Here is a 144,179-nt window from a genome sequence, read left to right as displayed (position 1 = left end):
GTCACGCCAAATGCGTACTAAATTTTTTCGCTTAAGAAATACGTACTAAATTATAAAATGGTTTTATATTATATTCTACATGTTAATTAAAAAAACAAAAAGCAACACATCTCTTGTCAGTTGTCACGTGTATTATCCAAATTTAAAAAATAAAAAAACCAAGTTATTTTTACTATCTTCATTTGTTAGTGTATATATTTATTCTATATAAAATATGGTTATATAACAGAATTTTTGGTTTATGAAAAATTATTGGGTGACTTTTTTTAAATAAAAAAATAGCAAATTACTAGATGTTGGCACGTAAAGGATCAGCAGTTAGTTAAACCTAAATTTAATTAGTACACCTAAAGTGTTGCAATTAATAATAAATTTGTTCATATTGTTTATTTTTTTTATTAAAAATTATTTTCAAATTTTGATATTTAGAATTAATCGAATTTTAAATATTATTTTAACCACATAAGCATTTTAATTAATTCTGAAGACAAATTTAGGACAAATAATAATATTTTTTTAATTACTATTAGAAAGTATAATAATAATTTTTATTTTTATTTAAATTAATATTATACTTTTTAAATTTCAATGATTACTACATTGAATATTATTAATTTTTTAAATTATGATATTAAAAAAATTAAAAACTAAAATAAAATTAACATACCTGACTTGCCACGTACTATCTAGTCTATATATATATAAATTTGTATGTATTACTATACTATATATATATATAGATATAATTAATTATGTGGTCATATCAATGGCGTCGGTTGATGAAAGTTCCCAAAAAAAAATGAGGATGGAACACACCTTATGCAACAGTAAAAGTACACTAATGTAAATTAAGGGGACGTTATTATAAATAATTTATATTTTATATGGGCCCCACGAAATAATAAAATTAAGAAAGTTTTTGTACATTTCGCTTTAAATGTATTTAAAAAAAAAAAGGAAATTTGAATATATATACTTAATAATACTTAAAATTGGACCCCTAATCTCATACTATACAATATTTGTAAAGTGGGATATATTTTCATAAAACCCAATTTTACCCCCCTCATTTCAAAAGTCACTCTCTCTCTCTCTCTCTCTTCGTCCCTTATTCTCTCAACCCACTCGCACAACCGAAGCTCCCCCAAACCAAATCGCACCACCCACTCAAACGATGAATCCACCACCGCATGGAGGGAAGTCGCCACCCCACGGAGGAAACCCGCCACCCCACGGACCGAACCCAACACGCCACGGTCCGAACCCAGACCACGCGAGCAAGGTAATTCCCCTTTCATTTTTTATTTTTTATGTTATTAATTATGTTTAAAATGTTGTTTGTGTATAGATTTAGGGTGTGATTTGATTAGATCTAGGGTTAGAATAGATCTGTGATGAATTTTGGGAAGGATTCGAAATTTTTCAGTTGGCCCGATGCAAGCCCGATGCATCGGGATGGTTAGGTCATTTAGGCGCAGAAGATGAAGGCCCGACAGGGGCCCGATGCCTAGGCCCGATAGGGGCCGATGGTTGCTTGGTTTTGTGAAAAGTCGGACCAAGCCCGATAGGGGCCCGATGCCTGGGCCTGATGGTTATTGTTATTTTGAAAAGGTTGGCCAAGCCCGATGGGCCCGATAGGGGCCCGATGCCCAGCCCGATGCTTGTTTTTATTTTGAAAGGTTGGAGCAAGGCCGATGGGCCTGATAGGGGCCCGATGCCCAGCCCGATGCCCCCTACTTCAAGTTTTTTCATACTTCTCCTTTGATTGGCCCGATGGGCCCGATGTAGGGCCCGATGGTGCCCGATGCTTACTTGATTTTAAAATTTTTTGTGTTTACATTTTGGAGTTGTCCGATGAGCCCGATAGGGTCCGATAGGTCCCGATGCATGGGCCGATGCCCCCACCCACTTAATTTTGTTTTTAATTTTTTTTCTGTTTATATTTTTGCAACATGTATTTATAAATTTTGTGTCATAATTTTTTTATATATTTTTTTAACATGTATTTGTTTTTTTTTTTCTCTGCAGTCTTCCAAAGTTCCTCGACTTTTACTTCCAGTGTCTGAACATTACACTGGTCGTGTTACTTGGCGAGGGGGTAGTTGGTATTACCCCAAAGTAAAAGCCAAATTTGTGGAAATGGAGTTGTTGGAAAGGGTGAAGGAGGGATCCCCTTTCAACAATTTTTTTTTGAGAGAGAGCCATTAGCGTTTTCGGGTGCTCTTATCCATCAGCTCTTCATGCATAAGATAAAATCAAATAAAGATGATGAGGTGCATTTTTATATTGCAAAGAAGAGATGCCAATTCGGCCGAACTGAGTTTGCCTTAGTGACTGGGCTTAATTTGTTACGTGGACCGACTGAGGCTGAGGTTGAGGAGAGGGCGACGTCAGACCGTTTGATAGTAGAATATTTTAATGGGGATCCATATATCAGCATTGGTCGTCTGCACAACGTCTTTGAGAGTTGCACTGAGAAGGATGATTGTTACAAGTTGGGTTTGGTGCTGTTCGTGATGGGTGTTCTGACTGGGAAAGAAGAGAAGACTCTGGTTCCCCCATTTATCATTAGAATGGTTGAGGACCTCCCTTTTTTCTACAATTACCCGTGGGGGAAATTTCTTTCAACTTGTTGAAAGATACTTGGAGTAAGGACTTCGTACAAAAGAAAAAGCATATGGATAAGAAGATTGAGAAGGGAACGACTCAGAAGGAGTCAAAGTATTCGGCCTATGGATATGTTGTAGCATTGCAGTATTGGGCTTATGAGTCCATCCTCGAGCTTGCTGAGAAATTTGCAATCAGAAGATCGCATCGCTTTCCCCGAATGGTGAACTGGGAGAGTAAGGATGCCCCACTCGGGAAAGAGGAAGTCATCAGATTATTTGCAAAAAAAAGTGAGTTTGTTAATTCATTGTATTTGCTTACGTTTATTTATTTATTTTATTTTAATTTAAGTTTAATAATCAATTTGTTATAATTTGCAGTTGACAGTGTACTCCGTTTTATGTCCGCGAAGTAATGAGGCCAAGTTTTTGAGCCACGTCACTGGAGGTGAGGCGCCTCTATTTGTGGATATGGAGGAATCGGTTATTGGCAATGATGGACAGCCTACTCAGGATAGTTTGCGCAACCAAGCTTCAAAGCTTGCACACACGCTAGAACAGCGAGCGGAGGAAGCTGGAATCTTCAGAGATGATACACCACCACATTCTCCACCATCAGGGGCTCGTTCTGTTCCACCGTCTGCCTCAATGCCCGATTCTGCATCTATGCCGCAGTCAGCATCTATGCCGCAGTCAACATCTATTCCCAGCACCTCACAACCTCAGGTACCAATATCTTCTGCCATATTGGCAAGATTGGAGCGTGTTGAGAAGGAACAGCTTGCTTAGAAGCAAGGCCAGACTGATATTCTGAAAGGGCAGAATGAGATAATGGGTTACTTGAAGACCCTATTGGCTCTTATGGGAGATCAGAGAAGGCCCAGCGCAGAGGCAGAGCCACAGCCAGACGCCGTGTCTCCAAGAGATGAGTTCATTCTTCGGAATGATTACAGACCTAATGATGTGGAAGATGTACTCTAGACACCTCAGAACATGTCGATCACGTCCATTGGAGATACCCAAGATTCAGAGGTACAGGTTTTAGAGACCGTTCCAACACGGTGGAGAAGAGACCGAAGAAAAGGCCAAGGTGGTTTGACGAGTACACCAAAATGAAGAAGAAGATGAAGCCATCAATAGCCAATGTGAATGTTGACCCACTTCGGCCCGTTGATGAGAAGCTACTACATAGTTTTCGAAATTGGTTAGTGGGAACCATCGGAAACAAGTATCCGAGGGACGTCTTCACCGGTCTATGTGGCGTGGCTTGGTTCTCGAAGCTAAATACGGACAAACAATGGCTTTTTGGTGATGTAAGTTTATTAACTAAGTATTATATGTTGTTATTTACTGCTATTTACCGTTGTTATTTGTTTTTTTTAAATGTTGTAATGTGGTTGTGCTGACTTATTTGTATGTGCTGTGCAGCATTTGGATGATGCTTTCCATATGATGAGGAGGAGGCAACACTTCTTCCCAGAGTTGTACCCACGTAAGTGTCCTGTCATGCCATCTTGGTTTTCCTCATCGTTGAGGGGTCGGTGGGATGCTTGGAAGAGCAATACTGACCATGATCACTTTGTTTGGGATGAGTCCATCTTGGAACTCCTTCGTGGGGATCCAAACCAATTCTTTCCTTCTTGGAAGGGTATGGAGTGTTGGGTTTTATGCCCTAAATAAAACTCATTTCAATATAATCAGATTTACTTATTAATATAGATCAGAAATAACATTTAATGTTGCATGGTTCACATGATTTATTTCATGATTATATGTACATAATGTATGAATTCATCTGAAACCCTTTTCACATACTTGATCCTGTTTATTGTGCTGTCAACACATTAGAAAGCAAACATGACTATGTGAATAAAGTTTCCTAGATTTATCAAACAAAGGTTTTTAATGATATGATAATCTACAACAAGAGTTTACTTGCATTTGGAGAAATGCTATGTTCTTTCCAGAGCATTGGTTAAAGTAAAGCTCAGGTTGGATGCATGGAGTATGCATCGGAAGGGACTGATATTGAACTTTAACTTAGATTTATTAAACTTACCGTAATATATATTCAAGTCAATATCGCCTAGTTCATCCTAGATCAAATGATCTTAATCCTGTTATGATTAGGCTCAATCTCAAGAGGCTATTCGTGTTCTTTGATTTGTTAGTTAAGCCTACTTTTGGGTCAGGGTGATACATACATTTTGGGAACACGGTAGTGCAATTGAGTGGGAGCGCTAACATAAACATGGAATCTATAGCTTTTATCTGGCAAATAGTAAGTAAAGGATGATCTCCTTCGAGCTTCACCAAACGAAAATAAATGGTGGAGATCTCATTTAACATAAGCTGAAATATCATTTATACGGGGTTAAGTGTTTTAAGGATTAAATACATTGTAGGGTGTAACGGTAATCTAATCCCTTTACAGTGTAGATCATTCATATAGAGGATCATTGATCAAATTAGGATTATAACAATGGATAACTAATGATGTGTCTATATGGTAGAACATATAGAGCATTCTATATACTGAGAGTGCAATTCTAAGTTCTATGCATGGATTCAACGAAGAATTAATAAGTCAGTGAATTTAGGTTATAAATTCTTGATCTACTTATTGGAAGCTCGGTTATATAGACCCATGTTCCCCCCACTAGTTGAGATAATATTGCTTGTAAGACTCATATAATTGGTTTTGATTAATCCATTATAATTCTCAATTTAGACTATGTCTATTTGTGAATTTTTCACTAAGTAAGGGCGAAATTGTAAAGAAAGAGTTTTAGGGGCATATTTGTTAATTATGATACTTTGTATGGTTCAATCAATAAATATGATAAATGACAATATTATTTAATAATTATTTATAGTTATTAAATAGTTAGAATTGGCATTTAAATGGTTGAATTAGAAAATTGGCGTTTCTGAGAAAATCAGATGCAGAAAAGATAAAATTGCAAAATTGCAAAAACTGAGGCCCAAATCCACATTGCATGGCTGGCCACTTTTGTAGGGTTTTACCTCTGATATTTTCATTATTTTAATGCCAAATAATTCAAACCTAACCCTAGTGGAATGCTATAAATAGATAGTGAAGGCTTCAGGAAATTTAACACTAAATTTTCTACTTTTTCCTTCAAAGAAAAACCTGGGCCTTCTCTCTCTATACCTAGCCGCCACCTTCTTCTCTTTCTTCCCTCTTCAATTTTGAAATTTCTTAGTGTTAGAGTAGTGCCCACACACAGCAAGTGATACCTCAATCACAGTGAGGAAGATCGTGAAGAAAGACTTTCAGCAAGAAGGAGTTTCAGCACCAAAGATTCAGAGAAAGAGATCCAGGTTCAGATATTGATAATGCTCTTCTACAGAAAGGAATCAAGGGCTAGATATCTGAACGGAAGGAGTCATTATATTCCGCTGCACCCAATGTAAGGTTTCCTAAACTTTATATGTGTTTATTTCATCATTTTAGAAAGTTCATATTTAGGGTATTAATCAACATACTTGTGAGTAGATCTAAGATCCTGGTAAAATAATTTCCAACATGGAGTGCATATACATGGCCATGTTCTTGGACAAACCGAAACATTGGATCGCTATGAAGGTGAATCTTGAGTTGTGGAAGCTATTCGTCTTTGATTCGAGTCTTGGATCTCTAACGAAAGACGAACTGAATTCGCTGATGGATGTGTGGTGCCCTTTACTAGCCAAATTGGTGGACCAGTGTGGTGTATGTGACACTCATTACATGGTGATGGTCCCTCAAATGACAGCCTCCGAAATCTAGGTAAGAAAATTCGACTGAGATATAATGGACAATAAAGTTGTACCTCAGACAAAATCGAGGTAATTTAAATGCATTTTTTTTATAGTATGTTTATTAATTAACATAAAAATTTTATAATATTCTCTATGGTTTATTAAATTTTGCGTTTACCTACTATCGCAGCGGCGATTGTGGAATGTACGTCATAGAGCATATTGAGCATAAGTTATTGGATCTACCATTCGATGGAGTACATGATCAGCATATGTCGCTCTTTCGCCAGAGATGGGCAGTAGATTTATTCTACCAGAACTTGGCATGAACTTTGGATGTTTAATTTTTTATATTTGTTGAACAATGTTTACTTTTACACTTTTCAATTTGAACAAACTACTTTTCACTAAAATTATTTTATTTTATCAGTAGAACTTATTTTTGGCTCAAATGTTTAACAAAGTTTAGAAATAATTTTCTAAGAAATACATAACAGTACAACACATGTTCATGCCACAAATTAAAAATATTTTACACCATAAATATAAATAACATAATATTCCAACGCATCACAATACAAATAAACTAAAAATTTATGTTCAACCTCGGTAGGTGCAAGTGCTTCTGTTGTGCCCCTTGGCACCGCACTTGCTACAGTTTCGTGATTCGATAATCCTTTCACCATTACAAGCAGTTCGGTTGTTCTTAATTCTTCCAACCTTTTGCTTCTTGGGTCGCCCTACTGGTTGCTTCTCAACAGGCACTCCAACTGTCATGTTCTTTATGTCATCAGGCAATTCCCAATCATCCTCGTCACCAACTGGCATAATTGTTCCTTCGTATGTCCTCCTCCAATATTCTGTTGTGTAATATGGCGAGCATAGTGTGTACACGCTAATACTTTGCTCCTGAGATGCAGCACATGCATGAGGACAAGGAAACTTCATGCACTGGAACAAGCCGCAAGTGCAACTCTGTTCCTGCAAGTCCACTATGCCACCGGTGAGAACTGTTCCTCCAGGGTGAACCTGCAACGTGTAAGGTCTGCATGAGTCAACGTTCAAAAACTGACCTTTTTCAAAATGCAATGCCAAGTCCTCCATTTCTGGTGCTAGGGGTTTCGTCCACTTGTCAGCTTTTTCTTTTCGTGAAGCAAACCACTTTTGGACTTTGGACCTCGAGAATGCCACAACAGCAATGATCGGGAAGCCTCTTGCATCCTTAGTTGTGTTGTTGAAGCTCTCAGTCCAGTTGCTCATCATTACATTGTAACGTACCCCTGGAAAGTACGACCAGACCCACTTTTCAAATCCAATTTCCTCAAGATATTGTGCAACCGCAGCATTCATTGCCCGAATGCTCTCAAATTCTCTATGAAACTCTGATCTTGAGTACGTGTAGGCACACGTGTAAATGTGATTTGTGACGACGTCAGTCTTGAACTTGTGGTTGACGTTCATAATAATGTGGTGGTAGCATGCACCGTGGTGTGCATCAGGGAACACGATATCCAAAGCACGAACAATGCTTTGATGCCTATCCGAAACAAAGGCTAAGTTCTCAACATCACCAATCGTTTCTTTCAATTTTCTCATAAAATAGGTCCACGAATTGTGGTTTTCACTGTCAACTATAGAAAAAGCTATCGGAAAGATATGACTCCCTGCATCCAAAGGTACTGCACACAACATTTACCCACCATATCTAGTCTTCAAGAAAGACCCATCAACGCATACTGCAGGTCGACAAAACCTAAACCCCCGAATACAAGGACCCAGAGAGAAGAAACAATACTTGAAGCGACCATCTTCTACCACAAAATCCGTGATGGTACCTGGATTTTTCAACTGTAGCATGTGCAAGTAACTAGGTAATTTTGATTACGAATCTTCAGGTGTACCCCGAGCTAGGTGTAGTGCCTTCTCTCTGCACCTCCATGCCTTTTCATAACTCATTTGGATCCCGTAATCCTTGTGCATACTTTTTCTTATATCAAAGGCCAAGTGATCCGAGCCATCAGTTGCGAACTAATCCTTAATTACATGGGCAACTATCAAAGGTGATGCTTGACGGTTATCTTTTCCTCGAAGATCAAGGGAACATGTATGTACATTATGAAATGTACTCACCTCAAACATGTTAGAAAGTACGTTCTTCGTCGCTCTTAATCTCCACCCACAATCTGTATCCTTACATGTGACGTACCAAATATCAGTACCAGACTTCCTAACGTAGTAGTCAAACCCTTTCTTGATTGCATACAGGCCAACAACCATCTTTAAATGCTCTTTGTCTCTAAAAAACTTTCCCACATGTAACTCCCCCTGGTGTGCCACCCGTAGATGTATAATTACTATGATCCTCGATGTCTTCTCTTGTATACATTTTCTCCTTGAATTTACCGTAACTTGTCGAAGAAGAAAATGGATCGCTCCATCCAGTCACATTGGTCCCTCGAGCATCAGTAGGACCACTAATATCAGTGGTCTCTCTACCATTATTAGGACCTGTACTGTCAGTAGTGTCTCTTCCATGACTGGTTTCGCCTGGACGACTACTACTAGTACCAGGTGTTTGGCAATTTTCTCTACGGGGCATTCTTTTCCGTGTCGGTGGCCTCGGTGGTATTTGGTACGATAGTGGAGTCAAGTTCAAAGGTACAGCAGCAGGGGCCTCTGTACCTTCGTCGTCTCTTACGCCATCATTGCCCTCAACATAACATTCAGGGTCTGGACCATCAAAAAAACCATCAATGAAGGGCATTTGTGCTACAATATCAGCACTCGGCATCATGGTCGGTAATTCAGGTAATACATCCGCAACAAACACCTCTGGATTTATTTCTGGAACAAAACTCCCAACCTCGCTACGATTATCCTTAACAGAACTTGGTGCGGGACTAGGATCGACGCAAACATTCTTCTTTAGCAAAGTCACAAACAAAGGAATAAATTCATCTGGCTTCTTCGCAAGTGTAGATAAAAAGTACCTTGCACGCTTATCATTTCGAATAACTTCAGGGCGATACTCATAGCCTTTCCTGTACTTGTAATTTACTTCCAATTTCAAGTCATACTTCGCTTTTTCAACATCCAGTTCTTCGTACAAGACATCAACCAAACCTGAGTAACTTAGGTTCGGATCAATGTCAATTGTCAAATTTTCACCCCGTTTATAAACACAATCTCTACCATCAAGCTCCCAAACACCATTATACGTAACACACGCATTAACAGTTGAACCTGTCACATACATTTAAAAAAACACAATTATAATTTACAACAAAAATCTCACCGATAAAAACTAAAAAACAATTTTTTTTGGCCCTATCGGACCCAAATCAGATCCGTCGAACCCCATTGGACTAGGCAAAAAAAAACTTAAAAACTGACATTTTAGGGGTACAATCGGACCCCATCGGGCTCCTCCCAAATAAATAAGGAAATGGGTGGCCATCGAACCCCTATCGGGGGTCCATCGGACCCCATCGGACCGGCTCAAAAAAAGAGAAAAAAAATATGTTCTACAATGCCCATCAGACCCTGTCGGGGGTCCATCGGACCCCATCGGACCCGGCTCAAAAAAAAGACAAAAAAATATGTTTTACAAGCCCATCGGACCATATCGGGATGCCATCGGACCCCATCCGACCCGGCTAAAAAAAGTAGACGAAAAACATTTTATGGCGACCATCGGACCCCTATTTGGGCCCATCGGACCCCATCGGGATTTCACCCTTGTTAGCCCATTTTTCACTATCCATCGGGCCACCATCGGGCGAACATCGGACCCCATCGGGCCATACGAAAAAAATTGCAGAAACTAGGAAAATTCCAGTTTTCACACGCAGCAAACAATTTAACAGAAAAAACAGTAAAATAACAGCAACATTCCACAGATCAAGCATCAAAACAACATTCTAAACTAAGTATAATAACAACAAACAAGATTACACAAACAAAAAAAAAATTACCCATGAGTTAGTGTATGCTCGGCCAAAATGACAGAAATTAAGTGGTAAGCTTGTAGTCTAGTAGCTGCTAGTGTAGTGAGGTGAAAAGAACGAGAGTAGAGAAAGTAAAAATTTGAGCTTCCCTCCCTTTGTGTGGTGTAGCTACAGGCAGCAGAGAGAAAGAAAGAGAGAAGGAAAGAGAGAAGAAGTGAGAGGGAGGGGGTGAAGTAATTAAAGGGGTATTTTGGACATAATATAAAAGTTGTCATATATAGGCAATTTTATAGTATTTATGTTTAGAAAAATAATTTTAAGGTTAATTAAGTATAGATTGTCAAATTTCCCCAAAAAAAAAAAAATACACTTTGTTATAAAAAAAAAAATCATCAATCAATATATATATATATATATAAAGGAATGCACAATAAGAGTTTAGGTGGCTTTTTACTTTTTCTTCTTCCTATTTTTCTTATTTTGTGACACATTCTCTTATTTTCTTTGAAAAATAAACTACACTACAAGCTAAAAAGTCCTACATTGTTTAGAGACATTTTAGTTGTTATCCATGTAAGTTATAAATAATACTTTTATTCATTTGTTTTCTTTTGTCTTAGAAATATTATCTTCTTGGGTGATTGATTAATATTTTACCCAATAAGTTATATATATATTTCTATAAGCAGTTATTTATTTTTTAATAATTAATCTTTTTACTAATTTTTAATTTTATATATTATGAAATTACTTTAGTTTAAAAATTTATTTTAATATTCTAGATTTTTATATTGTTATTTGTTCGAGTTAAAAATATTTTTTTACAACTACATATATTCTCTTAAATTTTAATTTGTTCAAAAGTTAAAAAAGTGACACACTTATATGACTATATACACAATTATTATTTTATCATTTTTGAAATTTTGTAATTTTGTAAGTTTAATTTAAATTATTTAAATAGTTAAAATTATTAGAGATAAAAATTGACATTTTTTTACTTAAGAAATAATTTTTGTAGTATACATTATAAATTAAAAATAAAAATATGAACTTTAAAATTGTTTAAAAGTGATGATGTGGCATCTCATATTTTTTTATAGTGTTTTCACTATTTTGTGAGAGCTTCAAGCTTTGTCTAATGAAAAAAAAAAAATCTACTAACTTTGTAAAAAAATCCTACATTGTTTAGAAAGTATTGTAGTTTTCTATATCCAATCTATAAATAAGTTTTTCTTTTTCGCTTTCATTAGTCTAATCATAATTATTTGCTATAGTATAAAAAATATTATAGCAAATAAATATTTTTTTAGTATGTTATTTTTTTTTTTTTTGACTAATTAATAAAATTAGTCTTATCCAATTAGCTTTATATTTTTAGTTTCGTTTTAATATTATATAATTTATTATTTATATATTTTTTATTCATATTATATACTCTTTGGTAATTTTATTTTAGTGTCACATAATTTAAAAGTAAATATTTAATTCAAATGGTGTCTTTAGTTTTTAAACAATTTTTTTTTTTTAGAAAAAAAAAATCAAACGAAAAATATAACACAATAAATATAATTTTGCGAATAATTCAATGTTTATGTCAAATACTAAAAAATCAATCAATCATCAATAGCTATATATTAATATAAAGGAAAGCACACAATGATATAGGTGGCTTTCAATAATTTTTTTTTCATATTTTTTTTAATTTTTTGAGAGTACCAAGTTAATGTACTAAGAAACTATGATTATTCAACTAAGTTTACTTTTTGTAATAATCCCACATTGTTTAGAAAGTATAGTGGGACATTACATATACACTATAAATAAATTTTTTCTCATAGCATTTTAATTTGTCCCAAAATATGTATTTCTTCCATGACTAATTGATTAAATTAGTCTTATTCAATTAATCAATTATAATTTTTATTTTAATTTGTCCCAAAATATGTATTTTTCTCATTAACTAATTGATTAAATTAGGTGGCGTTTGGTAACACTTTTTTAATCAGTTTTTTGTTTTTAAAAGTAGAAAAGTGAAAATATTTTTCAAAAACATGTTCTATGAAACTGTTTTTACTTTTCAATTTTATAATTAGAAATCAAAATTTTAAAAACAACAAAAATCACTTTCAATATTTTTTTAAACAGTTTTTTTTCTTAATTAATCTTTTGGATTACGACCAAACCCGGACCCAAATCCCCTCCCCACGGCCCTGGCGCTGAACTCGGCTTTTGACTTTAACCCGAATCTGACCCCGGACATAGACTCGACTTTAATAAAATCAAAAATAAAAATAAAAATGAACTTTACAGAACACACTTTTATTTTCTGTTTTTAAAATTGAAAAACAAAAGTAGTTACAGAACGCATTTTTATTTTTCAAAAATAAATTTTTTAAAAACAAAAATTTTACTTTAATTTTGTGATTAAAAAATTAAAAAACAAAAGTGTTACCAAACGGCACCTTAGTTTATTCATTTAATTAGTTATAATTTTTTTTGAAAAAATTATCTATTCGATATTCTATTACAATAATATACATTTTATATTTTATACAAAAATAAAATATATTTTTCATCTTATTTTTTAATTTTGTGAGAATTTCATATTATTTTTCACATGATTTCTATATATTAATATAAAGGAAAGCACACAAGAGTGTAGGTGACTTTCTATAATTTTTTCTTCATATTTTTCTAATTTTTTTTATAGTACCGTGTTAATGTACTAAGAAAACATGATTATTCATTTACTTTTTGTAATAATCCCACATTATTTAGAAAGTATAGTTGGACATTACATATACACTATAAATAAATCTTTTCTCATGCCATTTTAATTTATCCCAAAATATGTATTTGAACTTGAAACACTTCTTCTTTTCCAGTGTAAGTGTAGTATCACTAACCTATGTCTATGACCATTGTTAAATGATTATTAGTGAAAACAATTACAATTAAGATAGATTAGAAATCAGGGAACAATTGTTAATGAGGGTTACGAAAAAAAAAATTTAAGATTAGAGTAAAAATATTTGATTACAATCAGATTCAGTGTATCGTTATATTTTATTTTGTAAATATTGAGAACTATGGCTTCTTCGTAACTTTTTTTTTCTCTGTGATTAAAATCTCGGATTAAAAAATACATAATTATTATACTTCTAAATTATAAATAAAGTATTCTTACATTTATTTTGATTTGTCTAAATATACATGGCTGATTTATCATTTGATATTGCCTAATTAATTATAACTTTTTTTTATTATTATTTTGAATTTTCAAATTAACTCTATATATTTATCTAATGTATTTATATACTTATTTAATTAAAAAAATACTAATTTCTAAATACAAAAAAAATAATCATAAATTAAATTTGATTTTTCAATGATTATAATGATTGTACGAGACACGATATAATTATAACAATCACACGATTGCACAACCAACTTCATACGATATTTATCATTTTAATTATTACAAAAGAGTAAGACAAATAAATATTTTCATATAGAAGCAATTAGTCATATGAATCGTGACCTCCCTTTTCATCATTACAATTTATGGTATATATTTCACCTCTACATAATTTATTAAAATTAATTCTCTTATTAAGCATTTCACATGGATTAGTTTTATCATTAACATTTTTATATAAATTACTATTTTTTTTGTAAGTTTTTAAAAACAAATAATATTGTGACACCTCTTTTTAAAGTTGTCTTCTTATAAAACAAAATGTAAAAACTTTCATAAATAGTATAGTTATATTGTTTCTTTCTATTAAAGAAAAAAATAGGTCTAAATAGTTTTTTAAAAACAACTACATCATTAGTCACAAACCCAATTTATTAAATTGTTAAATAGTTTTCTTTTTCATTTTTTTTTATAATAACACATGCAATTTCTGTGTTATTTCTACTATTTTCAATATTTATCACAAAGTATCATCTTTATATATTTTAAAAATAATATGTTTCTAATTTCAATACTATTACTTACACATATAAAATACTTTATTTTAAATCATATCACTCAACAAGTATAATATATTTATATAATAAAAAATTGTAAAAGTTGAACAACACGGCGCGAAACGCGGCTTAGTTCCCTAGTATATATATAAAAGAAAGTTTAACTAAGGTTATGTAGGTGTTCTTAATGTGAAAATTCAAAAAAAAAAATGAATATAATATAAAAATGTTGTTCGAATAATTCTTTCATTTACGAAGCATTTACTTTTTTTATTAGTTAATTCAATTTAGTATTTTGATAATATAATTATAATTTATAGTTTACCGTAGTTAAATATTTTAATAATTTTTCAATATTTTAAATGTATATATTTTTTTGTTTGAAAAACTTTTAATTTATATAAATCAATTAAAAAGGTTATAAAATTTGACAACATCGCGCGAAGTGCTACTTAATTTTCTAGTAAATAAATAAAAGAAAATTAAATACTCTCAAATTCCATATTGATAAGAATGATTAATCACGAAATAGTTTATTTATACATATTAAGTTGCTATAGATGTATATAATGTGTATACTTTGCATATAGACTCTAATGTAATGTAATAAAGATAATACATTTAAAAAAATATAGACTCTAATGTAATGTAATAAAAAATGACAATATATTTTGAGAATGTATATTGTGAAGTAATGTAATAAAGAAAAATAACAAATTTTAAAAATATATATACTATTTCTCCTTGTGTGCTCCTCGGTGTTTATACTAAAAGTAATCCTAATAATATGGACATCAATATTTAACACGTGACAAGAAAGATGACATTTTAGAGTTTAGTAGTCTCGAGTCTTAGCAAGCCGACCTAGGAGAGGTCCCTAGTCTTACGCTCATGTTGACTTCGAGAACTCTGGGATGGAAGTTCAGACTTCGATAAATCGTTTCCAACTCACTATCCTTCAGTATTTTGTATGTTACACTACAAGAATAATAACTTACTGGTACGATATAACTTGGCACCACAATGGGTCGTGCCCAATTTTTTAATAATCTGTACACTTGTATAAAAACACATTTCCCAAGTTTTTTCTTAAATCTCTATCTTTACTTTTCTATCTTTATTATTATTAAAATAATAAAATTATTATATAATTATATATTATATATCAAACATATGCACGCGACTCCCACGCTCTCAAATTTCTTTCTTTACCTTTTATTATATTATTTATTTTGTTAACCTCAAAAAGTGATCAACCGACAACTGGTTCATGGAGATCTGATGCTTGCCACGTGTTTTCACAAATAAGGATGAAAAGCAATAGACAATAAGATTTATTATAGAGGTTTGGTCCCTTTATGATAGCGGGTAATGACCTACTTTCTTTTTAATTGTATTTATGGTAGGAATTATAAAGTATTTGTTACATTATTAAATAATAAATAATAAATATGTTAATTATCCCCCAAATATTGCTGAATAACTGATATTTCTCCCCTAATTTTGTAGGTTGTTGAAGCCCAAATTGCAGTTTGAATTGTTGTCTCGGATGAAGACTGCACACCAAGTGCCTACCAAATGCAAGTTGGGAGCCTTTCATTTGTGGGAGGTTGGCCGGCCTATGCTTGCCATCGGGCTTGCCAGCGTTTCATTTGTGGGGGGCTGGCCGGCCTATGCTGGCCATAGGGCTGGCCAGAGGGGTCCGACCAGACCCCTCAAGTGTTAGGATTTTATGCCCTAAATAAAACCCATTTTAATGTAATCTGATTTGTTATCAATAGAAGATTAGAAATCATTTATGTTTACATGTAGTTTTTGTTGGGTTTTATGCCCTAAATAAAACTCCATTTCAATGTAATCTTTTATCTTATAAATATCAATAAAGAAACAGAAGTATTTTCATCACTTATTTGCGTGTCATTTGGTTCATTTTATCATTTACTTGTTGATTTGATTTATAAATTCATCCAAACCGATATCATATTTATATTTTTGTTTATTGTGTACTCAGCACAGTGGAAAGTAATCAAGATTATGTGATTAAATATATATTCCTAGATTTATCAGTACACAGGGTTTAACTGATATGTGAATCTACAACATAGTTTACTTGCACCTTGGATAAGTGATATGTTCTTTCCAGAGCATTGGTTAAAGTAAAGCTTGGGTTGGGTGCATGAGTATGCATCGGAAGGGACCGATATTGAACTTTGAATCATATATAACTTACCATAATATCTATTCAATTCAATATCACCTAGTTGATCCTAGATCAAATGATCTTAATCCTGATATGGTTAGGTTCGATCTCAAGAGTATTGCTAGGCTATTTCTAGCCTATATTTTGGATCACTTTTATGTTCGCTTTTTGATGTTTTAGGACAGAATTACGCTTTTTTTTTTTTATGTATTTAGGTTTCTCGGAGTTATTGAGTGTTGGGTTTTATGCCCTAAATAAAACTCTTTTGAATATAATCAGATTTACTTATTAATATAGGTCAGAAATAACATTTAATGTTGCATGGTTCACATGATTTATTTCATGATTATATGTACATAATGTATAAATTCATCTGAAACTCTTTTCACATACTTGATCCTGTTTATTGTGCCGTCAACACATTGGAAAGTAAACATGACTATGTGAATAAAGTTTCCTAGATTTATCAGACATAGGGTTTTACTGATATGATAATCTACAACAGAGTTTACTTGCATTTGGAGAAGTGCTATGTTCTTTCCAGAGCATTGGTTAAAGTAAAGCTCAGGTTGGATGCATGGAGTATGCATCGGAAGGGACTGATATTGAACTTTGACTTAGATTTATTAAACTTACCGTAAAATCTATTCAAGTCAATATCGCCAAGTTGATCTTAGATCAAATGTTCTTACTCCTGTTATGATTAGGCTCAATCTTGAAAGGCTATTCGTGTTCTTCGATTTGTTAGTTAAGCCTACTTTTAGGTCAGGGTGATACGTACATTTTGGGAACACGGTAGTGCAATTGAGTGGGAGCGCTATCATAAACATGGAATCTATAGCTTCTATCTGGCGAATAGTAAGCAAAGGATGATCTCCTTCGAGCTTGACCAAACGAACATAAATGGTGGAGTACTCATTTCACATAAGCTGAAATATCATTTATACGGGGTCAAGTGTTTTAAGGAATAAATACATTGTAGGGTGTAACGGTAATTTAATCCCTTTACAGTGTAGATCATTCATATAGAGGATCAGTGATCAAATTAGGATTATAACAATGGATAACTAATGATGTGTCTATATGGTTGAACATATAGAGCATTCTATATAACTGAGAGTGCAATTCTAAGTTCTATGCGTGGATTCAACGGAGAATTAATAAGTTAGTGAATTTTAGTGCTAAATTCTTGATCTACTTATTGGAAGCTCGGTTATATAGACCCATGGTCCCCGCACTAGTTGAGATAAAATTACTTGTAAGACTCATGTAATTGGTTTTGATTAATCAATTATAATTCTCAAATTAGACTATGTCTATTTGTGAAATTTTCACTAAGGAATGGCGAAATTGTAAAGAAAGAGTTTTAGGGGCATATTTGTTAATTATGATACTTTGTATGGTTCAATTAATAAATATGATAAATGACAATATTATTTAATAATTATTTATAGTCATTAAATAGTTAGACTTGACATTTAAATGGTTGAATTAGAAAATTGGCATTTTTGAGAAAATCAGATGCAGAAAAGATAAAACTGCAAAATTACAAAAAGTGAGGCCAAAATCCATTATGTAGGGCCGGCCACTTTTGTAGGGTTTTTCCCTCTGATATTTTCATTATTTTAATGCCAAATAATTCAAACCTAACCCTAGTGGAATGCTATAAATAGATAGTGAAGGCCTCAGGAAATTTACACTAAATTTCTACACTTTTCTTCTGACACTTTCTGAATTAGAAAAACCTGAGCCTTCTCTCTCTATCTCTGGCCGAACCCACTCTCTCTCTTCCTCTTGAATTTCGAAATCCTTAGTGTATGAGTAGTGCCCACACACAGCAAGTGATACCTCAATCATAGTGAGGAAGATCGTGAAGAAAGACTTTCAGCAAGAAGGAGTTTCAGCATCAAAGATTCAGAGAAAGAGATCCAGGTTCAGATATTGATAATGCTCTGCTACAGAAAGGAATCAAGGGCTAGATATCTGAACGGAAGGAGTCATATTATTCCGCTGCACCCAATGTAAGGTTTCCTAAACTTTATATGTGTTTATTTCATCGTTTTAGAAAGTTCATATTTAGGGTGTTAATGAACATACTTGTGAGTAGATCTAAGATCCTGGTATAATAATTTCTAACAACTGGCCTCAAAGCCATGGTAATTGATTTACTTGCAAGAAATTTGGACTTTAAAACGATTGTTTGTTTGTTTTTGGATGGTATCATGTTGTATTGAGTGTTATTTGATGATTGATTGGTGTTTGTGAATTATCGTTAAAAATAATTGAATATCTATTTCAGAAATTATTTTTATTGGATAGTATGGAAAAAATTAAGCAAGTTACTTTTTTACAGAACTCAATTTCGATTTAATTTGAATTAGTTATGATTTTTTGAAGATTCGAAAAAATCGGAGTTGTGCTGAAATTTTCCTGCGATCGCGAGAACTGTCCGTACAGCTCACAATTTTTTCGTTTTTCTTCGATTTTTCATGCTTTTTCATGGACTTAACTTCCGATTTTTTGTGTAGTTCTATATTTATACAATTACTATTCCTAATTCAATTCTAATTATCATTATAAATTAATTTAATATTTTTTTTTAAAAATTTAATTCAAGATATTAGTGTAATTTGAATTTGAAAATAGTTAGTATCTATATTTTTGCTTAATTATCTATCTTATTTTTAAATTTAATTATATCTTATCTTATTTTTAAATTTAAGGTCAGATTTTAAATTTTTTAAATTAAATTTTTTTAAAATAATTTGACCTTATTTAAATATAAAATAAGATAACTATAATCATGTAATTTTAAATAGATATAAGATATTTTTTTAAAATTTTCGAAAATTATTTTTTATTTAATTAATTATTTCGAAATTAATAATTTAATTTAAAAATTAAATAAATCCTACATCCAACTATCCAGCTAACCTTGTTGCATGAGTATGTGTTTTAGCTTGTTTGTAAGTTTTCAAAACCTATTATTACTTGATTGCAAATAGCCATGGGATCTAATGATCTGATGGCTCCCTTGGTCAAGTTAATAATTTGTAACATGTATATTTATAATCTTCTTTCATCTGTGTATGACCTAGCAACATGATAGGACTCATCCAAAGTGTGCCTGTGTGAGTCTATGTGTTTAATTTCATTATAGATGCATATAGGTTGTTGTTGCTAAAATAAATTATCATAGTTCTTGATAGAATTTATTTAGGCCCATTTAGTTTTTGGGCCTATTCAATTAATAACAGTTGTTCATTTTAAGGTTAAATTCCTCTCTTTTGGGCCTTGTGTGAGAGTTGGGAGCCATAGTAGTGGGTACGACATACTGAACCCAGCACCCCCTCACATGAACCACCCCAATTGTGAAGGCCCATTTGCTTGATTTGAATAACTGTACTAGGTTAATTAAACTAGTTTAACCTAATAAAATTGATTAGCAACATAATCAATTTCATTTATTTTGAAATTAATTTAAGAAAATTATAGTTTAAAGAATTTTTTATTCTAAGCTAAACTATATGTATTTTCTTGTATTTAATTAAATATAGAATTATAACCATCTAGATTCTTTTTGGAGCTTAATTTAAATTTGTCATTAAATATTCCTATTTAAGTGGATGCTATTACCAAGTTGACAGCTCAGGTAGAGGCCCTAACAAAACTGATGTCTGTTCAAGTAAAACAAGCTCAAGTGGTCTGTGAGCTATGTGGAGGTCCTCATCCCTATGCAGAATATCAGGAAGATGTGAATAATTTGCCAATGGATGAAGCAAAAGCCATTGGAAATTACTCTCAAAACAACAACAACTATGGGTTTAATCAAGGAGGAAATCGAAGAAATAGTGCGTTCTATCAACAGAGAAATCAGAACTAGTCACAGAACCAACAACAGACTCAGCAACAAAGCTCTAGTGCAAATTCTAGTCTTCAGACAGATTTATTATTGCAATTCATGACAGAGACGAGATCTTCCATTAAAGACTTACAAACTCAGATGGGGCAACTGGAAACTCAGACAGCAGCTCGTCCTCATGGTAACTTGCCTAGTACAGCCGAAGTGAATCCTAAAGAAAATTACAAGGCAATCACCCTGCGAAGTGGAAAGAAATATGATGGGCCTCATATGGTACAACCAGTGGATGAAGAAATTAAAGATCAATCGGCACCAACTCAAACATCAACAAAGACGAAGGCTACTGATAGTCTTGCACCACAACAACAGCCTCCACCAATCAGTATAGATCATCATGTGAAGATACCTTATCCGAAGAGACTCTGAAAGACCAATCTAGACAAGCAGTTCTCAAAATTTCTAGAGGTCTTTAAAAGATTACACATCAACATTCCTTTTGCTGAAGCTTTGGAACAAATGCCCAGTTATGTGAAGTTCATGAAGGAGATATTGTCCAAGAAGAGAAAAATGGAGGACTATGAAACAGTGGCATTAACTGAGGACTGTAGCGCCATTCTGCAAAAGAAACTCCCTCCCAAACTCAGAGATCCAGCGAGTTTCACTATTCCTTGTACCATTGGAAGAATTGAAGGAATTAACGCCCTATGTGACTTGGGAGCAAGCATTAACTTGATGCCTCTGTCAGTTTTTAAAAGATTGTAGTTGGGGGAAGCAAAGCCAACCACGGTAACTCTACAATTGGTTGATCGATCACTAGCTCATCCTAGGGGAGTCATTGAGGATGTGTTAGGCAAGGTTGACAAGTTCATCTTCCCAACTGATTTTATTGTTCTGGACATGGAAGAAGATAACAACGTCCCAATCATTCTTGGGAGAAGATAAGAAGCTTCCAGTGATAGTGTCAGCTTCACTTTGTGATGTGGAGACTGATAGGTTGCTTAGAGTACTTCAGTCGCACAATAAGGCTATTGCATGGACATTGGGAGATGTTAAGGGAATCAGTCCCTCAACAGTGATGCATCGAATTTTGATGGAAGAAAACGCTAAACCAACAATTGATGCACAACGAAGACTTAATCCACCTATGAAATAAGTTGTCAGAAAGGAGGTGGTCAAGTGGTTAGATGCTGGAGTGGCCTACCCAATTTCAGATAGTAAATGGGTTAGCCTGGTGCTAGTAGTACCAAAGAAAGGGGGGATGACAGTAATCAAAAATGAGAAGAACGAATTGATCCCCACAAGAACAGTTACTGGCTGGAGGATTTGTATTTATTACAGAAAACTCAACAAAGCAACCCGAAAAGACCACTTTCCCTTACCCTTCATTGATCAGATGCTAGACTGGTTGACGGGGCAAGAATATTACTATTTCTTATATGGCGAATTTGGGTATCATCAAATAGCCATAGCACCTGAAGAGTAAGAGAAGACTACTTTTACATGTCCTTATGAAATTTTTGCATTTAGAAGAATGCCATTTGGACTATGTAACGCTCCTGGAACAAATCAAAGTTGTATGATGGCTATCTTTTCGGACTTAATAGAATCATGCATTGAGATCTTTATGGATGATTTCTCAGTCTTTGGTTCCTCATTCGATCGTTGCCTAGAGAATTTGGAAAAGGTGTTAATCAGATGCGAAAAGTCAAACTTAGTCCTAAACTGGGAGAAGTGTCACTTTATGGTAACAGAAGGGATAGTTTTGGGACACAAGATCTCAAAAGCAGGTATTAAGGTGGACAATGCTAAGGTGTCAACAATAGAGAATTTTCCTCCTCCAGTTTCTGTGAAGGAGTAAGGAGTTTCTTGGGTCATGCTAGTTTCTGCCGAAGATTTATTACGGACTTCTCAAAGATCTCTAAACCGTTGTCCAATCTACTTGTTAATGGCGTTCTTTTTGAGTTTGGAGAAGAATGTTTGAAGGCATTCCAAGTTCTTAAGGAGAAATTAATTTCAGCACTAATAGTCACTTCACCAAATTGGGAGTTGCCCTTCGAGTTGATGTGTGATGCAAGTGACTACGCAATCGGAGCGGTCTTGGGTCAAAGGGTTGATAGGGTGTTTCATACAATCTACTATGCTAGCAGAACCCTGAATGATGCTCAACTCAATTATGTCACGATGGAGAAAGAGATGCTGGCAATTGTGTTTGCTTGTGATAAGTTCCGCCCCTATCTAATTGGAAATAAGGTGAAAGTCCACACAGACCATTCAACAATTAAATACCTTATGACCAAGAAGGATGCAAAGCCAAGATTGATTTGGTGGGTACTTCTACTCCAGGAGTTAGACATAGAGATAAAGGATAAGAAGGGAGCTGAAAATCTTGTAGCAGATCCTCTGTCAAGACTAGAATTAGAAGAGAGCCAGAATACAAAAGAGGTGCAAATAAATGAACAATTTCTTGATGAACAACTCTTTAGTGTGAGGGAAAACCTGATGGTACCGTGGTATGCTGATTATGTCAATTTCTTGGCTGCCAAAATAACTCCTCCACAGGTTATCTCGTCAACAATTAAAGAAATTCTTTTCTGAGGTAAAACATTACTATTAGGAAGAGCCAATTCTCTACAAGCATTGTGCTGATCAAATAATTAGAAGATGTGTGCCTGAAGAGGAGATGTACTCTATTCTCAATCACTGCCATGCTTTACCATGTGGGGGACATTTCACTAGCACAAGAACTACTACTAAGGTGTTACAAAGCGGATTCTTTTGGCCTACGCTTTTCAAGGATGCTAGTAGTTTTGTAAAGGCATGTGATCGTTGTTAGATAACAGGAAATATCTCAAGGACAAACGAAATGCCCTTAACAGGATTCTTGGAAGTGGAATTGTTTGATGTGTGGGGGATAGATTTCATGGGTCCTTTTCCTTCATCTTTTAGCAATCTGTACATCTTATTGGCTGTTGACTATGTTTCGAAATGGGTTGAAGCTGCAGCAACACCAGCCAATGACGGTAAAACAATTCTTCTCTTTGTTCAAAAGAATATATTCACTCGCTTCGGTACTGCCCGAGCAATTATAAGCGATGAAGTGAGTCACTTCTGCAACAAACAGTTTGAAGCACTCCTCTCGAGATATAGCATCCGCCATAGAACTGCTCTACCGTACCATCCACAAAGTAATGGCCAAGCTAAAATTTCTAACTGGGAGATAAAGATGATTTTGGAGAAAACAGTGCATAGATCAAGAAAAGACTGGTCACAAAAGTTAGATGATGCACTATGGGCGAATAGAACAGCGTTCAAAACACTGATCAGGATGTCACCATATCGGTTGGTGTTTGGAAAAGCTTGTCGAATTAGAACATAAGGCCTTTTGGGCTATGAAGATCCTCAACATGGACTTGAAAGCTGCAGGAGAGAAAAGACTACTGCAATTGAATGAGTTGGAGGAGTTCAGAAATGAGGCTTACGAGAATGCAAAGATTTACAAGGAATGAACAAAGAAGTGGTATGACCAAAGCTTAGTCAGAAAGGAGTTTCAACCTGGGCAGCAAGTTTTACTTTTTAATTCAAGGTTGAACTTGTTTCCTGGTAAGTTAAAGTCAAGGTGGTCAGGACCATTTACAGTGGTGAAGGCATTTCCCCATGGAGCTGTAGAACTGAAAGGCGAAAGCCCCGAGACTTTTAAAGTCAACAGGCAGCGGTTAAAGCTTTACTTGGGAGGCCATTTTGATCAAGCCAAGTCCACCATGATTCTGGCGCCTCTTTGAAGAACTCTGTCAACGCCCGACTATATGACGAAAAAGACAGCGCTATTGGGAGGAAACCCAAATTTTCATGGTATTTTAGTTGATCTCTCTTATTTTTTTTTAGTTGTTATTACTATTCTTGTTTCTTATTTTTGGTTTATGTTTATTAAACTTGTAAACTGAATATTGGTTTTCTTTTATTTTTATACTGTTCAAAGAAAAAAAAATTATTTTTTTCTGGGCATTGCCCAGTGGCCGCGGCGAGCACAGCCATGGCCGCGGCCATAAAGTGGACTACAGAAAGCCAATTTTTGAAGGCTATCTCGCAGCGGCGAGAACTACTATGGCCGCGGCCATAAAGTCAATTCCAGAGACGGTTTTTTTACCATCATCTCGTCGCGGCGAGACTACTTGTGGCCGCGGCGAGAATGCCCTGACGCTTTTTAAAAGGGGGAAACGATTTTTTCAAAATCAAAAACCCCTTTCTTAACCCTAAATCACCTCCTCCGAAACTCCCTCCCCATAACCGAAATTTCTCCATTCTCATCTCATAAAAACGCTTTTTCTTCTAATTTTTTCATAATCACTCATCCCCAATCACTCTAAAACACTTTTCCTCTCATCAAACACTCTTTTCCTCTCAAAAACCATATCCAAATCCCTAAACTTCACCCAAATTCAAAAATTTCACTATTCATCATCATCTACCTCAAGAACTTCAAAGTTTTCTTCAATGGAGGTAGAGTGAAGGAGATTTTCATTGAGGTAACAATTTCTTAAGGTTATCTATGCAATTGTTAATAGATAATTTTTTATTTTTGGAGAATCTTGTGAATTTAGTGTGATTTTTGGGATATTGTTAAATGCATCATTGTGGAGAGTTGTTTGTGAATTAAATTGTGATATTTGTGATTGGGTTTTCACCCGGAAAGTGGAATTTTAAGGGGAGGTGTTGTCAAAATTTTCTTGAATTCTTGAGTGTTAGAAATTTGGAGCAACAATGGGTCCTAAAAGAGCAAGAGTGAATTAAAGAGGAGGAGCTTCTTCATCTAACCCACCTAGGTCATTGGGTCGTTCAAATATTGATAGGGCTATATTTGTGAATGCCGAAGCACAAGAGCGCTTTTGACAACTCAAGGATAGACCATTCATAGAAGATAGGGCCATAGACATTGGTCGTTCAAATGTTGATAGGACTCAGGCTTGCTTATATTATCACAACTTTGTGTGAGGTTCATGGAGTACCACAATACTCCTATGACACAAAAGCTGCACCACAACGCAGTATCTCCATGCCCACGGTGTTTAGATTTAAACCACAGCATCCCCATGGTCAACCGCTGGCTCGAAGAGACCCTCCTGCGGAGGAACAAGAAGAACGTGAAGAAAATGTACCCCAACGTACTGCTGGGTCTCTCGACCCAGCCATGCAGTTTACGCATGATCAACTGAATTATCTTACTCAGCAGAACATGCACATTCAGAATTATATGGCGCAGAGGAGCGTTTTTGATGAGAATCAAGTGCAACAATTGAATTCGCTGATTAGAAGAATGAATGTCGGAGTGGAAGAGCCCAACTACATGGCAATGCCGCCCTGCTTTAATCCTTATGACCAGCCACCTCCACCGAACCCCTTCTGATGGGGCTCAGGTAAGTCTCTCTCAACCGCAATTTTATTTTCTCACATTGGGGACAATGTGTATCTTTAGTTTGGGGGGAGAGATTTAATTTTTTCAGTTTTTTTTTTTTCGTTTTTTTAGTTAGTCTTTGTTATTGTTAGTGTCATGTGTTGATATCTGAGCTGGAATATTGATATAACTACTGTTGTTTACTTGTGCAATGGATTGGAATTTTAACCGTGTGCTTGAGTCATGAACTCTTTGAATTGAACTGGATGTCGTGTAAAGGTTGTTCATTTAGATGTAAAGCATTTACTTTTGATGTGTATCACTTTTATTCTACTTGGATTGTGGAATGTTGGCTTGACATGGAATAGAACTTGTGTGACATACTCTCTTGAAGCGAAATCCTTGATGATTTTTTCTTGGAAAATGATTTAGGCAAATTTTCTTTGGATCGATTGAGCCTTTCGAGCTTACCTGAAAAGTTTTTTCCTTAGTTTACCCGAAGTTGAGCCCTAACCTATTTCAAAATTCTCACCACTTAACTAAGCTTAATTTGTTATCTTTAACTACTCTCATTCTCAATGTACCTTATTATGCCATAAGCTTTTAATCAAGTTTTGGGGGGGGGGGGGGGCGGGGAATGAAGTGTTGTAAGTGGGAAATATTTTGAAAGTAAGAGATTAAAAAAAATAGTTATGTGAAGTGCCTATACTATAAAGAAAAAAAGAAGAAGGAAAAAAAACAACATAAATAAATGTGATAAATTCTTCTTGACAAAACAAATGTGAGCAATGAGGCAGGTACATAAAAGAGGAAAATGTAATATCTTACTAGTTTCTTTGGGATGAAAGAATGGATAATTGTGGGTGCTTGTTCGGCATAATTTTGCTTATGGTGTAATGTAGCCTAAATTACTTTTCATCTACCCATTTTACCCTCTTAGTGATATTGTAACCGAAATAGACCTTTTGATTCCAAGCAAGAATTGTTAACATTAGGTGAGAAAGGTATGTCATTCAAGCTTATTGAACATGGGTTAGCGGAATGTCGGAGAGTGTAGAATGGTTGTGATATGGGTGTCAAAAGAGGTGTTTTGTGTCTATATGAATTGCTTACTTCTGAATTGTGCATCCAAGTTAATTCTTAGAGTTATTGAGTTAAAATTCTGGTTATTGATTTGTTTGAAGTTGTGCAGGCGGTAATGTAGTTCAATCATTGGAAGGTTTAGTTATCTAATGCATTGTTTAATTTCTGTTTTAGTTTTAGCTTTACTCGAGGGCGAGTAAAGATTCAGTTTGGGGGAATTTGTTAGGCTATTTCTAGCTTATATTTTGGATCACTTTTATGTTCGCTATTCGATGTTTTAGGATAGAATTACGCTTGTTTTCTATGTTTTCAAGTTTCTCGGAGTTATGGAGGTCCTGGGATACAAAAGTTCAATAAAAGACAAGTGGAGCCAAGAAAAACGCCAAATTTAGGCTCGGTGCACTTTTGGTCGCGGCGAGATCACCATGGTCCGGGCATAAAGTCGAAGACAGAGGTCGTTTTTGGGGGCTCCAGTCGCCGCGGCGGAGGATGCCAAGTATTATACATGTTCTTTGATTTGTTAGTTAAGCCTACTTTTTGGTCAAGGTGATACGTACATTTTGGGAACATGGTAATACAATTGAGTGGGAGCGCTAAACATAGATAAGGAATCTATAGCTTCTATCTAGCAAATAGAAGTGAAATGATGATTTCCTTCGAGCTTGGCTAAACAGAGATAAATGGTTGAGTACTCATTTCGGTTATTTGAAATATCATTTATACGGGGCTAAGTGTTTTAAGGATAAAATACATTGAAGGGTGTAACAGTAATTTAATCCCTATACAATGTAAATTGTCTATAGAGGATCATTGATTATTGGGATTATAACAATGGATAATTTATAGTGTATCTATATGGTGGAACATATAGAGCGTTCTATATAATTGAGAGTGCAATTCCAAGTTCTATGCGTGGATGCAACAAGGAATTAATAAGTCAATGAATTTACCTCATAAGTTCTTAGTCTGCTTATTGGAAGCTCGGATATATAGGCCCATGGTCCCCATACTAGTTGAGACAATACTGCTTGTAAGACTCAGTTAATTGATTTTGATTAATCAATTACAATTCCAAAATTAGACTATGTCTAGTTTATGAATTTTCACTAAGCAAGGGCTAAATAGTGAAGAAAGAGTTTCTAGGGTTATTTGTTAATTAAGAGACTTTGGTTAGTCTAATTAATAAATACATTAAATGACAATATTATTTAATATAATTTTTAGTTATTAAATAATTGAAATTCGCATTTAAATGGTTAAATTGAAAAATTTGCATTTTTGAGAAAATGAGATGTAGAAATGATAAAATAGCAAATTTGCAAAAGTGGGGCCCATTATCCTTAACCATGGTCGGCCACTTATGTAGGGTATTTATCATTTATTTTTTCATTATTTTAATGCCAAATAAATCTAACCTAACCCTAGGTGGTTGACTACAAATAGGTAGTGATGGCTTCAGGAAAAAGATGATGCATCTCATTCCTTCAGAGAAAACTCAAAGCCTTCTTCCTAAACCTAGCCGCCACCTTCTCTCTCTCTTCCTCTCTTCTAAAAACCAAACCCTATAGTGAGTGAGAGTGAGTGCCCACATACATCAAGTGGTACCTCCATCATAGTGTGGAAGATTGTGAAGAATCCAGTTTCAAGAGAAGGACATTCGGGCTCAGATCTTGGTGATACTCTACAACAGAAAGGATACAAGGGTTAGAGATCTGAGTGGAATGAGACATTATATTCTGCTGCAACCACTGTAAGGTTTCTTATACTTTATATGTGTTTATTTCATATCGTTTTAGAAGTTCATATTTAGGATGTTAAATAACATACTTGTTAGTAAATCTAAGATCCTGGTAAAATATTTCCAACAGTTTTCATGTTTATAGTTTAATGTGTACAAAGTCTGTTAAGTCCAGAACATATAGTCATTCACAATTACAGTTATGTCAACACAGTGGAATGTAATTGTGATTATATGCTTCAAAAGATAATTTCATTGATTCATCAGTGTACTGGATTTACACTGATGTGATAATCAGCGATAAAGTATACTTACACCTTGGATAAGTGTTATGCTCTTTCCAGGACATTGGCAAACTATACTGTTGTCGGATGTTTAGAGTATCCATTGGACTGGAACCGATATTGATCTTGGTAAAGATATTATAATCTTACCGTTGTATCTTTCTGAGTCAATATCACTAGTTGATCTTAGATCAAAAGATCTTAATCCTGACATGCTTAGGTTCGATCTCAGGAGTGTTATTTGTGTTCTTTGCTTTGTTAGTTATGCCTACCTTTTGGTCTGGGTGATACGTATATTTTGGGAACATGATACTACAATTGAGTGGGAGCGCTAAACATAGATATGGAATCTATAGCTTCTATCTGGACATAGAAGTGAAATGATGCTTTTCTTCGAGCTTGGCTTAATAGAGATAAATGGAAGAGTTCTTATTTCAGTGATTAATTTAGTTTATTGAAATATCATATATAGGAAGCTAAGTGTTTTAAGGATAAAATACATTGAGTGGTGACATGGTAAATTTGTCCCCACTCGGTGTAAATCATCTATAGAGGATCTTTGATTATTGGGATTAGAACGATGGTTAAATTTTTATAGCGTATCTATATTGTGGAACATATAGAGCGTTCTACATAACTAAGAGTGCAATTCCAAGTTCTATGGTGGATGCAATGAGGAGTTAATAAGTTAGGGAATTTACTTGGTAAATTCTAGTTCTGCTTATTGGAAGCTCAGTTGTATAGGGCCATGGTCCTCATACTAGTTGAGACAATACTGCTTGTAAGACTCAGTTAATTGATTTTAATTAATCAATTATAATTCTAAAATTAGACTATGTCTAGTTTATGTTTTTTTTTCACTAAGCTATGGCTTAATTTTGAAGAAAAGAGATCTTAGGGTTTATTTGTTAATTAAGAGACTTTATTAAGTCTAATTAATAAATATGTTAAATGGCAATTTTATTTAATAATTAATTTTAATTATTAAATAAATAGTTTTGGCATTTAAGTGGTTGAATTGGAAAAATGACATTTTTGAGAAAATAAGATAAATATTTGAAAAATGGCAAAATTGTAAAGTGGGGGCCCACATCCATGGCCGGCCACTTCTGGCTTATTTTACCATTCATTTTATCATTTTTTTAATGCCAAATAATTCAAACCTAAACCTAGTTGGATTCCTATAAATAGATACTGATGGCCTCAAATTGAAATATGATGAATACACTTGCCTTTAGTCAAAATTTTGAGCCATCTATTCTACCTTATTCGAACCCGTCCTCTCTCTTTCTCTCTTCATTATTTCAAACCCTATAGTGATAGAGTAAGTGCCCACACACATCAAGTGGTACTCAATCATAGTGTGTAAGGCTGTGAAGAATCCGAATTCAAGAGAAGGAGAATCGGGCTCAGATCTTGGTGAGACTCTGCTACAGAAAGGATACAAGGGTTAGAGATCTGAGCAGAAGGAGTCATTTAATTCTGTTGCACCCAAGGTAAGGTTTCTTAAACTTTATATGTGTTTAAATTACATTGTTTTAGAATTTCATATTTAGGATGTTAAACAACATACATGGTAGTAAATCTAGATCCTGGTAAAACCTATTCCAACAACTGGCCTCAGAGCCATGGTAATGATTTACTTTCATGAAATATGGATTTAAAACGATTTTTGTGTTGATTTGGATGGTTTCATGATGGTTTATGTGCTTATTTGATGATTGTATGAAAATTGCAATGTATGTTATAAAATATATTTATTTCATTCTGGAAATATTTTTACTGGAAAGTAAAAAAAAAATAATGAATTTAGACTTTTACAGAACCTAATTTGGATTTTTTATGAATTAGTTATGATTTTTTAAAGTTTGAAAAACAAAATATCTCAAGGTTGCACATCCGCGCGCGCATGGGGGACACGATGTACGACTTGCTCGGATGAAACCCCTTCTAATAGGGGCATGTCCAAAGTTTGCCCCTTACTGACCGTGTCTCCTCGTCCTGTCTCGGCCAAACTCTCCATTCCGCGCTCGTAGGGGTATGCATTGCATACCCTGGTGCACCAATTTTATTTTTGTGATAACTTTTGATTCAAAAATCATTTTTTATTGAAACAAAATTCAAATTTTTGTAGAATTTTGCGTAGAATCTATGTTTTCAATTAAAAATATAATTGTCAAAATAAAATTAATTTTTATTAATTCTTTAATTAATTAAAATTAGTTTTAGATATTAGTAGCCTTTAAATTTGAAATTTTAATTTTTCCACAAAAATAACCTTATCGTTAATTTTAAATTTTTTGATTATTTTATTTTAATTATAAGATCAGATATTACTTATTTTATTACTAAAATTTGAATGATCTTATTTTGATATTAAAATATTAATAATTTTAGAAATAATCTAGTTTAAATTTTAAAATTTGCTAACCATATTAGTTTTTCAAAATTTGTTATTTTTGAAATATATTTTATTAAATTAGATTATAGGATTTGAAAAATGTCAATTTTGACATTTTATCTTATTAGATACATTTTTTTTTTAAATTAATTTTTGGCAAAGTAACATGAAATTTTAAAAAATTTGTTAATTTAGGTTTGAATAGAAATTTTAGGGTTTCTAACCATAAAATTTTCAAAATTAGGATATTTTGTTTTATTTACTTACTTTATTTAAATAAAATTGATAATAACCTAACCATATCTTAATTTTTAAATTGTTTATTTTGTTATATTTATTTTATTAAATTATAAGATTAAGAATATAATATTAGGAATATATAAATTTTAAATTCAAGATGTTATATTATATTATCTTATTAGATATTTAATTAAACTGAAAATTTGAAAATTGGTTAGATATTTGAATTTAAGTTTGAATTTAGGATATTTAGGAGATTTGTTAGATTTTAAATATTTTTTTTCAAATATTCTCTAACAACCTAAATTTTAAATTCTAGTTAAGATATATTTAATATTTTAATTTTAAAATAGAAATATCTTAACCTACTTTCTAGTTATCTTTTACATGTTTTTTTGTAATGTTTGTTTATATATTTATTTATTCAATTTTTTTTTTACAAACCTATTATTTATTTGATCTAAATTGCTATGATTAACTTGTTGATAGATCCAATGATCTGATTTTAATCATAGTCCAATTATCAATAGATCCTATAAGTAATTTGTAACAGGTAAATTTTGTAATTTCTTTCATCTGTGTAAACCTAGTAACATGATAGAGCCCATTCAAATCATTTGACCTGTGTGAGCCTATGTGTTTGCTTTTGGGCTTAGATACATATAGGAATCCCATTTATGTTTTTTAATTAAATAGACTAGGTTGCTAAAATAAAATTTCATATAAGTAATTTTATTTAGGCCTAACTAGTATTGGGCTTATTCAATGAATAACAATTATTTATTTAATGGTTAAATTACTCTCTTTGGGGCCTTGTGTGAGAGTTAGGGGGCCAATAGTAGTGGGTACGACATACTGAACCCAGCCCTCCCTCACATGAACCACCCCAATTGTGAAGGCTCATTTGCCTTATTTAAATAATTGTATTAAGTTAATTATATTAGTCTAATCTAATTAAAATTAAATTAGCAACATAATTAGCTTAAAAATATACGAAATTTATTTTTCATTGAATATTTTAAAGTTAATTTTAGAAAAACACTTAGTTAATGAGATATATTCTAGATAGTTAATCCTAGTAACTAATTATATTTTCTAATATTTAATTAATTAGGAAAATATTTTTAAGTTGAAAATTAATTCTTTATTAATTACTTTTGGACCAACATAAATTAGACTATGTTTCCTAGTATTAAATTAAAATTAATAATTAAGTTGATTTTATAATTAATTATTTCATTCTTTTATTTAATACATTTAATTAAATTGAAAATTAAATATTTAAGTTGATTTTATTCTTCATACTTAAATATTAGTTATTTTAAGAATATTTAATTAAATAGAAAATTATTTTTAAGATGGAAATTTTAATTTTAGAACAACTTAAATTGGAATAATTTTGAAACTATATTTTATTTTATTTTATTAATAATTTTTCCCACCAATTTCGAAATTGCATTATTTAATGCGGATAAGTTTGAAATTTTTTTTGAAAAATAGATTAATTTGGAAATTAATTTTTAATTAATTTTAGATCAACTTAAATCAAATAAATTTTTTAATAATGATTAATTAAAATATATTTTATTTTAATTAGAAAATAAAGTAATTACTTAGTGAAAAATCTAGATAGTTATTTTCTCTTTGCTTAAAGTATTCTTCTAGTTATATTTAATTAAATAGAAAATTAATATTTAAGTTGATTTTATTCATGATACTTAAATATTTGATAATTTTCTTAATATTTAATTAAATAGGAAAATTATATTTTTGTTGAAAATTAATTTATTAATTAATTTTGGACCAAAATAAATTAGAATAATTTTTCATGATTTATTTTATTTTATTATAAGCAATTTCGAAAATGTATTTTTTTAAATACATTGGATTTCGAATTTTGCTATGTATATTTATAGAAAATTAAATTTGAGTTGAAAAATTATTTTTTTTAATTAATTTTGGATCAACTTAAATTGAATAATTTTTGAAATATTTATTAAAAATTATTACTAAGATGGAAAATAATTTTAATCTAAGTATAATTTTTTAAATATTAAATTAAAATTTATATTTAGAATTTTTTGCTAAATTGGAAATTTTAATTAAATAAATATATATTTAAAATAAATAGATTAAAATAAATATTAGATGAAAATACACTTTAAATAATGAGCTCTATTATAAGGATATCCGATCTCCATTGTTGGTTCTACATAGTTCTTGTTTTAGTGAGTAATCATCCCTAATGGATGAACGTTCATTAGCAATTTAACGCCGTAGAATCTCGAAAGATAAGTATTATTTTTAAGTATTTTATTCCTAGTACTGATCACCCTAATGGTGGCTGCTAAGAGTAAGACTTACAAAAGTATGAAACAATGGTGGAAGCTCGTAAGATAGAATGGCGTTGACTCTCGCCTAAACTACACAATGCTAGATTCTTAACTTGATCGAATAAAAGGCTGCTAGAATGTTTGTTATTTTAGATGAGCTGACTACTCTATTCAATAAATGGTATCTTTGACTCTCGCCTAAACAGGACACTGGTATCAGTTTGTTGAAAACCTTGGAAATTATTTAGGGTTGTATGTTTTAGTATTTTCACTTGTTATTCCTACTTGCTAAGTGCGAATAATTTCTAAATATGATTTTGTGTTAAACCTTACTTGACTTCTATTTATTGATATTTGTTGTATCCACTATGACTATGAACAATCCCATGGTGTCACTGTTGACTGACAACGAGCTCAATCGAGCTAACTTTATCAAATGGAGAGAGAACATTAATATTGCTCTCATTGGTGAAAATTCCCTGTTTGTGCTGACTGAAGAGGCTCTTGAGCAGCCAGGTGAGAATGCGACCAAGGCAGTCAAGGAAAAGTTTGAGCGTTGGCAGAATGCTAACAATAAAGCTCGATACTTTATGTTGTTTACCATGGTCAACACCTTGAAAACAAGGTTTGCAAACACTCTCACGGCTGCAGAAATCATGAACCAGTTAACTGAACTGTTTGGGATGGCGTCAATTCAAGCTTGCTTTGAGGCAACCAAGAATTTCATCAATGCACGGATGAAACCTCATCAGAGCGTGCGTGATCACCTACTCAAGATGACTAGTTACTTCCAAGAGGCTGAGAATCATGGAGCTGTTATAGATCAGACAACTCAAGTGAGTTTGATCTTGAATAGTTTGACTCAAGCTTTTCTGCCTTTTACATCAAATTTTGTCATGAACAAGTTGGAGCTTGACTTCCACAAGTTAATCAACAACCTTTAGACATTTGGAAATTGGATTGGAGGACCACAGAAAGGAGGAACTAAAGCTCCTAGTTCTAGCACTACTAATGGTACAGCCAAGGTTGAGGCAAACATTGCCTCTACTTCAATGTAACGCCCTAATGCTAAGGCACGCTACAGTGCTTTTTCAATTACAGTGCAATCTTTGCTAATCAAAGAATTTTCATGAAAAACGTGTCAAATTAAAACTTTTATATTAAATATTAAACTTTATATTATATCAAAATATTTACAAGTGTCGGGATCCCGTTTTCAAAATTCTAAAATACAATATACCAAAATACATATTAATCAGGTCGCACAGCGACTACAAAATACAACTCCCAGATGTCCCGAGACCGAACACTCCAGGTCGCGCTGTTTCGACATGTACAATCTCATCCTAGCTCAGGTTTACTCCTGTTCAGCTTTCGCCTTTCCTTTACCTATACATGGAAGCAGAACTGTGAGTCGACAGACTCAGTAAGAAAAGCATATAACATATCATATAATTTCCAACTTGTAATTAGGCGCCCATACACCTATTTACAAGGCTCAACAGATGAGTAAGAACGTTCCATACTAGGGTATAGCCACTATACTACATACACTACGTACCTCACTGTACGAGTGTTGGTAGGGTTTGTTTCATACCCTGAGTACCACTGAGTGATATACCACACACACTCAGTACCTCTTTGTACTTGTGCTGGTATCACTAAAATGTACTCTCAGATAACATTCACTATACCAATGCACTCTATACCTTAACTGCATAAGTGTTGGTAGTGCACTAGTTCTCCCAAAACCCTTCACCTCTTGCTCAATTTGTTGGATTTTATGCCCTAAATAAAACTCTTTACAATCTGATTAGTTATCAATATAAGAAATTTGAAGTGATTGATGTTTGCATGAATTTTACATGCTAATTGTTTAATATGTTTATTACTATTATACACAAAATCAGTTAAATCCAGATCATATGTTTATTCACAATTACAGTATCGTCAACACAGTGGAATGTGATTGTGATCATATGAATCAAAAGACTTGGTCCCTGTTCCATCAGTGTTATTGGATTTACACTAATGTGATAATCAGCGATGATGTGTACTTACACTTGGAGTAAGTGTTATGTTCTTTCCAGGACATTAGTAAAGTATACTAGTTTCAAATGTACGGAGTATACATTGGACTGGATTGATATTGCAACTAAGTTAAGATATTACAAACTTACCGTTATATATATCTTTCCAAGTCAATATCAGTAGTTGATCTTAAGATTAAAAGAATCTAAATCCTGATATGCTGGGGCTCAACTCAGGAGTACTATTCGTGTTCTTTGATTTATTAGTTAAGCCTACTTTTGTGTCAGGGTGATACGTATATTTTGGGAACATGATAGTATGATTGAGTGGGAGTGCTGAACATAAATATGGAATCTATAGCTTCTACTGGTGTATAGAAGTCAAGTGATGATTCCCTTCGAGCTTAGCAAATAGAAGTAAATGGATGAGCTCTTGTTTAACTGACTATTTATTAGATCACTAAACACTATTTACAGGTAGCTAAGTGTTTTAAGGGGCAAAATACATTGAGGGGTGAGAACGGTAAAGAAATCCCATCTCGATGTAGATCATCTATATAGAGGATCTTTAAATCACAATAAGATTATAACAATGGTTAAATGAGATAGCATATTGATATCGTGAAACATATAATATGCTCTATATAAGTCTGAGAGTGCAATTCTAAGTTCTAAGAGTGGATTCAACGAAGAATTAATAAGTAGGAATTTACTTGGTAAATTTGGTTCACTTATTAGCATATAGATCCATGGTCCCCATTCTAGTTGAGAACATTCTGCTTGTAAGACTCATTAATTGATTCGTGATTGATCAATTATAAGTCTAAAGTTAGACTATGTCTAATTTTATGAATTTTCACTAAGCAGGGGTGAAATTGTAAAGAAAAGAGATTCTAGGTTTATTTATTTATTAATGGACTTTATATGTCTAGTTAATAATTAAATCAAATGACAATATTATTTAATAATCTATTTTAGTTATTAAATAATTAGTTTTGGCATTTAAAAGGTTAGAATTGGAAAATTTGCGTTTTTGAGAAAATAGAAATAAAATTTGATAAAACTGCAAAATCAAGTGGGGCCCACTACTACACCTTGGCCGGCAACTTATTGTGGAGTTTCAAATTGTTTTTTTCATTATTTTAATGCCAAATAATTCCTAACCTATACCTAGTAGTTGCCAATAAATAGAAAGTGATGGCTCAGTCAAATCACAAGTTTCCAATATCCTTTTCTGACAGAAATTTCTCTCTTCAGAAAAACTGAGCCTTCCCCACTTTCTATACCTGGCCGAAACCCTCTCTTCTCTTTTCCCTTCATCAATTTCGACCCTAGTGAAAGAGTGAGTGCCCACACACAGCAAGCAGTAACTCAATCATAGATTGGAAGACTGTGAAGGATCAAACTTGAAGAAGAAGGACATTCGGGCTCAGATCTTGATTATACTCTGCTACAGAAAGGATACAAGGGTTAGAGATCTGAGCGGAAGGAGACATTAATTTCGCTGCATCAATGTAAGGTTTTCGTAACTTTATATGTGTTTAATTTATCGTTTTAGAAAGTTCATATTTAGGGTGTTTAAACAACATACTTGTGAGTAGATGTAAGATCCTGGTAAAATAAATTCCAACAGAATTTTCCACTAAATGCCACCAAACTTTCCAGAGTACCTAAACAATGCAACAATATTTTCCAACCAGTATATTTCACACTAAAACTCAATGAATCAAATTATGCCATTAGAGATCAAAGATTTGAACTCAAAGCTCAAACTTGCATAAATCCAACACAACACACTAAAACCAGCTGGAAGAACTTGAAACCAACTCAAATGAACCCTAAAATTCGAATCCTAAACATCCCAAACCCTAACAGCCACTAATTCTTAAAATCACAACATGAAACCAACTAAAACATTGAGAAAACTTAGCTAAGAGTGTCTAGGGTTACCTTAGCTTCAAGAGTGCTTGTTTCCTTAGCTCCAAACCAGCAAAACACCAAGCTTTGAGGGTGATTCCCTCTGGTTTTGTCCCAGCTGAAAGAGAGAGGGAGAGAGCTTCAAGAGGAAAAGTCTTTTTCCTTATTTTTTTGATTTTTCTTCAAATGAGAAAAGGGTTTCCTAACTATTCCCTTGCTGAATAAAGCTTGCCGGTGTGACAAGGCTATGTAGCCACCTAACACACCACTTAACCAAATGTTTAAAATGCCCTTTAGGTTAAAGCTTAGGTATTTCTAAAGCTAGGGGTAAAATGGTCAAATTCCATAATCCCGCTTAATCCCAATATTTTATTTTTTCTAAAATATTTCCCACTAAGAAATAAGGTTCTAAACTTACCCATGTGATTAGACTAGCCATCCATCGCATTTTTCGTTGTCGCTGAGCAAAAATTACAAAAATAACATATTTCACATATAAGTCAAATAACACCCCTAGAGTTTAATAAAATCTCCGGAATTGAGAAATTATAACTCTAATATTGGGGTCCACAAATAAATAAATTCATAAATAATTATAAAATTAACAGAAATTAGTGCTAATTGTCTTTACTAATCCAAATTACTAAAGCGGTCATTACAATTATCCCCCCGTTAAAAGGATTTCGTCCTCGAAATCTAACACGAATAGCTGCGGATCTTTGAGTCCTCATATTAGACTCCAACTCCCAGGTGGCTTCTTCCACCTTACTATTCCTCCAGAGCACCTTAACCAAGGCAATGGTCTTGTTCCGAAGAACCTTTTCTTTCCTATCAAGAATTTGTACAGGTTTCTCTTCATAGGATAAGTTTGATGGCAGTTCAAGGGCTTCATAACTCAAGATATGAGTCGGGTCTGACACGTATTTCCTCAACATAGAAATATGAAATACGTCATGAACTGCCGACAAAGCTGGTGGTAAGGCTATCCGATACGCTACCTGCCCGACCTTCTCAAGTATCTGAAATGGCCCAATGAACCTAGGGCTCAACTTACCCTTCTTCCCGAAGCGCCTAATACCCTTCATTGGTGAAACCCGTAGGAAAACATGTTCCCATGCCTGAAATGTAACATCTCTGCGCTTCTGATCAGCATAACTTTTTGTCTTGCTTTGAGAAGCAAGCATCCGAGCCTTGATCTTGTCAATAGCTTCATTGGTCCTCTGAACTAATTCTGGACCCAAGTACTTCCTTTCTCCAGATTCGTCCCAATGAATAGGGGAGCAACATTTTCTACCATATAACATCTCATAGGGAGCCATTCCTATTGTATTCTGGTAGCTATTGTTATAGGAGAACTCAATTAGAGGCAAGTACTTACTCCATGAACCCTCAAAGTCTATGACACAGGCTCGTAGTAAATCTTCCAGAATCTGAATCGTTCTTTCTGACTGACCATCAGTCTGAGGGTGAAAGGTTGTACTAAACTTTAGCTTGGTACCCATAGCCTTCTGAAGACTCACTCAAAACTTCGATGTAAACTTTGGATCCCTGTCTGGCACAATAGATTTAGGGGCTCCATGGAGATGAACTATCTCCTTTACATACAGCTCAGCGTACTGATCCACTGAATATGTAACTTTCACTAGCAGGAAATGAGCTAACTTTGTGAAGCTATCCACTATGACCCATACCGAATCATACATTCCTGTGGTTCTAGGCAATCCAGTTACAAAGTCCATTGCAATGTCCTCCCACTTCCACTCAGGAAGGACTAAAGGCTGTAATAACCCTGTCGGCCTTTGATGTTCAGCCTTAAGTTGCTGGCAGTTTAAGCATTTGGACACGTAGTCCACCACATCTCTTTTCATCCCATACCACCAGAAGTAGGGTTTTCGATCCTGATACATTTTTTTGGTTCCCGGATGCAATGAATAAGGTGTGGTATGAGCTTCATCAAGTATTTCTTTCTTAAGCTCGTCAATGCTAGGAACACAAACTCGAGTTTTGTACAACAACATTCCATTATTCGAGACTGAAAAGTCTCTAGGCCGACCAGCCATTACTTCATCTCGAACTTTAACTAACTCAGGATCTTCTAGTTGAGCTTTTCTGATTCTCTCTAACAGATCAGATTGAAGTGTCAAGTTGTGCAATTTCCCAACTACAAACTCAATCACTGCACTAACCATTTTAGAGGCTAGTTGAGGGGCTATCAAAACCGTGCTACAAACCTGCTCGAGACCCCTTCTACTCAAAGCATCAGCCACAACATTGGCCATCCCGGGGTGATACAGAATCTCACAGTCGTAGTCTTTAACTAATTCCAGCCACCTCCTCTGCCTCATGTTTAAATCTTTCTGGGTGAAAAAGTACCTTAGACTCTTACGATCAGTATAAATCTCGCACTTTTCACCATAAAGATAATCCTGCCATATCTTTAGAGCAAAAACCACAGCAGCAAGCTCAAGGTCATGAGTTGGATAGCGCTGCTCATAATCTTTCAATTGACGAGAGGCATAGGCTATGACTCTGTTAGCTTGCATCAGAACACATCCTAGACCCTGTCTGGATGCATCACAATAAACAACGAATTTCTCTTGATCTGATGGCAAAGCGAACACTGGAGCTGTTACCAAACGTTGCTTCAACTCCTGAAAACTTGTTTCACACTTGTCTGACCACACAAATCTCTGATTTTTGTTAGTCAACTCGGTTAGGGGCATAGAGATTTTAGAAAAGCCCTCGACAAAACGTCGGTAATACCCTGCTAAACCGACAAAACTTTGAACTTCTGTCACTGATTTTGGCCTCGGCCAATTCTTCACTGACTCAATCTTACTTGGATCAACCATAATTCCATTCTTTCCGAAAATATGTCCCAGAAAAGATACCTCAGACAACCGGAATTCGCACTTTTTGAACTTTGCATACAACTTGTGATCCCTTAGTCACTGCAACACCATTCAAAGATGATGCTCATGCTCCTCTTCTAACTGGGAGTATACAAGGATGTCATCGATAAACACTATAATGCAGTTATCGAGGAAATCCTTTAATACCCTATTCATGAGATCCATAAAGGCTGCAAGAGCATTAGTCAATTCGAATGACATTAACAGAAACTCATAGTGCCCATATCTGGTTCGAAAAGCAGTCTTTGGTATGTCCTCTTCCCGGATTCTGAGTTGATGATAACCACATCATAAATCAATCTTCGAAAACTCTGTCTTTCCCTGAAGCTAATCGAACAAATCATCGATTCTGGGTAACGGGTACTTGTTCTTAATCGTCAACTTGTTTAGCTCCCGATAATCAATGCACATTCTGAGGGAACCATCTTTCTTTTTCACAAACAGAACCGGAGCTCCCCAGGGCGATACACTGAGTCGAGTAAACCCAACATCAAGCATCCCCTGAAGCCGTAACTTAAGCTCCTTGAGTTTTGCTGGAGCCATTCTATATGGAGCCTTAGAAACAGGTTCGGCTCCAGGTACAAGATCAATCACAAAATCAATTTCTCGTTGCGGCGGCAATCCCGGTAACTCCTCGGGAAACATGTCGAGAAAGTCTTTTACCACTCTGACTACCTCAGTCCCAAATTTTTCGGGTCTGCTGGAGTCAATCATTACTGCTAAAAATCCTACACATCCACTGTGTAGTAGATCTGTAGCCCTCAGCATAGAAATAATCTTGATTCGAGACCCCTGAACTTATCCAACATAGACAAATGGATCTTCACCTTCTGGCTGAAAAGTCACCATTTTCCGTTTACAATCTATAATTGTCGAATACTTGGACAGAAATGATGTCAAACTCAGTTAATTCCAATTCTATAAGGTCAGCACTCAACTCCCTATCCTCGATCCTAACCGCCATAGACCTAATGCGCCAATTAGAGATAATCAACTCCCAGCTAGGCAGTAGGGTTCCAAACCGTCTTTTTAAAATATCACAAGGCCTACCCAAAAGATCAATTATTCACGTAGCCACATATGAGTGTGTAGCTCCCGAATCAAATAATAGAGTATACAAGGAGTTGTTGACAGGAAGCTGACCTGTCACCACAGAAGGACTGGCTGCAGCATTAGCTTGGGTGATAGTAAACACTCGAGCAGGAACAGGTTTTGCCTCTGCTTTCGGTTCTTCCTTCTTTGCCTGAGGGAAATCTTTCTTAAAATGCCCCACCATGCCACACAGAAATCATGTCTTTCAGTTGCACTCTTCCGGATGATGTTTCTTGCTACGAGGGCACTCAGGGTTAGAGTAACCTTGACGTCCACCTCTACCTTGGTTCCCACGGAACCGCTTGCTTTGCCCTGAACCACCACATTCCGAGGTAACCTTCCTTGATAGATCAGTGGTGGAGTCACCACCATCCCTACCATAAACAGGAGTAGGAAAAGTGGGGGTTACACCAACACTCGGAGTCACTCGGGACTCCTGAAGGAATTTCACAGCACCCTCGGCTCTCAAAGCTTTTTCAACTATTTCAACATATGTGGTTGCTTCATTGGTGGTGATCACTAGATCATGTCTGATCTTCACATTTAAACAAGCCAAATACTTCTCTTTCTTGCTAAAGTCAAGTGGCACGATACCCACGGCAAGCTTGGCCAGACAGTCAAACTTTGTAGTATACTCAGTAACCGACATCCCCTCAGTTTGCACCAACTCAGTAAACTCTTTCAGCTTTGCACTGTAGACAGCTTCATTATAGTATTTAGAGTTAAACAACTCCTTGAATTCTTCCCAGGTCATTGTTGGAGATTATTTTACCAGGATCTAGATTTACTACCAAGTATGTTTGATTAACATCCTCATATGAATTCTAAAACAATGAAATAAACACATATAAAGTTTAGTAAACCTTACATTGGGTGCAGCGAAATATAATGACTCCTTCCGTTCAGATCTCTAGCCCTTGATTCCTTTCTGTAGCAGAGCATAATCAAGATCTGAACCTGAATCTTTTTCTCTCCTTCCTTTGATTCTGATTCTCCTTCTTGTTGTTTGAATTCTCCTACAGTCTTACACACTATGATTGAGATGCCACTTGATGTGTGTGGGCACTACTCATTCACTCAAGGATTTCAAAATCTGAAGAAAAGAGAGAGAGGGGCGAGTAGGCTTTTTCTGAAAGAAACAATGTGCAAGTCATAAGTTTCTTGAAGCCAATACTTTCTATTTATAGAATGCCTTCTAGGTTTAGGTTATAATTGTCTGGCATTAAAATAATGGAAAAATAAAAATGGTAAAAGCTTTTAGTGGGCGGCCATATAAGGAAATTGGGCCTCACTTTGCAACTTTCCCATTTTGTTATTTTTCATCCCCTTTTTCTCAAAAATGCCAATTTTCCAATTTAGCCATTTAAATGCCAATTCTAATTATTGAATAACTAAAGATTAATTATTAAATAATATTGTCATTTAATATATTTATTAATTTAGACATATAAAGTCTCTTAATTAATAAATAAACATAGAATCTCTTTTCTTTACAATTTCGCCCTTGCTTAGTGAAAATTCATAAAGTAGACATAGTCTAACTTTAGAATTATAATTGATTAATTAAAATAAATTAACTGAGTCTTACAAGCAGTATGGTCTCAACTAGTATGGGGACCATGGGCCTATATTTCCGAGCTTCCAATAAGTCGAACCGAATGTACCAAGTAAATTCCCTAACTTATTAGTTCCTTATTGAATCCACACGTAGAACTTGGAATTCCACTCTCAGTCATATAGAACGCTCTATATGTTCTACGATATAGATATGTCATTAGTTATCCATTGTTATAGTCCTAATGTGATCAATGACCCTCTAGTAGATGATCTACATTGAATAGGCACTAAGTTACCGTTACACCTTCAATGTATTTTATCCTTAAAACACTTAGCTCCGTATAAATGATATTTCAGCGAAGTGAAATGAGATCTCCACCATTTATCTCTGTTTAGCCAAGCTCGAAGGATATCATCGTTTCACTTCCAAATTCCTATAGAAGTTATAGACTCCATATTTATGTTAGCGCTCGCACTCAATCATACTATCATGTTCCCAAAATGTACGTATCACCCTGACCCAAAAGTAGGCTTAACTAACAAATCGAAGAACACGTATAGTACTCTTGAGATCGAACCTAAACATATCAGGATTAAGATCATTTGATCTAGGATCAACGGGTGATATTGAATTGAATAGATATTACGGTAAATTTTAATATATCTAATCAAAGTTCAATATCGGTCCCTTCCGATGTATACTCTATACATCCGATACTGGTAAACTTTGCCAATGCCCTGGAAAGGACATAACACTTTTCCAAGGTGTAAGAATACCTATCGCTGATTATCATGTCAGTCTAAATCCAGCGAACTGACAAATCAGGGAATAAACTTTCGAACATATCATTAAGATTATATTCCACTATGCTAACAACACTATAATCTTTAACAAATTCATATGTTCTGGACTTAAATAGAATTCATACATTATATATAATCATGAAATAAATCATGTGAACCATGCAATATAAAATGTTATTTCTGATCTTTATTAATAAGTAAATTTGATTAAATTGAAATGAGTTTTATTTAGGGCACAAAACCCAACAAACTCCCACTTGCACTAACATAAAACAAAATGTGCATTTCAAATAATCTCAACACCTTGATATACAAATCAAGTGTAGTAGTAGTAAACTCCTCGTAATAGGATCTGACAGGTTGAATTAACAACAACCTTTTCTCCACCATTACTTTCCCTTAATCACAAAATGCTTGATATTGTTAAATTCCTCTCTATATGTCTACTCTCTTGGGATACTGGATTCTATACTTTTGGCAACTACTTTTTGGTTATTCAGGAAATAACACTAGTAGTTAAGACAAGTTGGAATGCTGCCACAAATGTATAGAACTTTCCTTATACTGAATAAGTACCTTTCCTACAACTTTAACATTCAGTCTCTCTCTGGTAGACCTAGAGACTTCAGATAGGTTTTTACACTTCTCCAAAATCACTACTCCACCCCCAGAGTAATCACCATCTTATCAGCAGACTTTCTAGCACAAAGGCAAGTCTCGAAATCTAATGTGGTGTAGTCTAAGAGTCTTAAACACACCCTTATTGACTAACATATAGTTTCTCTCCTTAATCTTAAGATTTAGTTGATTGTCTTCCAATGTTCCTCTCCAAGATTAATCTGATACCTACTCATTACTACCACTCAACAACAGGTGTCTTGTCTAAGGCATACTAAAGCATATCTGAGACCTCTCACAGTTGATTTAAGAAATTCTTTCATGGCTTTATCTTTTCTGGAATAGTTGAGATTTTTCCTTAGATAAATAAAATCTGTGTCTAGAAGTTACGAAGCTTCTATAGATTGCCATTGGAAAGAAAATGCTTCAGCATCTTACTAAAGTAAGTTGCTTGCATTAGAGTAAGTAATTACCAGGTATACCACAAGCCATAGGTTTAGATAAACTCAAACCTATAATACTAGGAAGAGGAAGTTTTGTTAAGTCCATTGAATAGACTTATTAACGAAAATTTCCTTTTATGTCCTTGTACTAGAAAACTTTAGGTTACTCCATGTGAATGGATTAAATCATAGTTCTCTTGGCTTTTCTTCTTAGTTTCTTATCTTGACAATCCATTACTTTTTTAAACTCACAATGGATTTTAATCACTAGTGTCTTCCAAGTGATAAGAAGAGTGAGTTCCTTGAAACCCTCCCACTACGACAAGCTACCGTGAATTATGTCTAAGAAAACTAAATGGTATTAACCTCTTCGGTTGTGTCAAGACAACAGAGGCAATGGGATCATCATATGTAGAATAAGATGATAGAACACTTTTGGAATCAATAAAAATTATCTCCTTTATTTGCTACTTTATTTTAAGACTTAGTCATTTTCTTAGAAAAGTAGTATTTGTTTAAACAAACACTTTCTTATCTAATGACTATGGGATGGTCCACCCCTAATCATTTAGAATAGCTAACAAACATGCAAACCATGGTTAAGAGTTCTAGCTTTTCTTAAGATTTCGATTAGGTCATCCACGAATCTAGTAATGATTTACATTAAGTATACAACCATTGCATCATTCTGAAATTGTATTACCATAGAAGGACTTAGGCAACGACTAGCAACTTAATCATCAATATGCAAATCCAATTTCTGGGGAGGTAAGTTTGTATATAATTCAAAAAATCAATTTAATGAACTTTGAACTGCATATCTACTAACTATTTCTCCACCCCTATCAGTTCGCAAGATCTTTAACCACTTACCTTAATGGTTTTTCACCATTGCTAGAAATTCATGAAATTTTTCAAACATTTCGAATTTCTTTTGCTTAAGGTAAAATCTAGAGTGATCGTTTTAAGAATACAACGAAAACTCATATCCACCCCTGAATGCACATCCATCTACAAATGAGATGATTATACTTTCAGTGGATATAGACATATTAACTCTTTGCAGAGATTGATCTTGTCAAAACCACAATGAACAAGATACAAATGCCATAGATATAAAATATGGTTGTTTCTTTTAATGACTTAGGTTTAGTTACATCAAACAGTTCTTAGAATAGTGTAAGTGGAATCTGGTCACAGAATACTAAAGTCATACAGTTTAAATACATTGAAAGAAAATGGTTATTAAACACTTGTGAAAGTTTAACTGTGTAAAGAGTAGTTCTTTCTTGGACCACCACTACTAATCTAACTCTAAGTTTTATTTGCCCATACAAGTAGGAGATTTCTAAGATTGAGGATTTATATCATTTTGGGATAGAATTTCGGGAATATAATCATATGTGTCATTTAATTTCTTAAGAGAAAATATAGAATGACATGAAATGATTATAGACCATTCATCCAATGATATGTTATTGAGCTAATTCGAAATGAATACGATAAGAGGAATTAGGATAATTTCGTTTTAAATAAGAATCCAACGATGCTTCGAGAGGCGAGGGACAAAGTAATCTTATTTATACAATCTTCTTGTTTCATATTGTAAATACTAGTCTAAGGTGTCATCAATTCATGAACAGCTAGATGTTGCATTTACAATATTTATCTTTCGAGATCTAACACTATTATGTTTGTCTAATGGTGAAAATCTATTAGGGATTATCTCATTAGAACAACAAACCAAGTTAGACCAAGAATGAAGATTCAAAATTAAACTACGATTTAATAACAGAAAATAACATGGTTCACTATAAATTCATACACAATTCAGAAATTATTAAACACATAGCAAGTAGGAATGACAAGTGAAAATACTAGAACATATAATCCTAAATAATTTCCAAGGTCTTCAACAAACTGATATCAGTATCCCGTTTAGGCGAGAGTCAAAGCTACCATCCATTGAATAGAGTTGTCAGCTCATCTAAAATGATAAACATTCTAGCAACCTTTTATTCGATCAAGATTGGAATCCATCGTTGTCCCGTTTAGGCGAGAGTCAAGGCTATTCTATCTTATGAGCTTCCACCATTGTTTCATACTCTTGCAAGTCTTATACAGTCGCCACCATTAGGGTGATCAATACTATATAAAAAACTTACAAAAATACTTATCTTTCGAGATTAAACGGTGCTAACTTGCTAATGAACATTCCTACGTTAGGGAGGATTACTCACTAAAACAATTGCTATGTAAAACCAACAATGGAGATCGAATGTCCTAATAATAATAAAGCTCATTATTTAATAAAAGTTGTATTTTCTTCTAATATTTATTTTAATCAATTTATTTTAAATGTATATTTATTTAATTAAAATTTCAATTAGAATAAAAAATTCTAAATCTAAATTTTAATTTAATATTTATAAATTATACTTAGATGGATATGGAAATAACGTGAATTATTTCCATCTTAGTAATAATTTCCAATAAATATTTAGAAAATTATTCAATTTAAGCTGTTTCAAAATTAATTTAAATTAATTTACAACTCAAATTTAATTTTCTATAAATATATATTGCATTTCGAAAAATGAAGTGTATAAGAATACTACTTTCGAAAATGCTTTAAAATAAAATAAAAATAAATCCTGAAAAAATTATCTTAATTTTATGTTGGCCCAAAATTAATTAATAAAATTAATTTACAACAAAAATATAATTTTCCTATTCAATTAAATATTTAAGAAAAATTTCAAATATTTAAGTATCATTATTAAGAATCAACTTAAATATTAATTTTCTATTTAATTAAATACACTAGAAAAATACTTCAAGCAAAACAGATAATAACTATCTAGACTTTCATTGACTAATTAATTTAATTTCTAATTATAATATACTTTAGTTCATTTATTTTAATTAATCATTAAATAGAAAAATCATTGATTTAAGTTGGTCCAAAATTAAAATAAATAATTTTCAACTTTAATCTATTTCCAAATAAAATTCGAAATTTCTGCATTAAAGAAATGCAATTTCGAAATTGTGGGAAAAAGATTAATAAAATAAAATAAAATATATTTTGAAAATTATTCAAATTCAAGTTATTCTAAAATAATATTCCAAACTTAATATAATTTTCAACTTTAATTAAATAACATGAAAATACCAATAAATAAGTATCATGATGAAAATCAACTTAGATATTGAAATTTTCAATTTAATTAAATGTATTAAATTCAAGAAATAAATAATTAAGTATAGAGGAAACTTAATTATTAATTCTAGTTTAATACTAGGAAAATATACTAAACTTAGATTGTACCAAAATTAATTATTAAACGATTAATTTCACAATCAATGATATTTTCCTATTTAATATTAGAAATAATAACTAGTATAGAAATAACTATCTAGAATATATATCATTAACTAAGTGTTTTTCTAAAATTAAGTTTAAAATATTAAAATGAAAAATAAATTTCATATATTTTAAAAGTTAATTATGTTGCTAATTCAATTTTAATTAGGTTAGACTAATATAATTAACCTAATACAATTATTTAAATAAGGCAAATGGGTCTTCACAATTGGGGTAGTTCATGTGAGGGGGAGCTGCGTTCAGTATGTCGTACCCACTTCTATTGGCCCCCAACTCTCACACAAGGCCCAAAAGAGAGGAATGTAACCTTTAAATAAACAATTTTTATTCATTGAATAAGCCCAAATCTAATTGGGCCTAAATAAAATTACTTATGTCAAATTTTATTTTAGCAACCTAGTCTATTTACTTAGTAAAAACTTAAATGGGCTTCCTATATGCATCTAAGCCCAATAGCAAACATATAGGCTCACACAGGTTAAATAATTTGGATAGGCCCTATCATGTTACTAGGTTTACACAGATGAAAAAATTAAAAAATTTACCTGTTACAAATTATTTATAAGATCTATTGACAATTGGACAATGATTAAAATCAGATCATTAGATCTGTCAACAAGTTAATCATAGCAATTTAGATCAAATAAATAATAGGTTTGTTAAAAAAAAATTTAAATAAATAATATAAATAAATAAACAAATATTGTCCATGTAACAGATGTGAAATAAGATATTAATATAATTAAATTATTATTCTTAAACAAGGATCTAGATTTATTACCAAGTATGTTTGATTAACATCCTAATATGAATTCTAAAACAATGAAATAAACACATATAAAGTTTAGTAAACCTTACATTGGGTGCAGTGGAATATAATGACTCCTTCCGTTCAGATTTCTAGCCCTTGATTCCTTTCTGTAGCAGAGCATAATCAAGATCTGAACTTGGATCTTTTTCTCTCCTTCCTTTGATGCTAATTCTCCTTCCTGTTGTTTGGATTCTCCTACAGTCTTACACACTATGATTGAGATACCACTTGATGTGTGTGGGCACTACTCATTCACTAAAGGATTTCGAAATCTAAAGAAAAGAGAGAGAGGGGGTTGTAGGCTTTTTCTGAAAGAAACAATGTGCAAGTCATAAGTTTCCTGAAGCCAATACTTTCTATTTATAGAATGCCTTCTAGGTTTAGGTTAGAATTGTATGGCATTAAAATAATGGAAAAATAAAAATGGTAAAAGCTTTGCATAGTGGGCGGCCATATAAGGAAATTGGGCCTCACTTTGCAACTTTCCCATTTTGTTATTTTTCATTCCTTTTTTCTCAAAAATGCCTATTTTCAAATTTAACCATTTAAATGTCAATTCTAATTATTTAACAACTAAAGATTAATTATTAAATAATATTGTCATTTACTATATTTATTAATTTAAACATATAAAGTCTCTTAATTAATAAATAAACCTAGAATCTCTTTTCTTTACAATTTCACCCTTGCTTAGTGAAAATTCATAAAGTAGACATAATCTAACTTTAGAATTATAATTGATTAATTAAAGTCAATTAACTGAGTCTTACAAGCAGTATAGTCTCAACTAGTATGGGGACCATGGGCCTATATTTCCGAGCTTCCAATAAGTCGAACCAAATTTACCAAGTAAATTCCCTAACTTATTAATTCCTTATTGAATCCACACTTAGAACTTGGAATTGCACTCTCAGTCATATAGAACGCTCTATATGTTCCACGATGTAGATACGTCATTAGTTATCCATTGTTATAATCCTAATGTGATCAATGACCCTCTAATAGATGATCTACATTGAATAGGCATCAAGTTACTGTTACACCTTCAATGTATTTTATCCTTAAAACACTTAGCTCCGTATAAATGATATTTCAGCGAAGTGAAATGAGATCTCCACCATTTATCTCTATTTAGCCAAGCTCGAAGGATATCATGGTTTCACTTCTAAATTCCTATAGAAGTTATAGACTCCATATTTATGTTAGCGCTCCCACTCAATCATACTATCATGTTCCCAAAATGTACGTATCACCCTGACCCAAAAGTAGGCTTAACTAACAAATCAAAGAACACGTATAGTACTCTTGAGATCGAACCTAAACATATCAGGATTAAGATCATTTGATCTAGGATCAATAGGTGATATTGAATTGAATAGATATTACGGTAAATTTTAATATTTCTAATCAAAGTTCAATATCGGTCCCTTCCGATGTATACTCCATACATCCGATACTGGTAAACTTTGCCAATGCCCTGGAAAGGACATAACACTTTTCCAAGGTGTAAGAATACCTATCGCTGAATATCATGTCAGTCTAAATCCAGTGAACTGACAAATCAGGGAATAAACTTTCGAACATATAATTAAGATTATATTCCACTGTGCTGACAACACTATAATCTTTAATAAATTCATATGTTCTGGACTTAAATAGAATTCATACATTATATATATAATCATGAAATAAATCATGTGAAATATGCAACATAAAATGTTATTTCTGATCTTAATTAATAAGTAAATCTGATTATATTGAAATGAGTTTTATTTAGGGCACAAAACCCAACAGTCATAACTGTGACGTCCCGAGTGATGGTTGTCAACTCCCACCACTCGAGAGCGTCCTCGTGGAATGGGAAAGTAGCGCAAGTCACCCGATCATTACCAACCACTCCCATAAGGTTTAGAATGCGCTCAATTGCTGTGAGCCACTGGAGGTGCTTGCTTACGGAATCTTTCGTACAACGGCTCCATACGGTTGCAAGCAACAGGTTGTTCTACTGGCACCGATGGAACTGCAACGGCCTGAGCAACTTGCTAAGGAGGCACGGCAGGAGGACCCTACGGCCTCAACCTCTGAATTTCTTCATCCTGCTGGCGGATTCGATCTTGCATTTCCGCAAATCTCTGCTCCCAATCCGGAGGAGCTTGTGGTGGATTTACAGGGCGACCACCCTGAGCTCTGCCACGGCCACGGCCGTGACCACGGGGATTCTAAGGATTTTGATTTCCCTGACCGCCTCCGGTCTCAACCATATTACCCTGACTTCTTGTATTTCGCTAGGCGTCCATTTTATAGGACAGCCTGCGAACCCATAAGCCAGGCAGGTTAGACAGCGATCACAAAACTTATTACCGCTCTTACGGACTTAAAGGCATAACACTTAAAATAAATAATTAAAATCTAATATGCTTCCTAGCATGCTTTAATAATCATTTAAAACACTAAACAAGTACGAGCTTAGTGAACCGTGAACCGAGCTTTCTATAATGAAGATTGTACATGTCTTGGAAAGTTTCAGTAGACAAACCTGGCGGCTCTGATACTAAAATTATAATGCCCTAATGCTAAGCCACGCTACAGTGCTTTTTGAATTACAGTGAAATCTTTGCTAATCAAAGAATTTTCTTGAAAAACTTGTCAAATTAAAACTTTTATATTAAATATTAAACTTTATATTATATCAAAATTTTTACAAGTGTCGGGATCCCGTTTTCAAACTTCTAAAATATCATATACCAAAATACATATTAATCAGGTCACACAGCGACTACAAAATAAAACTCCTAGATGTCCCGAGACCAAACACTCCATGCCGCGCTGCTTCGACATTTACAATCTCATCCTAGCTCAGGTTCACTCTTGTTCAGCTTTCGCCTTTCATTTACCTACACATGGAAGCAGAATTGTGAATCGACAGACTCAGTAAGAAAAGCATATAACATATCATATAATTTCCAACTTGTAATTAGGTGCCCATACACCTATTTACAAGGCTCAACAGATGAGTAAGAACGTTCCATACTAGGGTATAGCCATTATACCACATACACTACGTACCTCACTGTACGACTGTTGGTAGGGTTTGTTTCATACCTTGAGTACCCCTGAGTGATATACCACACACACTCAGTCCCTCTCCGTACTTGTGCTGGTATCACTGAAATATACTCTCAGATAACATTCACTATACCAATGCACTCTATACCTTAACTGCATAAGTGTTGGTAGTGCAACTAACACATCAAGGATGCATATACACATAACATATACATACATTCAGATATTGATATCACACATTATATTCAGTTCTTACCTTCTTTCCAGATTCAAGTGCACTGGCCGACCTGAACGGAAGCCTCGTGCTAGATGGATGCCCTATTCACATTACGAAACTGGGTAAGCTACATGATCAAAACACTAATCTCGAGAAACCCGAACCCATAACCCTAGGTTCTATTATACTCTCTATAGGTTACTCATACTCTGGAATTAGGGAAACACCCAACCACGGCACTGAAATGGACAAAATAGAGGAAATGAAGTGTTTGGGGGATCTTGCCAAAATCGCCTAGCCGGTTTTAGAGGTCTGGCAAAACCGGCTAATCGGTTTGCACCAATTCTCCCCAAACCCTTCACCTGTTGCTAAATTTTCCACCAAATGCCACCCAACTTTCCAAAGTACCTAAACAATGCATAAACAATATTTTCCAACCAGTATTTCACAGAAAAACTCAATGAATCAAATTATGCCATTAGAGATGAAAGCTTTGAGCTCAAAGCTCAAACTTGCATAAATCTAACACAACACACTAAAAACAGCTGGAAGAACTTGAAACCAACTCAAATGAACCCTAAAATTCAAATCCTAAACATCCCAAACCCTAACAGCCACTAATTCTTAAAATCACAACATGAAACCAACTAAAACATTAAGAAAACTTAGCTAAGAGTGTCTAGGGTTACCTTAGCTTCAAGAGTGCTTGTTTCCTTAGCTTCAAACTAGAAAAACACTAAGCTTTGAGGGTGATTCCCTCTGGTTTTGTCCCAGCCGAAAGAGAGAGGGAGAGAGCTTCAAGAGGAAAAGTCTTTTTCTTTATTTTTTTTTTATTTTTCTTCAAATGAGAAAAGGGTTTCCTAACTATTCCCTTGCTGAAATAAAGCTTGCTAGGTGTGACAAGGCTATGTAGCCACCTAACACACCACTTAACCAAATGAGTAAAATGCCCTTTAGGTTAAAGCTTAGGTATTTCTAAAGCTAGGGGTAAAATGGTCAAATTCCATAACCCCGCTTAATCCCAATATTTTATTTTTTCTAAAATATTTCCCACTAAGAAATAAGGTTCTAAAGTTACCCATGTGATTAGACTAGCCATCCATCGCATTTTCCGTTGTCGCCGAGCAAAAATTACAAAAATAACATATTTCACATATAAGTCAAATAACACCCCTAGAGTTTAATAAAATCTCCAAAATTGAGAAATTATAACTCTAATATTCATTTCTAATATTGGGGTCCACAAATAAATTCATAAATAATTATAAAATTAACAGAAATTAGTGCTAATTGCTTTTACTAATCTAAATTACTAAAGCGGTCATTACATTCAAGACCCAGTAACAAGAAGAATTGGAAGAATAGCAAGAAGCCTAAACAATTAAAAAGAAAAAGGCTGCTAATCCCGAGGCAAAGCCAAAAGTAAAATGCTTCTATTGCAATGAAAAAAGCCATTGGAAACTCCAATGCCCTAAGTTTCTAGCAAAGAAACAAGGTATTTCTTTCTATGCTAAAAAACTCATGTGTTTTAGAGACTTATTATCCCCTTGGGTTATTAATTCTAGATCTACTAACCATTTTTGTTTTCTTCTTATTGCAGTTCCAGTTGCTTAAACTTGGATTGCTATCCTAATGAGTTGAGTCGGATAGTTGGACAGAAGGGTGGAAAATGTCCAAGATTAAAGATGAAGCTCAGAATCTTCTTTTAATTTTTGAATTAATTGTTTTAATTTATGAACAATTTGATTTCAATTATTAGTTTGGAATTTTATTCCCTATTTCATATTTATGCAGACAATTCATTTTGTTTTGAGAATATTGATAAAGTTTTCTCTTTTAGTTATAACTTGCATTTATGAATTAAGCTTCATATTTTCTTTATCTTGTGTATGCCAATACCAATTATATTTATATGTTTATAATATTTGTATGTTTTTGTGTTTTATTATTGATACAAAATCTATGGTAAATTCATCTCTGCAAAGAGATCATACCACATAAACACCTCAAATTCAAATTCAATGTTTATGAATAATTGTAATTTCTCAAGCAATTATTAAGATTTTATTTAATAAAAAGATCTTTTGATCTGATAGGGGTGGAAAAAGTTAAGTAGTAATATATGCAGTTCAACGATCTTTTACATCTTTTGAACTCTAGACTATATTCATAACTCCACATGATCTCTATGACACTGAGGGTGGATGAAGCTATTGACATATGTAGTTCATTTTGAACTCTAGATTATACTCAATACACCACAGTATCTCTATAACACATCTATTTTCATTAGACATGGATGTAATATAATGAACAAATTAGCAAATTTATTAAAGCTTATTCTTGATCATGTATTTTGTTCTAATTAATATGTTTTCGTAGTAATAGAAATTGATACCAATAAAGTTCTTGGACATAGTACCACCGTACCTTATCTGAGTGGGAGAATTTTAAAATTCTAAGCCTATCTTTATTTGGATAACACTTGTGACGGCTAACCATGTTATGATCATGATAGGAATTTTAGAATTTAACTAAAAAGTAAATCTAACCATTCACATGAATAGAAATAACTTATCAAAATTTTAAGGATAAGATAGGAGAATTTTGCAAAGTCTATTCGAATGACTTGGGAAAAACACCTAATCCTCATGAAATATTTTATGATATCTATAATGATTACTTAATATGAAGCAAGTATTTTACATTAAAGTTAATACTAGATTGTTATGTTGATGACTTAGTCTAGAAGAAACTTATAGTTTCAAACTAAGATAATATGTCACAACAAGATGTCCCTGAGTACCTAGTAAGAGGTTAAATGTACTCCTATGTACGACTTTAACTAGATTCCTACTGTTGAGTGGGAGCCATCTAAGATGTAATCAAACAAGGAACATTATGAGAAAGTCAAGAAGAATCTCTGAAAGTGACCTATATGTTAGATGATAATGGTGCATATTAGAATCCTTATATCTACACCAACTCATAACCTATTCGAGATGGTGGTTACTCTGCGGGTGGAGGAATTATTCTAGAAGGATGTAAAAATCCTTTTATAATAATTTAAGCTCCATCAATGAAGACACATAACTTTGTTGCTTTTGAAAAGCACTGAAAAGTTATTCAACTGGAGAAAGTTCTTACTATGTTATCTCTATTCCATTTTGGATAGAATTAGAGACAAGTAATCTGTATATTCAGATGCACTTCATAAACAGTAAAGAATTTAGTATCCCTAGATGAGTAATGCATATAGTAAATGATGTTGCATAATTTTTTATAAACACAAAGGAAGTAATGGTGGAGAAAGCAGTAGCTTACCACAGACTTACGATTCCAGTAATTTGGGTTAAGTCAAATACACTACACTTAATCTGGATATCAAGACAATTGATTGATTGAAATGCACTACTTGTTTTATGTTAGTGCAAGTGGGAGTTTGTTGAGGATTTATGCCCTAAATAAAACCCATTTCAATGTAATCGGATTTGTTATCAATAGAAGATTAGAAATCATTTATGTTTACATGTAGTTTTCATGTTTATGGTTTACTGTGTACAAAATCTGTTAAGTCCAGAATATATAGTCATTCACAATTACAGTGATGTCAACACAATGAAATGTAATTGTAATTATATACTTCAAGAGATAATGTCCTTCATTCTCATCAATGCACTGGATTTACACTGATGTGATAATCATCAATAAAGTATACTTACACCTTGGATAAGTCTTATGATCTTTCTAGGACATTGGCAACATATACTAGTTTCCGATGTATGGAGTATACATTGGACTGGAACCGATATTGATCTTGGTAAAGATATTATAATCTTACCGTTGTATCTTTTTGAGTCAATATCACTGGTTGATCTTAGATCAAAAGATCTTAATCCTGACATGCTTAGGTTCGATCTCAGGAGTGTTATTTGTGTTCTTTGATTTGTTAGTTAAGCCTACCTTTTGGTCTGGGAGATACGTACATTTTGGAAACATGATAGTACAATTGAGTGGGAGCGCTAAACATAGATATGGAATCTATAGCTTCTATCTGGACATAGAAGTGAAACGATGATTTCCTTCAAGCTTGGCTTAATAGAGATAAATGGAAGAGCTCTTATTTCAGTGATTATTTTAGTTTAGCGAAATATTATTTATAGGAAGCTAAGTATTTTAAGGATAAAATACATTGAGGGGTGAAACGGTAAATTTGTCCCCACTCGGTGTAAATCATCTATAAATGATCTTTGATTATTAGGATTAGAACGATGGTTAAATGTTTATAGCGTATCTATATCGTGGAACATATAAAGCGTTCTATATAACTGAGAGTGCAATTCCAAGTTCTATGGTGGATGCAATGAGGAATAAATTAGTTAGGGAATTTACTTGGTAAATTCTAGTTCTGCTTATTGGAAGCTCGGTCGTATAGGCCCATGGTCCCCATACTAGTTGAGACAATACTGCTTGTAAGACTCAGTTAATTGATTTTAATTAATCAATTATAATTCTAAAATTAGACTATGTCTAGTTTATGTTTTTTTCACTAAGCTATGGCTTAATTGTGAAAAAAAGAGATTCTAGGGTTTATTTGTTAATTAAGAGATTTTATTAAGTCTAATTAATAAATATGTTAAATGACAATTTTATTTAATAATTAATTTTAATTATTAAATAAATAGTTTTGGCATTTAAGTGGTTGAATTAGAAAAATGGCATTTTTGAGAGCATAAGATAATTAGTTGAAAAATGGTAAAATTGTAAAGTGGGGGCCAACATCCATGGCCGGCCACTTATGGTTTATTTTACCATTTATTTTATTATTTTTTTAATTCCAAATAATTCAAACCTAAACCTAGTTGGATTCCTATAAATAGATAGTGATGGCCTTCAGTCAAAATTTTGAGCCATCTATTCTACCTTATTCGAACCCTTCCTCTCTCTTTCTCTCTTCATTATTTCGAACCCTATAGTGATAGAGTAATTGCCCACACACATCAAGTTGTACTCAATCATAGTGTGTAAGGCTGTGAAGAATATCGGGCTCAGATCTTGGAGATACTCTGCTACAGAAAGGATACAAGGGTTAGAGATCTGAGCGGAAGGAGTCATTTAATTCTGCTACACCCAATGTAAGGTTTCTCAAACTTTATATGTGTTTAAATTACATTGTTTTAGAAATTCATAATTAGGATGTTAAACAACATACGTGGTAGTAAATCTAGATTCTGGTAAAACATATTCCAACATCAAGGTGATCGGTTTGTTGTCTCATCGTCCCACTCAAGCACTCTAGCTTCCCTACAATATATGTATTATGTAGATAACTTGGCCTTCTTGTTAACAAGTTATAGTTCACGTGGCAATGATCTTGCCCACATGTACATGCCACATCAAGTGGGGGAAAATCGGGATAATATTACATCTCGACATATGTTTCTTATCTAACAGTCTTACTGTCAATGTCTAATGCAAGACTGATATTGCTCATAATAAATTATCTGTGTGAGATAATTTCATTTATTACTGAGTTTTTCACAATTTCTATGTCTAACTTTCCACGTGTCATGTCTATATTTATCGCTCAAAATATCGGCATAACACTGGACCATGAAGACATGGAGCAACTAAATCCGGACCTTAAGAGTTGAAATTGCATGAACCTGCACCCCAAAAGTCAACTTGGCCACCTGGACTTTACCCAAAGCTCAAGTTGACATCCTTAACTAACGTTTCTATTTTTAGGACCGTCTTAGTGAAAATGGGTCAAAATTTTCATTTGTACATGAACTAGACATGCCACGAACATATTTGAGAGGCATCATAATCAAATTCGAAGAAAGTTCATTTTTGAGCACCCAGTCCCTGGGCACCCAACGCCCAAGTTAATAATTTGTCAATATGGGCACCTTCCAAGTATCATATCGACGATCTGAATTTTCCATCTTCATCGTCTTCATAAAAAATGAGGTAATAGGTACTTTTGAGGAAGAAACAATATTTCTTGGGTGCTAGAAGCAAGACCCAGCACCCACGTTGACACCTGGGGCTGGCCTAGTGCCTAGGTTTATATTTTTTTAAATTGGGCCAATTTCAATGATGTTTTTTGAGAACTGTTCCAAGAATCTTCTCTCTTTTCAGGAAAGATTAAGATTCAACTATTTTTAGGGACAAAATAGAACTTTTAAAGGGCCATAAAGGGAACCCAGCGCCGAGGTTGACAAATTGTCAACTTGGTTTTCTAATTAAGTTCTTAAAAAAGTATTTAGGGAAATTTTTCCATCCTCAAAAAAAAATGAAGATTCAAATAAACTCGGGAGAAAACCACAAACTCGAGGCCCTAGAAGCAGACCCAGCGCCAAGGTTGACAATCAGCCTAGTACGATGATTTTGATGAATCAAATGCCAAATATGATTCGATTGTAGAATCTAGAATGGTCAAAAATGGGGTAGGATACCTCATCCTCAAGTTCTAGAAACTTGGAAGTATCAAAACGATATCCTAGAAGCTTCGAAATGAGTACCTAGCGCACAGGTTGATAAATGGTCTGGTGCGCTTGGTTCTGCTTATTCGATTCTAATTATGTTTCGACCGTCTGTCTAGTTTTTTACAATGACTAAGATCTATGAAGTCAGAGAAGTCAAATTCAAAACTTTACATTTCTCATTTCCAACATGGGAAATTTACAGGGAAATGAAGAGTTTCGAGTCTCTTATTTCCGTAGAATAGCAACATTTCCAAGAACTAGTGACTAGCTTCGCCAGAAAATAAAAATAAACTAATTGATGTCAAAATATCACTTAGACATCATAAAGTACACCCCATGGACGTTTTTTCACTGACCCCACGTCCAGGTTGATGTCATATGTCAACGTGGGCGCTGGATGTCAACTAGGCCCTGGGTTGTGAACTACCTTCAGTAAAATAGTCATAACTCACCCAATATTGATCAAATTGATGCAATTCAACTTGAGTTTAGAAGCTATTTCAATGTTCTATCAAGTTGTGTCTCACGCATCAATCAAAATTCTAAAGTTATTGACCTAAAATTTTACCGCACTTTTGATCGTTGGATCATCATCTACAGTCAAAATTAGCCAATTTAGATTTTTCATAGTTAAATTATTTTTCCATATTTTTATGGGCCTCATTCACCTATAAAAGGAGAGCTAACTTAGTTCATTTTTTACATTCAGAAAACTACACACAATATCAGAGCATCTCTCTCTAGAAATCAAAGCTTAAACACTTAGCCTTTTTCTATAATTACTATCTCGTGAGAAATAAAAACTCAAAGTTAATGTAGCTCCATTACTAGCGCAGCATGGGGAGTACACTATTATAAATTTTATGTGTCTCTCTAATTTACACATTTCTATTTATTATTATTCATCTAGCCAATCTAGTGAGCTGGTGTTGGCCACTTTTCAGCGCCAACACTCAGTACAACTTGACGTGTAAAATTCTTATAACGGGTAATGTTGTTTGTTGAATGGAAGGATTACATTTGAGAGAGTAAATATATGTGCATTCATAAATTACACACAAATGTGTGACAAATCATTTTTGATAAGCAGGACCCATTCTTTAAATAAAAATAATTAGTTGAAGTAATTTGACAAATATAAGCATCTTCAATGGGGTAACACCCATAATTACTAAAATACACACTTCATCTTAAAATATTATTTGTTTGTATTTTCTTTCTCATCCACATAAGAATTGACACATTTTTCCACAAAAATTACTCCAATAGTAGTCAACTTCAAAAGTTGTTCACCAAGGTCCCACATACCACTTTTTAATCAAATTTTATAATTGTATATATTCTCAAAAAATTAGTTGGTGATAAAGTAATTATGCTCATAAAATTAGTTTAAAATATTGACCAAAATACACACGTGGCAAAGACTACTCCATGGCAACTCCCATTGGAGATGCCTTAAGTATGTGTTACATTTGTGTGTGATTTGTGCACATCAATTGAGGTTAAAAAAAATTCTCTATGGAACTTCTTTCTTGTTCTGATGGGAATGAAAGCTCACGTCGTAAAAGACCACACTAATTAGAGCATCCCCATCAGTTGAGGTATAGTAGCTAAATAGCTAAAAAAAAATAGTGAGAATCTTATATCAAGCATACATTATGTAAATAACACATGGTGTTATTTTGACCCAAAAAATTACACATTGTGTAAATATGCCTATTTTGTCATGGGAACCCCAAAATGCCCTCCCTATCTAACAGCCTCCCCTTCTCTCTCTTTCCCTCTCGTTTGATCTCTCTCTCTACTCGCACTCTCTCTCTTTCACTTTCTCTCTCTTTCTCATTTGCTCTCTCTCTCTCTCTCTCTCTCTCTCTCTCTCTCTCTCTCTCTCTCTCTCTCTCTCTCTCTCTCTATCACTGCGTACTGCCGCCGGCTGCCACCACCACCACCACCAACTGAACGTCTCGGCCAGCCTACACCTTCACCATTTTCAACCTCAAGGTCAACCACACTCAACAAAGCAATGGGTAAGTGTTTTTCTTAGTAAATAGTGTTGTTTTTTGTTATATTGTATGGATCTGAACGTTGTTAGTTGTAATTTGTGTCATTTGTGTCCTTAAAATAGAGGTAGAGTGTGGTTCGAACAGTCTGTGGTTTTCTGGGTTTTTTTATTTTTGTGCGATTTTATGCGACTTTATACGATTCTTTGTGCGATTTCATGAGAAATCTGAGGTTAGTGATGACATGATTAATTTTGGCGACATTGTACGATGGTTATGCGATTATGTGCGATTTTTGATGTTAGGCGATTTGTGTGCGACTTGTTGTGCAACATTATGCGATTTTGTCATGTATGTGTTCTTGTGCGACTTTATGCGATATTGTCCCTTGTCTGTGCGATTATTGTGCGACTTCATACTTCAACATATTATTGTTGTATTAGGCGACGTTGTGCGACCTCTGTAGTACCTTGTGCGATGTATGTGCGATATTGTATGCTGATTTTTTCTGTGTTTTTCTTTGTATTTTTACGTAGGACGATTCATACCGTATTTGTGCCCGTGTCTTTGTATGATGGCGTTTGGACTGTGGAGGGTTTCAACTGGGTATTTGATTCCTCAAAAAGTAAGACATTGATATTGGACGTTGAGTGTACACTGAAAAAGTTGCGTGAAGTTTTGCATGAAGAGTTGGAGGTGGACCCCTTGGTGTATGAATTGAAGTTAGAAGTTCTTTACATGTACATGAAAGGCACTAAGTTTCCACCTGAGGTTTTAGTGAAAGATAGTCAACTACGAGTGTTCTTGAGCATGAAGGCAAAAATGAGTGTGGACAACTTGTTGCGACTATTTGTGACAAAGGTGAAGAAGAATGTGAATTTGGAGCAGACTCCCCGAAATGTAACCCCTAGAAGTGTTGTTGGGACCTTTGTCCCAGAAACTGATATGGGGTTTGGTTTGGACGAGCAAGTTGGCACTAATGTAGATGATGAGAGAGTGGGTATCGAATTTCATCATTCAGATGAGTTCGATGCTCCCTTTTACAACAATGATCCTGTGGTTGATTTGGGTGTGGATGATGATGTGGCTACAGATGTACCTCCCCTGAGGATGGAACTAACTCCAAGCAACCAAGTAGAGCGACAAAGAAGACCCCCCCGTAGTGAGAATCGCCAAACACCAGGAACTAGTAGCAGTCGGCCAGGTCCTTCTGATAGTGCTCCTGTATCTGAATTTGAAGTTTCTACTAAATTCAAACCTCTTGTGTGGAAAAGGGAAGACATAGAGGAAAATAATGTGTATACAACATCTCTTAGTGGTACGCCTTCAGGGGAGATATATCTTGGCAAGTTGTACAAAAACAAGGAAGAATTGAAGAATGTAGTTGGTAGGTATGCATTGAAAAATAATTTTGAGTGGATGGTAAGTAAGTCTGACACTGATGTGTTTTACGTTACTTGTAAGGATGAAAATTGTAAATGGAGATTAAGGGGGAAGAAGAAGGCACTTTGTGACATTTTTGAGGTTACTGTGTTTCACAACGAACACACATGTAACTTGGATTCTAGACATTCTGATCACCGGCAAGCAGCACCGTGGGTCATTGGTCACATTATTAAGAACAAGTACACATCTTATGGATCTAACTACAAAGCAAAAGACATACAGAGGGATATGTTTGATGAATATGGCATCAAGATGAGTTATGAGAAAGCTTGGAGATGTAGAGAGAAGGCAGTTATGTACAAGAGGGGTACTCCAGCAGAATCTTATACGAAATTATATGGTTACTTCTACATCTTTGGAACGTAAGAATCCGAGCACTATTACCGACATTGTCGGCGAGGATAACCGGTTCAAGTATCGTTTACGGTCACTCGATGCTTGTAGGAAGGGATTTAAGTATTGTCGTCCTGTGATTAGTATCGACGGAACATTCTTGAAGACGAAGTATGGAGGAACACTGTTAGTTGCTGTTGCGTACGATGCAAACAACCAATTGTTTCCGGTAGCCTTTGCAATTGTTGACAGTGAGAATCATGACTCTTGGAAGTATTTCTTGCGGAAGTTGAAGGAAGCCATTGGTGAGGTTGAAAATCTTATGTTCATATCGGATAGGCATCAAAGCATTGAACATGCTGTTGATGTTGTTTTCCCAGAAGCATGCCACTGTGCATGCTTCAAGCATATTACTATGAATGTCAATCACAAGTTTAAGACTGATGTATGCAACAAGCAAATATGGCTTGCAGCTTACGCATGGAACAAGACGGAATGTGATAGGCATTTTGAGGTGCTGAAACAGATGGACCCTGCCATTGCTACATACATCGAGCAAATAGGGTTTGAAAAGTGGGCTCGTCCTTATTGTCCAGGCGATCGGTACAGCATAATGACAAGCAACGCTGCCGAAAGCTTCAACAAGGTGACAGAAGAATTCAGAAAATATCCAGTAACTATTTTGGTTGACTTCATCAGGTTCACAATTCAAAGTTGGTTTGCTTCTCGTCTCGAAAAGGCTAGTAAGTGCGCTACTCCTTTGGCTACTACTTTTGAAAATGATTTAAAGGATCAACACAAAGATGGTATGTTCAGGAGTGTCCTTCGTAATGGTGCCCAATTGTTCAACGTTGGTACGAGTCCTCAAGGTGAGAGAGGTGGTGATGTGAACTTAGTGGAGAGAACATGCACTTGCGGACTTTTCCAAACGCTCAAAAACCCTTGTCCCCATGCATGTGCCGCAGCAGTTAGTCAGAATGTGAGCGTGTACACACTTTGCTCTCCATATTACACTAAAGAAACGTGGAAGAAAACCTACGATGCCACAATTAATATTGTTGGCGAGGAGGATGAGTGGGTACTACCGGAACATATCAAGAACATAAGAATCGGGGTACCAGTGGAGAAAAAACCAGTAGGTCGGCCTAGGAAGAGCAATGCAGGTAGAAGACCGACGAAGCGTAGACCGTCTAGTGGTCAGGTGGTAGTGGAACCTCGTCATTGTTCGCTATGTCACGGTTTAGGGCACAACAGAGCTACATGCAAAGCTCGAGTTTGAACCATTTCTCTAATATTTAAATGAATATGTGTTGTATTGCTGGTTGTTGGATATTGTGCTTTTTTCTCCTAGATTAATACTTTTTTGGTTTGTTTACCGATTTTTAGGCGACATTATGCGATTACTGTGCGATTTGTAACTGACAGGAGCTTGTTTTTAGTTTGTTTTGTATTTTTTGGCGATATCCTGCGATTTTTGTGCGATGTTAACTGACAGGATCTTGTTTTTGGTTGCTCGGTTCTGTATTTTTTGGCGATATTTTTGCGATTATGGTGCGATTTTGTGCGATATTAACTGACAGGATCCTGTTTTTGAGTTTGCTTTGGTTCTGTATTTTTTGGCGACATTGTGCGATTATAGTGCGATTTTTCTGCGATGTGAACTAATCTAGATTTGTTAGTTTGTGTATTTTGGCGATATTATGCGATGAATGTGCGATTTTGATGCGATTCTTAGCGAAATTTTTTTTCAAGAAGCCATCATTTCACAGTATTTATCAAAAATTTAAAAAAGAAATAAATTGATACAAGCAACAATTTAAATAACTTTAAATTTACTTGTTATATATAATTTTGGTGAGATTATAATACAATTACAAAAGGGGAGTTTATGTGTACAAGATTAACATTGCAAAAACCTACAAAAAACTACCACGTTAAGTTCTGGTAAAATAGGTCCACACACCACCTATGTCTAAAGGTGAGCATGTTATCAGCATGCACATGCTCCAACGACCGATCCAGCAGCAAGTGCTCAATGTGCTCCATGGCATACATTCCACAATTGCCACTAAAAAAAAACTAAATATTAGCAACAATTAAGTTAAGTAATTCATAATGGAGTGCAAAATTAAATAAATTACTCAAAATATACAAAAGAAAAAGAGATTGACCTACTCTTCGTTTGTGGTACAACCTCCGAGGTAGCTCGTCTATAATGGAGGGGTAGGAGCTGACTGAGATCGCCCAACTCCACCGGATGTACATAATTGTTGTATTGGAAATAACCGCTATCTCGAATTAGATTTGCAAAGAGCTCGCCGTAAGGCTTCAAATATGACTCCATGGCTGCCTCAACGGTGGCACCGATATCAGAATCATATACAATGATCTCCCAGTTCTCGATATCCACCTCAACTGCCACCCAATGGCGCTCTTTGGGAAGGTGCAACACAAAGTATATGTACTCCTGCTTCTCCCAACATGGCAAGTATCTGTGCGGTATCCCCTGCACGTAACTCATAACGCCCTCATCCCATTTCATCTTGCTCTTGTCACCCTCATACATATTCCAAAACATGGAAAAGAACTGTGGAGCAGATGTGTCCAAAACTACACCTTTTCGAGTGTAGACTTCTGGGTACAGGGTCCGTCTTCTCCTCAATAAGTGCGCCATGGCATCAATTTGCTGTGTTTCAAAAGAAAACAGTAAGAAAGAAATCGCATAAAAGTCGCACAACAAATCGCAGGAAATCGCACAAAGAAATCACCAAAATTGTTACAAAAATCGCACACAAATCGCACAATAATCGCACATAAGTCGCAAACAATCATAAATCAGTTTATAATCGCACGCACATCGCATATAAATCGCATAAAAGTTGCATCACCAGGTTATACATAAAGTGAGTATAAATCGCATATAAATCGCATGTAAGTCGCACAAAACAATGAAAAACACAATAAAGTAATTCTGTTAAGAAATAACTTACATCATCGTCGAGCCATTCGTTCAGCACCATCAACTTCACGAACTAGGATCTAGTGGCTTCGCCAGTGTGAACATCCCTAGGACGGCTATTGTCCCTAGCATAAGTAATCCACTTCTGGAAAAAATTTAACAGCCGGGGGTCCGCCGGTTTCAGTGTGTCTACTACCACGGGCCCATGTCGTTGTTTCTTCTTCCCAGCTGTGTAGTCATTCAAGAAAACCGGCTTCCGCTTTCGCCTAAGCCTACAGAACTCCACCCCATCTGGTGGCCCCTGCAACTCTTCCACATCCTGAGATTCTGTATCACCCAGCGAAATGACAATGGCGTTTGCAGGAGTAGAAGGAACGTCACATACGTCAGGTTGCCAATCTTCTGGGTAGACATCATCATCATCATCATATGTCGGCGGTGATGGATGTACCGTCTGTAATGGCTCTGCCGTGTCGGATGGATGTGTGGGGTCTGATTGCTGTGCCGGCCCTGATGGTTGTGTCGGCTCCGAAGGCTGCTTCTGTAACAAACTTATCACGGTCGCAATTTGATCCATGATAAGATTCTTCATCTCTTTCTGACTTCTCTTGAAGTCAGCCTTCATCTCAGTCTGGGCAGTGAGAATCGCAAGTTGTTGCGCTTCTACCTTCTCCAATCTCTTAGCCAACAAGAGGTAGTCGGAGTCATTGGGTGGAGCAGAGCTTGGGGGCACAGTGGCAGGGGTTGGGGGCACAGTGGCAGATGTGGAGGCGTCTGCTGTTTCCTTGGGTGGGGATGGTGGAATAATTTTGGACCTTTCCACATATTCTGCCACCCGTTGGGCTTGGGTCTCGAATGCGGTCGAATCTTGCGCCCCGGCTTGTGTTTCTTCGACCTCATCCAACCCCATTTCCACTGTGGGGACCTCACCCTCACAATTGTCCTTCCAGTAATCAACCTCCCAATTCCGAGGATACAAGATTTGAAGCACAACCATCTGCAAAAACACAAGATCACGTTAAATCGCAAACATGTCGCACAAAAATCGCAAATAAATCGCAAAAACAAAAAAAATCGCATACATATCGCACAAAAATCGCACTATATCGCCAAAAATCTATTACATATACATAGAAAAGTATATTAGCTACTGTCATCAAAAATCGCACAAAATCGCACAGTCATCGCATACAGTCGCCAAAAAATATTAAAACAATACAAGTGATGAGACTTCTAACAAATCGCACAACAATCGCACAAGAATCGCATAAAGTCGCTAAACAAATAAATAAAACAATACAAGTAAAAATTTATAAGGAGTGCAAGTAAAATCGCACAAAATCGCTCAATGATCGCACAAAGTCGCCAAAAAACTTATTAATCACTTAACATTTATAATGCACTGTAAAGTAAATCGCACAAATATCGCACAATATCGCATCAAATATCGCATATAACACAGATTACACTTAAAGCAAAAAATAATTGCGCTAAAATAGAGAAAGATTCACATACCCTTTTCTCAAAGAGTGCAGCCACATCAGCTTGCTTCACATCATGTTTCGTGACTGTGTCGGGGGTGCTCCAGTTCAACATTCGAGGGAATCGAGTCCCTTTGCACTGGCCATACTTCTTCCCCAAAACTTGCATGGCCTCAAATGCCCAATATTGCAGCGCAGGAGCATATCCGTACACGTTGTACTTCGCTTTAGGTTGAGTAACCTTTTTCTCCTTCTTGTGTTTCTTCTTGGTCTTATCGTTCTTATCCATGTAGTTTTGCCTAAGTTGTTGCATATTCTTAGTTGTGGAAGACAACAACTTCTGATAAGAAAGAAGACCCCAAGGATACTCGAAGAACTTGTCTTCATTTTCTACCAACTTTAACATATCTGTCCAGATATACACACCCTCGGCCCGTGACAGCAGAACACCTTCGACAAATGCACACAACCCCAACTTGTATACATCGTCAGCCACATCGCATGCCTCAAACGCTAGCCAAAGGGTTTTAAAGGTCACCCTTTTTGAGTTGTTGAGATAGTCTCGCAAGATCCGATCAGAATCACACTGTGCAGTCAATTCTTCTGACGAAGGACCACCGCTCATCTTTAAGCCTATGATCAAACCGAACTCAGAGCGCCCAAATCTAGCTTCGGTTTTACCCACGTAAAACCACACTTCATCGTTTTTGGCTTCACTCACTTTCTTCTTCCTTAGTAACAGTTGATGCACAATAACCCCACTGAATTTCAAATCGCTGGCATTCCAAAAAACACCAAAGGGCGTCTCCTTCACCTTCTGAGTCAAGTTAAAAGCTTCAAATTTAGCCTTGATTGATGCAAAATATCCGTTCCCTCTGTATGTTATACGCCCTGGAAAGTGCTCTGACACTGGGAGAATAAGTTCTGGAGCCATCTGCATTTACAAAGATTAATTAGACTTTATCGCATAAACATCGCACAAAAATCGCCCAAAAATTGCATAAAGATTGCCACTGTGACATACAATCGCATAAACATCGCACATAAATCGCACAATATCGCTAAAAAACAGTACAAAACAAACAAAAAATAAGATCCTGCCAGTTACAATCGCACAAAAATCGCACCTAAATCGCATAATATTGTTAAAATCGCACAACCTACTCAATATGTCATACATCGTACACACATCGCCTAATGTCACCTAAAGTCGCTAAACATACCAAACAGTTATAATCCAGGTAACAATCGCACAAAATCGCACAGTAATCGCCTAAAGTCGCTAAACATACCAAACAGTTATAATCCAGGTAAAAATCGCACACAAATCGCACAGTAATCGCATAAAGTCGCACAATAAATGCCTGTACAGACTCCAGATACGTCGCACAAAATCGCACATAGAATCGCATAAAATCGCACAATAACCTAAAAACCCAGAAAAAGCTATTGTTCGAAACCCACATTCATCCCACAGTTTTATTGCACAAATTATCCCCAAAAAACATACAAAATAACAACTTTCAATTCAATACCAGATTCAACCACAAATGTATGCATTTTAAAGAAGAAAATTCAAAGAAAAATTCCACGGAAACTAACCTGGATTGCTGGGTTCGTGGGATTCGGCCCAGGGTCTCCTTGTTCGCTCGGGCGTCCGTCGATGGGGTCGATTGGAGTGGGTTCGAGGGTTCGTCTGGGTTGTCGTGGGTTCAAGGGTTCGGTTCGTGCCCGTGGGTTCGTGGGTTCGTCGTCGTCGTCGTGGGTTCGTGGGTTTGTGGGTTTGTGGGTTCGTGGTCGTCTGGTGGTTGTTTGGTGGTCGACTGCGATTGGGGTTAGTGGGTTTTGGTTGTTTGGTCGTCTGGTGTGGTTGTTGTTTGCAGCGTCGGTGGGGAGAGGGAATGAAGAGAGAGAATGTAGAAGAGAGAGAATAGAGTTAGAGGGAATGAGAGAAGTTTGAAAAGACAGGGGTATTTTTGGAAGATAATTAAAAGATAGGTATAGTTTTTTTATGTGTAATAATTGGGTATAATTAAACACCCTATCTAATTTTTTAGCATAAATTATCAAATTTCCCTAAAAAAAAATAGTGAGAATCTTATATCAAGCATACATTAGCCGAGGTAAATCAAAAAGTAACGTAAAAAATACTCTAAAAGTAAAATAAAAGAATACTGCTTTGTAGCATGTAGCGATAGAATAATATATTTGAGGTATAATTATTTTAATCATTTTATGTCAATCTCTCTTTTTTAATAAATATTTTATTATTCTTTTATATTATTTAAATAATTAAAATATTTTAAAATAGATTCTTTAAATGATATAAGAAAAGAATACAAAATAGTGTAATATAAAAGTGTACGAAATAAAATAAAGAAAGTAGAGTTTTAAATAATATACTTTCCACGTTAGATTTTTCTATATATATACTCAGAAAGTTCAATCTAATAAAAATTTAGAATCTGTAGTTTTCCTTCTTCTTGTTTTCTTTCTTTCAAATTTCCTTCAAATATATGTATAAATGTTTACTAAAAATGCAATTCACACCAATAAGTTTTTATTATTATTATTATTATCATTATTATTTTACAACAAATCAAAAAGTTATGTTATTGCTGTGTATTTATGGAATTTTGTAGAGAACAGATTTTTTTCTTAATAAAGATTACTTATATGTAAAAAAGAAAATAGACATAAATTTTTTTGAACTCCACAAAAACTATAATAATAATACTCTAAAAAAAACAACTACCTAGTGAAAATAAAGGACATATATGACAATTCAAAATGAAGAAATAAAAAATCTTAAATTATTCAAGGCTTAATGAGGCTTTATTTTCCTTCTCTATGATTTTTTTTTTTTCAACATCTGTCAATCCATTAAAAAATGGTAATTATTATTCAATTCTCTCTTCCTCTCCTGGGAACGTTAAATTTATAAATTCAGAAAGAATTTTACGTTTGTTTTCCTCTAAACTCTCTTTCTTCACCCACTTTCTCTTCCACTTAATCCAAAAAAAAAAAAAAAGAAAAATACTCCAATGTATATATTTATATACATTAGAAAAACTAACGAGTGAGTACTGAGTTAAGAGGGTCATCAAAGAACAGCAGAGAGGGAAACGAAAATGACATCTCCAGTACTAGCGACAGATTCTCCCACAAAAAAACCAAAAATGGGGTCATTATTTGGAGACTTATTCAAATCATTAGCCATATCAGGTCTACTCATCTTCCTCTTCTACATAATTTTGTTCGACAATACTACACACAACTCCCTCATACAGAAATGGCCAATACCAATTACAAACAGCACTAATCTTATTTCAAGTACTCCTGATCCTAATAACCCCATGATAAAAACCAACCTAAGCCACCTCGTTTTCAGCATAGTTGGCTCCATGAACACGTGGAAGAACAAAAGGCACTACTCCGAAGCCTGGTGGAGACCCAACGTGACTCGAGGATATCTTTTTCTAGACAAACCACCCAAAAACGAGTTCCTCCCTTGGCCATCTTCGGCCCCACCATTTCGCGTGAACGAAAAGGTCAAGGCAATATACGAAAGAGCCTCGAACCCTTCTCAGGTTAGGATTGTGCGGACGATTCTTGAGATGGTTAGAGAAGGTGACGAGAATGTTAGATGGTATGTGATGACTGACGACGACACCGTTCTGGCATTGGATAACTTGGTAGAAGTTTTGAGCAAGTATGATCATACTAAGTACCATTATATTGGTACCAGTTCTGAGTGTATCAGGTCCAACTACGATTTCTCGTTCGAGATGGCCTTTGGGGGAGCTGGCTATGCGTTGAGTTATCCTTTGGCTTCCTTAGTGGCTTCCAAGTTGGATGGCTGTCTTAAGAGATATCCCACTTTGAGAGTCAGTGATTTCATGCTGTATTCTTGTTTGGCTGATCTTGGTGTTGCCCTCACTCATAACAATGGCTTTCATCAGGTGATAAATTTTATTATGTATTATTAATTATTTTGAATTTTTTAATGACGTGACATCATAATCTTAATAACGTTTTAATGGTTATGATGATTAAGTAATTTAACATTCGTATTAACACTAGGAGCAAGAATTGTCAATCATTTCACACTAATGATTGTGATTATTAAGAGTCTTAATGGAGCGGGTCGGATCTGATCCAGTTATAATCCGACCTGATCTGGATCATGTAATAATTGGCCCCGCCCCGCTGCGCCCCGATAGACTTGTTACCCGGATCAGATCCGACCCGCTTTATACGGAGCGGATCTAATCAAACCCAACTTTTTTTTAAAAAAAAAATTAATTTTATATCTAAATTTATAATTTATTTTCCTAAATCTATTTTTTAAAAATCTAATGTAATGCATTATTTTTTTCCTATATATTTTTATTTTATTTGCCAAAATTAATAAAAGAGAAAGAAAATATTAAATTCTTATTACATAAAAAATAAATATGTAATTTTGCTAAAAATTAAAAAATTAGATTTTTTTTTTTTTTTTTGAACAAAGATTTTTTAGGTATGTATGTGCAATAAAAAATTCTAGATAAAAATTAATATTTTTATGTATGTATGTATAAGCATAAAAGGAAAAAAAAAAAAAATTGGTCTTTTTTAATTATTTGATAGATTACGTTATTCTAAACAAACAAACCATGCAAATAGGACAAACATCCAAAAAAAAATATTTGAAAAACACTCAACTAATATCAAATCTCTTACATGCTTTGCTTATGTATGAAAAAATGATCATTTTGTTGGAATGTACAATACAAAATATTTAATCTCAAACGTAAACTCAAGTGGAAGAATCGATTAAATTAATATTTGACTTTCTAAGTCTTATTAGTTTGGCCTAAACACATTAAGAATTGTTTCTAGTTTTTTAGGTAATTATATTTTTGAATATGAACATTTCTTGTACTTCTTATCACAGGTATGTAGTTCATAAGTAAAGGGGATTTAATCTTAAGCTTTTTATTTTTTTTAATATATTGAAAACAGATGAGGTCAAATTCGATCCGTAAAAAAATTAGGTGGGGTAAAGCGAATCTGATCTGAGATCCGATAAGTATTCGAATGTTTTGAATCAGTAATAATCCGTTGATTCAGATGTCCGATCTGATACGAATAAACGAATCTTTTTGCCATGCCTACTGATTATGTTATCTGCTTGGATTTCTTTTCCTAAATTCTTAGCCTCCTAAGGTTGTTTTTCTCTCTAGCCAGGCCTGTCAGTCCTCCTTAAATTTAGACGTGGCTTGGTCAGAGTTTCGCTATTACGATTCGTCTTATCGGTGTGTCATGAATTTTTTTAAGTTGATGTGATATTAAAATTATATGATTTCTTTAAAAAAAAATTAAGAACAAAATATAAATATGAATAATTAAAAATATATATCACTAGAATAAAAATTATTAAAATAAATCAATATATTTATTTTTCATTCTTCTTTATATGGAAAAGGGGGATTCTAACTTAGGACCTTTTTATTAGAAAAAGTGTAGAACCATTTACAGTATGTGTATAACTACTTTATTTTTTATTCTTCTTAGAAAATGAAAATGTACTTTTTAATTAAAATAAGAATAACAAAAAAGAAATATTTAATATATTATACTCTAGATGAGTACAAGAAAATATATATTTTTATGTTTTAATATATATATATATATATATTAATTAATTAATTGAAAGAGGTGATGAGCAAAAACACAAAGAAATTTTTAAGAGTCACTCATAATTAAAAAAGTGAGCGTTGCTATTAGATACCAGTAGTGCCTATCATCTTTTCACATATCACTTTGTGATTGATTAGCGATACTCTTTAAAAGTTATTATATTAAGGGTAAATACTATTTTAGACCCTGTGGTTTGCAAAACTTACTGATTGGACTATCTGATTTGTTAAATAATAAAATAGACCATGTATTTTCTAAAATGATAAAAATAAGACCTTATTCTTAATTTTTGACAATTTTTTTTTAATATAACCAACTTAAAGATAATTCCTAATACGAATATATACAAAAAATGTAAACAATTTTATCATACCACTTTTAGATCGGATTATAATTAAATTTTATTTTGATAAAAAATTAATTCAGGAACCTATTTGTACCATTTTAAAAAATACATGGTCTATTTTGTCATTTAACAAAACAGATGGTCCAATTAGTAACTTTTGTAAAACACATGATCTAAAATAGTATTTACCCTTACATTAAACTCTATGAGACCCGATATTTAATTTGACCAATAGAAATATTAACACATAGAAAAATATTAAGCACCACTAGTACTTTTTACCATTCCTCTTACAAGGTCGGAGGAAAAACTCTCTTTTAACCCATAATTGTTGTGAATGTTATATATATAGTTTAATTTATATTAAAAAATCTAATACGATATCAAATTACATAAATAAGTCATTGTATGCATACGTTCATAGAATACTTCTCTCATATTATAGTTACTCTAACCCTTCCATAATGTTGATTAACTATATGTATTATTAAATATACATCAATTATAACAATCAAAGGTCCAAACGCCGTAAATTTTGATCATTACTTAAAATTTGTGGTTGTAGATTGATCTACATGGTGACATATCAGGACTACTTTCAGCTCATCCACAGACTCCATTCCTCTCCCTCCACCACATTGACACCGTAGACCCGATCTTCCCCAACAAAACCCGACTCGACTCCATCAAACACCTCATGAAGGCAGTTAAAGTTGACCCCTCTCGTGTTCTCCAACAGACAATATGCCACCACAGGCCCACCAACTGGTCTATCTCCATCTCATGGGGCTACTCCACAAACATCTATGAAGCCACACTCCCTCGCAGTTTTCTGCGCAGACCACTCGAGACTTTTCGCCCATGGCGGGGACAAAGATCAAGTAGGTCACCTTTCTACATGTTCAACACACGGTGGCCGACCAACAATCCCTGTGAAACTCCTCATGTCTTCTTCTTCCACTCCACACAGGAGTCCAATGATCGAATTATGAACACTTATGTAAGAGCATCTTCTCCAACCTTAGCACCTTGTGGTAACCACTCTGCCAATCACATTCAAAGAATTCGAGTCTTTTCTCCTGCAAAACTGCCACTGGAGGTCAGTACTTAGTCATAAATGATTATGATTGTATACAGCAATCTGCATTATGTTTTGCTAATTTATTTGTTTGTTTTGATTATTGTGTGTTTTTCTGTGAAAATGTAATAGAGTAATGGAAGAGACTGTTGCGACGTGGTATATGGAGATGGAGAAAACACTACAGAGGTCAGATACAGAGCATGTACCAAGGAAGATGTCACAGCTTAATTTAACAAGAGAAGGGCATGAATGTACTAAGCTTAAATTTAGATTTAACTTTCCGATTAGTAAGTTATATGGACTGCGACGGAAATGAATACTAGATATGTTGAACAATAATTGCTTGATAATCATACAGCTTCGGGATAAAGAAGATCATGCATAAGAGTTTTCAATGGTTGGTGATTTTCACAGGAACCACTAATGACAAGAAACAAAACTCATGGTCATGATTCGCTTGGCTTGTTGTGCATACGTATTCTCGTTAATAACTGAACTAATAAAAAAGGCAATACTACAATATTTTTGGAGCCATAAAACTATAGTAATTTGCTCGAACCACAGAATACAGATCTCTTCAATAATTACAAAAACTCATTCCATAATAAAGAAAACAACAACAATTCAAGTTTATGTAACAGTGTACCACAAATCCTCATGAATGGGGTTGAAATTATAATGGACCAGAAACTAATTATCAAAATCCCATGTGTTAGCACTGTCAAGAGCTGTAAATGTACTACGACAAAGAATATCCAAAGCATCCTAAGCACCAAAAACTCCCCCACAAATCCAATTTTTAGCAATTTGCCATTCTTTTACAACATCTCTGTAGTGGAGCAAGGGAGACTAACTTCACTCTATATGATTCCTTTTAAATAAAGAAAAATAGAAATGGCAGTGAAGGCGAACCAACAATTACTAATGGGATTTCTGGATTCCTATCCAACGAGCGTAGTCCACCCACCTGTGATTAGAGTTTAGAAAATGATCAGAATATAAACACGAAGGGGAAAGACTCATTTGAGAATAAAAAATGCTGATAGTAGAATAATTCTTACAATAATGAACCCAAGAATGTATTGCCAGTCCTAACAGCAAAGCACATTGCACTTAGCATGAGCTTGTGTTGGTGTAGTAAGGGTTCCAAGAAACGCTGTTCAATAACACCGGCCAATACTTGATACCTGTCAGTCACAATTATCGTTTTGGTAAAGTTATTCCAATGCTAATGCTAGTCATGAAACCAATAGTTACATGTACAGACAGTTGAAGCACTCTAGCAAGAATAAATAGTTTAATAATTCAGCTAAGTTTATGTAATAAACTGATGAGCACATCGTGTGCCAAGTTTAACAAATCCGTCACACCAACTTAGCACATAAGCGAGGATGAATTGCTAAACTAAAAGGTCCATTTATAGTTAAAGTGATACTGGAGAAGTCACGTACCTGAGGTTGCTAGAAACTGCCATGTACACACCGTAGGCAACACTGGTGGATACTATAGGCACATTCTCAACTTCAACAGCAGCATCCTTATTTACTGCCTTCTTTGCATTAATCAAGGCATTTGTCACAACCGTACCAACCTAAATAAAAATAATTAACCAATTTTATTACGCCAGCTTCAGATTTGTGAAAGTTAGATTTCATTTTTATTTCTTTTTTTTTTTAAATCACAGCATTATCAGGAAAGAAAGAAGTAGCAGAAACAGTTACATAAGCAAACAGAAACTAACCAGTGATGAAGCAGTGCCAACTGCAAAAAGCTTGGTACCATTGCGCTGCAAGAACAATCAAGTCAGTGTAAGTACCTAAAATCATTTTATTTTTCTCCACTGAAAACTAGGAGGCATCTTCTCCTTACCAATATGGCACCAATTCTCTGCATTACTGAATATGATGTTCCAGAGAGAGCAATCTGCCGATAAATATGTAGAATAATATGAGTAGCTGTAAACAAACCTCGGAAAGAATTGTAAATTGTTGACAGAAAAAGATAAAAACCTGGAAGGCGTTATCAGGGCAGTTATGGAAAAACTTGGCAATGAATCCTGCATTGAGTGCAAGCGCAGGTCGTAGAGAAACAGTGGGGGCAGGAAGAAAAACAAGCATGAAATCTGCAATTATGGCCATTACCTAAGAAAAATAGATAGAACGAACTTTTAGAAATAAATTTAAATTTATTCAATGAAAATATTAAGTTACCATGATTCATATAAGATTTTCAAAGCAAAGCGAAATTTGCTTTATGATTTGTCATGGAAAGTAACAAGAGAAGTTAGGCCATGGGTGGCCCCGTACTCATAGTTTGCATAATTCAGAGTGTAAATAAATTATCAAAATAATATATCAATCGACGAGAGAAATGGTAAGAAAACAATACATACCACATCTGCAAAAACAACTTCAAGCTCATTGAAAAAGTTTTCCCTTCGGCGCTCATACTCAGCAGCAGTCTATGATCAATGTAAAAATCAAAACTCAGAAACCAACAAAAGTGATAAACTTTATCAAACCTATCAAACAATATATACGACTATCTCAGATTTTGAAATAGAAACAGAACTGTGGAGCTTAAAAGACCTTTTGATCTCTAACTACTCAGAAAGTGAAGGCTATCTTTTTCATCTTTTAATTTTTATTATTATTTGGTTATTGCTGAAAATGATATCAAGATCACCCACATTTATTATTTACATGTAAATCAAAGAACAATGACAGTGATTGAAAAAAGAAAGTTAGAAAGAGTATACCTTAGTGAACATTCCAACACCGCACTCCATAGCAACCTTAGCCAAGAACAAATCGTCAGCCAAAAGCCTCTCCCTAAATCCAGCGAACTGCATCAGCCACCGGATCAATCCCGACTTCTCAAGCGCAAAGTACCTACTGACAACCAACCCAGGAATCCGCCCCGCCTCAATAGCCGCCGCCAAGTCCTTAGGCAAACTCTCCAGAGACCTCCCCGCTTCTTTAAGAACCAAAAAAGCCTCCGCTCTGTTCTTTCCGCCTGCATTTTCGTCGGATTCACCACCGTCGTCGCCGTGATCATCACCGCCGCCGCCGCCGCCACCTGAAGATCCTCCACCGTTGAATCCACCCACTCCGCCACCGGTGGAAGCAGCAACAAAATGAGACAAACTGCGGCTGTTGGGATAGGTAAGGGAGTTAACGGTTGCGGAAGAGAAACGAAGGTGAAGATGGGACGATGAAGACGATGAGAGAAGTGAACGGTGGGGATTGAGATTAGAAAATGATAACGATGAAGAAGAGGAAGCTGGAGAGAGGCAAAAGGCGATCGCCATTGAGGATTTGGGGAGGTTGTAGTTTGGTGGCGCACACAAATGGAAATCTACCTCCCTACTACTGTGTGTGTTGGGTTTCTTCCTTCTTATTTATTTATATAGACTTTACCTTTAGAGAGATTCTTTTTTTGACAAAAGCTTTAGGGGGATTTGTTTGTTTGACGAGAGTAACGAGAAATTGTAGTGGAGTAAAGGGTTATTTAAGTCATTGCAAAAATAAAAGGGTTATTTAAGTCATTGTACTTCTCGACCTTTACCTTCTTTTTCTATACAACTAGGAAACAAAGTGAGGAGGTTTTATTTTTATTTTATGTTTTTTTTTTTTTGACAAAGTGATTAGAATTACTCATGAATTTACGACGCCCACGTCCGTCACCGGCGCTGGAACCTCCTCGAACCAGGATAGCTCATCGTCTAACCGCAGAGCATGCTTTGCCAAGCCATGGGCCGCTAAATTCTCAGAGCGAGCCACATGGGACAAAACTGCCCTCGGAAATTTAGACAATAAAGCTATAACATCTTCAAACAACGCTCCTAACTTGTTGAATTACATCTCCCCATTGTTGATAGCCGTCACCAAAGCTAACGAATATGAATAAACTGAAAACAAATCAAAAAACCAAAAAAATTTATTAGAAAATAATCAATCCGATCAAAACACTCAAAACTCAAAAATTGAAAAACTAGATCCCAAAATACTATAACTAGCCAAAGGGAGACCCTTTGGCTAGTAGCAACTTAACTCTTGTATTTTACTTCATCATCATCTTAGGATTACTATCCTATGGGTCTTAGGATTACTAAGACCCTAAAACCTAAAAATTTTGATATGTAATCTAGTAATAACAAAAATCCTGCAATGCTCCAATCCATAGGATATCAAAAGTTTACTTTGAAAATTATCGCAATAATAAAGTAAGCAACGAATAATGTACTTCAATAACCTTGATTATCAATTATTAGTGTAATTCAATACAATAAAACAAATAACCTTGATTATTAAGCATTAAAGACCCATTAATTCCATAATCCTTCCCAAAATAGACAAAATCAACCATATTAATTCATTATTAATGTCCCCATTTCTAAAATATTATAAATTCCTTTATTGTACTTATTCTAAAAAAGTAATTTTTATACATATTTATTTATGGTAAACCTTATTATAATCAAATCAATCTATATTGAATTGAAATTACTTAAAATAATCCAATTTAGCTATTATGACATAATTATTCCTATTTTAATTTCCAAAAAGTTGTAAAACTTCCAAAAATTGTATCCTTTTAAGTTACCATAAAATATTTATAATGATACCTTCCTATACCACATAGATTACAAACCAAATTCCATAAAATTTTACTTCCCAAATATATCTGAACACAATAAATTCGCAATTGACAAGATACCTCATTTTATTACAATATCTTCGTATTTATTATTCTTTAAATTACTTGATTAATTTTAAATAAAAATATTAGAATCTGACTATTAAATTCCACCCCTTTCCCTTTTTGCTAATAATTCCTAAAAATATGAACTAACCATAGCTAAAAGCTATTATCGTTTAAACTTAATCATCCTTAAACCTTATTTCACTTGAAAATATTTTTAAAATATCATTTTAAAATTTTCTTTACATCATACCTTAACTTAAATAACCCTTATATTCCAACTAGTAAAATTTGTCTAGTGCATAACTTGTTTATTTTGTAATTTTATTGTGCCAACATTTTATTATATTTTCAATACAAGAAGCCGTGAAAATTTTAAACAAACTACCCTAAATAATTAGGGGCCAGCCATGTAATAGGCGCTATAGCCTTGTAAGGCGCCAAAGCCATAAAAATGGCGCAAAAATAGAACAAACCAATAACAAAAATATTACAATATATCCCATTATAACAATTCAACTCTACAGAAACAAGAAATTTTCGGACAACAAATTCTTTGAAGAAAACTTCATAGTTTCATCCGTACTCTTTCCTCTTACAACTATCAAAACAAGATTATACAAGAAAAATAATAAAAATAAGAACAAAATATATAAAATTTAAAATGCAAAAGAAAAAATTGATGGTACATCTTATAAGAAAACAACACCATATAAAACTTTAAAGATTTTCTTCATATATTTTGACATTGATTAGAACAGAACAACCCTACACCATTTTATTGATGAAAAAATGACAAAAAGACTAAAGAGAACTTAACTCTAATCTTATTAAAGAGAACAAGATAAAAGAATGCCAGAATGAACCTTACCTCCGGTGCTAGTGAAAGGAGTAATTTGATTGAGAGTCTTAGGAAAACTAAAGCCAACTATATCAACCACGACTGATTCAAGTATACTTGATATTATACTTAACAAAACATTCCAACACCCACTTGGCTGATCCAATCAACGGAGAACTCTTTGCTTTTTATTAATCAATTTAATAATTTACGGTTCTTTTAGAATTCATGAAATAATAATAATAATAATAATAATAATAATAATAATAATAATAATAATAATAATAGAAAAAATTAAGAATAAGAGGTAGGATTACCTTGAACTTGGGTGAATTCTTGTTCTCCTTTGATGCTTCGTTCAATTTTTCGAAGCTCCAAGGCCCTTGGGCATGATAGTATATTAAGTAAGAGTAACTTATTTGATTGGTCAACTGCGTTGTCTCTTGCTTTGTTTATTGGTATAGTAGTGGGCATAGTTATCTACCACCACGCTCCAATGATTATAGGAAAGGTTTGGTTGTTTAATGAGCAGACTAGAAATTCAAATTCTAGAGCTTCACCTTCCAAGAGAAAGAAATCTAGGAAATCGGAAAAGGGCAAGAAAGAATTTCAAATGGGTAAGATTTGAATAAGCAGAGAGAGATTTTTGTGACAAACAGAGAAAAATAGAGGAGGTTTTATTTTGTTTAGTGATAATTAGTAAACATCCCGCGCTTAGCGGTGAATATATAAAATATTTTAAATTATATATTAAAAATAAATTATATAAATCAATTAATGATAATTACTTAATAAAATTGTATTAAAATTTTAACTTTACTATTAAAAAATTTATTACATAAATACTTAAAATATTAAATTTGTTGCTAATAAATACAAAAATTCGAAAAATAATAAATAAATTCTCATTTATGGTTTAGTTTTTATTCTGAAGTGTTTGTTAAGTTTTGAGTTCGAATTTTATTGTGTGTGTTTTTAATGTTTGAGTTTTAGTGTTTTATTGGAGTTCTAATGTTTAAGTTTGTATTTATGAGATCTGTTTTTATTTATTTATTTATTTTTATAGATTTTGAGAGCTTAAAATTTAATGTTGTTTTTATTGATTATTAGGACTGGAAGTTTAATTTTTCATACGGGAATTCAAGTTTGTCTTTTCGTTTCATTGATTGAAAAATATTAGTAGAAAGTTTATGGAATGAAAATTTTAAATATATGAAAATAACATTTGAATCGAGAATCAAAGTTTATTGTTGATCTCCGTATACAAAAAAAATATTTATTGTTAATCTGTAAAGATAATATGGCTGGAAGAAGTTGGAAAAATTAATTTTTATTTCATTTAATATGTATATAATATTTTTTTTTTGAATATTATGAAGTTATTTTAGTTATTTTTTTGTTTTTTTCAAATTCTTTTTTTTAAAAAAAAAATTATTAGTTTGGCCAATACTATATTAACATGTGGCACTTTATTGATCAACTAACAGAACAGCAAATTGAGTGTTAAGTTTAGAAATTTGAGGATATAAATAGGAACTGTTGACATCAAATTTATATGATTGGAATATAAAAATAATACATTATAAAAAAAAAAAAAAATTATTCATAATCTCATACCTGTTTCTTCTTCTACTTAATCTCACACCTGTAAAAAAAACATCACACATATATATAGCTATAAATACATATCTATATAAATAATCGAATAATTAATTAATTTATAATTATATTTATTATTATGTGTTTTTTAAAAAATAATTAATTTAAGATAGATATTTTTATAGAAGATTTATTAAAATAATAGTAAAATATTAATTTGTAAATTTATACTTTAATAAAGTATTAAAAAAATTGAGAAAATTAAGGAAAAAAAAAGAAAAATAATTTCAGAGAGATTAACTGTAACACCCTAACTAACTTAGGCGTATTACGTGATTTTCAAACGTACTGTGCAGCTCGTTGCTAATCAACGAGGTTTATAGAAAAACGTGATTAATTAAAATTTTGCTTTTTAATTAAACTTATAAAATAATATTACAAAAGACTCGGGATCCCGATTATAAAATCATTTACAAAAAGATTTAACTGTTTAACTGTTACATAAAATAAAAGTCGTCTAACGACTAGTTACAAAAATCAGCCTCGCTGTCCCGATGATCGTACGCTTTAGGCCTAACCCCCCCGACATGTACAATCTTCACAAGCTCGCTCACGGTCCATCAGCTTTAGCCTTGCCTTTACCTACACATAAACGTAGATCTGTGAGTCGACAGACTCAGTAAGAAAAGCATACTAATACTCATACATAATTCTAACTGCCGTGTCCAACACGATACTGAGTCCCGCTACTGCCATGTCCAACATGGTACTGAGTTCTGAACGTTCATAGGGACGGTACTATTGACACGTAACAACCTGATCGGTCGAACCGGTCATACTCCGGCTGCTGGTCATACTCCAGCCTGTACCGACGTGTTACTATATCCTCCTGATCGGTCGAACCGGTCATACTCCGGCTGCTGGTCATACTCCAGCCTGTACCGACGGGATACGTCAATAGCACGGAACCACCAACCAAGTGTCAGCCTGATCGGTCAAACCGGTCAAACCCCGGCTGCTGGTCATACTCCAGCCTGTACCGACGTGACAGGGTTGGATGGTTCGAAGCCAACATACAACTAATGTAATCTAATAGGCTTCCTACATGCACGCTAAACATGTAATCTACATATGCATACTGTTATACTAATCTTACCTGGATTCCGAATTCAGGTGTGCGTCAACTCCGATCGGAACTTTAGCTGAGCGGCGGATTACTGGCTCCTAAACCATAAAAATCACAACGCTATAAGTGATACACTAAATCACTTCCCGGGGACTTAAACTAGGAACTAAAAGTTTCCCTATCGATAAAAAGCATGGCAATACCCCTTAAAACATAAAAACGAGGAAAAACACGGGTTCTGAAAATTCCCCAACCGGAATTCCGGTTCTGGGAAATTCAGGACCCCCATCCGGAATTCCGGATGCACAACCGGAATTCCGGTTCCTCGCAGGCAGCAACATCAAATTTTCATAACTCGACCAATTCAACCCCAAATTGATTCAAACTTTCCAGACCTGTTCTAAACCTTCCCTAGAACATTTCTAAGGCCTCAAAACAACCCAGAATACTCAGAAACAAAAATCACCATGTGAGCTCCAAGCTTTGAGTTAAAACTCAAACTTGGCTAAAGCTCACTCACAAGCCTCAAAGCTAGCTTAGAATCACATAATCAAGCATAGAAACACTGCAGAAAACAAAACCTAATTCATGCAATAACTACAGCCACCAATTTCTCAATTTTTTACTTGAAAACCTTAGCTTCTTAACAAGAAAATTAACCAACTCAAGCAAGAACAACTAGCATGCATTTCAACCTAACTAAACATAATTAATTCAACATTTTAAACATAAAAACAACAACAATCACAAGCAACAAAGAATAACATCAAAAAGCATGCATTTCACTCCATAATTCATCATTTTTTTCAAGAAAACAAAGAAAGACAAATAAGAAATACATACCACAATCAAGAGTTCCCAAAGATGTGATGAATCAAGCTTGAAAAACCCAGCCTTTGAATCCCAAATACCCAGCCGAAATGGAGAGGAAAAGAGAGCTTTTCCTTTAAAATTTCTAACTTTCTAACTTTGTGTTTTTTGTGAAAAATGAATAAATGAAAACAAATCACATATATTATTTCATTTCAGCCATAAATAATCCATTAAATTAAACATTTATTCCATTTAATAACTCACATAAGACAAAACACTAATGGGGCAAAAAGACCATTTTGCCCCTCCACCATAAAACCACATAAATCATACTAAAGGGGTATTTTTGGGAAATTCTAAATTCCCGGCCATTCCCGACATTCCCAATGTCTAAAACCCGTCCCCAAACTACTAACATACTAAGTTGTGATTTCTACTGAGCCAAACGCCGAGTTCCAAAATACCGGGCACCAGAAATGCAAAATATGAAAACTACTGAATAACATAACCATGCATTTCTGAATTCCATAAATAACAGTAATAAATTATTTAAATAGCTATAAATAATTTCATAATTAATCATAAACAACTGATAATTTCCAAATTAACTAAGCGGGCTTTACAACTATCCCCCCCTTAAAAGGATTTCGTCCCCGAAATCTAACCTGAATAACTCTGGATATTGAGCTCTCATATCTGTCTCTAGCTCCCAAGTGGCTTCCTCCACCTTGCTGTTTCTCCAGAGAACCTTGACCAATGCTATGGTCTTATTCCGAAGGACTTTATCCTTTCGATCCAGGATCTGCACTAGTTGTTCCTCATAAGTCATGTCTGGGTACATGTTGAAGGCTCTCATAACTGAGTATATGAGAGGGATCTGAAACGTATTTTCTCAACATCGAGACATGGAATACGTTGTGAACTGCTGATAAGGCTGGAGGCAATGCTAACCGATATGCCACTTGACCTATCTTCTCGAGAATCTCGAAAGGTCCTGTAAATCTAGGGCATAACTTGCCTCTTTTCCCGAAACGTTTAATCCCCTTCATCAGAAATACCCGTAAAAACACATGTTCCCCTACTTGGAACTCAACATCTCTGCGTTCTGACCGCGTAACTCTTCTGTCTGCTCTGTGAGGCAAGCATTCTAGCTTTTATCTTCTCTATCGCCTCATTGGTCCGCTGAACTGACTCTGGACCTAGGTATTTCCTCTCCCCTGTCTCATCCCAATGGATAGGGGATCTACATTTCCTACCGTACAACAGTTCATAGGGAGCCATCCCTATCGTACTCTGATAACTGTTGTTGTAAGAAAATTCTATCAATGGTAGATACTTATTCCATGAGCCTTCAAAGTCCATAACACAGGCTCTCAACATATCCTCCAATATCTGAATTGTCCTTTCGGACTGACCATCTGTCTGAGGATGGAATGCTGTACTGAATTTCAGCTTCGTACCCATTGCCCGTTGCAAACTTTGCCAAAATTTGGAGGTAAACTTCGGATCCCTGTCCGAAACTATAGACTTCGGTACCCCATGAAGTCTTACTATCTCTCTGACATACAGTTCTGCCAACTGATCCACTGAAAATGTTGTTCTAACCGGCAGAAAATTAGCAGATTTCGTAAATCGATCCACCACTACCCAGATGGAATCAAATAAACCCGTGGTCCTAGGTAACCCGACCACAAAATCCATCGTGATATCCTCCCATTTCCATTCTGGTAGGGTTAGAGGCTGTAACAACCCTGCTGGTCTCTGATGTTCAGCCTTAATCTGCTGACAAGTGAGGCATCTCGATATGAATTCTACCAAATTCTTCTTCATACCGCTCCACCAGAAGTACGGTTTCAAATCTTGGTACATCTTAGTGGTGCCGGGATGCAGAGAATACGGGGTAGAATGAGCCTCCTCAAAGATCTCATTTATAAGTTCCACACTATTCGGAACACAAACCCTGGCTTTATATAAAAGCATCCCACTGTCTGACACTGAAAAGTCCTTGGCTTGACCAGCCAACACCTCATCTCGGATCTTTACTAACTCCGGATCTGTCATCTGAGCGACTTTTATTCTTTCCAACAGGTCAGATTGCAGCGTTAAGTTGTGAAGCTGACCTATCACAAACTCAATGCTGGATCTAACCATATCCTCTGCTAGCTGAGGTGAGATCTGAACCATACTAGCTACTTGCCCGGGACCCTTTACGCTCGGGGCATCGGCCACTACATTGGCTTTTCCGGATGATAGAGGATCTCACAATCGTAATCCTTCACTAATTCCAACCAACGCCTTTGTCTCATGTTCAAATCTTCTCGAGTAAAGAAATACTTGAGACTTTTATGGTCGGTATAGATCTCACACTTCTCTCCATAAAGGTAATGCCGCCAAATCTTCAGTGCAAAAACCACTGCGGCCAATTCTAGATCATGAGTCGGGTATCGCTGTTCATAATCCTTTAACTGACGGGAGGCATAGGCGATGACCCGATCGGCTTGCATCAATACACACCCCAAACCCTGTTTGGATGCGTCGCAATATACTACGAACTTCTCCTTGTCCGAAGGCAAAGCTAGCACTGGAGCAGTAATCAACCTCTGTTTCAGCTCCTGAAAACTAGCTTCACATTTATCTGACCAGATAAACCGCTAATTCTTCTTTGTAAGCTCAGTTAGGGGCATTGAAATTTTAGAGAACCCTTCAACGAACCTACGGTAGTACCCAGCTAAACCCAAGAAGCTTCTGATCTCTGTCACTGTCTTCGGTCTCGGCCAATCCCTGACGGATTCGATCTTCCCGGGATCCACCTTGATCCCGTCTTTACTCACAATGTGCCCTAGGAAGGACACTTGAGATAGCCGGAACTCACATTTCTTGAACTTGGCATAGAGCTTATGTTCTCGAAGCCGTTGCGGTACCATCCGAAGATGTAACTCATGCTCCTCTTTCCGATCGAGAGTACACGAGGATGTCGTCGATAAACACAATCACACGGATATCGAGGAAATCCTTGAATACTCTATTCATCGTGTCCATGAATCTTTGCGGGAGCATTGGTTAGTCCGAATGACATAACCAAAAATTCATAATGTCCATACCTAGTGCGGAAGGCCGTCTTTGGAATGTCCTCCTCTCGGATTCTCAACTGATGATAACCCGAACGGAGATCAATCTTAGAAAAGACTGTCTTCCCCTGAAGCTGATCGAACAAGTCATCGATCCTAGGTAATGGATATTTATTCTTTACCGTCAGCTTGTTCAACTCCCTGTAGTCGATGCACATCCTCATAGATCCATCCTTCTTCTTGACGAATAAAACCGGGGCTCCCAGGGGGTGACACACTTGGGCCGAATGAACCCTATGTCAAGCAACCCTTGGAGCTGAATCTTTAATTCCTTAAGTTCAGCTGGAGCCATTCTATACGGGGCTTTGGAAACCGGTTCCACCCCTGGTGCCAAGTCAATCACAAAGTCAATCTCCCGCTGAGGTGGTAACCCTGGAAGTTCTTCGGGAAAAACATCCAAAAATTCCCGAACCACCCTGATGTCTTCTGGCCGAATGGTATCTGGCCGAGTGGTGTCCACCACCACGGCCAGAAACCCTAAGCAACCGCCGTACAACAATTCTCTCGCTGACATAGCCGAGATCACCGGGATCTGAGATCCCTGAACCGAACCAACAAATACAAACGGTTCTTCACTTTCCGGTTGGAAGATCACCATCTTCCTTTTACAATCAATGCTCGCCGAATATTTAGATAGGAAATCCATTCCTAAAATAATATCGAATTCGACTAAACTCATCTCTATCAGATCAGCACTTAACTCTCTACCGTCTATCCTGATTGGCATAGACCTAATCCACCTATTGGAGATAACCAATTCTCCGCCAGGTAACAGGGTTCCAAACCCTGATTCATATCTATCATAGGGTCTACCCAATTTACTAAAGACTCTGGCCGCCACATAAGAATGTGTAGCCCCAGAATCAAACAGTACTAAATATAGCGAGTTGTTAATAGATAGCTGACCTGTGACAACTGATGGGCTGGCATCTGCATCAGCCTGCGTGATAGCGAATACCCTGGCTGGAGTGGGTATCGCTGGAGCTCTCGGTGCCTCTGATCGGAGCTGGGGACAGTCCCTCTTGAAGTGTTCGGGCATGCCACAGTGAAAGCATCCCTGACCTTTGCAATCACCCCGATGGTGCCTCTTGCAGCTAGGGCACTCGGGATAGGAGAATCGGGTCTCAGTACCACCAGGACGACTCCCTCGTTCGGTTCCCCGAACCTTTTGTTCGACTCGAGCCACGGAAGCAGTGGGTGCTCTCTTCCTCTGATCAATGGCCGAACCACTACTCCCCCTGCTATAGCCTGATGCAGGAGGGGTAGGAGCTCCGCCACTCACCGGAGTACTGGCTGATTCTGACATGCACCCAACTGCGCCCTCAACTCCCAGTGCCTTCTCCACCATCTGAGCATAGTTGGTGCTGTCATCCGTGGTAATCATCAGATCATGCCTGATCTTGGCATTCAACCCGTCCAGATACTTCTCCTTCTTACTGAAGTCGGTTGGCACAATTCCCGAGGCTAACCTCGCCAACCGATCAAACTGAGTCGTATACTCAGTGACGCTCATATTCTCACGCTGGGTCAAGTGAGCGAACTCTTTCCTCTTGGCGCTTCTGACCGCCTCGTTGTAGTATTTCGCATTAAAGAGTTCCTGGAACCTTTCCCAGGTCATGGTGGTGACGTCATGGATCTGAGACACCATGTCCCACCATACCAGAGCGTCCTCCTAGAACTGAAATGTGGCGCACACCACTCTGTCGTTACCGGTGACACCCATGAAGTTCAAAATCTTGGTGATCACCGTCAGCCACTGCTCGGCTTTCATCACGTCCGGACCTCCCAGGAAAACCGGAGGTGCTTGCTTCCGGAACCGCTCATACAATGGTTCCAATCTATGGGCCGCCACCACAATCTCGGCCTGGGCAGCAGGGGCAGGTGCCACTGGAACTACGGGCACTGGAACTGCAGGAGCACCCTGCTGTCTCAACCTCTGAATCTCGAGGTCTTGTTCTTCTATCCGGGCTTGCATCTCCGCAAACCGTAACTCCCACCCGGCTCCCCGATCGGCCGGGGAGCTCGGGCAGCCCGTGGTGGGTTCTCATCACCCCGACCACGAGCCCCGCCTCGGGGACCTCTACCTCGGCCCCCTAACGAGTGGGGAAACTGAGCTCCCTGACCTTGATTCGACCCCACTGAGTTGCCCTGACTCCTGGTGGTCCGCCTGGCGTCCATCTAATTAGAACCGCCTGCGAAACCAAGAGTTGGCATATCAGGTCGTATTCAAGGAGAGCTTACTAATGCCGCTTAATTTGGAAATTAAAAACGAAACATGCGTCTATTCTACTATCAGGCTACTAACATGCTTCCTAACAGGCTTTTCTTTTTCATAACTGAATAAAATAATCTACTAAAGCAATAAAGGCTTACTGAACAGTGAAACGAGCTAACTGCTGATGATGATTGTACATGTCGTGACGATCTTCGGAAGACAACACGCGGCTACGATACCAAATTGTAACACCCTAACTAACTTAGGCGTATTACGTGATTTTTAAACGTATCAGGCAAATTTCGTTGCTAATCAACGAGGTTTATGGAAAAACGTGATTAATTAAAATTTTGCTTTTTAATTAAACTTATAAAACAATATTACAAAAGACTCGGGATCCCTCTTATAATCATTTACAAAAAGATTTAACTGTTTAACTGTTACATAAAATAAAAGTCGTCTAACGACCAGTTACAAAAATCAGCCTCGCTGTCCCGATGATCGTACGCTTTAGGCCTAACCGCCCCGACATGTACAATCTTCACAAGCTCGCTCACGGTCCATCAGCTTTAGCCTTGCCTTTACCTACACATAAACGTAGATCTGTGAGTCGACAGACTCAGTAAGAAAAGTATAATAATACTCATACATAATTCTAACTGCCGTGTCCAACACGATACTGAGTCCCGCTACTGCCATGTCCAACATGGAACTGAGCCACTACTGCCATGTCCAACATGGTACCGAGTTCTAAACGTTCATAGGGACGGTACTATTGACACGTAACAACTCGATCGGTCGAACCGGTCATACCGTCGCCGGTCATACTCCGGCTGTACCGACGTGTTACTATATCCTCCCGACGGCCGAACCGGTCATACTCCGCCGTCGGTCATACTCCACTCGTACCGACGGATACGTCAATAGCACGGAACCACCAACCAAGTGTCGGCTGATCGGTCAAACCGGTCAAACCCATTCTTGGTCATACTCCGGCTGTACCGACGTGACAGGTTGGATGGTTCGAAGCCAACATACAACTAATGTAATCTAATAGGCTTCCTACATGCACGCTAAACATGTAATCTACATATGCATACCGTTATACTAATCTTACTCGGATTCCGAATTCGGGTGTGCTTGGCCAACTCCGATCGGAACTTTAGCCGAGCGGCGGACATCGGCTCCTAAACCATAAAAATCACAACGCTATAAGTGATACACTAAATCACTTCCCGGGGACTTAAACTAGGAACTAAAAGTTTCCCTATCGATAAAAAGCATGGCAATACCCCTTAAAACATAAAAACGAGGAAAAACACGGGTCTCGAAAATTCCCCAACCGAATTCCGGTTCGGAAATTCGGGACCCCCATCCGAATTCCGGATGCACAACCGAATTCCGGTTCCTCGCAAAGAACATCAAATTTTCATAACTCGACCAATTCAACCCCAAATTGTGTCAAACTTTCCAGACCTGTTCTAAACCTTCCCTAGAACATTTCTAAGGCCTCAAAACAACCCAGAATACTCAGAAACAAAAATCACCATGTGAGCTCCAAGCTTTGAGTTAAAACTCAAACTTGGCTAAAGCTCACTCACAAGCCTCAAAGCTAGCTTAGAATCACATAATCAAGCATAGAAACACCGCAAAAACAAAACCTAATTCATGCAATAACTACAGCCACCAATTTCTCAATTTTTTACTTGAAAACCTTAGCTTCTTAACAAGAAAATTAACCAACTCAAGCAAGAACAACTAGCATGCATTTCAACCTAACTAAACATAATTAATTCAACATTTTAAACATAAAAACAACAACAATCACAAGCAAGAAGAACAACATCAAAAAGCATGCATTTCACTCCATAATTCATCATTTTTTTCAAGAAAACAAAGAAAGACAAATAAGAAATACATACCACAATCAAGAGTTCCCAAAGATGTGATGAATCAAGCTTGAAAAACCCAGCCTTTGAATCCCAAATACCCAGCCGAAATGGAGAGGAAAAGAGAGCTTTTCCTTTAAAATTTCTAACTTTCTAACTTTGTGTTTTTTGTGAAAAATGAATAAATGAAAACAAATCACATATATTATTTCATTTCAGCCATAAATAATCCATTAAATTAAACATTTATTCCATTTAATAACTCACATAAGACAAAACACTAATTGGGCAAAAAGACCATTTTGCCCCTCCACCATAAAACCACATAAATCATACTAAAGGGGTATTTTTGGGAAATTCTAAATTCCCGGCCATTCCCGACATTCCCAATGTCTAAAACCCGTCCCCAAACTACTAACATACTAAGTTGTGATTTCTACTGAGCCAAACGCCGAGTTTCAAAATACCGGGCACCGGAAATGCAAAATATGAAAACTACTGAATAACATAACCATGCATTTCTGAATTCCATAAATAACAGTAATAAATTATTTAAATAGCTATAAATAATTTCATAATTAATCATAAACAACTGATAATTTCCAAATTAACTAAGCGGGCTTTACATTAACCGCCTTATACTTCTCCTAGATATATAGTAAAATATATAGATTTGTATTATTTATTGTTATTCAATTTACTTTGATACTTTATTGTATATTATTATTTAAATTATTTAAATTATTATCCTATATTTTATATTAAATTCTTTTTCTTTATTATTATTTATTTTCTTTTTTTTTTTAATTTAATATCTAAAGCCATATAAACTACTTTCAAAACTCATATTTTTTTTACCATTTTATAGAATCATATTAATTGTATTAATTATTTTTATTATCTTCAATAATTTTGTTTACTATTACTTATGTTGTCTTATAACATTTTATTGTATCTTCAGATTAATAATATATTAATTTGATATATAATATTTTTATTAAATGAATTATAATTATTCATATATTATTATACATTTGTGTGATTAAAAGTAATTATATATGTTGTTATTATTCGGTTTTGTTTTGTTTAAGTTAAATTTTGTTAATTATGAAAAAAAAAATTGATGTTGGGATAATGTTAAAGATTTATTGCATATATCCCAAAAATTCTAATGAAGATTCATAAATCTTGTTAGTGAGATAAGTTCACTATTCGTCTATATCAAATCAATTTAGATTTATTAATTTATGGTTATATTTTAATTTATTGGACTCTTATTTTTGCTATAATATTTTTGTAGGGGCTCTTACAATCATTCAAGCAAATTTATAGATAAGAGTTTGAAGTAGCTGCTTATTGTTTGGTCTATATTTACACTTTAAGATTAGTTGTAATTTGGCATTGCGCTTTGCTTTCTCTATATTTACACCGATGTAATCTTTATATAATTTCACAAGTTTATACGTACCAATTTTCTTGAAATATCCTTATTTTATGGCATCTCATGAATTAATTGTGTATACATTCAGAGTGGTTAAGAAACTTGATTTGATGAATTTTTTCCATCATTTTTGTACTCTCCAATTCTTATTTGAATGATAAGTTCATTCTTCAACAAAAAAATGAATGTTAGTTACTAACCATAATTTTTCAATATAAATATTTAAAAAAAAACAATTAACAAAATTTATTATATATTATTATAATCAATATTACGCTAGGGAGTGAAAACTTAATATGACACTAAATTATTATCGCGTGTATGTAGAACTTTTGGATGAAACTGTTTTATTAAAATATTCTTCTTTTTTATTTCTATAAATAATGGATTAATTTGTGATAGGGCGTTAGATAGATTATATGGGATACCTTGGAATATACTCATATATGAAAAGAGATTGTGATTGTATTATGGTTAAGTAATTATAAGTTCAGACTCTCACCAACTTTAGTACACATTATGAGATCAATATTAGATGTATTAAAGTGTGGAAGGCGATGGGAGTTGAATTTTTCTAAATTCAAAAGTCTAAAACTAAATGTATATAGATCTAGTAAAAAATAGTCGTAAGAAAAAGAGAGAAAGAAAATAACTTAAAACTAATAGTTATAAAATAAAACATGTATAAATTGAAATGGATAGTACAAGTATTATTATAATCCTTATAAAATTGAAACATAAGAAAATAAAGCAAAAAAAAGAAGAAAAAATGAGAGAGAGATAGATGTGAGCATACAGATGAGTGAGATTGATTTTTGTTTGATTATATAGATGAGAGAGAGTAATTTTTGTTTGATTATTTAATAAAAAAAATTGTGAAAAGGGATATTTTTTTAAACAAATGATGAATGCGAGACTTACGATTACAATACTTTTTTTTTTTTTTTAAAAAAAAATAATTATTATAATAATATTCGGAATTTAAAAATAATGAATTTTTTTTTATTTATATTTTTTTTTTTGAAACAGATAATGAATGAGACTTACGAATACAAATTACAATACTTGATTTTTTAAAAAATTTAATTATTATAATAATATTTAGATTTTAAAAATAATAAAAATTTATATTTTTATTTAGAAAAAATTAGAAAATAGATAAATGAAAGAATAGAAAGAGTTATTTAGAGTAATTTTAGACCGCCACCGGCTTATACTTTCTCTTTATATATATATACACTAGCAAACAGGCGCTTCGCGTGCATCGGTTAAATTATTATATAAATATTAATTAAATAATAAAATCAGTGTCAAATAATTTTAAATTTATTTTATACATATTTTTTTATAAATAATATATATTTATTAAAAAAATAAATTTATATAGAAACCTCTAAAGAATTTAAAAAGAAAAAAAATTATCATACAATATTTTATATAAATAAAAAATGATGCATTTTTTTTTAATATATACATTATAGTGAAAAAAAATTGAAATTGTACAATTCTTACACAAAATATAGATCTAAAATAGAAAGAATGTAACAAATTTATAGAGAAGTCATCATATAATTTCAAAACAACTATCATCATCGTATCTCATTTATAGTCACCACTGTATTTAAAGTTAATTTCATCACCGTATGTCACTTGTAATCATCATTAATATCTTTTCTAATAATTTTACTCTGTACATAAAATAAATTAAACAACGATAAATATTTACTTTTATTATGTGAGGGGAAAGGTGGTGATAAATTTAAGTTTAAGATTTTGATATTTTTGATATGTTAGTTAATTATACTTTTTTTGATAAATTATATTAGTTATATATCTCTCTCTACAAAAAAAGTTATGTGTAGATTAATTGTTTAAGGTATATATTTATTTATTAGTTATTATACAAATGTATAGTTATAAATATTTTTTTACTTTTTCTTTGATATATTATTTTTATTGATACAAAGATACTGTACCGTTTTTTATAATACATGTCAATTTTTAATTTATTATTGTATTGTATTTATATGTATAACTAACACTAAAGAAAAAAACTAAAATCTCTCAACATTCAAATTAATTTTTTCATTTATAAATATATATAATTGTATAGTAATAATAAAAAATGAATTGAAATATCTCATACAAATGTATAGTTATAAATATTTTTTCACTTTATTTTTCTTTGATATATTATTTTTATTGATACAAAGATACTGTACCGTTTTTTATAATACTAGGTGATTGTTACGTGCCAGGCCACGTAGTGTTAATTTTATTTAATATTTTAGTTTTTTATTTTAATTAATAATTAAAATAGTATAATTATTTGAATGATTTGTTTTATAAAAATAAAATATGTGTTAGTATATTTAGTAAGTAAAACATAGTTGTGTTATAATAATGTATGTTATTAATAGTAAAATGTACATTAATCTTCTAATTGAAAAAAGTTTTATTATCTCATTTCATATTTAATAATAGCTACACAACTATATATTTGTAGACTTTCACATTCTTTGCAAATTACTAATAATCACCAATAATATTTTCATATTCTAATATTTTTCAACCTTCTCCTCTTGGTGGTAAAATAAAAAATAAAACTAAAAATAAGCACAAACATATACGGTAAGTACTAATTACAGCCCATTTCATCTTCTTTTTATTTTTTTAAGCCCAAGCCCAAAAATCTTTAAGCCAACACAATCAATCTTCTTCTTCTCCGATAGCAATGAGTTGCCCCTTCTGTAATTATTTATATATTTTTTTAATTAAATTCTCTTACATATACAGTGTCACATATATATATATATCTACTAGGTAGGAGTTACGTGCCGAGGCACGTAAATATTAATTTTAGGTAAAGCTTAGGTTTTTTTTTTTATTTTTTCTTATTTAGATTGTATGTGAAGGTATGATCATACGAATGATTTGTTTTATGAAAGTAATATTTGTGCTATTATTATTGGTTATTCAAATAAATTTGGGTATATATATGTCATAACTAAATAATACTTATTATTTAGTTATCGAAAATTTGGAAGAACAAGTCATAAGTTTTGAAGATTTACTTATTGAAAATAAATTTGAGTATATATATGTCATAACTAAACATCATGTAGCAAACAATGTATCCTTATTCAGAAATCAATGGTAAATCAGAGGCTAAAAACAATAAAAACTTCCACCCAAAAAATTGCATGAAAGCTTGACATAGGGATCGGATTATAAACTTATGCACAAAATCTTCAAATTGTTACTGGTAATATATCCTTATTCAGTTGGCGGTATCGAAACTAAGATCTATATCAGTATGGTCAGAATGATTGTTCATGAGGAAAAGGAAGTGTATATCTACCAGTCCATTTATCTTCATTGCCATGACCAAAGGCACTATTTCTTTTACTACCGCAACACAAGACTGAGACTTGGCACAAATAAAACCAGCATGCTGGCGGTCATAGATAAATAGAACACCCTTGTATATGTGTTCAACTGGACCTTGTTTTCCCTAGTATGACAACAACAATTATCAGATTACATGAATTCATCCCAAATCTTGCAAGAAGATAAAGAAGCCAAAGATATAGAGATCTCACTCTGCAAGGTCCCTCGACAATCCTAACAACATCTTTCACAGATACTGTATTCTTAAACCGATCTTGGACATTATTTTTCCTATCGATCTTGCACTTTATTTCTCTTAATTTGACAAGGGAAACTTCAGGCCTGTAAATGAAGAAAAAGCTAATATTTCAATTTTGTTTATGCCATTCCTCACCATTCACCTATCACTAACACCATTCCCCTCACCATTAAAGCATCCATTATTTCTTAGGGACTATCTAGCAAATTATTATTACCAATAACCATTAATTATGCAGCGTACGTCGTCTTAAAATAATGTATCAAAATATATATACAATATTAGCTAGATAGGCACTAAACCCAAAATTTGACATGGCACGTAAAATTCACCTAGGTAAAGTTTATTTGAAACTCAACCAAAATTTAAATTTAATTGTTACTGAATTATTATTATTATTACTTTAAAATTATTATATTTTAATAATAATAATAATAATAATAATAATAATAATAATCAATAAAGAAATAGGAATGCTATAATCGCATTCTCCCACAACAGTGAAAAAGGACAAACAATATATATAGAGAATTAAAAAACTGTAATTGATTTACTAATACATATATGTCAAAGAGCAGCAAACGTGATTACTACATTATATATATAATAGTAATCCAAAAATAAAAAACTTAACAGTAGCCGCAGTCACCTTTATATATATTACATTCAAATCAAAATCTTCAGTCGCAAACACTGTATTGACTGTTTTAAAGTAACTTGAGCCCCTTTATTATAGTACCATAAATAAGAAAGAAAAGAAATATACTAAAAGAGGCTTATAATATGCAAACAATTACCTGAAGTGTTTCACTTTCCACACGTATAATTACACCGAAAGTCATATTACTGCACAAGATTAAACAAATAAAATACTTTACAATTACCATTAATTAATACAAATATATATACTACCCTGATTCAACCCTTGAACAAGTTACTTCAACTAAACAACAACAATAAATAAAACAAGTATATAAAATGTTAGACTATATATATAGTGTATGTAATATAGCATATACAATGATATGAAATGCGGAAAATAAACTGTAATCATATCTATAATATATGCAATGAAAGGATCGATGTACCTCCAGCCATTGATCTTTGAGCTTCAATCCCTGCGATAGCTTCAGTATTGGAGTTCGGGCTTCCTCGCTCTCTCAACTCTCTTTAGATGGAATTTGCTGAATGGATTCAGAATGAGTGAGGAGCTCGGGGACCGAGACCCTATATTTATAGGTGAGATACTCCATCAAGATATACGCGCCACAGTAATTGTCAGAATATTTTGACAATTCATTCAGAAATCAAATCGTGTAATGAATATAGAAATCTGACCATATATAGAATATTACATAATTGATTTTGTTCAGATTCAATGAATATAAAATATTCATTTATCAGAAAATCAATTATTTATTTATTTCCTTAAATAGAAAATCATTTCCTTAATTAGAAAATAATTTCCATAAATAAAAATATTCTAATATTCTCCCACTTGGTCAGCATTTAAACTAAAGTATTCAAACCCAACGTTCCTCATTATATAATAAACATACGAATCATAGCGACATGTCCTCATTATGAATCGAGTATTATCTTCCATGTATTACAATACATTTATTATATAACAATGTACTTTATGTGGCAATGTACTTAAGTGAATAAACCCTAAACCTTATGTTTATTCAGGTCCTCTGAAATTTTTCTCAAATGTAAAATTAAGATGCGCATAAATATGAGAAAAATCAAAATAAGAGTTTCATTAATAATAACTTTATTTGTACAAATTACATAAGGGAACCAAGTCCCATGTTCTCTACATGATCCTTGAATTTATGAGGTGGCAAGCCTTTTGTCATAGGATCGGCAATCATCAATTCAGTGCTAATGTGTTGAATGACCACTTTATTTTCCTTAACACGTTCTCTAATTGCTAAGTACTTAATGTCGATGTGCTTGCTTCGACTTCCACTTTTGTTGTTCTTAGCCATGAAAACAGCAGCTGAATTGTCACAGAACATCTTTAGCGGCCTTGCAATGGAATCAACCACTCTAAGGCCTGAAATGAAACTCTTTAGCCATACACCATGTGATGTAGCCTCAAAACAAGAAACGAACTCAGCCTCCATAGTAGAAGTAGCGATCAAGGTTTGTTTGTTACTCCTCCAGACACAGCTCCACCAGCAAACATAAACACGTAACCAGATGTAGATTTACGTGAATCAGTGCAACCGGCGAAATGCCGAGTCTGAGTAGCCAACTACTTCTAGATTGTCAGTTCGTTTGAACATCAGTTTGTAATCCTTAGTACCCTGAAGATACCTCATAACTTTCTTTGCAGCTTTCCAGTGGTCTATCCCCGGGTTACTCTGAAATCTTCCTAACATTCCGACAGAATAAGCAATGTCGGGTCTTGTGCACACCTGAGCATACATTAGGCTTCCGACAGCAGAAGCATAAGGAATGTTCTTCATTTGTTCTCTTTCAAAATCATTCTTTGGGCACTGGCTCAAATTTAATTTATCACCCTTCACAATTGGAGCAATGCTCGGTGAACAATCTTTCATATGAAATCTTTCTAAAACTCTGTTGATGTAGGCTTCTTGAGATAAACCTAAGATACCTCGGTATCTATCTCTATGAATCTTAATGCCTATGACATAGGATGCTTCACCCATGTCTTTCATCTCAAAGTTCTTTGAAAGAAATTGTTTCACTTCACGTAGCAACCCTTTATCATTGGATGCAAGAAGAATATCGTCCACATATAAAACAAGAAAACAGATCTTACTCCCACTTTCCTTCAGGTATATGCATTGATCCATGACATTCTCTTCAAATCCAAAGGAAGAGATGACATCATGAAATTTTAAATACCATTGACGGGATGCTTGTTTTAATCCATAGATGGACTTCTTGAGCTTGCATACCAAATCCTGACCTTCACTAGAGGAGAATCCTTCTGGTTGTTTCATGTATACCTCCTCCTCTAGATCACCATTCAGAAAAGCAGTTTTTACATCCATCTGCTCCAGCTCTAAATCAAAATGAGCAACTAATGCCAAGATGACTCTCAGGGAATCTTTCTTTGATACAGGAGAAAAAGTCTCTGTATAGTCAATTCCTTCCTCTTGAGTGAATCCTTTAGCAACAAGTCTCGCTTTGTACCTCTCAGTGTTGCCTAATGAGTCTTTCTTAGTTTTATAGACCCATTTACAGCCAATGGCTCTCGCCCCATTAGGCAACTTTACAAGTTCCCAGACTCTGTTGCACCTCATAGAATTCATTTCATCATCCATAGCATTGTACCACAATTTTGATTCTCTACTGTTCATAGCTTGTAAAAACGTTTCTGGATCATTTCCAATTCCAATATCAGATTCTAATAAATACACAACATAGTCTTTATAAATCCTTGGTTTGATAGGTCTAGTAGATCTTCTTAAGACTTCACCAACAGGCTCTTGGGGAGCAGCAGCAGGTTCAGCAGGTTGTTCAACAGTTGCAGGCAACTCTTGAACATTTTGATCTACTGGATTATCATTACCAACTTGTGGATCTTCAGTGATTGGTAATGGTTGTTCAACATTCGTTTGAACGACAGGAGTGTTAACCATTATCAATCTTGCCTTTGAAGTGGAAGGTTCTGAAGGATCTTTCTCAGGACCTAAGTCCTTTGATTGATCACTCCCACTGATCAAGGCATTCTCAAGAAATTTTGCATTCCTTGATTCCACAATTCTTGTGCTATGAGATGGACAATAAAACTTGTAACCTTTAGACTTTTCAGCGTACCCTATAAAGAATCCGCTTATGGTCCTTGGGTCCAATTTCTTCTCTTGTGGATTATATATTCGACTTCGCATGGACATCCCCAAATGCGTACATGATTCAAACTTGGTTTCCAACCTTTCCATAATTCAAAAGGAGTTTTTGAGACTGCCTTTGTTGGAACTCGGTTTAATATGTACACGGATGTCTTTAATGCTTCAGTCCACAAGGATTTAGGAAGATTAGAGTTGCTACTAAGCATACTCCGCACCATGTCCATTAATGTTCGGTTTCTTCTTTCTGCAACACCATTTTGCTCGGGTGTACCAGGCAAGGTGTAATGGGCAACAATCCCATTTTCTTCAAGAAACTTCGCAAATGCACCAGGTGCTTGTCCATCTTCTGTGTATCTACCATAATACTCACCTCCTCTATCTGATCTCACTATCTTAATTTGCTTGTTGCATTTGTTCTCTACTTCAGCTTTAAATATCTTAAAGACATCTAATGCTTCACTTTTATTATGAAGTAAGTAGATATACATGTAGCGTGAGTAATCATCTATGAATGAGATGAAGTATTTCTGACCATGTGACTCCATATCTGGACTACATATATCAGTATGTATGATTTCTAATATTTCGTAACTCCTATGGACACCGTTTTGACAGACTTGGAGGTTTGCTTTCCCTTAATGCAATCCACACAAGTATCAAAGTCAGTAAAATCTAAGGTATTGAGTACCCCATCTTTTACCAACCTTTTAATTCTATCAATGGAGATATGTCCCAATCTCCGTGCCACAATGTACGGGAATCCTCTTTCATAACACATCTTTTAGTGCCAGCGTGAACATGCATACCATTATTAGTGGTATTATTTTGTAAATTAAGGCAGTAAAGACCATCGTACAAAATACCATTTCCAACACATTCGCATTTATAATATAAATTAAAATATTTGTCTGAAAATGTAAAGGAAAAACCAAAGGGTATAAGTCTTGAAACTGAAATCAAGTTTCTAGAGAAACTTGGTACATAAAAGGTCTTTTCTAACTTTAAAATAAAACCATTACTTAAAACTAAATTGCATGTTCCAATAGCTTCCACATGTGAGCCCATCTTGTTTCCAGATAAGATGCTTTGCTCACTTGCCACTGGCTTCCTTAGATTTTGAATATCCTGCAAGGAATTTGTTATGTGAATTGTTGAACCTAATCAATCCACCATGTGTTAAGATTAACATTAGCCATATTAGATTCATAACATACTAAGGAAATTGGATTACCTTTGTCATCCATCCATTTCTTGAACCGTCGCACTCCCTTTTCGCATGTCCCTTTTGTTTACAAAAGAAACATTTGATGGAATCTTTCTTTATGGCAGCCTTGGGAGCCATGGGCTTTTTCCCTTTGTTCTTCTTGAATGGCTTGCGTTTCTTAGGTTGAGTGGTCAGGTGAACACTTTCTCCTTGCTCCTGTAGGAGCCTGGCTTCCTCTTGAACACACATGGTCATCAATTCATTGATAGTCCATTTTTCTTTATGTGTGTTGTAGGAAATTTTGAAAGGCCCATACTGTGGAGGAAGATTGTGAAGGATGTAATGAACCAGGAAGGTATCAGGAATGATAACGTCGAGTTTCTTCAAATGAGCAGTGATGTCCCTCATTTTAGAAATGTGTTCTCGAACTCCTTTAACACCGGTGAGTTTTGTGGACGAGAACTCTTGGATGAGGTTGATGAACAAGGATTTATCTGAAGTGTCAAACTGCTCATCCATAACTTTGATAAAGTCTTTCACCTTCTCGGGTGGCTCCACCGATCCACGCATTCCCATAGGAATTCCGGACATAATGAACATGATGCGAGTAGACGATTAGATTGCTCCCACTTTTCACGTAGTGCAATCTCAACAGCAGTGCTAGTATCAGTGATAGCAGCTGGTTCATCTTTCCTTATTGCATAATCCATGTCAGTGCAAGCTAGGTGGAGAAGAACTCGTTCCTTCCAGATTTTGAAGTTGTCACTCCTAAGCTCAGGGATTTCACTAGTGATTTCAGCATATTTAGAGGTGGATGAAATAGCTGCAAGAATAGGATTACAAAAAATTTAGATGTTAAAAGAATTGAGGCTTTAATGAATTCATGTTTTACCAATGTAGAAACATGATGAAGATGAAAATTTTATTAAATCTAAAATTGCCTGTGGGCTAAATTTTAAATCTAATAAAATTAGATGAACTTTATGATAGATTTAATGAAGTATTTAATTTAGAAATAATGGAAGAATGAAATCTATCTTTAATTAAAATTTGTGATAACACTATTAATTCAAATCCTCATAACTCCCTGTGGGGTAAATTAAGAGAATTTAACTTAATATATTATCCTAATTAATTATAAAAATATAATAAAATCCCTGTGGGGTAAAATTATTATATCCAAATAATTAATTACAAGTTTTGTCCATTAAGGTGAATTTTAATTAATATATAATTTTATATAATTAAAGATGCTGTGGCTACTCCCTAATTATAAAAAATTATATTTTCACTTTAGACATTAGGTATTGGGCTCTACCTAAAAGTAATTTCGTTATTAACATAATAGACAATCACTGAGATTAGTGCTCCTAGTGTGGTCGTCCGAAGATCATTAAAAACCGTTCTAGATATGAGCATTTGTCCCAAGTTCATGTTTTCTTATGTCAAACCACAAAACTACTTACGTTTTATTCATATCTTATTCATTTTATAAAGTTTTATGAATATTTTATGAATAATTTTATGAAGTTTTATGAAACTTAATTGCTAAATAAAATATTCAACCTATCTTAATGTTTGAATATTTCTAAATATATCTAGCACTATAAAAGGAATTTATGTATAGCATTTAAATCATACAAATCCAAATTAATTGCATTAAACATAAATTTGTCAAATAAATACAAAATAATACAATTAATGTATGATTATTAATTAAATGCTAATTCCTTAATATGAAATGGCAGATTTTTCAAAATTAATTTAGACAATAAATTGCAGAAATTTGGTAATATATAATTAAATGCACAAATTAGCACAATTTTTACATGCCTAAATAAATCATGTAATAAATTACCAAATTTAAACAAATTTCCATTTTCAATTTATACTATATATATGTATTAAACAAAAATGGAAAATTAACTAAATGCAATTTATTGACTAAATTAACACTGAAATGGGAAAATAATTAATATTCCAAATAAATAAAAATTTATAAAAAAATTCGGAATTTTTCCCTTTTTTTTTTTTTTTTTTTTTTTTTTTTTGAAAAATCCATACGGCAAAACGACATGTCGTTTTTGCAAAAAGCAAAACGACACGTCGTTTTTCCAAATTTGAAGGGCTGAAGATGCATGCAAACGACACGTCGTTTCTTCACACTGTGAAAAACGACATGTCGTTTTTTCAAACGACAGCTGAAAATGAACCCCTTCAAACGACACGTCGTTTTTAACAAACGACACGTCGTTTTTTGACAAACGACACGTCGTTTTTGGGAAAACGACACGTCGTTTTTGGGCAAACGACACGTCGTTTTTGGCAAACGACATGTCGTTTGCGTCGTCTTCTTCAGCCAAACCGGGTCGATTTTGACCCGTTTTTCTGCACGCGGGTCCGTCGAACCCGACCCAAACCCGATCGGAAATTGCGTTTCCGACGACCAAATTGCGTGTTTTCAAATCTAAATGGTTCTAAATCAAATAAAAAAGAGATCCACATAGATTTTATGCACAAAAACACGAAAAAATATATACTTTAATATCACGAAATTAATCGGGTCCGAAAAAGTTTTAACCGGAAAAAATTTCCATCCTTAAGTTTTTCAATAGATTTTCAATGCTTAGATCGATCTATAATACTATACGAATATAGTAATGTATATAGAATTCAAAATAAACACCGAAAAATGAAAAAAGGAAAAAACAAAACCATGGACCGATCGTGATTATATATACGCATGTATATATATATATATGCATGTATATATCACATAATAAAAAAATGAATATTATGATTATTATTATGTGACAAAACATATATATAATATACGATATATATATAAACATATATACATATAAAATATATATATACACGTACGAGTATGAATGTATGAGTATATAATATATATGTATATATGAACAATAAAACATATATATATATATGTATATACTGATTAAAATGTATATATAATATAAATGGTATGAATATAAATATATATATATACAGAACCGAAACAAATATGTATATATATGAACAGTATATGTATGTATATATATATATGAAACTCAAATAAAATCAAGGCAGAGATAAATCCGCTCTGATACCAACTGTTAGACTATATATATAGTGTATGTAATATAGCATATACAATGATATGAAATGCGGAAAATAAACTGTAATCATATCTATAATATATGCAATGAAAGGATCGATGTACCTCCAGCCATTGATCTTTGAGCTTCAATCCCTGCGATAGCTTCAGTATTGGAGTTCGGGCTTCCTCGCTCTCTCAACTCTCTTTAGATGGAATTTGCTGAATGGATTCAGAATGAGTGAGGAGCTCGGGGACCGAGACCCTATATTTATAGGTGAGATACTCCATCAGTATCTGCGCCACATTAATTGTCAGAATATTTTGACAATTAATTCAGGAAATCAAATCAGGTAATGAATATAGAAATCTGACCATATATAGAATATTACATAATTGATTTTGTTCAGATTCAATGAATATAAAATATTCATTTATCAGAAAATCAATTATTTATTTATTTCCTTAAATAGAAAATCATTTCCTTAATTAGAAAATAATTTCCATAAATAAAAATATTCTAATATAAAACTCATATGGTAGTTTAGTTAGCAGTGTCATATTTTCCGAACCAACAAAATTCCAGCATTTTACAGAACACGCTTCAATTATTGAAAATATATACTAGGAATAAACACAATACATATATATATATATATATCTAGTGAGAGAGAGAGTACTTTAAAACAGTAATAAAGGTGAGCGAAAGAAAAGAAATATGCGATCGTAGTGAGAGAAGGGGTGAGCGAAAGAGAAGAAAATGACGACATTCGAAGAGTGAGGAGAGAGAGAGCGCTTGAGGAAATGATGAAGGAGAAAAGCGGCGGTGGTCTCTACTGAGAGTGAATTCGATTGGTTTGAAATGGAAGAGTAGATTGGTTTAAATTTTTTTAAAAAAAAATTATCATAAATTAAGTAGCATTTTACAAATAAATAAATAAATAAAATTATTAATATTCTCCCAACATAGGTTTGTTAGGTTTGTTAGAGAGATATGTGGCTAAGATGATTTTTTTAATTTAAAAAGAGATTATTAATATTTAAAAGATTGTTTAATTTTTTTGGGTTTAATTATTGAGTTTATTTGTTAACGGGAGATCAAACCTAATCGTTAAATTTAACAGAATATTCTTTTTATTATTAAGTATATTCTGTTAAACCAAGAAATACCGTTAGATATGCACTTTTAATATATAAAAATATGTGAATTTTTAATTTATTATTCTATTTTATCTATATGTATAACTAACACTAAAGAAAAAAACTAAAATATCTCAACATTCAAATTAATTTTTTCATTTATAAATATATATAATTGTATAGTAATAATAAAAAATGAATTGAAATATTTCATAATAATAATTACAGATTGAAGATTGAATTATTATTATTATAACTATTAGAAAATTAGTTATTAATAATAACTTATATAAATGATAAAAAATAGAATAAAAAAAAAGAAAAAAGAATAAAATAGTTAGAGTTATAGATTGGAAAGCTAAAATAGTTATAGAATGATTTTTTTTTTCATGGATGGTTAAAGAATAGGACTTGAAAATCAATATTTACCCTTCTACGTAATGCACATCTTTTTAATCTTATTCAAAAATGTTGTAGTTATCATTATTAATTTGTGGTGGTCATTATTATTCTCCCCATGAGATATTTATTTTATAAGTTATATATGCATGGAAGGGAGATGAAGTAAATTTTAAGAAGGAAGGAAACAAATAAAATAATAATTAAAATCTGAGTAAAGCTCCAAAGAAATATTGTACCATAATTATTATAATTGGCTAAAATATTATTTGGTGAGTTAAAAATAACATAGAAATATTAATTAATAAAGATTTCTATTTATTAATAAAACACAAATCAATGAAAATTTATGAGAATATACATATAATAATGAAAAATCTCAATATAACTACCTTGTGGAAGCAATAATCTTGTTTACTTTTCATATAATTCGTTTGATTGGTGCACTCTTTGCTTTGCTTGGTGAGAAAAATATGTTATGATCGAAAAAAATTATATCATTGATGAACAAATGGTAGTTGCATATAAATGAAGCCCTACTCGGATTTTTTTTTTTTTTTTCTATTTTATTGATGAAAGGATATATGTAGTGAGAGAATTGTAGAGAGTATTGTATATATAGGCTTGGTATCAAGGCTTAATTCGTTTATATTGTGATTGATATTTCGTTTATATTGTGATTGATATTTTCTTTTAAAAAAATAAATTAAGTAATTAATAATTTTAATGGTAGATTATAGATATTTTTTAAGTGATATTTCATGCCTATATTAGAGTGATAATTAGATTCAATAAAAAATATTAGAAAAAAAATACCAATATAGCCGCTAGGGCTTGACCTGGTCGTCCCGTATCTTCGTCCCTCACCTTCGAAGGGTTCCCAATTCTGGGATTGAGGTGATCGCCTCTACCATGGATGAACTTCTACAGAAGACCCATAATCTTCAAGTCACGGATGAAGATGAAGAATGGGAGGAGGACAAAAGCTTGTCGATCACAATTGCAAAATCCAACCTCAGAGGCCGACTCTGTACCAATTCCGATCACAACAAAGGATTCCTCAAGAAAGTGTTAGGAGGGATATGGCGACTGAAGGACGGCGAATGGAATCTCAAGATTAAAGAGAAATTTGAAACAGGTCTCTTCTTAACCTTTACATTTGCCTCTGAGTCAATTCAAAGCAGAATATTATCTAAAATGCCATGGTATTTATCTAATGGGGTGCTAATCTTGGGGAAAATGGAGAATTCCAATGAATCTTGGAAACATGACTTAACCAGCTTTCCAATATGGGGCCGAGCATGGGATGTTCAGATCGATTTACTGACAATCAACAACACAGTTCGAATGGCGGCAAAGGCAGGGGAGGTGATCATAGTGCAAAATTCTGATGTTTCCAAGATGGTGGCAGACGGGTTCTTCAAATTTAGAATATGGATGTCCATAAATAAACCAATTTGCCCAGGCTTCCCCCTGCCGTATAAAGGCACCAAGAAATGGATAAGCTTCCAATATGAAGAACTACCGTTCATGTGCTTCAAGTGCGGGAAAATTGGGCATTGTTACAAAGATTGTCATCACAACCCAACTATGATTCAGGTGGATGGCAAGGAGGATACGGCTGCTTATGGAAAATGGCTCAAGGTGGAAATGAGGCCCGAGAAAGGACTCATGGAGAGGAACAAGGAATAGGGAAACAAAAAATTGCAGACGATTCTCTGCAACAATCACCAATAAGTACTGGAAGAATTCCTACTGCTTCATCTTTTCCTTCTCCACACATTTTGGAAAATGAAAGCAGTGGAAGTCTGCCAAGGACAACGACCAAAGACAACAAGGAAAGCCAGGAACAACAGCTAATTCAAGAGAACTCAATATCCCCATCCAAGAACCACGAATTGAAGGCAAAATACATTGATTATGTGGAAATTCAGAAGAGGAATGATGAAGGTAACAGGGGGAAACGCAGAATTGTAGAAGATTATGGAGATGTAGGATATGGGAAACTGAAGAAATTGACCACAACTGTACCCAAAGACACCCAAGATCAAGAACTCTACAACGTTCCTGTGTCATATGATCAAGAAGCAAAGATTATGGAAGAGGCAATACCATTTGTAGTAGGGAGCTGTTCGAAGAATGTGGCCAAAGAAAATAGAAGGAAAGTAGCAGTGAAAAAAGACTCCAGGGCAAGGAAAGGGAAGTTGGAAAATAAAGGGACAAACATTTCTCCTATGGGGGATTTGAATGTCACTCCGATTACAAGAAAGGCGAACCCTGATACTCAGGGTCGCCTACAGCCATGAATCTCCTCATTTGGAACGCCCAAGGGTTGGGGAACCCTTGGACGGAGCGTTCTCTAGCTTCCCTAGTGACTAATTTCAGCCCTCAAATGATTTTCATTGCTGAATCCAAGATTGGTAAAGTGCGTGCGGAGTCGTTGCGAGTTAAGTTGGGTTTTGTTGGTTGTTTCGTGGTTGAAGCTCGGGGAAAAAGTGGGGGGCTTATTCTTTTGTGGTCCATGGATGTGGAAACCCAAGTGCTCTCCTTCTCTCCCTTCCATATCGATTCTTTCGTTAGAATTGAGAATGGTCAATGGTGGCGATTTACGGGGTTTTATGGCGATCCGGATCCAAGTCAAAGATGTCACTCTTGGAAGTTATTAAGAAGAATAAGCCGAATGTATTCAGGGCCTTGGGCAGTAGGAGGGGATTTTAATGAAATTGTTAGCCAAAAGGAAAAAATGGGAGGCCTCCCCAAGCCAAGGTACCTCATTAACAACTTCTGGAAGGCCTTGGATAGCTGCCATTTGCGAGATGGTTGCTATGAAGGAAGCGAGTATACTTGGTGTAATGGGAGAAAGAATGATCTCATCTTCGAAAGACTCAATCGGGTTTGCGGTAACTTAGAATGGTTTGACATGTTCCCTTCAATGAAAGTTCGTCATTTGGATCGTACAAACTCGGACCATTGTGCTTTACTACTTATGGAATATGACCCTCACGTTCAGCATCATAATAAGACTAGATGGTGAACCAGATTCCATTTCGAGAGCGCTTGGGCTGAAGACAATGAATGTGCTAATATAGTACAGTCGGCTTGGCAACATGAGAAGGAAGTTTCGAACACAAGAGAGCTACAGAGTCGGCTGGGAAGATGTGGGCAAGCTCTTCAACAATGGAACAAAACAAAAAAGAAAGAAATGTCAAGGCATTTAAAGGAATATGAAGATAAAATGGCATTACTTACCCGAAGTACAAGTATTCAGGATTGGCAACAAATGCAGGATTTGGAACGAAAACAAAATATTTGGCTTGATAAAGAGGAGATGTTTTGGAAGCAACGAAGTAGGGCGCTTTGGTTAAAAGAGGGGGATAAGAACACAAAGTTCTTCCATAGAAAGGCAAGTAACAGAAAAGCAAAAAATACCATCCAAGGGTTGATAGATGACCAGCTTCAATGGATCACGGGAAACCGAAATATGGGTCGGGTGGCGTGTAACTACTTCAAACAATTATTCACTTCCACTCCAGCTAATATGAATGAGTTGCAAGAGTTTCAAAGTATTATCCCGCACCGTATATCTCGAGCAACAAATGACTATTTGCTGGAACCATTCACCGAAGAGGAGGTGTTCAAGGCAATGCGCCATATTCATCCTTCAAAAGCTCTGCGCAGCGATGGTTTACCTGGGCTTTTTTACAGAAAATACTGGGCATTGATTGGACCCGAGGTTACCAAAGTGTGCTTGGGAATTCTAAATGAAGGTATGCAAGTGGATGAAATTAATGATACTCTTATTTTCCTCATTCATAAGATTCCAAAGCCAACCCGAATGTCAGAATTTTGTCCAATAAGTCTTTGTAACGTGATCTATAAAATCGTGGCAAAATGCCTTGCTGGCCGAATGAAGAATATTTTGCATCAAGTGATCTCCGAGGAACAAAGTGCCTTTGTGGGGGGGGGGGGGAGGCTCATACAAGATAATGCAATACTCGGGTTCGAAAGCCTACATTGTATGAAGACTAAAAGGTTCGGTAATGGAAGGAAAATGGCTTTGAAATTGGATATGTCAAAGGCCTACGATAGAGTGGAATGGAACATTTTTAGAATAATGATGCGAGGGTTGGGCTATGAAGAACAATGGATCAACAAGATTATGAAGTGTGTGGAGAGTGTCTCCTTCTCGGTACTCATCAATGGGGAAAAAATAGGTAAATTCCACCCTACTAGGGGTCTTCGCCAAGGTGACTCACTATCCCCTTACCTATTTCTTCTCTGCTCAGAAGGTCTATCTTGCCTTATTCATGAAGCCGAAAGGGCTGGAAGTATTAATGGAATCCAATTTGGAAGAGAAAGAATTAAAGTTTCACATTTATTCTTCGCTGATGATAGCTTTGTTTTTCTTAATGCAAAGGAAGAAGAATGTGATACTATGAAGAGGATCCTTCACCAATACTCCAAGCTCTCGGGTCAGCAGATCAACCTCGAGAAATCTGAAGTAAGCATGGGCAAGAGGATATCAACTAGCCAAGGACAAGTTTTAGCTCAACGATTGGGGGTTCGACTAGTCTCTCACCATGCCAAGTATTTGGGGCTTCCGAGTTTTGTGGGAAGAAGGAAACAAGAGGCTTTTGAAGTTGTGAAAGAAAAAGTTTGGAACAAGCTTCAAGGGTGGAAAGCCTCTATGTTCTCACAAGCGGGTAAGGAAATACTAATCAAAGCTGTTGTGCAAGCTATCCCGAGTTACACTATGAGTTGCTTCCGTCTTCCCAAGAAGCTCATCAAAACTCTCCACTCCTTGGCTGCAAAGTTCTGGTGGGGGGATACAAAGGATCATAAGAAACTCCATTGGAGTTCGTGGGATAAATTATGTAGACCTAAGGAGGAGGGAGGTCTTGGCTTTCGTAGTCTAACTGAATTCAACCAAGCCCTTTTGGCCAAGCAAGGGTGGAGACTCATTCATAATCCCCACTCTCTTCTCACCCGAATCTTAAAAAATAGCTACTATCCTAATACATCTTTTATGGAAGCGGGTTGTCCTAATGGTGCCTCTTGTGTGTGGAAGGGGATTTGTTGGGGGAGGGAAATCATCAAAGAAGGGGCTAAATGGAGAGTGGGTAATGGAAGAATGATCAAAGTGTGGGAAGATAAATGGCTCCCTAGACCTCATGAATCTACTCTCTCTAAATTTCCTAACCTTCCTCCTCAAACCAAACTTTATAAATTTATAACTGAGGAGGGAGAGTGGAATATGGCCGAGATAGCTACATACTTTCATGAAGATGACATTCCTTGGATTCAAGGAATTCCTATAGATTCATACATGGAAGACAAATTATTTTGGCCTTTCACCCCTAATGGCCATTATAATGTGAAAAGTGGATATCGGGTTAGTAGAGAATTAAATCTTCATGCCACAAGGTGCTCCACCATGGATGAGATTCAGAAGTGGTGGAGAATGTTATGGAGCCTTCAAATTCCCCCTCGGATGAAGCTTTTCAGCTGGCGAGTTTGCAACAACTGGCTGCCTGCAAAAACTAATCTGAAACACAGAGGTATGGACATAAATACTTGCTATGATATATGTGGCAGGTATGAGGAAACCCTTACACATGCTTTATGGAACTGTGAGAAAGTGAGAGGCACTTGGAAACTCTGTTCTTGGTACAAAAACTGCTCTAGATTAGGGGCAGGTTCCATGTTTGATGTGTTAATGGCCATAAAACAGACGAATACCAGGAACGATTTCGAAGACACTATCAAAGTGATGTGGGCTATATGGGAAAACAGAAATAGGAAGTGGCAGCAACTTCCTTATATGCACGGTCAGCAATTATTAAACTGGGTTTTTTCTGCCTACCCAAATGTGCCTAAAACTGAAAGTGAATTATTGCAGCAAGAGGCAGATGTCACCACCCATGTGAAGAAGTGGATTCCCCCTGCTAACAGACGCATCTGTGTCAACTGTGATGCAGCAGTTGTGGACAAAGTTGCTGGTATGGGACTCGGCTATATCTGGCGTAAGAAGGATGGACAAATCCTTGCTGCTGGTCAGATTTATAAAGATGGCATATGTTCAGCCAAGATGGCGGAGACTTGGGCGATCCTGGAAGCACTGAAGCATCCTCCAGCTGAGGCTATTAGCCAGATTGAAGTTCAATCGGACGCAAGGTGTTGGTGGAAGAAATCAACAAATTGGAGCAAAGATCACCTACTGAAAGCAACCTGCTGCATCAAATCCGTAATGTGCTGGCCAAGTTTCAAGATGTAAAAATCATTCATCTAAAAAGAACCAATAATGAGTGTGCTAATATGTTAGCTAGGAATTGTCTATTGGACAAAAACACTCAATTTTTTTCTCATTCTTTCCCGGATTGGTTAGCCAAGTTTTGTAAGGCTGATCATCCAAATATGTTGTAGTTTGTCTTGTTGGTTCTAATAAAATTCTCTTTCAAAAAAAAAAAATATTAGAAAAAATAAGAAAAAAGAAAGAATACTTTTAAGCGTTTTTAAGGTGACACATCACCGCCTCATATTTCTCTTTTATATCTATTCTATATAAAGTGTGCCTATATAACTGAATTCTTAGTTTATGAGAAATTCATGGGTAATTTTTTATTTATATTTAATAAAATAATAAAATATTATTTATATATAATAAAATAATAAAATAAAAATAAAACAACTTAAACAACTTTTCAAATAATCTAGATTATGGCAAATAAGCTTGTGTTGAGTGTTATATGAATTGATAATAATAGCCTTAGGTATCTGATATCTTGTAGGTAAGTATAAAATACATTGATTTTGGAGCATTGAATCTGTCTTTTCATTTAGACGTAATATTGATTTTGGTAGATTTTTGCCTTATTGTTAGAATCCAATACAACTTCATGTATCTATTTTTTGTGTGTTTCAGGGATTTCCACAAGAATTGAGACACTATGATATTATTTCAATTAAATTTGATTTCTCCATTGTTATTATTTCTACAGTGTTATTATTTCAATTAAATTTGATTTCTCCGTTGTTATTATTTCAGAGGTTCAATAGGGTGTAATGGTTGATGGGTAATCGTCAAAATTCATTCTTTTTTGTTCTTTTTTTTTTTGTTTTGAGGAATTGTGTAGATTGTACTTGTAGAAACTGGTTGTTGTTTGGGAAACCTTAATATATTTTTATCACTCTGTTTGTGCGAGTTTGTTGTTTTAAGAATTTTGCTATTGTCCTTTTTTTAGTTCATTGTCAAATTGATCAACTTTACTGCCTTCCCCTTACTGGATTGTAAATTTGTGTTTTTGATTGCTTTGAGTCGCTTCTCATTTATAATCATTTTTCAAAACTGTTTATTATATGTGGGTTGCAAATTGCTTTTACTTTTTCTCATAAGTCTAACATCGCAGCATTGTTCCAAGGCCGAGGATTGTCGGAGGGATTCCGGGTCTGGTTCCAATTCTGGTGAGGCCTTTTCTATTGTTAAGTGGCTATTGGCTATTGTTTCATGCATGAATTTTAAATTCAAAATGGTCAATTTGGTGGGGGGAAACATGTGTTCTTAATGAATTTGCCAAAATGTCATTTTGTAAGTGTAATTTACAGTGTGTTCAAGCGACTATAAAGCCAGCTCAGAGTGAAAGATGGTCATTTGAACCTATCAAAAGATAGCTTCATGATCGTTGTGATATTAGCTGTGTGTGTGACCACAAATCTTACTTATGCAAACAGTAGTATTTTAAGCTTGTATATTGCTGGTGGATTTCTTCACAGGTGTGGAGCTGTTTCGATTTGGAGTGTGGCAGTGGGAGTTGCATGCATACTCGGTTTTGCTGGTGGGTTTGCACTCAGGCCTTATACCCTTCCTCATGTAAGTTTCTTCTTGCATTTCAATGCAATGATAATTTTCTATTTGCATACTAGCATAACAATCCCCGGGCAAGCCCTTCTTCTGGTTTGCTTTTCTTTTCAGATTTAGAATTTGAGGACAGCTGATTTTATTATTATGGCTTCCGAAGTTTTGATTTTTCTTTTTTGTTGCTTTGACATTGTTTGCAGGATCATTGGATGCGTCTCTTTAGTTTCTAGCATAAAATTTAGTATATGTGCCTCGCACGTAGCTTTTTCCTAGTATATATATAGATATATAGAATATAGATAGATTGGTTACATTTTTTTAAGTCATTTCATTACTATTAATGGTTTGATTAATTTAGAAATTAAATAAAAATAAATAATAAATACCTTGTAACTTGATAATTTATTTTCTTATAAAACTTTAATTAAAATTAATTATATTTTAAAATTAAATTAATTATAATTATTAATTAATTTTTTGCAATTTATTACTATATAAAGATCTTTTAGCAATTCATTTTTTTTTTCACTTAACTTATTTAAAATTTTATAGCAAAACTTTTTATGATTTAAAATTATACACATATAATTTCATAATTTAAATTTTATTATACTTATAATCTTAATTTTAAATTATTACACTTAATTATTTAATTTTTTTATTAAAATATTTAAAAAGTAAATAGTGAAATAAGTTGAAGGATTTTTTAGAAAAAAAAAATAGCTACACTCGTTGAAGAACTAAATATTTAAAGTAGCTCGCGATTTATTCTCTTTTTTCGAAATCTACAAAAACGCCTATAGTGTGCATCAAATGATGTGTGGTCATCAGGTACATAACAACTCTATTTTGGAGTTATTTTGTAACTTATTACTTGTTCTAATTGGTCATATGATCTTTTTATTTGTGTTCATAAACATCCAATAAAATATTTTGTGATAACCATAGAGTTGGTGGATAATTTTCAAATATTCAAAGGATTATGTAAACCCTATAAAAAGTGGTCACTTTCTTTCTAGAGTGTTCTCATAGTGTTGTAGAGAGAATAGTTTGTTGTTAGGCAAAGTCCTTTGAGACTTGTCTAGGCCTTGAGTTGTCCAACAAAATCCTTTGAGAATTGAAGCCTTTACGCATATATTCTGCTTAGAAAAAACCAACCACAGTTTCACAAAAGTTTTACCTCAAAATATGTCAGTAAGTAGTATTTAAAAAAATAACTAACAAACTTTTCTTGTAAGGTGCAAATCTTGAATCAAATCAAGTACACTATATTGAGAAAATGTCTTTATAATAAGATTATGTATTTAAATATATATTTGAGTTAATCTTAAAGTTAGCATAAAGCATGAAGAAAATAATGTGAGAGTGATAGTTCAACTACATTGTGCTTATAAGAGATTTTGTCTAGACATATGAGTGAGAAAAAAAATACTCAATAATCTTTAAATATATAAATAAATTCAAAGTAATATCATTTCAAACTTTTGTAAATTGTGGTCAAGTGAAAACTTGACAAATCTTTCAAACTGTAAAAAGTTTAGTAAGAATAACATCTAGCTAGGGACATAATGTTGGAAATATTTTACCAGGATCTAGATTTACTACTATGTATGTTTCATTAACATCCTAATATGAATTCTAAAACAATGAAATAAACACATATAAAGTTTAGAAAACCTCATTGGGTGTAGCGGAATATAATGACTCCTTCCATTCAGATCTTTAGCCCTTGATTCCTTTCTGTAGCAGAGCATCACCAAGATCTGAACCTGGATCTCTTTCTCTCCTTCTTGTTGGTTGGATTCTTCACAATCTTCCACACTATGATTGAGATACCACTTGATGTGTGTGGGCACTCACTCATTCACTAAAGGTTCGAAATTCAAGAGAGGAAAAGAGAAGAAGAGGGGCGGATAGGAGGCTCAGGTTTTTCTCTGAAAAAGAATAAGATGCATTGCATAGTTTCCTGAAGCCATCACTTTCTATTTATAGAATGCCATCTAGGTTTAGGTTAGAATTATATGGCATTAAAATAATGAAAAATATAAATGGTAAACCCTATACAAAGTGCCCGACCATATTAGTGGATAATGGGCCTCACTTTGCAATTTTGCCATTTTCTCATTTCTCAATCCCATTTTCTCAAAAATGCCAATTTTCCAATTCAACCACTTAAATGCCAATTCTAATTATTTAATAACTAAAAATTAATTATTAAATAATATTGTCATTTAATATATTTATTAATTTAGACATATAAAGTCTCTTAATTAATAAATAAAACCTAACCCTCTATATGTTCCACGATATAGATACGCTATTAGTTATCCATTGTTATAATCCTAATTTGATCAATGACCCTCTAATAGATGATCTACATTGAATAGGAACTAAATTACCATTACACCTTCAATGTGTTTTATCCTTAAAACACTTAGCTCCGTATAAATGATATTTCAGTGAATTGAAATGAGATCTCCACCATTTATATCTGTTTAGCCAAGCTCGAAGGATATCATCGTTTCACTTCTAAATTCCTATAGAAGTTATAGACTCCATTTTTATGTTAGCGCTCCCACTCAATTATACTATCATGTTCCCAAAATGTACGTATCACCCTGACCCAAAAGTAGGCTTAACTAACAAATCAAAGAACATGTATAATACTCTTGAGATCGAACCTAACCATATCAGGATTAAGATCATTTGATCTAGGATCAACAGGTGATATTGAATTGAATAGATATTACAGTAATTTTAATATATCTAATCAAAGTTCAATATCGGTCCATTCCGATGTATACTCCATACATCCGATACTGGTAAACTTTGCCAATGCCCTGGAAAAGACATAACACTTATCCAAGGTGTAAGAATACCTATCGCTGATTATATCATGCCAGTCTAAATCCATTGAACTGACAAATCAGGGAATAAACTTTCGAACAGATAATTAAGATTATATTCCACTGTGCTGACAACACTATAATCATTAACAAATTCATATGTTCTGGACTTAAATAGAATTCATACATTATATGTATATAATCATCAAATAAATCATGTGAACCATGCAACATAAAATGTTATTTCTGATCTTTATTAATAAGTAAATCTGATTATATAGAAATGGGTTTTATTTAGGGCACAAAACCCAACAAACTCCCACTTGCACTAATATAAAACAAAATGTGCATTTCAAATAATCTCAACACCTTGATATACAAATCAAATGCAGTAGTAGTATACTCCTCGTAATAGGATCTGACAGGTTGAATTAAACACAACCTTTTCTCCACCATTACTCTTCCTTAATCACAAAGTCCTTGATATTGTGAAATTCCTCTCTATATGTCAACTCTCTTGGGATACTGGATTCTATACTTTTGGCAACTACTTTTTGGTTATTCAGGAAGTAACACTAGTAATTAAGACAAGTTGGAATGGTGCCACAAATGTATAGAACTTTCCTTAGACTCAATAGGTACCTTTCCTGCATCTTTAACATTCAGTCTCTCTCTGGTAGACCTAGAGACTTCAGATAGGTTTTTACACTTCTCCTAAATCACTACTCCACCCCCAGAGTAATCACCATCTTATCAGCAGACTTTCTAGCACAAAGGCAAGTCTCGAAATCTGATGTGGTGTAGTCTAAGAGTTTCAAACACACCCTTATCGACTAACATATAATTCCTCTTCTTAATCTTAAGATTTACTTGATTGTCTTCCAATGTTCCTCTCCTGGATTAATCTGATTTCTACTCATTACTCCCACTCAACAACAGGTCTCTGGTTTAAGGCATACTAAAGCATATCTGAGACCTCTCACTGTTGATTCAAGAAATCCTTTCATGGCTTTATCTTTTCCAGGAATAGTTGAGACTTTTCCTAGATAAATAAAATCTATGTCTAGAAGTCGAGAAGCTTCTATAGATTGCCATTAGAAAAGAAAATGCTTCAGCATCTTACTAAAGTAAGCTGCTTGCACTAGAGTAAGTAATTAACCAGGTATACCGTAAGCCATAGGTTTAGATAAACTCAAACCTATAATACTAGGAACAGGAAGTTTTGTTAAGTCCATTGAATAGACTTATAAACGAAAATTTCCTTTCATGTCCTTGTAATAGAAAACTTTTAGATTACTCCATGTGAATGGATTAAAACATAGTTTTCTTGGATTTTCTTCTTAGTTTCTTATTTTGACAATCCATTACTTGTTTAAACTTACAATGGATTTTAATCACTAGTGTCTTCCAAGTCATAAGAAGGTGAATTCCTAGAAACCCTCCCACTGCGACAAGGTACCGTGAATTATGTCTAAGAAAATTAAATTGTATTGACCTCTTCGGTTGTGTCAAGACAACAAAGGCAGTGGGATCATCTTGTATCGAATAAGATGATAGAACACTTATGGAATCAAGAAAAAATATCTCCTTTATTTGCTACATTGTTTTTCAGACTTAGTCATTTTCTTAGAAAATTAATATTTGTTTAAACAAACACTTTCTTATCTAATGACTATGGGATGGTCCACCCCTAATCACTTAGAATAGCTAACAAACATGCAAACCATGGTTAACAGTTCTAGCTTTTCTTAAGATTTCGATTAGGTCATCCATGAATCTAGTAATGATTTACATTAAGTATACAACCATTGCATCATTCTGAAATTATATTACCATAGAAGGATTTAGGCTACGACTAGTAACTAATCAATATGCAACTCGAATTTTTGGGGAGTAAGTTTGGATATAATTCAAAATAAACTTAATGATCTGTGAACTGCATATCTACTAACTATTTCTCCACCCCTATCAGTTCGCAAGATCTTTAACCACTTACCTTAATGGTTTTTCACCATTGCTAGAAATTCATGAAATTTTTTAAACATTTCAAATTTCTTTTGCTTAAGGTAAAATATAGAGTGATCGTTTTAAGAATATAACGATAAACTCATATCCACCACTGAATGTACATCCATCTGCGAAGGAGATGAACTTACTTTCAGTGGATATAGGCATATTAACTCTTTGCAGAGATTGATCTTGTCAAAACCACTATGAACAAGATACAAATGCCATAGATTTAAATAAAATGTGGTCACAGAATAGTGCAAGTGGATCCTGGTCACAGAATACTAAACTCATATTCCATACAGTTTGAATCCATTGATAGAAAATAGTTATTAAACACTTGTGAAAGTGAAACTGTATTGTATTAAAAAAAAAAATTATTTGGAATCTAAAATTTAAAGTCAAAGACTTAAATTTATACCAAATATAATGAGTAATTCTTTCTTGGACCACCATTACTAATTTAACTCTAAGTATGATTTGCCCATACAAGTAGGAGATTTCTAAGATTGAGGATTTATATCATTTTGGGATAAAATTTCAGGAATATAATCAGATGCGTCCTTTACTTTCTTAAGAGAAAATATAGAATGACATGAGATGATTTATAGACCATTCATCCAATGATATGTCATTGAGCTAATTCGAAATGAATAAGCTAAGAGAAATTAGGATAATTTCGTATTTAAATACGAATCCAACGATGCTCCGATTAGTGAGAGTCAAAGTAATCTTATTTATACAATCTTCTTGTTTCATATTGTAAATACTAGTCTAAGGTGTCATCAATTGATGAACAACTAGATGTTGCATTTACAATATTTATCTTTCGAGATCTAACACTATTATGTTTGTCTAATGGTTGACAATCCATTAGGGATTTGTCCCATTAGAACAACAAACCAAGTTAGACCAACAATGAAGATTCGAAATTAAACTACAATTTAATAACAGAAAATAACATGGTTCAATATAAATTCATACACAATTCAGAAATTATTAATCACATAGCAAGTAGGAATGACAAGTGAAAATACTAAAGCATACAATCCTAAATAATTTCCAAGGTCTTCAACAAATTCATATCAGTGTCCCGTTTAGGCGAGAGTCAGTATACCATCCATTGAATAGAGTTGTCAGCTCATCTAAAATGATAAACATTCTAGCAACCTTTTATTTGATCAAGATTGGAATCCAGCGTTGTCCCGTTTAGGCGAGAGTCAAGGCTATTCTATCTTATGAGCTTCCACCATTGTTTCATACTTTTTTAAGTCAAATACAGTCGCCACCATTAGGGTGATCAATACTATATAAAACACTTACAAATAATATTATCTTTCGAGATTCTATGGTGTTAAATTGCTAATGAACGTTCCTCCATTAGGGAGGATAACTCACTAAAACAAGAACTATGTAGAACCAACAATGGAGATCATGTCCTAATAATAATAAAGCTCATTATTTAAAGTGTATTTTCTTCTAATATTTATTTTAATCAATTTATTTTAAATATATATTTATTTAATTAAAATTTCCAATTTAGAATGAAAAATTCTAAATATAAATTTTAATTTAATATTTATAAATTATACTTAGATGGATATGAAAATAATATGAATTATTTCCATCTTAGTAATAATTTCAAATAAATATTTAGAAAAATATTTAATTTAAGTTGTTTCAAAATTAATTTAAATTAATTTACAACTCAAATTTAATTTTCTATAAATATATATATTGCATTTCGAAAAAAGTGAAGTATATATAAGAATACAATTTTCGAAAATGTTTGTTAAAATAAAATAAAAATAAATCCTGGAAAAAATTATTCTAATTTTTTGTTGGCCCAAAATTAATTAATAAAATTAATTTACAACAAAAAAATATAATTTTACTATTTAATTAAATATTTAAGAAAAATTTCAAATATTTAAGTATCGTGATTAAGAATCAACTTAAATATTAATTTTCTATTTAATTAAGTATCACTAGAAAAATACTTCAAGCAAAACAGATAATATCTATCTAGACTTTCATTGACTAATTATTTCAATTTCTAATTATAATATATTTTATTTCATTTATTTTAATTAATCATTAAACGAAAAAATCATTGATTTAAGTTGGTCCAAAATTAAAATAAATAATTTTCAACTTTAATCTATTTTTTAAATAAAATTCGAAATTTCTGCATTAAAGAAATGCAATTTTGAAATTGTGGGAAAAAGATTAATAAAATAAAATAAATAATATTTTGAAAAATTATTCAAATTTAAGTTATTCAGAAATGAGATTTCAAACTTAAAATAATTTTCTATTTAATTAAATAACATGAAAATAATAATATATAAGTATCATGATGAAAATCATCTTAGATATTTAAATTTTTAATTTAATTAAATGTATTAAATTGAAGAAATAAATAATTAATTATAGAGGAGACTTAATTTTTAATTCTAGTTTAATACTAGGAAAATATACTTAACTTAGATTGTACAAAAATTAATTATTATACAATTCATTTCACAATCTATGATATTTTCCTAATTAAATATTAGAAAATATAATTAGTACTAGAAATAACTATCTAGAATATATATCATTAACTAAGTGTTTTCTAAAATTAACTTTAAAATATTAAATGAAAAATAAATTTCATATATTTTAAAAGTTAATTATGTTGCTAATTCAATTTTAATTAGGTTAGACTAATATAATTAACCTAATACAATTATTTAAATAAGGCAAATTGGCCTTCACAATTGGGGTAGTTCATGTGAGGGGGAGTTGGGTTCAGTATGTCGTACCCACTTCTATTTGCTCCCAACTCTCACACAAGGCCCAAAAGAGAGGAATTTAACCTTTAAATAAACAATTGTTATTCATTGAATAAGCCCAAATCTAATTGGGCCTAAATAAAATTACTTATGTCAAATTTTATTTTAGCAACCTAGTCCATTTACTTAGTAAAATATAGGCTCACACAGGTCAAAAGATTTGGAAGGACCCTATCATGTTACTAGGTTTACACAGATGAAAGAAGTACAAAATTTACCTGTTACAAATTATTCATAAGATCTATTGACAATTGGACTATGATTAAAATCAGATCATTGGATCTGTCAACAAGTTAATCATAGCAATTTAGATCAAATAAATAATAGGTTTGTTAAATTTTTTTTTTGAATAAACAATATAAAATTAAACAAACATTGTCCATGTAACAAATGTGAAATAAGATATTAATATAATTAAATTATTATTCTTAAACTAACCAACTAAATTTTGAAAATTTAGGGTTGTTAAAACAAACCTTAAAAATCTCAAAATTTAGAAATCAAAAAATGAAAACTAATTTAAAATATCTAGGTTTATTTGAATTATTTTTATCAAATTAAATTAAATATCAAATAAGATCAATGATTTGAAAGAAAGAATCTTCAATATCACTTTCAAATCTTATAATTTAATAAAATTAAAATAATAAAATAAACCAATTTTAAAATAGATATGGTTAGATAGTTACTATTTTAAGAAAAGATAATAAATAATAATTACCATAGTTATATATCAAAATATCTCAAATTAAGCAATATTCAAATTTCTACAAAAATATCTAAGTTATTTAAATATTTAAAGATAATTTATAAATATCTAAGTAAAGACACTACAAGAAAAATGAGCATTAATGAGGACAAATTTCGTTGATAAAAACCCCTGTTTTCGTCAGTATTGCACATCAATGAGGACATTTCGTTGGTAAAAAGTCGTTGGGAAAAACGATTATCAACAACGACTTTTTAAGTCGTTGGGAATAAAAATTATCAACAACGACATTATCGTTGGGAATAATATTTTCTTTTTTGTTTTTAGGTTCTGAGTGCATTAACAACGGCATCGTCGTTATTGATATTATTATCAATGACGACAATGTCGTTATTGAAGAGCCTCTTCGAAAAAAAAATAATTATATTAAAATTATTTGTAATTAATTATTAATATATAATATTATATTAAAATTATTTGTAATTCATTGTTAATATATAATATTATATTAAAATTATTAATTTTAATTTTAATTTTTTTAATTATTTAATTAATTAATATATAAAATTATTGAATTAATTAAGATATAAAATCATTTAACTAAAAGATAATATTTAGAGTCACTAATATTACAATAAAAAGTGAGTCATAAACATTATAGTACTGCCTACCTAAATATAAATTAGTGTTCATAAAATATTAACAAACATATTAGACCGATAGTTCGTAAAATTAAAATAGATATTCTAAAAGAAGTTTGTAGTAGCATCGTCCTCATCACTAGCATCTCGAGGAACATCCGATCCAGGAACATCCGGCATCTGTGGGTAGTATGGCGGCATTTGCGAGCTGGTCATCATCTGAGATGTCTGCTGCCAATGTAGTGTCGGCATCATTTGAGATGTCTGCTGCCCTTGTTGTGTCGGCATCATCTGAGAAGTCTGTTGTCCTAGATGTGTCGGCATCATTTGAGATGTCTGCTCCCATGGTTGTGTTGGCATCGTCTGCGATGTGTTCTGATATTGCTGCCCTTGTGTCGACATCTGAACATTTTGCGGCATCTGTGACATTTGTGGCATCCGAGGCTCTGACACATGAGACGTCTGAGGCGACTGCATCATCATATTCAACAATACTTGCGAATTGTTTGGCGACTGAAACATAAACTGCAAGTATGACTTGTAAAGCCCGCTTAGTTAATTTGGAAATTAGCAGTTGTTTATGTTTAAATTATGAAATTATTTATAGCTATTTAAATAATTTATTACTGTTATTTATGGAATTCAAAAATGCATGATTATGTCATCAGCAGTTTTTATATTTCGCATTTCCGGTGTCCGGTATTTTGGAACTCGGCGTTTGGCTCAGTAGAAATCACAACTTAGTATGTTAGTAATTTGGGGACGGGTTTTAGACATTGGGAATGTCGGGAATGGCCGGGAATTTAGAATTTCCCAAAAATACCCCTTTAGTATGATTTTTGTGATTTTATGGTGGAGGGGCAAAATGGTCTTTTTGCCCCATTAGTGTTTTGTCTTATGTGAGCTTCTTATTTGAAAATTTAAATGCTTAAGTGTTTAATTGTTGGCTGAATATAATGAAATGTTATAGCTTTTATTCATTTTTTCCCAAACTTAGAAAAAAATTACATTTTATCAAAGGAAACTCTCTCAACTCTCTCTCTCTCTTTTCGGCCATTTGAGGCAGCTTCTAGGGTGATTTTTCCTCTTCAATTTCTAGTAGATTTCAGCTTGTTGTGTGTCTCTAATCAAGGTAAGTCTTGTCTTGCTTTTTTCTAATTAGTTTTCTTGAGATTTTTATGAAATTGGATGAAATGCATGCATGATTTTGATTATGTTGCTGCTGTGATTTTTGTTGTTGATTTATGTGGATTAAAGCATGCTAATTGAAGTTAAATTGGGTTGTTTGAAGCATGATTAGTTAGGTTGTTCAAGCTTTTAGTTTTTATGTGAAAAAGTTATGAATTTGGAAAGAAATGGTTCATTTTGTTTCTGTGAATTGCTGGGTGTTCTTGTATGTTTTCAGAGGTGATATTATGCTTATTTGAGTAGGATTAAATAGGTTTGGATGCATGTTAGGTGGATTTGCTCAAGCTTGAGTTTGGAACTCAAAGCTTGAGCTCCAATGGTGATTTTTGTGTATGTGCTTTCTGGGTGGTTTTGAGGCTTTGGATTTGTTCTAGGGATAGTTTAGAACAGGTCTGGAAAGTTTGGGACCAATTGGGGTTGAATTGGTCGAGTTATGAGATTTTTAGTTGGCTGCCTGCGAGGAACAGGAATTCCGGTTGTGCATCCGGAATTCCGGATGGGGGTTCAGAAATTCCCAGAACCGGAATTCGGTTGGGCAACCTGGTCTGTAGGTTGGGGAATTTTTCCGAACCCTAGTTTTCCTCGTTTTTAGGTTTTTAGGGGTATTGCCATGCTTTTTATCGATAGGGAAACTTTTAGTTCCAAGTTTTAGTCCCCGGGAAGTGATTTAGCGTGTCACTTATAGCGTTGTGATTTTTATGGTTTAGGAGCCGATGTCCGCCACTCGGCTTCGGTTCCGGTCGGGTTGGCGGCACACACGAAATCGGAATCCTGTAAGATTAGTATAACGAGTATGCATATTTAGATTACATGTTTAGCGTGCATGTAGGAAGCCTGCTAGATTACATTAGTTATGTATTTAGGCTTCGAACCATCCAACCCTGTCACGTCGGTACATGCTGGAGTATGACCAGCAGCCGGAGTATGACCGGTTCGACCGATCAGGCTGACACTTGGTTGGTGGTTCGGTCTATTGACCTATCCGTCGGTACGGGCTGGAGTATGACCAGCGGCGGAGTATGACCGGTTCGGCCGATCGGGAGGATACTTGTCAATAGTACCGTCCCCCGAACGTTCAAAACTCGGTACCATGTTGGACATGGCGGAAGTGGCTCAGTACCATGTTGGACATGGCAGTAGCGGGACTCAGTATCGTGTTGGACACGGCAGTTAGTTATGTATGATATTATTATGCTTTTCTTACTGAGTCTGTCGACTCACAGTTTATGTTCATGTGTAGGTAAAGGCAAGGCATTGCTTGATGGACCGTGAGCGAGCTTATGAGATTGTACATGTCGGGGCGGTTAGGCCTGGAGCGTACGATCCTCGGGACAGCAAGGCTGAGATTTTTGTAACTGTCGTTAGACGACTTGTATTTTGATGTAAAAGTTAAACAGTGAAACTTTTGTAAATATTTTTATAATCGGGATCCCGAGTCTTTTATAATATGTTTTACAAGTTTAATCAAAAAGCAAAATTTTAAATAATCACGTTTTTCCATAAACCTCGTTGATTAGCAACGAGCTGCACAGTATGTTTAAAAATCACGTAATACGCCTAAGGTAGTTAGGGTGTTACATGACTGGTACATTTGACTGTGAAATTGCTCAGGACTTAAGATTCCAGGCGAAGGAACAAGAGGCTGTTGTAGCAGTTGCTGAAACGAAGTAGGAGTCTGATGCGGCTGCTGAAAACCCATTGCGTTAAAACCCATTTGAGAGCGAGACGGTTGAGGACGTATGGGTTGGGTTGGAGCTGCATCATTCATCTCAACATCCATTGGTTCCCGACGTTCACGTGACATTTGTTGAGTCAACGTCTGTATTTGTTTCTGTAACTCAACAACTGTTTCCCGTAAGTCCGGTTGATCAGCAGTTGCAGGTTGTGAGCATCGTCCTGATGATTGGCCTTTCAACTTGCGACCCACTCCTCGTTGATGGCCACGCCTCTCTCCAAGTGTTTTCCGAAGAATCTCAAGTTCTGAAACTTGTGAAGATTCAGGAGCACTATTTTGAGTTGTCAACATCTCTTCCTATAATATAAATAAGTTAGAAATCAAGCAAAGTTACAATTATTTGAAAATATTTAAAAGTTATTATTTTATATATCTTACATATTTATTTTTGGCAGCCTCATTGATGAAGGTGTTGGTGTCTTTCTTAGTATGACATTCTTTCCAAGTCTCAATGTAACCCTTTCCTTGCTGATAAATATAACTTGTTAGAAAATTATATTTAAAGTAAACTTTGTAAAATAGAAATTTAATATATTAACTTACTTTTTGACGAAGAATCTCAGCCCTAGTTACCGACCATTTTGTTGTTGAAGAGAATTTCATCTTCTGTCGATTGATAGAGTTTTGCTTCGACCTTTGAATGAAATCGAAAGTTGTGAACAATTCACATATTAGTCGCCATTGGTCTTCATTAAGTTCATTGGGAGGGTTCTTCCTTTGCATTTTCAAAGTCTTCTGGGTTTTTGTAATATTCTCTGAAGTGTTGCAATCTAATATTCTTTCTTGTTTTGTACTTCTTGGCCATCTCAGCTATCGAAATAGCTACTAACTTTGGATGACTGTCCAACTGGTAATAATGCTGCATATGACAAAAAAAAAAAAAATTAAAATAACATGGTAATAATCACATTTATTAGTGTAGATAAATTAATAATAATTTACCCGAAGCTTGGTTAAGATGAGGTGTTCGTACTGCTCCGGGACATTTGCCCAACTTGGATGATGTCCAGGCACATGCAGTGCAACCTCTCGCCCTACCAATCGAGGAAAAGCTTTACTCTCCAAGCCTACTATTTTGTTCGACACACTGTCAACTTCTAATGGCAACGGGCCAGTAGAGTTTTTTCTTCTCTCTTCTAACTTTACTAAAACATTCCTCCCACGGCCTTTTCTCGCGTCACCACCTATGTTGTCATAAAAAATGTATATGTGTGAATAGTTGAATTAAAAAATTAAACACTTAGATAGAAAAATAACAAAAATACCTGAAGCCTCGCACGCAGTCGGTACCCTAGTAGGATTTAATGGGTCATCCCCGCCACCATCTCCACCGTGAGAGTTAGCAACATCTGCTGACATTTTATGCTAAAAATAGAATAATAAAATTATATGAGTCCTTACTTAAGAGAATACGAACAACTCATTAACTCTTATATTTGTTCTTTTACAATAATTTGTTGAGACAAAAGGATTAAAAAAATATAACTAGTCATCAATACAAACAGCACTAAAATCCATTATTCACAATCATCATCACTAATGAAATGCAAATTTGTTGCGGACGCTTCTTCAATTTCATCTTCAAGATGATCAATAAGCAAATCATCCTCCAGGTCTTCTGCAATTTCTTCATCTTCATCATCCCTACTATCATCAACATTTGCAACCATCTCAGAACTTTGAGGGACATCTACAATTGTTGGAGAATCATTAGTTCGTTGGACATTCAACTCCCCCAATTCCACTGATAGTGTAAAATTTGATGAGTTTGTGTCATGTACAACATCAACATCATCTGTCTCATTAGGAAGCATGTTAGGAAGCATGTTAGTAGCCTGATAGTAGAATAGGCGCATGTTTCATTTCTAATTTCCAAATTAAGCGGCATTAGTAAGCTCGCCTTGAATACGACCTGATATGCCAACTCTTGGTTTCGCAGGCGGTTCTAACTAGATGGACGCCCGGCGGACTACCAGGAGTCAGGGCAACTCCGTAGGGTCGAATCAGGGACAGGGAGCTCAGTTTCCCCCACCTGCCAGGGGCCGAGGTAGAGGTCCCCGAGGCAGGGCTCGTGGCCGGGGTGATGAGAACCCGCCACAGGCCGCCTGTGCTCCCCACTCGATCGTGGAGCCCCGAATCGGGAGTTGCGGTTTGCGGAGATGCAAGCCGGATCGAAGAACAAGACCTCGAGATCCGAGAGGTTGAGACGAGCGGGGTGCTCCTGCAGTTCCTGTGCCTATAGTACCAGTGGCACCTGCCCCTGCTGCCCAGGCCGAGATAGTGGTGGCGGCCCACAGATTGGAACCTTTATATGAGCGGTTCCGGAAGCAAGCACCTCCGGTATTCCTGGGAGGTCCGGACGTGATGAAAGCCGAACAGTGGCTGACGGTGATTACCAGAATCTTGAACTTCATGGGTGTCACCGGTAACGACAGAGTGGTGTGCGCCACATTTCAGTTCCAGGAGGACGCCCTGGTATGGTGGGACATGGTGTCTCAGATCCATGACGTCACCACCATGACTTGGGAAAGGTTCCAAGAACTCTTCAACGCGAAATATTATAATGAGGCGGTCAGAAGCGCCAAGAGGAAAGAGTTCGTTCACCTGACCCAGTGGGAGAACATGAGTGTCACTGAGTATACTACTCAGTTTGACCGGTTGGCGAGGTTAGCCTCGGGAATTGTGCCGACCGACTTCAGTAAGAAGGAGAAATATCTGGACGGGTTGAATCCCAAGATCAGGCATGACCTGATGATTACCACCGACGACAGCACCACCTATGCTCAGATGGTGGAGAAGGCACTGCGAGCTGAGGGCGCAGTGGGGTGCATGTCAGAATCAGCTAGTACTCCGATTAGAGGCGGAGCTCCTACCCCTCCTGCATCAGGCTTTAGCAGGGGGAGTAGTGGTTCGGCCATTGATCAGAGGAAGAGGGCACCCACTGCTTCCGGCGGCTCGAGTCCGAACAAGAGGTTCCGGGGGAACCAGAACGAGGAGTCGTCTGGTGGTAATGAGACCCGATTCTCCTATCCCGAGTGCCCTAGCTGCAAGAGGCACCATCGGGGTGAGTGCAAAGGTCAGGGATGCTTTCATTGTGGCATGCCCGGACACTTCAAGAGGGAATGTCCCCAGCTCCGACCTGAGGCACCGAGAGCTCCAGTGATACCCACTCCAGCCAGGGTGTTCGCTATCACGCAGGCTGATGCAGATGCCAGCCCATCATTTGTTACATGTCAGCTTTTTATTAACAACTCGCTTTATTCAGTGTTGTTTGATTCTGGGGCTACACATTCTTATGTGGCGGCCAGAGTCTTTAGTAAGTTGGGTAGACCCTTTGATAGATATGAATCAGGGTTTGGAACCCTGTTACACAGCGGAGAATTGGTTATCTCCAATAGGTGGATTAGGTCTATGCCGATCGGGATAGATGGTAGAGAGTTAAGCGGCCGATCGATAGAGATGAGCTTAGTCGAATTTGATATTATTTTAGGAATGGATTTCCTATCTAAATATTCGGCGAGCATTGACTGTAAGAGGAAGATGGTGGTCTTCCAACCGGAAAGTGAAGAACCGTTTGTATTTGTGGGTTCGGTTCAGGGATCTCGGATCCCGGTGATCTCGGCTATGTCAGCGAGAGAATTATTGCACGGTGGGTGCTTAGGGTTTCTGGCCGTGGTGGTGGACACCACTCGGCCAGACACCATTCGGCCAGAGGACATCAGAGTGGTTCGGGAATTTTTGGACGTTTTTCCCGAAGAACTTCCAGGGTTACCACCTCAGCGGGAGATTGACTTCGTGATTGACTTGGCACCAGGGGTGGATCCGGTTTCCAAAGCCCCGTATAGGATGGCTCAGCTGAACTTAAGGAACCGAAGATTCGGCTCCAAGGGTTGCTTGACATAGGGTTCATTCGGCCCAGTGTGTCACCTTGGGGAGCCCCGGTTTTGTTCGTTAAGAAGAAGGATGGATCTATGAGGATGTGCATCGACTACAGAGAGTTGAACAAGTTGACGGTGAAGAATAAATATCCATTACCTAGGATCGATGACTTGTTCGATCAGCTTCAGGGGAAGACAGTTTTTTCTAAGATTGATCTCCGTTCGGGTTATCATCAGTTGAGAATCCGAGAGGAGGACATTCCGAAGACGGCTTTCTGCACTAGGTATGGACACTACGAGTTTCTGGTTATGTCATTCGGACTAACCAATGCTCCCGCGGCATTCATGGACACGATGAATAGAGTATTCAAGGATTTCCTCGATATCCGTGTGATTGTGTTTATCGACGACATCCTCGTATACTCTCGGTCGGAAGAGGAGCATGAGTTACATCTTCGGATGGTGCGCAACGACTTCGAGAACATAAGCTCTACGCCAAGTTCAAGAAATGTGAGTTACGGTTGTCTCGGGTGTCCTTCCTAGGGCACATTGTGAGTAAAGATGGGATCAAGGTGGATCCGGGAAGATTGAATCCGTCGGGGATTGGCCGAGACCGAAGACAGTGACAGAGATCAGAAGCTTCTTGGGATTAGCTGGGTACTACCGTAGGTTCGTGGAGGGGTTCTCCAAAATTTCAACGCCCCTAACCGAGCTTACAAAGAAGAATCAGCGATTTATCTGGTCAGATAAATGCGAAGCTAGTTTTCAGGAGCTGAAACAGAGGTTGATTACTGCTCCGGTACTAGCTTTGCCTTCGGACAAGGAGAAGTTCGTAGTCTACTGTGACGCATCCAAACAGGGTTTGGGGTGCGTATTGATGCAAGCCGATCGGGTTATCGCTTATGCCTCCCGTCAGTTAAAGGATTATGAACAGCGATACCCGACTCATGATCTAGAATTAGCCGCAGTGGTTTTTGCACTGAAGATTTGGCGGCATTACCTGTATGGAGAGAAGTGTGAGATCTATCACCGACCATAAGAGTCTCAAGTATTTCTTTACTCAGAAAGATTTGAACATGAGACAAAGGCGTTGGTTGGAATTAGTGAAGGACTACGATTGCGAGATCCTCTATCATCCCGGAAAAGCCAATGTAGTGGCCGATGCCCTGAGCAGAAAGGGACCCGGGCAAGTAGCTAGCATGGTTCAGATCTCACCTCAGCTAGCAGAGGACATGGTTAGATCCAGCATTGAGTTTGTGGTAGGTCAGCTTCACAACTTAACGCTGCAATCCGATCTGTTAGAAAGAATAAAGGTCGCTCAGATGACAGATCCGGAGTTAGTGAAGATCCGAGATGAGGTATTGGCTGGTCAAGCCAAAGACTTTTCAGTGTCAGACAGTGGGATGCTTTTGTATAAAGCCAGGGTTTGTGTTCCGAACAGCGTGGAACTGAGAAATGAGATCTTTGAGGAGGCTCATTCTACCCCGTATTCTCTGCATCCCGGCACAACCAAGATGTACCAAGATTTGAAACCGTACTTCTGGTGGAACGGTATGAAGAAGAATTTGGTAGAATTCGTATCGAGATGCCTCACTTGTCAGCAGATCAAGGCTGAACATCAGAGACCAGCAGGGTTGTTGCGGCAGCCTCTAACCCTACCAGAATGGAAATGGGATGATATTACGATGGATTATGTGGTCCGGTTACCTAGGACCAAGGGTTTGCATGATTCCATCTGGATAGTGGTGGACCGATTTACGAAATCTTGCTCATTTTACGCCGGTCGTAACAACATTTACAGTGGATCAGTTGGCAGAGTTATATGTCAGGGAGATAGTGAGACTTCACGGGGTACCAAAGTCTATAGTTTCGGACAGGGATCCGAAATTCACCTCCAAATTTTGGCAAAGTTTGCAACGGGCAATGGGTACGAAGCTAAAATTCAGTACAGCATTCCATCCTCAGACAGATGGTCAGTCCGAAAGGACAATTCAGATATTGGAGGATATGTTGAGAGCCTGTGTTATGGACTTTGAGGGTTCATGGAGTAAATATCTACCGTTAATAGAATTTTCGTACAACAATAGTTATCAGAGTACGATAGGGATGGCACCCTATGAACTGTTGTACGGTAGAAAGTGTAGATCCCCTATCCACTGGGATGAGACAGGGGAGAGGAAATACCTAGGTCCAGAGTCAGTTCAGCGGACCAATGAGGCGATAGAAAAGATAAAAGCTAGAATGCTTGCCTCACGGAAGCGGACGGAAGAGTTACGCGGTCCGAAACGTAGAGATGTTGAGTTCCGAGTAGGGGACCATGTGTTTTTGCGAGTATCTCCGATGAAGGGGATTAAACGTTTCGGGAAAAGAGGCAAGTTATGCCCTAGATTTACAGGACCTTTCGAGATTCTCGAGAAGATAGGTCAAGTGGCATATCGGTTAGCATTGCCTCCAGCCTTATCGAGCGTGCACAACGTATTCCATGTCTCAATGTTGAGAAAATACGTTTCAGACCCCTCTCATATACTCAGTTATGAGAGTCTTCAGCTTCAGCCAGACATGTCATATGAGGAACAGCCAGTGCAGATCCTGGATAGAAAGGATAAAGTCCTTCGGAATAAGACCATAGCATTGGTCAAGGTTCTCTGGAGAAACAACAAGGTGGAGGAAGCCACCTGGGAGCTAGAGTCAGATATGAGAGCTCAATATCCAGAGTTATTCAGGTTAGAATTCGAGGACGAAATCCTTTTAAGGGGGGGATAGTTGTAAAGCCCGCTTAGTTAATTTGGAAATTAGCAGTTGTTTATGTTTAAATTATTAAATTATTTATAGCTATTTAAATAATTTATTACTGTTATTTATGGAATTCAGAGATGCATGATTATGTCATCAGCAGTTTTTATATTTCGCATTTCCGGTGTCCGGTATTTTGGAACTCGGCGTTTGGCTCAGTAGAAATCACAACTTAGTATGTTAGTAATTTGGGGACGGGTTTTAGACATTGGGAATGTCGGGAATGGCCGGGAATTTAGAATTTCCCAAAAATACCCCTTTAGTATGATTTTTGTGATTTTATGGTGGAGGGGCAAAATGGTCTTTTTGCCCCATTAGTGTTTTGTCTTATGTGAGCTTCTTATTTGAAAATTTAAATGCTTAAGTGTTTAATTGTTGGCTGAATATAATGAAATGTTATAGCTTTTATTCATTTTTTCCCAAACTTAGAAAAAAATTACATTTTATCAAAGGAAACTCTCTCAACTCTCTCTCTCTCTTTTCGGCCATTTGAGGCAGCTTCTAGGGTGATTTTTCCTCTTCAATTTCTAGTAGATTTCAGCTTGTTGTGTGTCTCTAATCAAGGTAAGTCTTGTCTTGCTTTTTTCTAATTAGTTTTCTTGAGATTTTTATGAAATTGGATGAAATGCATGCATGATTTTGATTATGTTGCTGCTGTGATTTTTGTTGTTGATTTATGTGGATTAAAGCATGCTAATTGAAGTTAAATTGGGTTGTTTGAAGCATGATTAGTTAGGTTGTTCAAGCTTTTAGTTTTTATGTGAAAAAGTTATGAATTTGGAAAGAAATGGTTCATTTTGTTTCTGTGAATTGCTGGGTGTTCTTGTATGTTTTCAGAGGTGATATTATGCTTATTTGAGTAGGATTAAATAGGTTTGGATGCATGTTAGGTGGATTTGCTCAAGCTTGAGTTTGGAACTCAAAGCTTGAGCTCCAATGGTGATTTTTGTGTATGTGCTTTCTGGGTGGTTTTGAGGCTTTGGATTTGTTCTAGGGATAGTTTAGAACAGGTCTGGAAAGTTTGGGACCAATTGGGGTTGAATTGGTCGAGTTATGAGATTTTTAGTTGGCTGCCTGCGAGGAACCGGAATTCCGGTTGTGCATCCGAAATTCCGGATGGGGGTTCAGAAATTCCCAGAACCGGAATTCCGGTTGGGCAACCGGTCTGCCGGTTGGGGAATTTTTCCGAACCCTAGTTTTCCTCGTTTTTAGGTTTTTAGGGGTATTGCCATGCTTTTTATCGATAGGGAAACTTTTAGTTCCAAGTTTTAGTCCCCGGGAAGTGATTTAGCGTGTCACTTATAGCGTTGTGATTTTTATGGTTTAGGAGCCAGTAATCCGCCACTCAGCTTCAGTTCCAGTCAGGTTGACCGGCACACCTGAAATCGGAATCCAGGTAAGATTAGTATAACAGTATGCATATGTAGATTACATGTTTAGCGTGCATGTAGGAAGCCTGCTAGATTACATTAGTTATGTATTTAGGCTTCGAACCATCCAACCCTGTCACGTCGGTACAGGCTGGAGTATGACCAGCAGCCGGAGTATGACCGGTTCGACCGATCAGGAGGATACTTGTCAATAGTACCGTCCCCTGAACGTTCAAAACTCAGTACCATGTTGGACATGGCAGTAGTGGCTCAGTACCATGTTGGACATGGCAGTAGCGGGACTCAGTATCGTGTTGGACACGGCAGTTAGTTATGTATGATATTATTATGCTTTTCTTACTGAGTCTGTCGACTCACAGTTTATGTTCATGTGTAGGTAAAGGCAAGGCTGTTGCTGATGGACCGTGAGCGAGCTTATGAGATTGTACATGTCGGGGCGGTTAGGCCTGGAGCGTACGATCCTCGGGACAGCAAGGCTGAGATTTTTGTAACTGTCGTTAGACGACTTTTATTTTGATGTAAAAAGTTAAACAGTGAAACTTTTGTAAATATTTTTATAATCGGGATCCCGAGTCTTTTATAATATGTTTTACAAGTTTAATCAAAAAAGCAAAATTTTAATTAATCACGTTTTTCCATAAACCTCGTTGATTAGCAACGAGCTGCACAGTATGTTTAAAAATCACGTGATACGCCTAAGGTAGTTAGGGTGTTACATGACTGGTACATTTGACTGTGAAATTGCTCAGGACTTAACATTCCAGGCGAAGGAACAAGAGGCTGTTGTAGCAGTTGCTGAAACGAAGTAGGAGTCTGATGCGGCTGCTGAAAACCCATTGCGTTAAAACCCATTTGAGAGCGAGACGGTTGAGGACGTATGGGTTGGGTTGGAGCTGCATCATTCATCTCAACATCCATTGGTTCCCGACGTTCACGTGACATTTGTTGAGTCAACGTCTGTATTTGTTTCTGTAACTCAACAACTGTTTCCCGTAAGTCCGGTTGATCAGCAGTTGCAGGTTGTGAGCATCGTCCTGATGATTGGCCTTTCAACTTGCGACCCACTCCTCGTTGATGGCCACGCCTCTCTCCAAGTGTTTTCCGAAGAATCTCAAGTTCTGAAACTTGTGAAGATTCAGGAGCACTATTTTGAGTTGTCAACATCTCTTCCTATAATATAAATAAGTTAGAAATCAAGCAAAGTTACAATTATTTGAAAATATTTAAAAGTTATTATTTTATATATCTTACATATTTATTTTTGGCAGCCTCATTGATGAAGGTGTTGGTGTCTTTCTTAGTATGACATTCTTTCCAAGTCTCAATGTAACCCTTTCCTTGCTGATAAATATAACTTGTTAGAAAATTATATTTAAAGTAAACTTTGTAAAATAGAAATTTAATATATTAACTTACTTTTTGACGAAGAATCTCAGCCCTAGTTACCGACCCTGTTGTTGAAGAGAATTTCATCTTCTGTCGATTGATAGAGTTTTGCTTCGACCTTTGAATGAAATCGAAAGTTGTGAACAATTCACATATTAGTCGCCATTGGTCTTCATTAAGTTCATTGGGAGGGTTCTTCACTGCATTTTCAAAGTCTTCTGGGTTTTTGTAATATTCTCTGAAGTGTTGCAATCTAATATTCTTTCTTGTTTTGTACTTCTTGGCCATCTCAGCTATCGAAATAGCTACTAACTTTGGATGACTGTCCAACTGGTAATAATGCTGCATATGACAAAAAAAAAAAATTAAAATAACATGGTAATAATCACATTTATTAGTGTAGATAAATTAATAATAATTTACCCGAAGCTTGGTTAAGATGAGGTGTTCGTACTGCTCCGGGACATTTGCCCAACTTGGATGATGTCCAGGCACATGCAGTGCAACCTCTCGCCCTACCAATCGAGGAAAAGCTTTACTCTCCAAGCCTACTATTTTGTTCGACACACTGTCAACTTCTAATGGCAACGGGCCAGTAGAGTTTTTTCTTCTCTCTTCTAACTTTACTAAAACATTCCTCCCACGGCCTTTTCTCGCGTCACCACCTATGTTGTCATAAAAAATGTATATGTGTGAATAGTTGAATTAAAAAATTAAACACTTAGATAGAAAAATAACAAAAATACCTGAAGCCTCGCACGCAGTCGGTACCCTAGTAGGATTTAATGGGTCATCCCCGCCACCATCTCCACCGTGAGAGTTAGCAACATCTGCTGACATTTTATGCTAAAAATAGAATAATAAAATTATATGAGTCCTTACTTAAGAGAATACGAACAACTCATTAACTCTTATATTTGTTCTTTTACAATAATTTGTTGAGACAAAAGGATTAAAAAAATATAACTAGTCATCAATACAAACAGCACTAAAATCCATTATTCACAATCATCATCACTAATGAAATGCAAATTTGTTGCGGACGCTTCTTCAATTTCATCTTCAAGATGATCAATAAGCAAATCATCCTCCAGGTCTTCTGCAATTTCTTCATCTTCATCATCCCTACTATCATCAACATTTGCAACCATCTCAGAACTTTGAGGGACATCTACAATTGTTGGAGAATCATTAGTTCGTTGGACATTCAACTCCCCCAATTCCACTGATAGTGTAAAATTTGATGAGTTTGTGTCATGTACAACATCAACATCATCTGTCTCATTAGGAAGCATGTTAGGAAGCATGTTAGTAGCCTGATAGTAGAATAGGCGCATGTTTCATTTCTAATTTCCAAATTAAGCGGCATTAGTAAGCTCGCCTTGAATACGACCTGATATGCCAACTCTTGGTTTCGCAGGCGGTTCTAACTAGATGGACGCCCGGCGGACTACCAGGAGTCAGGGCAACTCCGTAGGGTCGAATCAGGGACAGGGAGCTCAGTTTCCCCCACCTGCCAGGGGCCGAGGTAGAGGTCCCCGAGGCAGGGCTCGTGGCCGGGGTGATGAGAACCCGCCACAGGCTGCCCAGGCTCCCCCAGCCGATCAGGGAGCCCCGAACTGGGAGTTGCGGTTTGCAGAGATGCAAGCCCGGATCGAAGAACAAGACCTCGAGATCCAGAGGTTGAGACAGCAGGGTGCTCCTGCAGTTCCTGTGCCTATAGTACCAGTGGCACCTGCCCCTGCTGCCCAGGCCGAGATAGTGGTGGCGGCCCACAGATTGGAACCTTTATATGAGCGGTTCCGGAAGCAAGCACCTCCGGTATTCCTGGGAGGTCCGGACGTGATGAAAGCCGAACAGTGGCTGACGGTGATTACCAGAATCTTGAACTTCATGGGTGTCACCGGTAACGACAGAGTGGTGTGCGCCACATTTCAGTTCCAGGAGGACGCCCTGGTATGGTGGGACATGGTGTCTCAGATCCATGACGTCACCACCATGACTTGGGAAAGGTTCCAAGAACTCTTCAACGCGAAATATTATAATGAGGCGGTCAGAAGCGCCAAGAGGAAAGAGTTCGTTCACCTGACCCAGTGGGAGAACATGAGTGTCACTGAGTATACTACTCAGTTTGACCGGTTGGCGAGGTTAGCCTCGGGAATTGTGCCGACCGACTTCAGTAAGAAGGAGAAATATCTGGACGGGTTGAATCCCAAGATCAGGCATGACCTGATGATTACCACCGACGACAGCACCACCTATGCTCAGATGGTGGAGAAGGCACTGCGAGCTGAGGGCGCAGTGGGGTGCATGTCAGAATCAGCTAGTACTCCGATTAGAGGCGGAGCTCCTACCCCTCCTGCATCAGGCTTTAGCAGGGGGAGTAGTGGTTCGGCCATTGATCAGAGGAAGAGGGCACCCACTGCTTCCGGCGGCTCGAGTCCGAACAAGAGGTTTCGGGGGAACCAGAACAGAGGGAGTCGTCCTGGTGGTAATGAGACCCGATTCTCCTATCCCGAGTGCCCTAGCTGCAAGAGGCACCATCGGGGTGAGTGCAAAGGTCAGGGATGCTTTCATTGTGGCATGCCCGGACACTTCAAGAGGGAATGTCCCCAGCTCCGACCTGAGGCACCGAGAGCTCCAGTGATACCCACTCCAGCCAGGGTGTTCGCTATCACGCAGGCTGATGCAGATGCCAGCCCATCAGTTGTTACATGTCAGCTTTTTATTAACAACTCGCTTTATTCAGTGTTGTTTGATTCTGGGGCTACACATTCTTATGTGGCGGCCAGAGTCTTTAGTAAGTTGGGTAGACCCTTTGATAGATATGAATCAGGGTTTGGAACCCTGTTACCTGGCGGAGAATTGGTTATCTCCAATAGGTGGATTAGGTCTATGCCGATCAGGATAGATGGTAGAGAGTTAAGCGGCCGATCGATAGAGATGAGCTTAGTCGAATTTGATATTATTTTAGGAATGGATTTCCTATCTAAATATTCGGCGAGCATTGACTGTAAGAGGAAGATGGTGGTCTTCCAACCGGAAAGTGAAGAACCGTTTGTATTTGTGGGTTCGGTTCAGGGATCTCGGATCCCGGTGATCTCGGCTATGTCAGCGAGAGAATTATTGCACGGTGGGTGCTTAGGGTTTCTGGCCGTGGTGGTGGACACCACTCGGCCAGACACCATTCGGCCAGAGGACATCAGAGTGGTTCGGGAATTTTTGGACGTTTTTCCCGAAGAACTTCCAGGGTTACCACCTCAGCGGGAGATTGACTTCGTGATTGACTTGGCACCAGGGGTGGATCCGGTTTCCAAAGCCCCGTATAGGATGGCTCCAGCTGAACTTAAGGAACTGAAGATTCAGCTCCAAGGGTTGCTTGACATAGGGTTCATTCGGCCCAGTGTGTCACCTTGGGGAGCCCCGGTTTTGTTCGTTAAGAAGAAGGATGGATCTATGAGGATGTGCATCGACTACAGAGAGTTGAACAAGTTGACGGTGAAGAATAAATATCCATTACCTAGGATCGATGACTTGTTCGATCAGCTTCAGGGGAAGACAGTTTTTTCTAAGATTGATCTCCGTTCGGGTTATCATCAGTTGAGAATCCGAGAGGAGGACATTCCGAAGACGGCTTTCTGCACTAGGTATGGACACTACGAGTTTCTGGTTATGTCATTCGGACTAACCAATGCTCCTGCAGCATTCATGGACCTGATGAATAGAGTATTCAAGGATTTCCTCGATATCTGTGTGATTGTGTTTATCGACGACATCCTCGTATACTCTCAGTCAGAAGAGGAGCATGAGTTACATCTTCAGATGGTACTGCAACGACTTCGAGAACATAAGCTCTACGCCAAGTTCAAGAAATGTGAGTTCTGGTTGTCTCAGGTGTCCTTCCTAGGGCACATTGTGAGTAAAGATGGGATCAAGGTGGATCCCGGGAAGATTGAATCCGTCAGGGATTGGCCGAGACCGAAGACAGTGACAGAGATCAGAAGCTTCTTGGGATTAGCTGGGTACTACCGTAGGTTCGTGGAGGGGTTCTCCAAAATTTCAACGCCCCTAACCGAGCTTACAAAGAAGAATCAGCGATTTATACGAGTCGGATAAATGCGAAGCTAGTTTTCGTGAGGCTGAAACAGAGGTTGATTACTGCTCCGGTACTAGCTTTGCCTTCGGACAAGGAGAAGTTCGTAGTCTACTGTGACGCATCCAAACAGGGTTTGGGGTGCGTATTGATGCAAGCCGATCGGGTTATCGCTTATGCCTCCCGTCAGTTAAAGGATTATGAACAGCGATACCCGACTCATGATCTAGAATTAGCCGCAGTGGTTTTTGCACTGAAGATTTGGCGGCATTACCTGTATGGAGAGAAGTGTGAGATCTATACCGACCATAAGAGTCTCAAGTATTTCTTTACTCAGAAAGATTTGAACATGAGACAAAGGCGTTGGTTGGAATTAGTGAAGGACTACGATTGCGAGATCCTCTATCATCCCGGAAAAGCCAATGTAGTGGCCGATGCCCTGAGCAGAAAGGGACCCGGGCAAGTAGCTAGCATGGTTCAGATCTCACCTCAGCTAGCAGAGGACATGGTTAGATCCAGCATTGAGTTTGTGGTAGGTCAGCTTCACAACTTAACGCTGCAATCCGATCTGTTAGAAAGAATAAAGGTCGCTCAGATGACAGATCCGGAGTTAGTGAAGATCCGAGATGAGGTATTGGCTGGTCAAGCCAAAGACTTTTCAGTGTCAGACAGTGGGATGCTTTTGTATAAAGCCAGGGTTTGTGTTCCGAACAGCGTGGAACTGAGAAATGAGATCTTTGAGGAGGCTCATTCTACCCCGTATTCTCTGCATCCCGGCACAACCAAGATGTACCAAGATTTGAAACCGTACTTCTGGTGGAACGGTATGAAGAAGAATTTGGTAGAATTCGTATCGAGATGCCTCACTTGTCAGCAGATCAAGGCTGAACATCAGAGACCAGCAGGGTTGTTGCAGCCTCTAACCCTACCAGAATGGAAATGGGAGGATATTACGATGGATTTTGTGGTCGGGTTACCTAGGACCACGGGTTTGCATGATTCCATCTGGGTAGTGGTGGACCGATTTACGAAATCTGCTCATTTTCTGCCGGTCAGAACAACATTTACAGTGGATCAGTTGGCAGAGTTATATGTCAGGGAGATAGTGAGACTTCACGGGGTACCAAAGTCTATAGTTTCGGACAGGGATCCGAAATTCACCTCCAAATTTTGGCAAAGTTTGCAACGGGCAATGGGTACGAAGCTAAAATTCAGTACAGCATTCCATCCTCAGACAGATGGTCAGTCCGAAAGGACAATTCAGATATTGGAGGATATGTTGAGAGCCTGTGTTATGGACTTTGAGGGTTCATGGAGTAAATATCTACCGTTAATAGAATTTTCGTACAACAATAGTTATCAGAGTACGATAGGGATGGCACCCTATGAACTGTTGTACGGTAGAAAGTGTAGATCCCCTATCCACTGGGATGAGACAGGGGAGAGGAAATACCTAGGTCCAGAGTCAGTTCAGCGGACCAATGAGGCGATAGAAAAGATAAAAGCTAGAATGCTTGCCTCACGGAAGCGGACAGAAGAGTTACGCAGATCCGAAACGTAGAGATGTTGAGTTCCGAGTAGGGGACCATGTGTTTTTGCGAGTATCTCCGATGAAGGGGATTAAACGTTTCGGGAAAAGAGGCAAGTTATGCCCTAGATTTACAGGACCTTTCGAGATTCTCGAGAAGATAGGTCAAGTGGCATATCGGTTAGCATTGCCTCCAGCCTTATCAGCAGTGCACAACGTATTCCATGTCTCAATGTTGAGAAAATACGTTTCAGACCCCTCTCATATACTCAGTTATGAGAGTCTTCAGCTTCAGCCCGACATGTCATATGAGGAACAGCCAGTGCAGATCCTGGATAGAAAGGATAAAGTCCTTCGGAATAAGACCATAGCATTGGTCAAGGTTCTCTGGAGAAACAACAAGGTGGAGGAAGCCACCTGGGAGCTAGAGTCAGATATGAGAGCTCAATATCCAGAGTTATTCAGGTTAGAATTCGAGGACGAAATCCTTTTAAGGGGGGGATAGTTGTAAAGCCCGCTTAGTTAATTTGGAAATTAGCAGTTGTTTATGTTTAAATTATTAAATTATTTATAGCTATTTAAATAATTTATTACTGTTATTTATGGAATTCAGAGATGCATGATTATGTCATCAGCAGTTTTTATATTTCGCATTTCCGGTGTCCGGTATTTTGGAACTCGGCGTTTGGCTCAGTAGAAATCACAACTTAGTATGTTAGTAATTTGGGGACGGGTTTTAGACATTGGGAATGTCGGGAATGGCCGGGAATTTAGAATTTCCCAAAAATACCCCTTTAGTATGATTTTTGTGATTTTATGGTGGAGGGGCAAAATGGTCTTTTTGCCCCATTAGTGTTTTGTCTTATGTGAGCTTCTTATTTGAAAATTTAAATGCTTAAGTGTTTAATTGTTGGCTGAATATAATGAAATGTTATAGCTTTTATTCATTTTTTCCCAAACTTAGAAAAAAATTACATTTTATCAAAGGAAACTCTCTCAACTCTCTCTCTCTCTTTTCGGCCATTTGAGGCAGCTTCTAGGGTGATTTTTCCTCTTCAATTTCTAGTAGATTTCAGCTTGTTGTGTGTCTCTAATCAAGGTAAGTCTTGTCTTGCTTTTTTCTAATTAGTTTTCTTGAGATTTTTATGAAATTGGATGAAATGCATGCATGATTTTGATTATGTTGCTGCTGTGATTTTTGTTGTTGATTTATGTGGATTAAAGCATGCTAATTGAAGTTAAATTGGGTTGTTTGAAGCATGATTAGTTAGGTTGTTCAAGCTTTTAGTTTTTATGTGAAAAAGTTATGAATTTGGAAAGAAATGGTTCATTTTGTTTCTGTGAATTGCTGGGTGTTCTTGTATGTTTTCAGAGGTGATATTATGCTTATTTGAGTAGGATTAAATAGGTTTGGATGCATGTTAGGTGGATTTGCTCAAGCTTGAGTTTGGAACTCAAAGCTTGAGCTCCAATGGTGATTTTTGTGTATGTGCTTTCTGGGTGGTTTTGAGGCTTTGGATTTGTTCTAGGGATAGTTTAGAACAGGTCTGGAAAGTTTGGGACCAATTGGGGTTGAATTGGTCGAGTTATGAGATTTTTAGTTGGCTGCCTGCGAGGAACCAATTCCGGTTTGTGCATCCGGAATTCCGGATGGGGGTTCAGAAATTCCCAGAACCGGAATTCCGGTTGGGCAACCGGTCTGCCGGTTGGGGAATTTTTCCGAACCCTAGTTTTCCTCGTTTTTAGGTTTTTAGGGGTATTGCCATGCTTTTTATCGATAGGGAAACTTTTAGTTCCAAGTTTTAGTCCCCGGGAAGTGATTTAGCGTGTCACTTATAGCGTTGTGATTTTTATGGTTTAGGAGCCAGTAATCCGCCACTCAGCTTCAGTTCCAGTCAGGTTGACGGCACACACGAAATCGGAATCCGGTAAGATTAGTATAACAGTATGCATATGTAGATTACATGTTTAGCGTGCATGTAGGAAGCCTGCTAGATTACATTAGTTATGTATTTAGGCTTCGAACCATCCAACCCTGTCACGTCGGTACAGGCTGGAGTATGACCAGCAGCCGGAGTATGACCGGTTCGACCGATCAGGAGGATACTTGTCAATAGTACCGTCCCCTGAACGTTCAAAACTCGGTACCATGTTGGACATGGCAGTAGTGGCTCAGTACCATGTTGGACATGGCGATGGCGGGACTCGGTATCGTGTTGGACACGGCGGTTAGTTATGTATGATATTATTATGCTTTTCTTACTGAGTCTGTCGACTCACAGTTTATGTTCATGTGTAGGTAAAGGCAAGGCTGTTGCTGATGGACCGTGAGCGAGCTTATGAGATTGTACATGTCGGGGCGGTTAGGCCTGGAGCGTACGATCCTCGGGACAGCAAGGCTGAGATTTTTGTAACTGTCGTTAGACGACTTTTATTTTGATGTAAAAAGTTAAACAGTGAAACTTTTGTAAATATTTTTATAATCGGGATCCCGAGTCTTTTATAATATGTTTTACAAGTTTAATCAAAAAAGCAAAATTTTAATTAATCACGTTTTTCCATAAACCTCGTTGATTAGCAACGAGCTGCACAGTATGTTTAAAAATCACGTGATACGCCTAAGGTAGTTAGGGTGTTACATGACTGGTACATTTGACTGTGAAATTGCTCAGGACTTAACATTCCAGGCGAAGGAACAAGATTTCGTTGTTGTAGCGATTCTTTGAAACGAAGTAGGAGTCTGATGCGGCTGCTGAAAACCCATTGCGTTAAAACCCATTTGAGAGCGAGACGGTTGAGGACGTATGGGTTGGGTTGGAGCTGCATCATTCATCTCAACATCCATTGGTTCCCGACGTTCACGTGACATTTGTTGAGTCAACGTCTGTATTTGTTTCTGTAACTCAACAACTGTTTCCCGTAAGTCCGGTTGATCAGCAGTTGCAGGTTGTGAGCATCGTCCTGATGATTGGCCTTTCAACTTGCGACCCACTCCTCGTTGATGGCCACGCCTCTCTCCAAGTGTTTTCCGAAGAATCTCAAGTTCTGAAACTTGTGAAGATTCACGAGCACTATTTTGAGTTGTCAACATCTCTTCCTATAATATAAATAAGTTAGAAATCAAGCAAAGTTACAATTATTTGAAAATATTTAAAAGTTATTATTTTATATATCTTACATATTTATTTTTGGCAGCCTCATTGATGAAGGTGTTGGTGTCTTTCTTAGTATGACATTCTTTCCAAGTCTCAATGTAACCCTTTCCTTGCTGATAAATATAACTTGTTAGAAAATTATATTTAAAGTAAACTTTGTAAAATAGAAATTTAATATATTAACTTACTTTTTGACGAAGAATCTCAGCCCTAGTTACCGACCCTGTTGTTGAAGAGAATTTCATCTTCTGTCGATTGATAGAGTTTTGCTTCGACCTTTGAATGAAATCGAAAGTTGTGAACAATTCACATATTAGTCGCCATTGGTCTTCATTAAGTTCATTGGGAGGGTTCTTCACTACATTTTCAAAGTCTTCTGGGTTTTTGTAATATTCTCTGAAGTGTTGCAATCTAATATTCTTTCTTGTTTTGTACTTCTTGGCCATCTCAGCTATCGAAATAGCTACTAACTTTGGATGACTGTCCAACTGGTAATAATGCTGCATATGACAAAAAAAAAAAAATTAAAATAACATGGTAATAATCACATTTATTAGTG

The 144,179-nt window shown here is 35.3% G+C and overlaps 6 protein-coding genes and 1 long non-coding RNA gene across 7 annotated transcripts; 4 read left to right on the top strand and 3 right to left on the bottom strand.

Annotated features, from left to right (window-relative positions):
* The first annotated feature begins 6,414 nt into the window (after positions 1–6,414).
* LOC133033973 (uncharacterized) lies at positions 6,415–6,823 on the top strand. The gene is made up of 2 exons (XR_009685968.1): positions 6,415–6,458; positions 6,562–6,823. It is a non-coding gene; the product is annotated as an uncharacterized LOC133033973 (long non-coding RNA).
* Positions 6,824–6,971: 148 nt separating this feature from the next.
* Positions 6,972–7,721, bottom strand: LOC115720256 (uncharacterized). Its single transcript, XM_030649411.2, has one exon. The coding sequence runs from the start codon at positions 7,719–7,721 to the stop codon at positions 6,972–6,974; it is 750 nt and encodes a 249-aa protein (XP_030505271.2).
* Positions 7,722–21,616: 13,895 nt separating this feature from the next.
* On the top strand, positions 21,617–23,191 carry LOC133034312 (uncharacterized). Its single transcript, XM_061109370.1, has 4 exons — positions 21,617–21,837; positions 21,999–22,145; positions 22,239–22,800; positions 22,973–23,191. Exons 1-4 carry the CDS (start codon positions 21,617–21,619, stop codon positions 23,189–23,191), a joined length of 1,149 nt encoding a protein of 382 aa, XP_060965353.1.
* Positions 23,192–34,194: 11,003 nt separating this feature from the next.
* Positions 34,195–34,884, top strand: LOC133034311 (uncharacterized). Its single transcript, XM_061109369.1, has 3 exons — positions 34,195–34,342; positions 34,478–34,662; positions 34,771–34,884. Exons 1-3 carry the CDS (start codon positions 34,195–34,197, stop codon positions 34,882–34,884), a joined length of 447 nt encoding a protein of 148 aa, XP_060965352.1.
* Positions 34,885–65,890: 31,006 nt separating this feature from the next.
* On the bottom strand, positions 65,891–68,398 carry LOC133034962 (uncharacterized). Its single transcript, XM_061110536.1, has 2 exons — positions 67,426–68,398; positions 65,891–66,907 (listed from the first exon to the last, which is right to left on the bottom strand). Exons 1-2 carry the CDS (start codon positions 68,329–68,331, stop codon positions 65,984–65,986), a joined length of 1,830 nt encoding a protein of 609 aa, XP_060966519.1. The 5' UTR covers positions 68,332–68,398; the 3' UTR covers positions 65,891–65,983.
* A 2,083-nt stretch (positions 68,399–70,481) lies between these two features.
* On the top strand, positions 70,482–75,266 carry LOC133034961 (uncharacterized). The gene is made up of 3 exons (XM_061110535.1): positions 70,482–71,353; positions 73,988–74,521; positions 74,633–75,266. Exons 1-3 carry the CDS (start codon positions 70,523–70,525, stop codon positions 74,729–74,731), a joined length of 1,464 nt encoding a protein of 487 aa, XP_060966518.1. The 5' UTR covers positions 70,482–70,522; the 3' UTR covers positions 74,732–75,266.
* Positions 75,026–77,982, bottom strand: LOC115719508 (protein RETICULATA-RELATED 4, chloroplastic). Its single transcript, XM_030648583.2, has 8 exons — positions 77,262–77,982; positions 76,896–76,964; positions 76,513–76,644; positions 76,373–76,426; positions 76,245–76,289; positions 75,955–76,094; positions 75,565–75,690; positions 75,026–75,470 (listed from the first exon to the last, which is right to left on the bottom strand). The coding sequence occupies exons 1-8, from the start codon at positions 77,811–77,813 to the stop codon at positions 75,425–75,427; spliced, it is 1,164 nt and encodes a 387-aa protein (XP_030504443.1). The 5' UTR covers positions 77,814–77,982; the 3' UTR covers positions 75,026–75,424.
* Positions 77,983–144,179: the final 66,197 nt, after the last annotated feature.

This window comes from Cannabis sativa, chromosome 2 (assembly GCF_029168945.1).
Source record: "Cannabis sativa cultivar Pink pepper isolate KNU-18-1 chromosome 2, ASM2916894v1, whole genome shotgun sequence".
In the NCBI taxonomy this organism is placed as follows: domain Eukaryota; kingdom Viridiplantae; phylum Streptophyta; class Magnoliopsida; order Rosales; family Cannabaceae; genus Cannabis; species Cannabis sativa.
Note: the sequence above shows the minus strand (reverse complement) of the source record. Positions and strands in the feature narration are given on the sequence as shown.

Excerpts from the sequence above, each read along its gene's own strand:
- LOC115720256 (XM_030649411.2), bottom strand. The coding sequence starts at position 7,721 with ATGAATGCTGCGGTTGCACAATATCTTGAGGAAATTGGATTTGAAAAG.
- LOC133034312 (XM_061109370.1), top strand. The coding sequence starts at position 21,617 with ATGACAGTAATCAAAAATGAGAAGAACGAATTGATCCCCACAAGAACA. Across the intron at positions 22,146-22,238 it reads ACACAAGATCTCAAAAGCAG|TTTCTGCCGAAGATTTATTA; the intron begins GTATTAAGGTGG and ends GGGTCATGCTAG. Across the intron at positions 22,801-22,972 it reads AGAGCCAGAATACAAAAGAG|GAAGAGCCAATTCTCTACAA; the intron begins GTGCAAATAAAT and ends CATTACTATTAG.
- LOC133034311 (XM_061109369.1), top strand. The coding sequence starts at position 34,195 with ATGACTATGAACAATCCCATGGTGTCACTGTTGACTGACAACGAGCTC. Across the intron at positions 34,343-34,477 it reads AGAGGCTCTTGAGCAGCCAG|AAATCATGAACCAGTTAACT; the intron begins GTGAGAATGCGA and ends TCACGGCTGCAG. Across the intron at positions 34,663-34,770 it reads TTATAGATCAGACAACTCAA|ACATTTGGAAATTGGATTGG; the intron begins GTGAGTTTGATC and ends AACAACCTTTAG.
- LOC133034962 (XM_061110536.1), bottom strand. The coding sequence starts at position 68,331 with ATGCAGATGGCTCCAGAACTTATTCTCCCAGTGTCAGAGCACTTTCCA. Across the intron at positions 66,908-67,425 it reads CTGCACTCTTTGAGAAAAGG|ATGGTTGTGCTTCAAATCTT; the intron begins GTATGTGAATCT and ends GTGTTTTTGCAG.
- LOC133034961 (XM_061110535.1), top strand. The coding sequence starts at position 70,523 with ATGACATCTCCAGTACTAGCGACAGATTCTCCCACAAAAAAACCAAAA. Across the intron at positions 71,354-73,987 it reads ATAACAATGGCTTTCATCAG|ATTGATCTACATGGTGACAT; the intron begins GTGATAAATTTT and ends TTGTGGTTGTAG. Across the intron at positions 74,522-74,632 it reads CTGCAAAACTGCCACTGGAG|AGTAATGGAAGAGACTGTTG; the intron begins GTCAGTACTTAG and ends AAAATGTAATAG.
- LOC115719508 (XM_030648583.2), bottom strand. The coding sequence starts at position 77,813 with ATGGCGATCGCCTTTTGCCTCTCTCCAGCTTCCTCTTCTTCATCGTTA. Across the intron at positions 76,965-77,261 it reads GTGTTGGAATGTTCACTAAG|ACTGCTGCTGAGTATGAGCG; the intron begins GTATACTCTTTC and ends CATTGATCATAG. Across the intron at positions 75,691-75,954 it reads GCAGTTTCTAGCAACCTCAG|GTATCAAGTATTGGCCGGTG; the intron begins GTACGTGACTTC and ends TGTGACTGACAG.